The sequence below is a fragment of the Papio anubis genome, chromosome 1 (assembly GCF_008728515.1).
Source record: "Papio anubis isolate 15944 chromosome 1, Panubis1.0, whole genome shotgun sequence".
Lineage (NCBI taxonomy): Eukaryota > Metazoa > Chordata > Mammalia > Primates > Cercopithecidae > Papio > Papio anubis.
Window position 1 is genome coordinate 19703469 of NC_044976.1, and position 140191 is coordinate 19843659.

General features: G+C 53.6%; 2 protein-coding genes across 20 annotated transcripts in view; one reads left to right on the forward strand and one right to left on the reverse strand.

Moving 5' to 3' along the window:
- The first annotated feature begins 15880 nt into the window (after positions 1 to 15880).
- ALPL (alkaline phosphatase, biomineralization associated) lies at positions 15881 to 84991 on the forward strand. Of its 6 annotated transcripts, none has more exons than XM_009201218.4 (12): positions 15881 to 15966; positions 60392 to 60556; positions 66614 to 66733; positions 67093 to 67208; positions 69153 to 69327; positions 70082 to 70257; positions 74458 to 74601; positions 76613 to 76682; positions 80053 to 80187; positions 82102 to 82293; positions 82827 to 82946; positions 83972 to 84991. In XM_009201218.4, the coding sequence occupies exons 2-12, from the start codon at positions 60496 to 60498 to the stop codon at positions 84235 to 84237; spliced, it is 1575 nt and encodes a 524-aa protein (XP_009199482.1). In that variant the 5' UTR covers positions 15881 to 15966; positions 60392 to 60495; the 3' UTR covers positions 84238 to 84991. The 6 variants fall into 6 exon arrangements, with proteins under 6 accessions (XP_009199482.1, XP_031521023.1, XP_003891323.1 ...); XM_031665163.1 differs by lacking the exon at positions 15881 to 15966 and adding an exon at positions 16233 to 16387 and having other exon boundaries at positions 74458 to 74646; XM_003891274.5 differs by lacking the exon at positions 15881 to 15966 and adding an exon at positions 16233 to 16387.
- A 17509-nt stretch (positions 84992 to 102500) lies between these two features.
- The window catches only part of RAP1GAP (RAP1 GTPase activating protein), a 73272-nt gene continuing 35581 nt past the window's right edge, over positions 102501 to 140191 (reverse strand). For 4 of the 14 annotated variants that reach the window (XR_643870.2, XR_643874.4, XR_643873.4 and 1 more), the window contains 24 exons: positions 132640 to 132733; positions 126361 to 126396; positions 125389 to 125436; positions 124282 to 124320; positions 123655 to 123840; positions 120358 to 120461; positions 120007 to 120085; positions 119554 to 119607; positions 118387 to 118470; positions 118073 to 118173; positions 117810 to 117939; positions 116499 to 116654; positions 115954 to 116025; positions 115233 to 115319; positions 114606 to 114743; positions 112488 to 112619; positions 109976 to 110230; positions 109123 to 109232; positions 108002 to 108115; positions 105759 to 105882; positions 104680 to 104782; positions 104238 to 104372; positions 103973 to 104015; positions 102501 to 103550 (listed from right to left, as the gene is read on the reverse strand). Coding sequence is in view for 7 of the 14 variants with exons in the window: in XM_009201227.3 (XP_009199491.2) it covers positions 104007 to 104015; positions 104238 to 104341; positions 104680 to 104782; positions 105759 to 105882; positions 108002 to 108115; positions 109123 to 109232; positions 109976 to 110230; positions 112488 to 112619; positions 114606 to 114743; positions 115233 to 115319; positions 115954 to 116025; positions 116499 to 116654; positions 117810 to 117939; positions 118073 to 118173; positions 118387 to 118470; positions 119554 to 119607; positions 120007 to 120085; positions 120358 to 120461; positions 123655 to 123840; positions 124282 to 124320; positions 125389 to 125436; positions 126361 to 126396; positions 132640 to 132733 (2359 nt within the window). In the remaining 7 variants the exon portion in view is untranslated. Of the gene's footprint in view, positions 103551 to 103972; positions 104016 to 104237; positions 104373 to 104679; positions 104783 to 105758; positions 105883 to 108001; positions 108116 to 109122; positions 109233 to 109975; positions 110231 to 112487; positions 112620 to 114605; positions 114744 to 115232; positions 115320 to 115953; positions 116026 to 116498; positions 116655 to 117809; positions 117940 to 118072; positions 118174 to 118386; positions 118471 to 119553; positions 119608 to 120006; positions 120086 to 120357; positions 120462 to 123654; positions 123841 to 124281; positions 124321 to 125388; positions 125437 to 126360; positions 126397 to 128696; positions 128927 to 132639; positions 132734 to 140191 lie in introns of those variants that run through there. The other 10 variants (XR_643863.3, XR_004183124.1, XM_009201240.3 and 7 more) reach the window with 10 other exon arrangements.

Genomic DNA, 140191 nt, shown 5'->3' on the forward strand with positions numbered 1-140191 from the left:
GTGCCCAAGAGAGCCTGTTGGGCCCTGGGTTGCTGTGTCCCATGGCAGGCTGCTGTTGTGTGTAGGACACCCAACTGCAGGAAAGGTTTACTGGGCACTTAATATGTGAAAGACATTCTGCTATTGCTTTGCGGGGAACAGAGGTTAGATCCATCTCTCGTCCCCAGGGAGCTCACAGCCTCACAGAAGCTCTACTCCTTGCTCAGAGTAGAAAACTCTTCGGGGTGGTATTCCGATGTGGTCTTAAATAACGCCAACCACAGATTAGGAAGGTTTTCCTTTTTCAGTTTTGTTTCCATCTATCAGAGCCATTACATCTTCAACACTTCCCTACCACTGGCTAAAAGTCTGTGGCAGGCAAATGAGATTGGTTTTCCATTTATAATGGCAATTTAATTTAAAAATAAATCTATTGCAGTTAAAAAAAGAAAAGGTGACTGGATGCTGCAGCTCACTTCTGTAATCCCAGCCCTTTGGGAGGCTGAGGCAGGAGGAGTACTTGAGTCCAGGAGTTCGAGACTAGCCTGGGCAATATAGTGACACCCTGTCTCTACAAGGAAAAAAAAAAATTATCTGGATGTGGTGGTGCACGCCTATAGTCTGAGCTACTTGGGAGGCTGAGGCAGGAGATTGGCTTGAACCTGGGAGGTCAAGGCTGCAGTGAGCTGTGATTGTGCCACTGCACTCCAGCCTGGGCCACAGAACAAGACTGTCTCAAAAAGAGAAAAGAAGGGAACAGAAGGGGAAGGGAAGGGGAAGGGAAGGGGAAAGGAAGGGGAAGGGGAGAAAAGGTGCACCCAATTGAAGAAGTATATCCACTAAGTAATAGTACAAGTGGTGACCTTTGGATGTGCCAACAACTAAGAAAGATGTAAGCAGCTATCTAGAATTTGAGAGAACTCTCTAGAAGGGAAACACACTTCCCCCACCCAGCACCACCAACTCACAAGTATCCCGTGGAATCCCTGTCCCACGTATTTCCAAAATATGCTAAAGATTCGAGGACTTTTCTTTTGGCCCAGGATCAACTGGTAAAGGACCTACTTGGGATAGGAGAGCCATGAACAAGTTTGGTATTGTTTTCTGTGAGGATGCTTCCCTCCCTCCACCAACTCCACTCCCTGGGAAAAAAAAATTAACATAAACAAAAGCACTTGGACTCAATTAACACTGGGTGAGCTGAACATTGTTTCGAAACTAAAGGTTTTTTTGTTTGGTTTTGTTTTTTTGAGACAGAGTCTCACTCTGTCGTCCAGGCTGGAGTGCAATGCTTCGATCTTGACTCACTGCAACATCCAGCTCCCAGGTTCAAGTGATTCTCCTGCCTCAGCCTCTCAAATTTCTGACCTCGTGATCCACCTGCTTCGGTCTCCCAAAGTGCTGAGATTACAGGTGTGAGCCACTGCGCCCGGCCGAAACTAAAGTTTTAAGTTAATTCAAGGGGCAGTGGTAAAACAGAAAAGGTCGGGGCCGGGCGTGGTGGCTCAAGCCTGTAATCCCAGCACTTTGGGAGGCCGAAATGGGTGGATCACGAGGTCAGGAGATCAAACCTCCTGGCTAACACGTGAAACCCTCTGGCCTTTACTAAAAATACAAAAACTAGCTGGCGAGGTGGTGGTTTCTGTAGTCCCAGCTACTTGGGAGGCTGAGGGTAGTGAGAATGGCGCAGCCAGGAGGCGGAGCTTGCAGGAGCTGGAGATCCGCCACTGCACTCCAGCCTGGGCCACAGAGTGAGATTCCGTCTCAAAAGAACAAAACAAAAAAAAAAACAGAAAAGGTCTTCTACTCAGAGAGAGAGAGAAAGAGAGAGAGAGAGAGAGAGGTGAGGACTTGGGGCCACCAGTTCAACTGTTGAAGACTCAACTCCCAGCACTAAGGTCCACTTTAGACCTTAGACTCCCAGAGCATGGTGAGACCCCCTCACCCACCTCTTCTATGTAATTAGAAATGTCAATGACACTCACCCACAAACCCCTAACGTGAATGCCAACGTTGAAAGTAGTTTATACTTTGGGATTGCTAACTTGTTGAATGGACTTTTGTTCTTGGGTTTTGTATAGATTTGAGGGGGTTCTCCCAGTTTCCTAACCTCGCTTTTTATAGTAAACACTGGTTCCTAAGGGAGGATGGGGCTGTGACCTGGCTCAGCTCAGGGGCTGCCACTGTGCCCAGGCTCAGAGTGTGAACATGTCAACTGCAGGGTCACTCTGCTGTCAGTTCCCTGCTGGTCTGCTAGCCAGTCAGTCAGGAGCCTGTCCCCTCTCCTCGAAACCAGCTGGATTCCTAGGCAGGCAATAATCATCAGAGTTTTCTCCACACAAACCCCCTGCACTGGGAATACTGGGAGATCAGGAAACAGCGCCTGCCTTCACAGGTGCAGACAATGGCCCAATAATAGGGAACAAAGTAGTCTCTCATTGGCTGGGCGTGCTGGCTCACATCTGTAATCCCAGCACTTTGGGAGGCCAAGATGGATGGATCACCTGAGGTCAGGAGTTCAAGACTGGCCTGGCCAATATGGTGAAACCCTGTCTCTACTAAAAATACAAAAATTAGACAGGCATGGTGGCGCGTGCCTGTAGTCCCAGCTACTCAGGAGGCTGAGGCAGGAGAATTGCTTGAACACAGGAGGTGGAGGTTGCAGTGAGCCAAGATTGCGCCACTGCACCCAGTCTGGGCAACAGAGCAAGACTCCATCTCAAAAAAAAAAAAAAAAAAAAAGTCTCTCATCCATTGTCATGACACACAGTAGCAATGAAAGACACATTCCTAGACTGGCAGAGCAGGGCTGGGCCCCAGACCATGCCTTGTCCAACCTTGTCATTTTACAAATAAGGAAGTAAGAGTTCAGTGTTACTAGTGGCTCACGTAAAGGAGGGCCAGAGCGTGTGTGCATGTGTCATTTAATTACGGATGAAAAAACCTTCATTGAATCAGAATAGAACTGTGTTGTTTGTTTGCTGGAGGAGAGAAGAGGTTGGAACCAGGTCTAGTCAAGCTACTTAGGCATGGTGGGGAGACCGTGGGGTGGAAGGAGCTGGGGAGGGTGTACCTGTGGTGGATTCTGACCCACCTCTGTCCATGCGAATGGCTGCTTGCTCTATGAGCAGCCTCTGTATCTAAGCAAGTACAGAAGCACTAAGATTGGTACTCCTTTGGTGGAAATAGTTTGACGTGCCATAACCAGCCCAGCCCTGAGGCCTGGAGAGGGCTCCCTTCTGCCTGCCCAATTCTGGGGAATGTCCCCTTCTGCCCTTAGGGATGCGGTGCCCACACTCTGGAGCTGGTGGCCATAATGATTGTCTCTACAGACCATTTTGGGCAAGTTGCTTTCTGTCCCCTCTCTCCTGGGGGGAGCTCAGGTGATACTGGGACACAGAGAATCTTCGAGTGTGAACCATCCTTAAATGGAGATGATTCTGTACACGCTCCAGGCGCACACATGGGCACATGCCCGCCCACATGCCCACAGGGCTTGAAGCAGGAAAGGTACAGGGGCGGGTGGGTCGTGTCTTCTCTCCTTGGAGAAATAAAAAAGTTGGATGATTTGTGGCTCATTTTCGAGAGAAATAAGGAAGTGAATTTTTTGAGTAGAACTTTTTTTAGTAACACGAAACTAACATTGGGGTGGGGGAAACTGTGAGACTATGACTGGAAATTCCGGGGATCTCCATTGGCTTAGGAAAGCTCCGTTTGGTCAGGCTTCTCCCGTACTGGAAGTGGGAACTGGAAAGTCAGAGACTGAAGCTATTTGCCCGGTGTCTTGGGCTGTAGGTGTCTCTTACCTCAATCTCTGTCTCGGTAACTGTTCTCTTCTCCTCTCTCAGCTCCTCAGATTCCATCAGCTAACCTTGACCCTCAAGACCCAGGAGATGGCCAGGTGCGGTGGCTCACGCCTGTAATCCCAGCACTTTGGGAGGCCGAGGTGTGTGGATCACAAGGTCAGGAGATCAAGACCATCCTGGCTAACACGGTGAAACCCCGTCTCTACTAAAAATACAAAAATTAGCCGGGCACGGTGGCGGGCGCCTGTAGTCCCAGCTACTCAGGAGGCTGAGGCAGGAGAATGGCCTGAACCCGGGAGGCGGAACTTGCAGTGAGCTGAGATCACGCCACTGCACTCCAGCCTGGGCGACAGAGCGAGACTCTGTCTCAAAAAAAAAAAAAAAAAAAAAAGACCCAGGAGAATCTGATCTTTCATCCTTCATGGCCAATTTCCCTTCCCTGAGTTTCTTAGTTCAGATTCTGATTGTGAATCTGATTGGCTCAGCTCCTCCTTTTGAGTCAGTAGACAAGACCAGGGATTGGCTGAACCCCATCTAGTCAGCTGTGGCTAGAGGAGTGTGTGTGTGTGTGTGTGTGTGTGTGTGTGTGTGTGGTGCCCTGGGATGGCTGCTTAGTGCAACAGGTACTGTGGTAGCTTCCCCAGCATCGGGGAAGCTGCAAGCAGGCCCTCTAGGTGTGTCTTAGTTTGTTTTCTGTTGCTTAAAATAGAATACCTGAAGCTGAGTAATTTATAAGGAAAAATAATTTATACCTTACAGTTGTGGAGGCTGAGAAGTGCAAGGTCAAGGGGTTGCATCTGGTAAGGGCCTTCTTGCTGGTGGAGTCCCATGGTGAGGGGGCTGAGCACGCTAGTTCAGGTCTATCTTTCCTCTTCTTTTCTTTAAGAGATGGAGTCTTACTCTGTCACCCAAGCTGTAGTGCAGTGGTGTGATCATAGATCAGTGTAGCCTCAAACTCCTGGGCTCTAGAGATCCTTCTGCCTCAGTCTCCCAAGTAGCTGAGACTATAGGAGCTCACAACCACACCTGAATTCTTCTTCTTCTTCTTCTTATAAAGTCATCAGTCCCACTCCTATGATAACTCATTAATCCATAAATGGATTATCTATTCAGGAGAGCAGATCCCCTTATGAGCACTTCTTAGAGGATCCACCCCTCAATACTGCCACATGCAGGATTGTCAACCTTACTCTTGGAGGGGACATTCAAACCGGAGCAGTGTGTGTTCCCTTAGTTGTAGAACCAAGGAGCAAAAGTAGTTTGTGACAGAGGCAAGTAGGATAACTGAATTTCATCATCTGGGGGCGGGGATTTGAGAGTGTCTCATCCCATTCACAGGCCAGTCCCCTCTTCTTTGGGAGCTGCCATGTTGGCATGATCCTGCCCCTATCCATGGTTGATTGAACCAGGAGTGGACCCAGCTGGGCCAATCCAATTGTCTCTCCTGGGCACTGAGATTGCAATGCACTTGCTTGGGGAGTCCTGGGGAGGCAAGGTCCTGCTGCACCAACCAGGAGGAGGAGAAAATGGGTCTACAAGTAGAGAAGAACAAGGCAGGCACAGAGAGAAGAAACTCAGATACAGGAAATTGGTTGGACTGGTAACTGATCAAATCTCAGCTTCCAGTCTCTTCTGGAGTACTGACGGCCTTCCTGCCCGTGGCTGTCATGGACGAACCCCCCTTTTAATAAAGTGTTCTCTTTGGTTATGCCAGTGGAGAGGTTTTCCATTACCTGCAACTAAATTCTCATTAATCTAGATATGCAATAAAATAATGCCCGTAATAGCAGGTATATCTCTTCCAAGGGACTTACAGGTATTGTTTTATATAAACTTCTCAACAACCCTATGTGGAAGTTGTTATCATTCCCATTTCACAGATGAAGAACTGAGGCACGGAGAGGCTCACTTGCTCAAGGTCACGCAGCTAGTGGAGCCAGATTTGAGCCTAGGTAGTCTGACTTCAGAGCCTGGGCCAGAGTCCATCACTATAAACTTTTTCATTTGCAACTGCTAGGAGATGAGGGCTCAGGCCTTCTGAGCCCAACCCATCACGTGCTCACTCTAGCCCTGCGCACACACACAGAAAACTGGAGGAGTTGAAATCTGAGGAGGGACGTTTGCCCTCTGTCCCCCGCTGCCCTAACCATTCCCGCCCCCTGGAGGTAGGTGAAGAGTCCAGAGTCCCTGGGATTCCTGACACTGCACTTTGAGGTGACACACATTAAACCCACTGGTCTTCCTTACTCTGAGTGCCCAGAGACCTCTGGGACCACATAGAAGGAGGCTGGCAAGGAGATAGGACTGTCCTGGAGGTGCGCCACACAGTCACTCTCACCTTCCAGAAGGGCTTGTGGGCACACCCTCTCTCTGGCCTGACAGAAACTATGAGGCCCGGTGGTTAGGGGCCTAGGCTGGGAGCCACATGCTAGGTGCCTGATCTTGATGTAGCCTCCAAGCCTCTGTTTTCATTCTCTGTTGAATGGGGATCATCATAACCCCTACCCAGAGCAGTAAATGAGATCATGCAGCCAAAGGACTGAAAACGCTGGACAGGATTAGGAAAATGTTGGCGTATGATGGGAGAAAAGCAGGGACTCTCAATCTGTATCATCCTACGCACCTATCCTTTTAAGGTTTTTTTAAAAAGTAGATTTGGAAAGATAAAAACCAAGGTGTTAAATGGGATATCTCTGTGTGATAAGATTACCAGGTTTTTTAGTTTACTTGACTTTTTGCATTTACACTTCTAGCATGAACCTAGATGATTAATATATTTTAAAATATATTGGACTGTATACATATACAAGATTTTTATTATTATTTACCTCAAGGTGCTTTGGCAAAGTGATTGCCTAAATCCTAAAGCACTGTGTGTGGGACATTTGTGAGCTGCCCCTCCAGCACCCACTCCCCTCTTCACTTTTCAGGGCAGATTGGGTGGGTTAGACTCCACTCCATCTCCAAGGGTGGGCCTGGATTGGCTTAAATCAATCACTGTGGTGATAAGCTTAGGGAGTTCATCATGGAGGCTGGGTCCAGGAGATGCAATTCCTAGACTTGTGTTTGTTTGGGGAAATAGGTTTTCTTTCTTTCTTTTCTTCTTCTTTTTTTTTTTTTTTTTGATATATTAACAGTGACTTCCACATATCACCTGGGAACCTCTGCTTGGGTAAGAATGGGGCCAAGAGGGAGGAAGAAGAGCTGAGAATGGAAAGATAGAAAAGCAAGGTCCTGATTGTATCACTGAACCACTGGGAAGATGCTCTGGATGTAGACTTTTTTTTTTTTTTTTTTTTTGAGACAGGGTCTCACTCTGTCACCCAGGCTGGAACGCAGTGGCGTGATCACTACCCACTGCAGCCTCGACCACCCCATACCCCCTCCCCCACCAGCTCAAGCCATCCTCCCACCTCAGCCTCCAAAGTAGCTGGGACTACAGGCATATGCTGCAATGATCAACTACTTTTTGTGTTTTTTGTTGTTGTTGTTGTTGTTATTGTTATTGTTATTGCTGTTTTTGGAGAGACGGGATTTTGCCACATTGCCCAGGCTGGTCTCCAAGTCCTGGGCTCAAGCCATCCTCCTGCCTGGCCTCCCAAAGTGCTAGGATTACAGGCAGGAGCCATCGTGCCCTGCCTCTGGTTATAGACTTTTCAGTTTAGTGAGCCAATACATTCCATTATTTTCAAAACCAGTTTGAGAAGTTGGATTTTCTGTTACTTGGAACTTTCTAACTGGTGATGAAACTGGTACCAGAAGCGGGATGTTGCAAGCAACAGGCCCTGCACTGTGGGACTTGTAGAGCTGACCAGGTAGGTGCAGGAGACCTGGACCCGAGGCTCTTGGCTGGGAAGGTGGCAATTCTCAAATAGTTGGTAGTTAAAGAATTGGTTACTCCACAACCTGCTGAATCTTGGAATTTAAACCATGTGCCTACATAAGGCTACTTCTTTAGGAGACTTGTGGGAAAATTTTAGCATTTTGAAATGTTTGGCTGGCCACTTCTTGTGGTCATTAGTAAATTTCTACAAGAAAGAAACATACTTCTTTTGAAACAAGCCTGCTTGAAAGGAGAGAGGGAAGAACTATAGTTTTGCTAAGAGAGGCCCTTTGGACTTGAGTCCTGCAATCCAAGCTGATGGAGAGTCCAGGAGTCCAGCCAAAAGCTGAATTCTCTAATCCAAGCCATATTTAGTGTAAGGGGAGGCCAGGAGATAGGAGAGAGCAGGAGATAAAACTGAAGAATCTTCAGGCCCCTCCTAAACACATCCTGTTAAGTATACTTTGTTTGATAAGCAGACCCAGCTCCTCTTCTCATGTCCTTGCTGGGATGTAGACGGTAGGTAAGAGCCTAATTACCTCTCTGCTCCTATCCATGGCTTTAACCTGCCAAGATAGAGGCCATCCATTAAAACAAGGCCTGGAGGAACACATAGAGCTCAAGGTCAGTTGTCAGGAGATACATACTCCCCGGTTGTGTTCTGGACACAGAGGTGTCGAAGGTCGTTGGGTTGGGCTACTGGTCCATGCATTTCAGTGGAAGCAAATAGGCAGGACACCGAGTAAGCCTTTAAAAATGTTGCTAGTTGGCCGGGCACGGTGGCTCAAGCCTGTAATCCCAGCACTTTGGGAGGCCGAGACAGGCGGATCATGAGGTCAGGAGATTGAGACCATCCTGGCTAACACGGTGAAACCCCGTCTCTACTCAAAAATACAAAAAACTAGCCGGGCGAGGTGGCGGGTGCCTGTAGTCCCAGCTACTCGGGAGGCTGAGCCAGGAGAATGGTGTAAACCCGGGAGGCGGAAGTTGCAGTGAGCTGAGATCATGCCACTGCACTCCAGCCTGGGTGACAGAGTGAGACTCTGGCTCAAAAATAAATAAATAAATAAATAAAAATTGCTGGCTTGGGATGGTGGGTCACACCTGCAATCCCAGCACTTTGGGAGGCCGAGGCGGGCAGATCACTTGAGGTCATGAGTTTGAGACCAGCCTGGCCAACATGGTGAAACACCATTTCTACTAAAAATACAAAAAAAAAAAAAAAAGAAAACAAAAATTACCTGGACGTGTGGCATGTGCCTGTAATCCCAGTTACTTGGGAGACTGAGGCAGGAGAACTGCTTGAATGCAGAGGCAGAGGTTGCAGTGAACTGAGATCATGCCACTGCACTCCAGCCTGGGCTACAGAGCGAGACTCTGCCTCAAAAAAAAGAAAGGAGGAGAGGAGAGGAGAGGAGAGGGGAGGGAAAGAAAATTGCTAAAAGAATCCCCAACGTGGCCAATACCAGCCTGCCATCGTCCAGGTCCTAAAGCCTCCTTAGGTCCCTGAATTTGCATCTAACAGGAAGCAGGATGTTAAAGTGGTACAGCATCCCAGGGGAAGCATCTCCAAAGTTTATATCAGCTGTATCCATGAAAGACAGGGAGATGATGGCCGGGCTCAGTGGCTCATGCCTGTAATCCCAGCACTTTGGGAGGCCAACATGGGTGGATCTCCTGAAGTCAGGAGTTCAAGACCAGCCTGGTCAACATGGCGAAACCCCATCTCTACTAAAAATACCAAAATTAGCTGGGCATGGTGGTGCACACCTCTAATTCCAGCTACTCTGGAGGCTGAGGCAGGAGAATCGCCAGGAGGCAGAGGTTGCAGTGAGCTGAGATCGCACCACCGCACTCCAGCCTGGGAGACAGAGTCTTAAAAAAATAAAAATTAAAAAAGAAGAAGAAGACAGGGAAATGGACAGGCAGGCTGAAGTATAGGCAGGAAGATGGATGAATCTTAAAGAAGATTTTATCAGAGTTGATGAAAGCCCTGTGTCAGAGTGAACGAGATCTTCTCTCTGACATCCTGGGTGTAGCCAAGCTTTTGTCCTACTTCTTAGGGATGGCTTCTTCTTTTTTTTTAAAATACATTTACTTATTTATTTATTTATTTTTTGAAGCAGAGTCTGTTTGTCACCAGGCTGGAGTGCAGTGGCTGATCTCGCTCACTGCAAAGCCCTCCCCTGGGTTCATGCTATTCTGCCTCAGCTCTGGGGTAGCTGGGACTACAGGCACCCGCCACCATGCCCAGCTAATTTTTGTATTTTTTTTTTTTGAGACGGAGTCTTGCTCTGTCGCTTCAGGGCTGGAGTGCAGTGGCCGGATTTCAGCTCACTGCAGCTCTGGCCTCCCGGTTTACCATTCTCCTGCCTCAGCCTCCCGAGTAGCTGGGATTACAGGCGCTTGCCACCTCGGGCCTGGCTAATTTTTGTATTTTTAGTAGAGACAGGGTTTCACCGTGTTAGCCAGATGGTCTCTGATCTCCTGACCTCGTGATCGCCTGCCTCGGCCTCCCCAAAGTGCTGGGATTACAGGCTTGAGCCACCACCGCCCAATTTTTGTATTTTAGTAAAGACGGGTTTCACCGTTAGCCAGGATGGTCTCCCATCTCCTGACCTTGTGATCCGCCCGCCTCTCGGCCTCCAAGTGTGCTGCTGGGATTACAGGCGTGAGCCAACGCCACCGGCTTTTTTTTTTTTAAATGGGGTTCGATCTATGTTGCCCAGGCTAGTCTCAAACTCCTGGGCTCAAAAGCAACACTCTCACATCATCAGCCTCCTGAGTAGCTGGGATTACATGCACGTGTCACTGCACCTGGCAGGGATAGCTTCTTTCCTGCCTCCGTTCTGGAAAATACCACGGACTGCTAAGGCTGGGCCTGCCTGAATCTGTTTTGGCCTCTGGAATCCAGCCCCCAGCACACTCTTTGACCCTTCCTCTTGGCTTCCCGCGTTCTCCAGGGCCAAGAATAGGAAGCAACATGCTCTTTCTGAGCTTGGCACTTCTTCACAAGTCCCTTTAGAAATAAAAGACAAAATGAGGACACTGTTTGCCAGACAATGGGGTTTTCTCACAGGGCAGCCTCCACAGGCCTTTGTTAGGAGGACTTCCTTTAAGGGCAGCTGGAGCTGGAAGACAACCCGGGCCAGGGGCTGGCCAGCTCTTAGTGTACTGAACTCAGAGCTGACTGCTAGGAGGGACCTGGGGCCGGGGCATGGAGCTGTGGGTGTGAAGGGATATGGTGGATTGGAACAGGAGAGACTGACTGAGATAGAGAAGATGAGGCTGGAGCAAAGGCTGGAGTTAAGATAGGATGAGGTCAGAAGCTGGGGCAGGATTAGAGGAACAAGCCTGGGACTGGGGGAAGGCTTGAGGGTCAGTACTGGTCCTGGGAGGGCATGTCACACACTGCTGAGGAGCCCAGGCATCAGACACAGGCAGCCTGGGTTCCAACCCTCCTTCTTCCCTGGTTATCTGGGGGTCTTCATCTCAGCCCCCACTTCCCTCATCTTCACTCCCCTCACTTTCCTTCCAAATCTGCCCCACTTTGGCGCTCCTCTCCCCCTTATCTGCTCCAACTCCTTGTCCATAATCTTACGGTCTTTTTAAATTTATTTATTTATTTATTTATTTATTTATTTATTTTTGAGACAGAGTCTCACTCTGTTGCCCAGGCTGGAGTGCAGTGGCACAATCTCAGCTCACTGTAACCTCCACCTCCCAGGTTCAAGCAATTCTCATCCCTCAGCCTCCTGAGTAGCTGGGACTACAGGAGCGCGCCACCACGCCCAGCTAATTTTTGTATTTTTAGTAGAGACGGGGTTTCACCATGTTGGCCAGGATGGTCTCGATATCTTGACCTCGTGATCCGCCCACCTCGGCCTCCAAAAGTGCTGGGATTACATCGTGAGCCACCATACCTGGCCTATTTATTTATTTATTTATTTAGAGACAGAATCTCCCTCTGTTGCCCAGGCTGGAGTGTAGTGGCACAATCTCGGCTTACTGCAACCTCCGCCTCCCAGGTTCAAGTGATTCTCCTGCCTCAGCCTCCTGAGTAGCTGGGATTACAGGTGTGCACCACCAACCCCAGCTAATTTTTTTTTTTTTTTTTTTTTTAGTAGAGACGCGGTTGCTCTATGTTGGCCAGGCTGGTCTCGAACTCCTGACCTCAAGTGATCTGCCCACCTCGGCCTCCCAAAGTGCTGGGATTACAGGCGTGCACCACTGTGCCTGGCCCCCTGTTATCTTACTAACTTACTTATTAATGTTTGTTGTTTATTATCTACCTTCCCAACTAGAGTGTCAGTTCCATGAAGATAAACATTCTGTTTTGTTCACTGGTATGTCCAGTTCCTAGAAGGGTGCCTGGTGCAGAGCAGGCATCCAATAAATATTTGTTGAATGAATAAGGTTGCCAAGCCTGCCTGGGATAACAGCCTGCTCACTGGAAAGGTGACGATGACAATAGTGACGGTGCTTTGGTGTTGCAGAGAGGAGCAAGTTAAATCTCACCTATAAAGATCTTTCCATCAGGCTGCAGACACAGAGGAAGTCCCCAGCAACAGTAGCTCATATATGCCTCAGTTTCCTCATCTGTAAAGAGAGAATAACAGTCCCTACTTTTATTAGCGTTCAATTGCCCTGGCCACGGCAGCATTGTCGGTTTAATGATGCTGCTTCAACTGTCATAGTCTCTTCCACCTGATGCCTTTTGGTTCATTTTTTAACTGAGTTAAAGGTAGGGCTGGACGTGGCACTTGCAATCAAATGGCTGAACCTGTGCTCAGGCCTGGGCTTGAGATAAAAATGACCCCTCAAGTCCAAGCATCAAAACAGACCAAGGTTTCCAGGCCCCCTTGCCTTTAAATAGATTTCAGACATTCTTTTCTCCAGCCCTAGGCCACAGCTGACTCCTCACTGCCTCTCCATGAACAGACCTCAGAGTTTTGTTTTTTCTGTCTCTCTCCATTCTTTCTCCTTTATCCCTGTCCACTGAGGTCCTGGCTGCCCCCACTTCCCCACCCTACCCTATGCTCATGGGCTTCTGGCCTCATCTCTAACTTAGCTTCTAATTTTTCCTTTCTTTTTTTCTTTTTTGAGACAGAGTCTTGCTCTGTCGCCCAGGCTGGAGTGCAGTGGTGTGATCTCGGCTCACTGCAATCTCTGCCTCCAGGGTTCATGATTGTCACACCTCAGCCTCCTGAGTAGCTGGGACTACAGGTGTGCGCCACCTTGCTGGGCTAAATTTTATATTTTAAGTAGAGACGGGGTTTCACCATGTTGGGCAGGCTGGTCTTGAACTCCTTTCCTCAGGTGATCTACCTGCCTCAGCCTCCCAAAGTGGTGGGATTATAGGCATGAGCCACCATGCCCGGCCTAACTTAGCTTCTAATTCTAATGCCTGGTGAAATTCTTAAATTTTTTTTTTTTTTTCCTAAGACAAAGTCTCACTCTGTCGGCCAGGCTGGAGTGCAGTGGTGTGATCATAGCTCACTGCAGCCTCTAACACCTAGACACAAGAGACCCTCCCACCTTGGCCTCCCAAAGTGTTGGGATTACAGGCGTAAGCCACCATGCCCGGCCTGCCTAGTGAACTTGAAAGTCTAGTTTGTGGCATAGGCTAATGGCATGCACTTAACAGATACAGAATAAATGAATGAGTGGGAAAAACCCCGGACTGGGAATAGTAAACCTGGCAACTAAACCCAGTTCTGACGCTGACCTGTAAGTAACTACTGTCTCTGACCTTGGTATACCCCATTGGCAGTGGGGATCATAAACAGCCTCCCTGCCCACCTATGATACTGCTGTGAGACTCAGAACACATCATTAGCTCTTAGGCACAGGGAGCTTGGAGGTTAAATCCAATTTGCTTAGTTTTCAACAAGGAAGTGGTGCCCCAGGGACAATGGTGGAGAGAAATCGAATGTAATGAGCTATTGCCACCAGCTGAGTGGTCCTGAAATCGTGGCATCTGGGTTATACTTAGAGATTGTCCAGTTCAAAAGGCCAGAGGGAATCTGAACCTCGATGGGAAAAGTGACTTGCTCAGCTCCCCAGCAAGCCAGGGCAGAGCTGGAGGGTGAACTGGAATCTCCTGGTTCGAGGTCCAGGACTCCCTTCCTCTGTGTTGACAGAGCCAGGAGGAGGGGCACCGGGGGAGCAGGGGAGGCAAGGGCTGCTGGGTGCCCCATCTCACTTGAATTCTCCTTGAGGGACCCAGCCCAGGAGCAGAGTAAGAGGGTGTGGGGGCAGAAGGTGGCAGAGCTGGCCAAGCAGTGTAGTCCCTGTTGCTGATAACCAATCCCTGAACTCCCAAGGTGGAGGGACTTGAGGGCAAATCACAGACACAGGGGGCCTAATGCTGGCCATGTGGCTCAACCAGAAGTGCCCATCCCTCATAGCTTTGGGGAGATCAGAAGTCAGGGGTAGGGTCGGGTGTGGTGGCTCATGCCTGTAATCCCATCGCTTTGGGAGAACAAGGCAGGCGGATCGCTTGAGCCCAGGAGTTCGAGACCAGCCTAAGCAAAATAGCAAAACCCTGCTCTCTACAAAAAATACAAAAATTAGCCGAGCATGGTGGTGTACACCTGTAGTCCTGGCTGCTGGGGAGGCTGAGGTGGGAAGATCGCTTGAGCCCAGGAAGTCGAGGCTGCAGTGAGCTGACATGCCACTGCATTCTAGCCTGGGCAATAGAGTGGGACCCTGTGGAAAAAAAAAAAAAAACAGTCAGGGGTGCTGGCACCACGATAGGTGCAAGGGTTGCCTCCAATTCCCTCTGGCTCTGTTTCTCAGCCTCTGTCCAAGCAACAGGCAGATTTTCCAGGCCTGGGGACTTGTCCCTGGCTCACTAATGATTATACCATCTTAAGTCTCCTGGAATCCTTAAACCATTTTGCATTTGTAAGCAAGTATTGAGCCCCTCCCATGTTTTAGGCCCAGTGCTGGGTGCTTTCACCTGCAGTTTCTTACAGAGTACAGCATTTCCTAAACTTAATTTGCTACCTCCATGATTTTTGCCATCATCACCCAACCCATGAAATACATAAACAGTATTTACTCAGTATTTTGACTCACTTTTAAAAAAGATAAACTTATCTGAAAAGGGAAACTATGTCACTCCTGTAAATAAGCAGTATCAACCAAAAATACAAAAAGAAACAAAAACAAATACAAAGACATTCTCGGTTTCTGGCACCAGAGCCCAGTTCTGGCTCCTACTTTACTGAGAAGTCACGTGATCTCTCCGGGCCTCAGTTTTCTCCTCTGGAAAATGGAGCTGTTGGAAGTTAATGCATGCCCTGAGCCTGGCATGGAGTGGGTGGAAGAGAGGTTGCCCAACCTGGCTAAAATTGGTTCTCTGGGCACGGACACTTTCTCTCTGCTCCAGCCTCAGTTTTCTCCTTATGATCTTCAGGGCAAAGGTGGCTTCAGGAAGACTGGGACTTAGATACCGAGGAAGGCAGGGCTCCCAGGGAATCACAGTCTGTGCCTTCAAATTTCTGACTGGCACAGATTGTTCCAGACAGTCCCAAGGGCCACTGAGAAGACCCTCCTGTTAGGAGTCAGTGAGCTCTCTGTCACTGGAGGCATTCAAACAGAGCCTGCGGACTTCTCACTACGAAGCTGTCCAGAGAATTCAGTGCTCAGAGGAAAGGAGTGGTTATTCCATCAGAGGTGGAGGTAGTTCCCCAGGAGCGGGAGCAGGGCCTGTAGCACCCAGCATCTGCCCCCGGCTCCCATCTATCCGGGATTTTAGCGTTTCCTCTGTAGTTTTCAAGCACTGTCTCATATGACTCTTGCACCAGCGAGAGGCCAGGGGAGATGGTGCCTGCCTCTTAAAGAGGGGCAGGCTGGTCCACATAGGTCAGGTGACTTGACCAAGGTCACCAGAGCAGAGTTTTGAACTTGAGCTGTCTGACTCCACTGCCTGGGAAGTGCCTGTCCCTCCTCTGGCATCCGGGGAGCATGTCCTGGGGCTCTGGCTGGGACATAGCCGTATACCTGCCCGGGCCCTTTACCTCTCTACAGAGAGAAAGAGGGAAGGCCCCATGTCTAGGGGGTGGTTTCCCTCCAGATGCCACCCCTCCGAGGTCCCCTTCTGCTTCTTCTTGCGGTAGCCAGGGAGGCAGCCCACGGGCAGGGAAGCGGGGGTGGAGGTGGAGAGTCAGAGGTGCACGTGGACAGAGACAGAGAGACAGGGACACGTGGGCAGAGACGGATAAAGACAGAGACCCAGAGAAAGCCAGATATGTTGACAGACAGAGACAGATGCCAGAGAGGAAGGCAGACAAAGACAGACGGGTAGAGACAAAAACTCCCACCAAGAGACGCAGAAGAAAGATGCCGACGGTAAAGACAAAACAGGAGTCGCACGCAGGGAGCGGGTCAGGGCCCAGGCTCGCTGAGAGGAAGGGCCGCGTTGGGGCAGCCCGAAGGCAGAGAGCCCGAGAGCGCGGGGCGAGCGAGGGACGCCAGGGCCGCGCCACCCCAGCCAGTTCCTAGCTCCGCTCCCGGCAGGGGGCGCCCTGGCCTCGTGGCACGACCCGCCAGCCGGGCGCGGGGCTCGGGCCGGGGGCGGGGCCGGGCTGGGGAGGGGTTGGGGGAGGGGGCGGGCTGCCCGGGCCTCGCTCGGGCCCCGCGGCCGCCTTTATAAGGCGGCGGGGGAGGTGGCCCGGGCCGCGTTGCGCTCCCGCCACTCCGCGCTCGCGATCCCGGCTCTGCGCTTCCACGCGCTTGTGCCTGGACGGACCCTCGTCAGTGCTCTGCGCAGGTAAGGACTCGATGCTGCCCCGCGCCCCGGCTCCCCAGGGCCCCCGCGGATGTGGTGTATGCTCGGCCCCTTCTGCATCCTCAGCTGGCCCCGTGCTGAACTTTAATGGGAGGGCCGGGGTCTCCAGCGCCACGCCGCCCACAGCAGCCCATTCGGGACGCCCGGCAATTGGTCCTGCCCCTGTCCTCCCGCGCATCCCAAGCTCCCGGCGCGCGCTCTGGGCGGGACAGGAGATTGGACGTGGCGCCCGCAGAGCCGGCGAACTCAGGGGACCGCGCTCGGGACCGCCCTGCAGTCCCAGGGTCTCCTACCTCCCGAGCCGCTGTCTGGGACCCTGCCCTCTGTCTGGGCACCTGCCCTTGGTGCCCCGTGACTGAGCCCCTCCTGGTGCCTCCTTGGCTGTAGCTCTAGAGACTTGGACTGCCAACCCCCAGGCCTCGTGCCTGGCGCCCTCCCAGGCGTCCCACCTGACCCGGTGGGGTCTAAAGCAGTTTGGTTTGGGAGGAGGAGAGGGAGGGAGGCGCTTGGAACGGGGGGGCATGGGGGGAGGAGACAGGACACCATGGGGGGGAGGAGACAGAGGACACCCGCGTGGGCGTCTGAGAGTGGGCACCCACTGTGGGCACCGCAGCTGTGGGGCAAAGCTCTGGAGCCCGCGAAACTGAAGGAGCCTGCCGCCCTCTTTGGGCTGTGCGAGGTGGGCCGCCCAGGGCTGTTTCCCTGCCCAGTCTTGGTAAGAAAGGGTTAAACGCAGGTCACAGCAGAAAGGTAGGAGGCCGAGGTAAGCCTCCCCCACTCCCCATTGTGCCTTATGATTCTTTTTCGACACACAATGGGGTTGAAGGCGGGGCCTTTATAAAGGCCTCTGGGTGGAGGGTGAAAATCATTGAGATCAAAAGAGGGGGCGATTCTCAGGCCAGGAAGGGCTCTGGGCCCTGGGAACAATCAGAGACCGCTCAGGTGGGCCCAGCTGCCCAGGGAGGCAGGGGTTGGGTTCCAGTCTCAGTGTAGATAACTGCAACTATTTTTTGAAGGCCTACCGTTCGTAGAGGGACCTGCTCTGACATCTCACGTACATAATTTCATTTTACAAATGGGGAAACTGAGGCTTAGACAATTTAGGTAAGTGGTGGGACCATTGTTTGAATCCAGACTCCAAACTCTGCAACCCTAGCCTCCTACTCCCACTGTGCTGCCTAAGAGATATGGGGCTGAGCCTGGGTTTTGTCTTGGGGCTCCTCCTGGGCTTAGCCCACTCTTCTTCCACTCTCCAGTCTTTCCCTTTCCAACTCTTTAGTCCTCCCCACCTGTGGGTGTCCCCACCCTGTCCTGCCCCAGCCATCCTACTGCCTGGCCCCATGCATCTTGTTCCTCTGTCATCTTTTTCTTTCTTGAACTGAACGCCTGTGAATTCCCTCAGAAGAGGCCCCTGGACACAGCTTCTCACCATCCCAACTGGTGAAGACTAGGCTGAGTGATGATCTGGGTCTGTGTCCCTGAGCCCATTTGTAAAAAGGGGTGTGTTCCTCTCTGGGGACTATTGTGAGGAATAAAACTGAACTGAGACCAGAACAAGATGCTATCTTCATTCAGCAAATACCTAAGCATCTGCCATGTGCTAAGCTCTGTTCTAGGTGCCGGGAATGCCGCAGTAAATCAGACAAAAGCTCTCTTCTGGATTGGATGTTTGCATAACAAAATTCTTTCAGGTTTTGAAACTATCAAAATTTACGGCGTAGACTTGAAATCAAGCTATTCCCAAGGAAGGAGATTAAGATGCAATCACCTGTCATCGCCCTCATTTTAGCAAAGGCAACCTCGCTGTGGGACCTGGGTTCAGTTCTGTTCCCTCTCTGTGCCTCGGCCTCCTCCCATAAGCTGTGATCAATAATGCCTACCAGCGGTGAGGTCTAGATATGATGAATGCTTGCGAAGGGTTTAAGCTGGTACCTGTGCTTAAGAAAATCCTGGCTATCCCCAGCTCTCTTCTCAGCAGAAAATGCAATGCAGAGACCGGATGTTGGGTTATATCCCTGCCTCTGAACCTGTCACCCACTTCTGCCCAGGCTCTTCCCATCCTGTCAGGCTGCACATGTGGGATGGCATGGTGCCCTCCTTGCTCACACTCAGATGCCACCTTCTGTCACCATCCTAAACACAGCCTGGGCTGGGAGCGCAGAGCTCCATGATGAGATCAGCCCTGGAGCCATCATCTCTGCAGTGCTTCCTGCCCTCTGCCTGTTCTTGTTCCTCACGATGTCCCAGCTCAGGACCAAACTCAGCCCTGTTCTGTCCCATGACTTACATACCCAACATTCCCTGCAAGCTGGATATGATCTTGGAAAGGGGAAGTGAGTTGCCCAGAGGCACACAGATGCTACCTGGGGAGCTGGTCCTGTGTATCTAGAATTCCAAATCTAGCGATCTCCATGCTGTACCCATCTCTGGGAATGAGGCCTTTTAATCCAGGGAGTAGGATCCGGTAGCAGAGCCCGAGTTCTCACCTTGAAATCAGTGTGACTTGGCTTTTTAATACAAAACCCAGAGCTCCGAGAGAACATTGCTGGGAGAGTGAGCAAGCTGGGCTGAGAACCAGCACTCAGAAATCTCCATGTGGCCACAGGAATGCTGACTTGGCTTCCCAGCACCATGTCGTCGTCATTGGCAGGCTGGAGCTGGGCTTTGTGGTATGTTAGGTTTGTTTTTTTTTCTTCTGGAGATGTCCTCACTTTCAGAGGGCAGTTAGGGGCAGTAGACTGGAGGTTCATTCCCAGCACTGCCATGCGACCCTGGACAAGTCACCTTCTCTTTCAGAGCCTCAGTTTTCTCATCTGCAGTATGGGTTAACATTATAATATACTTTGCAGGGTCACAAGATCATAAATGGTTTTCCAACTTTGGGCTGAACCAGCATTGATGTTATTAAGACATTCATATTTCCTGTGGAGCAATTTCAAAAGCAGTTACCTTTATCCCTACCAGGTGATCCTGAGGGCCTGAGGGAAGTCCACGTTTAGGTTACAAAAGCCTACACAGCAGGGAAAACACTGGTTTGGGGGCTGGTGTCTTGGATTCCAATCGCCAGCTGTGTGACCTGAGGCAAATCACTTTACCTCTCTGAGCTCAGAGGAGGCCCCCAACATCAAGATAGGATGCTCAGTGTCTGAAGAACATAGTCTCCATATTTTTCTGCCTCCTTGTACCAGCCCCCAGTCCCCTGCCAACACTTCGTTAATTGCTCCCAGAAAAACTCTGTGCTTAAAGTTTTCCATGCTTAAATTCTCAGCCTCACTGTGGCATGAAATCAATTGTTTGCATTGAATTTGACTTCTCAAATTTAGGGGTAAAATTTGAGATGAGAGTAGGGGGTTAGGGAGGAGATGAGGACGAAGTTAAACCAGATGTGCTTTTGTTTAATTGTAGGATGGTGGTTAAGCTGCTCAAGTATTACCATGGTTCTTTCTGAATTCCAGTAACCAGGAGTCAGGTTTCACAAAAAATTGTAGTGTTCTTTCCTGGCTGGTGTGGACTCGCCCTCTCTATTATTATTATTATTACTATTTTATATTCATCCGAGGCCACAGAGTACTGGCCAGAGAAGAGACCTCATAGATGCCCAGAATTTCAGCTGGTAGGCCTTTAGAAGCTGACTGGGTCAACTGAGCTCTTTGCACACCAGGGAGACTGAGGCCCAGGGAGGAGAGGAGGCTTGCCCAGGGTCACACAGTTGCTTAGGGCAGGCAGAGTGGAGTGGGAGTTCAGTCTCCTGACTCTAAACTACATGATCTTTCCAAAGGCAACCACTTCTCCTGTATTTGGTGTGTTTCATTTCTACAGTATATTCTTAGCATAGAATGCTTTTTGAAAAACATTGTTTAAGGGAGGATGCAGATCACGTGGGTTGGTGGAAAAAGATGTTAAGCTCAGGAGAGCTGAGTTGAAGTCCTTGAACTACCTCTGTGATCTTGGGCAAGTCACTTCCCCTCCCTGAGTCTCAGATTCTTCATCTGTAAACCAAGATATCTGAGGAGTAGGAGTGAAGAGATGAGACTTCGCTAAGACTTGGAATGGGTCTAATGTGTTCAACTGGTCCCCACATATTTATAGTCTACTGTGTGCTGGGTTATGGGAGGTCCGTCACAAACTGCCTTCCCAAGGCTGCAGGGGGTGGGGGATTGTTGACTTCTGCAGTGATTAAACAACTTTAATTTAGTTGCTGGTGTTGTTAAACCAGGCAATTTCTTTTTATATAAAAATAAGGGTTTCTGGCTTCTCTTGAAAGATCAGAAGATGTGGCCATATGGGGCTTTGTCCCTGCCTGGCCACAGTGGCTGGAACTGATTAGCCAGCTGCTCCATCCACTTTACCACAGTCTCCACCATGCCCCACTGCCTCACACCAGCCCACCTGTCTCCCTGACATTACCTGCCTACCTTCTGAGCTTGTGGTTTCTGGGCTAGATGCGGTGAGGCCATGTAAGAGGGGCTCAAATTGCACTTGAATGATTGGGTGGGGCTTGGGCCAGCCCTCAGGGGGCTCAGGGTGAGACTATGGGACACGTGGACACCAGGACACCAGCCCCTCTTCCGTAGCCTGGCAACATCTACAAAACATGTCAGCTAGGTGAAGGAGCTTTCTTCCTGCTTCAGTGGTCCTCAGGAAGAGTCTGAGGGCTCTGGAGGTTTCGGAGCGATAGAGCATCTGCCTGTCAAGGCTCAGCGAGCTGAGCTCAGAGTCTAGCTGGGGACAGGCATCCCTGGGTACTTCCTTCTAAAGATTGCACAGCCCCTGCAGGGGAGAGACTCCCTTGACATCTTCCACCTTACCCCTTGCTCCCCAAGAGCCCTGTGCATTGGTGTGTCACCTCACCCTGTGCTCCCTGGTAGCCCTGTGCATCGGTGCATACCCACTTCTCAGACAGGAAACACGATCTTGCACTGTGAACCCACAGCTCTCTGTTCTACCCACTTTGCCGGGAGCCAGGGCCTGGTGATGACAGGCAGGTACCATGGTGGCTGCAGCAAGTATCTCAGAATTGCCATATCTGAACCAGAGGGTAGCACAGGAGGCTGTGAAGCCTGATGGTTACATGTGGGGGCTCTGGAGGCAGCTGCTGTATGTGAGATTCTAGGTCTCCACGAATCAGCTGCTCCAGGGGTTATGAGATGGACAAGGGAGCCTGATTGATTGTTGATTGCTGATAGTAACCTCACGTCCTCTGGTCCTTACACCTGCAGACGAGTTTAGAAACGTGCCCTGTGTGGGAAGTGGCATTTTGTGAGCACCGTTGGGTACCAGGCACTTTCACACATTACCTTTGATGCTCACCTACCCCCTACCCTCCGGCATTTTGCAGTGAAGGAGACCGAGGCTCAGAAGGCAGACATCTTAGGATTACTCCTCCCCTATGTCTCTATGCCTCTCTGCTTTGACCCAGGGAAGGGAGGAGAGGACAGGCCGGAAGGTCATTTCTGGGAATAAGGCCTTGGAGACCCTGCAGTGAGGCCCTGACCCTCCAGACTTTCTGGGCCACCCCTTCCTCCTCCGCTCCAGCTTGTTTCTTCATCCTTCCAGAGCTCAGTTTGTCATTCAGGTGCATGAACTTTACCTGGCCGGGTCTGCAAGCTGCTGGGTGGAGCTCAGCAAATATTTTATGTTCTTTAAAAAAATTTGGCCGGGCGCGGTGGCTCAAGCCTGTAATCCCAGCACTTTGGGAGGCCGAGATGGGCGGATCACGAGGTCAGGAGATCGAGACCATCCTGGCGAACACGGTGAAACCCCGTCTCTACTAAAAAATACAAAAAACTAGCCGGGCGAGGTGGCGGGCGCCTGTGGTCCCAGCTACTCGGGAGGCTGAGGCAGGAGAATGGCGTAAGCCCGGGAGGCGGAGCTTGCAGTGAGCCAAGATCGCGCCACTGCACTCCAGCCTGGGTGACAGAGCCAGACTCCGTCTCAAAAAAAAAAAAAAAAAAAAAATTTTTAGGTGGCCAAAGCAAATTGCTTTTACTGGAAAAACCAGAAGCGCAAACTTTATTTTATTTTTGCAGAGATGGGGCCCTGCTATGTTGTTCAACCTGGGTTCAAGAAGTCTACCCACCTTGCCCTCCCAAAGTGCTGAGATTATAGGCAGGAGCCATTGTGCCTGGCCCATAAGTGCACCCTTTACAAAGATCTACCAGGTGACTCTTTTTTTAGACTGAGTCTCGCTCTATTCCCCAGGCTGGAGTGTAGTGGCGCGATCTCGGCTCACTACAGCCTCTGCCTCCTGGGTTCCAGAGATTCTCCTACCTCAGCCTCCTATGTAGCTGGGATTACAGGCACATGCAACCACACCCAGCTAATTTTTGTATTTTTAGCAGAGACGTGGTTTCACCATGTTGGCCAGGCTGGTCTCGAACTCCTGACCTCAGGTGATCCACCCACTTTGGCCTCCCAAAGTGCTGGGATTACAAGCATGGGCCACCACGCCCAACCCCAGTGACCTTTTGTTGGGTCAACCTCTTGTCTTCTCTAGTGCACCTTTACTAGGTCAGTAAAGCCACAGGGTGAGAACCCACTTAGCTCTCAGGCTGAGGTTTTCAGGCCTCTTGCTGGCTGCCACTGAGTGTCTCGGGCTTGTATTTATTTATTTTATTTTGTTGTTGCTGTTGTTTGAGACAGGGTCTAGTGGCTCTGTCGTCCAGGCTGGAGTGCAGTGGCACGATCACAGATCACTTACAGTGCAGCCTTGACTACCTGGACTCAAGTGATCCTCCCACCCCAACGTCCCAAGTAGCTGGGACCACAGGCATTCGCCACCACGCCTGGCTAATTTTTTTTATTACTTGTAGAGATGAGATCTTGCAATGTTGTCCAGGCTGGTTTCGAACTCCTGGGCTCAAGTGATCCTCCTGCCTCATCCTTCCAAAGTGCTGGGATTTCAGGTGTGAGCCACTGCATCCGGCCAGCCTGGCCTTTCGGAGGATCTCTTCCCCCTCCACCTGTCTCCACCTTGACTTACCTCTCTCTCAGCATATAGGAGTTACTAACTGACCCATCTGCCACGATTCTGGTTAGAAAGTGTCTCATCTGAGGCCCATTTCCCCTCCTCCACTCCTTCTAAGCCCTTCTATAGCTGCGCTTCTTTCTCTGCCTCATTCCGCTGGTCCCTGCTATGCCATTGCTAACTAAAAGTCCATAGACTATGAGCCTGACATGTACGTACTAGGCATGGTGCTCAGTGCCTTGCCTGTAATTACTCATTTGGTCCTACAGCAGCGCTGAGTGGCAGGTGCTATTATCCCACATTACAGACGAGGAAACTGAAAGACAAACTCCCCCAGCTGGGAAGTGAGAAATAGACATGTTTGTTCCCTACCATTATCCAGCCAGCCAGCCAGGGCTGCTGCTTTCTCCACGATGTGAATGACATAAGCCATCATCCTAGAAGAGTCAGTTCTGTGTTTATCTTAAAACCATCCAATATGGAATTCATATTCTAGGTCCGTTAGCATATCAAGATATCAGAGATAAACAGGGTTCCTCTCAACAGCTTGTCCAAGCCCTCAATCACCTACGTGATTTTTCTGTGTGTGAAAATGCTGTTTTTTGTTTTTCCCCTTGACCTAATCCTTATACAGATGCTCCTTGATTTACCAAATATTTTTGTCCTGGAATTGTAAGTTGAAAAATATCGTAAGTGGAAAATGGATATAACACCTAACCTGTCAAACATGGTAGCTTAGCCTAGCTTACCCTAAATGTGCTCAGAACAGTTACGTTAGCCTGTAGTTAGGCAAATCATCTTACATGAGGCCTATTTCATAATAAAGTGTTGACTATCTCATGTCAATTTCTTGGCTATACTGTACTGAATGTGAAAAACAGAATGGCTGGCTGGGTACTCGAGGTGTGGTTTCCACTGAACACTATAGCTTTTGCATCATCGTAAAGCAAAAAAATCTCAAGTGTAAGTTGGGGACAGTCTGTAATGAACATTTAAGGGCTTACGCTGTGTCGGAAAGTGAGCTAATCACTTTGAATGACCTTATTGTATTGAGCTCGTAATTCTGCAAACAAGGAAACAGAAGCTCAGAGAAGTTGAGTAACGTTCTCAAAGTTTGGAAAGTGCAGGTGAGACTCAAATCCAGGGTTGCCCAATCAGATTGGCATCTGGATTCAAATTTGCATGTTTGGAGACAACTCTCAGGGCACCTTGTGGTACACATTTGTTTTTCAGTGAGTGTTTGCAAATGACATGGGAGTGGGAGGTCCCGGGGGAGGAGACAGAACATAGACACACGTGGTGGGGCAGCAGCGTTTGTTCTCCCAGACAGTGGATTTTAGCCTGTTCACCCCCTCATAGGAGACGACAAGCCTACAAGGAAGCATCTTGAGAAACCCAGAGGGGACTGGGTTTGAATCCCAGCCCTGCCATTTCAAACTGTGTGACCTTCGACAAGTCCCTTTCCCTCCCTTAGCTTCTGGCTACCCTGCCCACCACGCATGATTTATTTGAATGAGGCAAGGCCTTAGGATTTTCCGGTTTGTGGATGGTGAATAGCCAGCGTGTCTCCTGCCTCTCTCCTGCCCTGCACCCACATCAGACATCACTAGTCAACCACTGCTCGCTTTCCTTCCCAGGTTCCTTCTAAGTACAGTGTTCCGGGCAGCCATTAGCAACTAATATAGAGTTGGCACAAAAGATAAAAGGACATCCCAGAAACATATTATATTTGGTCATGGTGTGGGTGGGGGTAAGGAAGGGATAGGCCTAGGTGGCACCCAGTTCAATGTCATGGTGCTCCTTGGTCTTCTTTTCCTTGTCTTTGGAGGAACGAAGCTAGACTGTACCAGGGCCTGCCCCAGGTGTGGGGTAGAAACCTTTTATGAGGCACACAGCTGTGTGCATGTTCAGTCCCAAGGGATGGGCAGGTTTCTGGGCCTGATCGCTGCCTAGGCTTAAAGTAAGAGTGACAAGAAAGAGGCCGGTTTCAGATCCTCCTGGAAAGAGTTAGGCCTGCCCCCTCCACCCTTTGTAATAATATCCATAGTAGTACTATGAGTTCTTGACACTGACGGACCACTTGTTACGCACCAAGCCACTCTGCGAAATGCTTTGTTTACATTTACACATTTCATCCTTGTACCAGCCCATTTTTCAGGTGAGGAAAAGGACTCAAAGAGTAATTTGCTTGGGTTTGCCCAGCTGGTAAGTGTCGGAGCTACGATTTGAATTCACATCTGTCGAACCCTGAATAAGTAACTCTTTTTTTTTTTTTTTTTTTTTTTGAGACGGAGTCTTGCTCTATCGCCCAGGCTGGAGTGCAGTGGCCGGATCTCAGCTCACTGCAAGCTCCGCCTCCCGGGTTCACGCCATTCTCCTGCCTCAGCCTCCGGAGTAGCTGGGACTACAGGCGCCCGCCACCTCGCCCGGCTAGTTTTTTGTATTTTTTTAGTAGAGACGGGGTTTCACCATGTTAGCTAGGATGGTCTCGATCTTGTGACCTCGTGATCCGCCCATCTCGGCCTCCCAAAGTGCTGGGATTACAGGCTTGAGCCACCACGCCCGGCCCCGAATAAGTAACTCTTATCGCTACTATGGCTATTATTACAAAGATGGGGAGGGGTAAGCCTAACTCTTTCCAGGAGGACCTGAAACTGAGCTCTTTTTTTTTTTTATGGTATCCAGAACATCACTTTATAAACTGTTGTCAGATTACCATGTAAACATTAATACCCAAATACAGCATTTGGACAATTATTTTAAATTTTAACTGTACCATCCCCAAACTCAGCTATGAATTTGGTCTGGGGAGAGGGCTCCGTAATAGGCCACTGAAGTCCCCCATCCCACCCCATTATTCTCCCCCGAAAACTGCTGCCCGACTGCTCTGCCAGACTTGGGCTAGAACCTGGCTTCACTGTGGCAGTGGGAGCACCTGGGCCCTTACAGTGTGGGAAACCGACCCGCCCACAAACTCCATCCCAGGTGTTGGGATGCTAACACACTGAAGCTGAAAGACCCGGCTTGGTTTTGCCACAGATCAAGGTGCATCGGACTAGAGAGCCTGTCCTCTGCCTTATTTCCTGCACAGGTCTTTTTCTTCGTAATGCAACAAATGCTACACAGCTCAGATCCAATGGGACACGGGGAAAGGGGCTGTAGTGCAGCCCAGCCTTGCTGAGGGAGACCCCTGCCTCGCCAAAGCTCTTTGCTCACAAAGGCTGAAACTGGCCTCTCTCTTGTCACTCTTACTTTAAGCCTAGACAGTGATGAGGCCCAGAAACCCGCCTCTCCCTTGGGACTGAACATGGGCACAGCTGTGTGCCTCATAAAACGTTCCTACCCCACACCTGGGGCTGTCTAGCTTAGTTCCTCCTGCTTTCCTTCACCGCAGGCTCAGTGTGGGGCCTGCGGGCTCTGCATCGTTCTCTTGGCTTACCATGATCATTTCTCATTCATGAGTACAATACGCCTTTGCCTGTGGAAAGCGCTTTCCCATTGGCAGAGCCTTCCACGTTTACACATGGGCAGCACAGCAAAGGGCATCTCTATTTTTGCAAGATAGAAAATTGAGGCTCAGAGTCCGGGCGCAAGGGCTCACACCTGTAATTCCAGCACTTTGGGAGGCCAAGGCAGGCAGATCACTTAAGGTCAGGAGATCAAGAACAGCCTGGCCAACATGGTGAAACCCTGTCTCTACTAAGAATACAAAAACTAGCTGAGATCCCGCCACTGCACTCCAACCTGGGTGACAGAGCGAGACTGCATTTCAAGAAAACAAAAGGAAGATTGAAGCTCAGGGAGGGAGGGTGGTGGGCCCAGGATCACACAGCGAATAAATGGTAAACCCTGCACCAAGGAATTAGGTATCCCACCTGTTCCCTAGGCCTTCCTGAACAAATTGCCTAGGGAAACATGAGGTCAGTGCTGGGAACGCAGGAGTGTTGGCTCAGCAGAGGCAGGGGTTGTTCCTGTCCCCCGCATCCCACCCAGATACACCCTATCCTGTTTTAATCAGCCATTGACCTTGGACAAGTCACTTTAACACTCCCAACCTCAGTTTCCAGGCACTTACTCTATTTTTCAGGGTTTTGTTTTTTTGTTTGTTTTTTGAGACAAGGTCTTTCTCTGTCACCCAGGCTGGAGTTCAGGCACAATCACTGTTCACTGCAACCTTGACTTCCTGGGCTCAAGTGATCCCCCTGCCTCAGCCTCCCAAGTAGCTGGAACTGCAGTCTTGTGCCACTGGGCCCAGCTAATTTTTTTTATTTTTTATTTTGTGAGATGAGGTCTTGCTTACGTTGATGAGGCTGGTCTTGAACTCCTGGACTCAGGCAGTCCTCCCTCAGCTTCCCAAAACACTGGGATTAATAGGCGGTGAGCCACTGGGCCTGGCATATTTTTCAGTTTTTAAAGCCGTTTCTTTTTTTTCTTTTTTTCTTTTTTTTTTTTGAGACGGAGTCCTTGTTCTGTCTCCCAGGATGGAGTGCAGGATGGCGTGATCTTGGCTCACTGCAACCTCCACCTCCTGGGTTCTGGTGATTCTCCTGCCTCAGCCTCCGGAGTAGCTGGGACTACAGGCGTGTGCCACCATGCCCGGCTAATTTTTTGTACTTTTAGTAGACACGGGGTTTCACCATGTTAGCCAGGATGTTCTCGATCTCCTGACCTTGTGATCCGCCCACCTCGGCCTTTGAAGTACTGGGATGACAGGCCTGAGCTATGGCGCCTGGCCTAAAGCCATTTTTTTTTTTCTTTTTTTTTGAGATGGAGTCTCGCTCTGTCGCCCAGGCTGGAGTGCAGTGGCCAGATCTCAGCTCACTGCAAGCTCCACCTCCCAGGTTCACGCCATTCTCCTGCCTCAGCCTCCCGAGTAGCTGGGACTACAGGCGCCTGCCACCTCGCCCGGCTAGTTTTTTGTATTTTTTTAGTAGAGACGGGGTTTCACCGTGTTAGCCAGGATGGTCTCGATCTCCTGACCTCGTGATCCGCCCGTCTCGGCCTCCCAAAGTGCTGGGATTACAGGCTTGAGCCACTGTGCCTGGCCAAGCCATTTTTTATTAATGAACTCACCGAACCATCAAAGCAACCCAATAAAGTATTACCATCATTTTGCAAAGTGGGAGACTGAGACTCGGGGAGGCAAGCAACTTGCCTGAGGTCAAACTGATGGTAAAACCAGGCCTCAAACTCAGGTCAGGATCCCAGGCTGAAGGTCTTTCCCCAGCTGTGTCCCCAGCCTCTCTCATCTTTGCCTTTGTACCTGCCATCCCCTCCCCTGCAGCGACCTCTGCCTGCTTGTGTTGCCAGTTGGCATCACGGCTGTTTTTCTTGAGCTTGGTTGGATATCTTGAACCCTTTGTAATCTGATCATCTGCATTGCGTCTGGCTCTGAGTCTCAGTTCCTGGAGGGCAGGAGCCCCCATCTGAGTCACTCGTGAATTCCCATGCCTAATAAGATGCCTGCTTTCAGCAAGCATTTAATGACTTTTTTTTTTTTTTTAAGACGGAATTTGCTCTGTCACTCAGGCTGTAGTACAACGGTGTGATCTCGGCTTACTGCAACCTGCGCCTTCCAGGTTCAGACGATTCTCCTGCCTTGGCCTCCTGAGCAGCTGGGATTACAGGCATGCGCCACCATGCCTGTCTAATTTTTGTATTTTTAGGAGAGTCAGGGTTTCATCATGTTGGCCAGGCTGGTCTCGAACTCCTGACCTCAGGTGATCCACCCACCTTGACCTCCCAAAGTGCTGGGATTACAGGTGTGAGCCACCACGCCCGGCCCATTTAATGACTTTTGAGTTCATGAAAGGCTGCCCCACCTGGCAAGGGTTTCCACAACTGGCCTGGCTTGGTTACCATGGGGAAGCCTGGGAGGGATCCCCCACTGGGTGTGACCCCTGAGGCACTCCAGGCGAAGCCTGGCCACCCTCCCCAGACCTTCACTGGTGTCCTTCCACCGATGACTCCAGCTCATAAATGGTTAGTGATTGGCAGCAGGACAAGCCAGTGTCTCTGGGTCCAGTTTTCCTGTTGGCAGTTCAGGCCTTTAGTCATACTCAAGTAAGAGGTGCCCAGTGTCATACCTCTGGCCAACCTCTTTGTCCATTTTGTTCACAGATGTACTCCCAATCCCAAACAGCCTTAATTTCTTTAATAATAATAATAGTCATAGCTGTAAATTTTCTGAATCTGCATGTACCATGCTTACTGGTGCATGATAGGCACTTACTACATATTTGTTGAATGAATGAATACACGCAGTGAGTAACATTTTATAGGGACTAAGAGTTATATGACCTTGCGTGACCTCTGTACCTCAGTTTCCTCATGTGTTGACTCCGTGAGAGGTGCTCAGAGGAGTAACCAATACATATGTCGATATATGTTTAACTATACCATGAACCAGGCTGTATTCTAAGCGGCTCACACGTATTTATTGATTTATCCTTGCACCTGAGGCTCAGAGAGATTAAGTTCATGTCTCCTAGGTCACCTAGTTGCTGTCACATGCAAATATTTTAATATCTCCCAGGACATGTGTGTTCCAAATAACATAACATGGGAGCCACCTCCCCTACCAGCTTCCTCCCGTAACACAGACCTCACGCCCCAGATCCTAGGGTCAGAACAAACTGTAACAGTAGTAGGTGAGTCTAGCAGTCATGTTGTCCCTGACTATAAAATGCCTCATCCAGTGTCGGGCACACAGTAGGTCTTATGATCACCATCTGTGGGACAGGCACCAATCATGGTCTGTGCAGAAGCTGGCAGGAGGGAGCCCCGAGTCTGCTGGAGGAAACTGGGGGGGGGGGGGGGGGTGCCTTTAGAGAAGAAATGACAACGGTCATAAATCATTGTAACAGTAACAGCTCATATTAACTGAGTGGCAGACACTGTTCAAGCATGTCAGATGCATTAATCATTTAATCCTCATGTGAGCCCTAGGAGGTAGATACTATTGTCATTGTCCCCACTCACAGATGGGGAACCAGGCTCAGAAATAAGCTCACTTGGGCTGGGCGCAGTGGCTCTTGCCTGTAATCCCAGCACTTTGGGAAGGCCAAGGTGGGTGGATCACCTGAGGTCAGGAGTTCGAGACCGGCATGGCCAACATGATGAAACCCTGTCTTTACTAAAAATACAAAAAATTAGCCAGGTGTGGTGGCAGGGGCCTGTAATCCAAGGTACTCGGGAGGCTGAGGCAGGAGAATCGCTTGAACCCGGGAGGCGCAGATTGCAGTGAGCTGAGATCATGGCATTGCACTCCAGCCTGGGTGACGAGCAAAATTTCATCTCAAAAAAAAAAAAAAAAAAAAAAAAACAGGGAATAAGCTCATTTGTCCAGTGAATGGCTAGTAAATGATAGATCCGGGGTGTGAATGCCTGCACTTAGGTTGTGGCCTCTTGCTGTCCTGCCTCCTTCTGTAAAGACTCGTGAAGCTTCCTGCTGGGTAGTTCCTGGCCGCTGGCAGCAGGCCCATGCCACGGTGCGTGCTGGTGCTGGATGATCCGTGGGGCGGAGGGGAGTCTCCCCATCTCCTCAGAGGCCTCCCCTATGTCACACCCTGAGGCTGGGCCCAGACAGGTATTCAGGAAAGGAAACTGATCTGTTGCCTCACCCCTGCCTGGGGCAGCCCGGCATGTGTCAGCCGCCTGATCCCCAGGTACTGCCCAGGACCAGCAGCAACAGGGACGACCACCCTCCAGACCACCCTCCAATGTGGGGAGGCCTGCAACAGCTCCGGGACAGAAAGAAGCTCAGGGAGGTTAGCAAGTTACCCAGGCTCATGGAGCTGGTGGATTGTGGAGCTGGAATTTGGACCCAGGGCTTGGCTCTGGTGAGAGAGGATATGTCTGCCTTGGGGTTATCTGGTCCAGAAATCCAGGCCTGGCTCCTTATGAAACCTGAATTGGTTCACTATTAATAGCAAGAGCTGTCATTTCCTGAATCTAACCTGCCCAAAGGGTAGATACTCAAATCTCTGCTTTTTTTATTTTTTATTTATTTATTTTTTTTGAGACGAAGTCTTGCTCTGTCGCCCAGGCTAGAGTGCAGTGGCGTGATCTCAGCTTACTGCAACCTCCACCTCCTGGGTTCAAGCTATTCTCCTGCCTCAGCCTCCTGAGTAGCTGGGATTACAGGTGCGCACCACCATGCCCGGCTAATTTTTGTATTTTTAGTAGACATGGGGTTTTACCATGTTGCTCAGGCTGGTCTCGAACTCCTCGTGATCCACCTGCCTCAGCCTTCCAGAGTTCTGGGATTACAGGCGTGAGCCACTGCGCCCGGCCCAGATCTCTGGTTTTACAGGTAAAGAAGGGAAGCACAGGCTGGGAGTGGTGGTACATGCCTGTATCCTAGCTACTTGGGAGACTGAGGCAGGAGGATTGCTTGAGCCAAGGAGTTCAAAGGTGCAGTGAGATATGATTGCACCTGTGAACAGCCACCACACTCCAGCCTGGGCAACACAGCAAGATCCCATCTCTAAAAATAAAATAAGAAAAAAAATGAATCGAAGCACAAAGGAAGGGAAGGAATCACCCAAGGTCTTATAGCTCATACATGAGTTAATCCAGAATCGGAGCCTGGGCAGCCTGGCTCCAGAGTCTGGTGTCACTTAATGAGGACTAGATAATTCTCTGCACGTTAGATGGGTACACTCTTCTCGAACCTGCTGGTTCTTTTGGAACCAGATCTAGAGAGGGGGAGCAAGGCAGGAGTTGAGAAAATAGCAGGAACAGACTGCGTGACACTCACCGGGAGGCACTGAGGCTCCGGCTCCCTGAGCTTAGGAGTGTGGAGTTTATCTATCCCCTGTGCGATTCCTGGGGGAAGGGAAGGACAGGCGAAGGGGCACGGCAGGGCAGTCCTGGTGTCTCCAGGACCAGGGTCAGGGGGAGGCCAGAGCAATTAGCCTGGTTGAGGCCTCTACTAACTCAGAAACCTCAGTGGGGGATTGGCCCAGGGCTCTGGCCTCGAGCCTGACCCTCCTGAGTTTCTATCTGAGGCTTCCAGAGTCTTCCTGGGGCAGTGAATCTCAGAGTGCTGGTTTGTGTGAGAACTTTGTTCTGAAATTTCCTCCTTCAACACCCAAATCCCTGGGCTGGCCTGCCTGCCCCACTTCCCCCTCTTAGAGGAAACGGACGCTTTCCTCTTGGGTAGCCACATGATTTGAATAATCAAGTGTTCCCCAGCTGGCCTCTGGCCGAGCGCAGCTGAGCTGGGCAAGGCCCCCAGTTGGGGCACTGAGGCAAGCCTGCCAACCTCCTCATCCCGCCACACACTCCAGCCACCCAGGGTAAAATACAGGAAAAACGCATGGCCCGTAGACTTGGCTGGGCCAGGCCCCAGACTCTTCCTGTGACGGAGGCAGCGCTTGTCTTGGGCTTTGTCCCGTCTACCTGGAGAAAGCTGAGGAGGGGAAGAAAAAGCTGCCCCTGCTCAGGAAATTCCTGATGGAGTGGCCTCTCTTGTCGGCTCACCTGGGTGCTGCTTTCTTGGCACCTGTCAGGGTGGAGAGAGGAGGAAGCCAGTCAGGAAGGGGAAAGATGGGTGCAGGAGGCTGAGGCAGGAGAATAGCTTGAACCCAGGAGGTGGAGGTTGCAGTGAGCTGTGATGGCGCCATTGCACTCCAGCCTGGGCAACAAGAGCAAAACTCCGTCTCAAACAAACAAACAAACAAACAAAAAGAATGTGTGCAGAAATGGTCTTGTAAGCAGACCCCCACAGAGCCCCACGTAGTAGATAGAGATTGAGGGAAAGCATCAGCGGCCAACTAGCTAAGTCTTGGGCAGAACGGCCACAAAGGATTTCTGGAGACAGCGGGATTCATTTATTTATTTTTTTGAGATGAAGTCTCTGTCTCCTAGGCTGGAGTGCCAGAGCTCCATTTGGCTCACTGCAACCTCCGCCTCCTGGATTCAAGCTATTCTCCTGCCTCAGCCTCCCCAGTAGCTGGGATTACAAGCGTGCGCCACCACACCTGGCGACTTTTTGTATTTTTAGTAGAGATGGGGTTTCGCCATGTTGGCCATGCTGGTCTCGAGCTCCTGACCTCAGGTGATCCGCCTGCCTCAGCCTCCCAAAGTGCTGGGATTACAGGTGTGAGCTACCGCACCTAGCCTAGTTTATTAATTTTTAACCTTTTTTGCTGCATTATGTGATTTTTGATATGTGGTGTTTTTAATCATTCAGTTCTAAGTAATTTTAAATTTCGACTATGACTTTTCTTTGATCCTTGAAATTTTTAGGATTTTTTTTCATTTCTAAGTGTATGGGTAATGATTTATACTTTGAAACACTTAGCTTCTCACTGAATTGATGGTCACAGGATGTGGTCTATGTGAAAACTTACTATTTGAACTGTGAGACTTACTTTTTGGCCTGGTAGGTGATAAATTTTTTAAATGTTTGCATGTTCCTGAAAAGAAAGTGTGTTTATGTATTTCGTTTCTACCATCCTACATTTTTATTTCAATTTGTTCTGCTTTTTCTGTTTTATCACTTTAAAAAATTATCTGTGGGTTTTCCCTACAAAGACAAGATTAGCATTTTCTTACGTGCCTTGCTCCCCTGCCTCTCTTAAGTTTCCATACCCTTCACTGACACGCTGCCCTCAGCCCCCATGATGTCATATGAAAATTGTCTGGATTTTAAAAAAATTGTCTAATTCTGAGTTATAGATCTATGTTCTTCTTGTTCTTTGCCCTTCCCTCCCCTCCCCTCCCCTCCCTTCCCCTCCCCTCCCCTCTCCTCCCCTCTCCTTCCCTCTCCTTTTTTGAGATGGAGTTTCACTCTTTTTGCCCAGGCTGTAGTGCAATGGTGCGATCTCAGCTCACCACAACTTCCGCCTCCTGGGTTCAAGCGATTCTCCTGCCTCAGCCTCCCGAGTAGCTGGGACTACAGGTGTGCGCCACCATGCCCAGCAAATTTTGTATTTTTGGTAGAGATGAGGTTTCTCCGTGTGGGTCAGGCTGGTCTTGAACTCCCGACCTCAGGTGATCTGCCCTCCTCAGCCACCCAAAGTGCTGGGATTACAGGTGTGAACCACCGCACCCAGCCCTTCTTGTTCTTTTCTTTGAACTTGAATTTGTTTTGAAAAACTAAACTTTACTAAATTATTTGCTGAGTCTTCAGATATCTTGAATACAATCTGTGGAATTTGTTTATACTAATTAAATCATCCCTTTAAAATTATTGAATTCTTTTTTTGGAAGGGGCGAGGGGTGATTCTCCTGCCTCAGCTTCCTCAATAGCTGGGATTACAGGCGCCCGCCACCGCACCTGGCTAATTTTTGTATTTTTAGTAGGGACAAGGTTTTACCTTGTTGACTAGGCTGGTCTCAAACTCCTGACCTGAAGTGATCTGCCTACCTCGGCCTCCCAAAGTGCTAGGATTATAGGCATGAGCCACCACGCCCGGCCAGCCTTTAACATTTGAATGGGCTGTTTAGCTGGATAGAAAATTCCCAGCTCAATCTTTTTTTCCTTCTGTACTTTGGTCAATTCGACATTTATTCCATTTGTAAGTGTTCTGTTTTTCTGCAAACCTTTAGGATGTTTTCATTGTCTTTTTTTTTTTTCTGAGACAGTCTCACTGTGTCGCCCAGGCTGGAGTGCAGTGGCGGGATCACTGCTCAATGCAACCTCAACCTCCCCAAATAAAGTGATCCTCCCGCCTCAGCCCCCTAAGTAGCTGGGACTGCGGATGCACGCCACCACATCCAAGTAATTTTTGTATTTTTTGTGGAGACGGGGTTTCCTTATGTTGCCCAGGCTGGTCTTGCACTCCTAGGCTTAAGCGATCCTCCTGCCATGGCCTCCCAAGGTGCTGAGATTACAGGAATGACCTATTCGGGCATGAGATTACATGCCTGACCTATGCAGTTTCTTTTTTTTTTTTTTTTTTTGTTTTGAGACGGAGTCTCGCTCTGTTGCCCAGGCTGGAGTACAGTGTCACGATCTCGGCTCACCGCAAGCTCTACCTCCCGGGTTCATGCCATTCTCCTGCCTCGGCCTCCCGAGTAGCTGGGACTACAGGCGCCTGCCACAACACCCAGCTAGTTTTTTGTATTTTTAGTAGAGACGGGTTTTCACCATGTTAGCCAGGATGGTCTCGATCTCCTGACCTCGTGATCCAACTGCCTCGGCCTCCCAAAGTGCTGGGATTACAGGCGTGAGCCACTGTGCCCAGCCTATTCAGTTTCTTAATAGTATCTTTTGATAACAAGAGGTTTTCAATTTTGATGAAGTCCAATTTACCTTTTTTTCTTTAATGGAGTTAGTATTCTTTGCCTACCCCAAAGTCATGAAAATATTATGGGGTCAGGGCCGGGCGCAGTGGCTCATGCCTGTGATCCCAGCACTTTGGGAGGCCGAGGCGGGCGGATTACCTGAGGTCAGGAGTTTGAGACTAACCTGGCCAACATGGCGAAACCCCGTCTATACCTAAAAGTACAAAAATTAGCTGAGTGTGGTGGCGGGCACCTGTAATCCCAGCTACTCGGGAGGCTGAGGCAGAGAATTGCTTGAACCCAGGAGGTGGAGGTTTCGGTGAGCTGAGATCACACCACTGCACTCCAGCCTAGGTGACAAGAGTGAGACTCTATCGTAAAAAAATATATATATAATGGAGTCAGTATTCTTTGCCTACCCCAAAGTCATGAAGATATCCTTTTATATTTTCTTCTAGAAGCTTTGTGATTCTGACTTACAATTCAGTTTATGGTTAATCTCAAATTAATGCAGTAAGATTGAGGTTAATGTTCTTTTAACTTTTCTTTCAATGTTCTGTTTCTTTTCTTTTTTTTCGGAGACAGGGTCTTACTTTGTCACCCAGGCTGGAGTGCAGTGGCACGAAAATGGTTCACTTCAGTCTCAAACCCCTGGCCTTAAGCAATCCTCCCACCGCAGCCTCCCAAATAGCAGGGATCACAGGTGCACACCACACTTGGCTAATTAAAAAAGAATTTTTTTTTTGTAGAGATGAGGTCTTGCCATGTTGGCTGGGTCTTCCAAAGTGTTGGAATTCCAGGCATGAGTCACCAAGCCTGGCCAATTTTCTGTTTCTTAATCCTTCCCTGCTTCCTCCTGGAAGCGTCCTCAAACTAATAACTTAGCTCTCTCCTCCATTGTTCGGCAGCTAGATCTACTTTGTAATTTATTCCACTTATGTGTTTGTTATTTCAACTGTTTTTTCACATAGAGTGTTTCCTCTGGGATCTTTAAACAGTTCCTCTTTCTGTTTTGCTAACATCTTTGCTCATTTCTTTCGCATGTTTCTCACAGTTTATGGAGATTTTTTGTTTTGTTTTGTTTCTTTTTTTTGAGACAGGGTCTCCTCTCTTGCCCGGGCTGGAGTGCAGTGGCGTGATCTCTGTTCACTGCAGCCTTGACCTCCCGAGCTCAAGTGGTCCTCCCACTTCAGCCTCCTGAGTAGGTGGGACGATAGGTGTGCACCACCATGGCCAGCTATTTTTTTTTTTTGTATTTTTTGTAAGGAGTTTCATTGTATTGCCCAGGCTGGTCTGAAACTCTTGAGCTCAAGTAATTCACCCACCTTGGCCTCCCAGAGTGCTGGGATTACAGGTGTGAGCCACCGCACCTGGTCCTATTAGTGGTTTTTCTTTAGAATTCATTGTGCTGTGGCTGGTGGTGGGTTGGGGTGGGATTCGGTGGGCATGCACTTCTTGCCCTTAAAACTAGCAGTGAGGGAAGATGTATGGCTCCTGAATCCTTCCTCTCAAATCAGTCCCAAATACTGAAAAGCAAAACATCACTAAACCTAGGCAATTACCATTTTTGCTTATTGTAAAGTCTCAGTCAATCTTATCTAATATGACTGGTTCCAGCGGTATCTCTAAGCAGTTTGGGTTTCTTTTGAAGTCATTGTGCTCTTTGCCAGGGCGGGAACCCCTGGACATCAGAACCACTTGGTTTCTTACTAGGTTTGACATCACCATTCTCCCTCCCCAGTGACTCACTCCACAGGATTGGGCCTCTCTTTCAGACCCCAGGGAGAAACAGTGAGGGGAAGGGGCTGCATGCCTAGGTCAGAATTCTTCAGACTCAGAGTCTGGAAAGGAAGGGGTGGTGGAGTGACTGTAGAGTCCCCCAGTAGTGACTGTCGGTCCCCTCCCAATTCCTGCAGTTCCACATTGTTTGCTGGCATGCTTTGAATTTTTTTTTTTTTTTTTTTTTTTTGAGACACCGTTTCACTCTGTCACTCAGGCTGGAGAGCAGTGGCACGAACATGACTCGCTGGAGCCTCGACATCCTGGGTTCAAGCAATCCTCCCGCCTCAGTCTCCTAAGTAGCTGGGACCACAGGCCTGCACCACCACATCCAGATTATTTATTTATTTATTTATTTATTTATTTATTTATTTATTTTTGGAGACAGAGTCTTGCTCTGTCACCTAGGCTGGAGTGCAGTGGTGCAATCTTGGCTCACTGCAACCTCTGTCTCTCAGGTTCAAGCGATTCTCGTGCCTCAGCCTCCCGAGTAGCTGGGATTACAGACACCCACCACCACGCCGAGCTAATTTTTGTATTTTTAGTAGAGATGGGGTTTTACCACGTTGGCCAGGCTGGTCTCGAATTCCTGGCCTTAAGTGATCCACCTGCCTTGGTCTCCCAAAGTGCTGGGATTACAGGTGTGAGCCACGGCACCCGGCCAATGTTTTGATTTTTTTGTGAGAGACTGGGTCACGCTTTGTTGCCCAGGCTATCTCAAGGTCCTGGGCTCAAGCGATTCTCCTGCCTTGGGCTCCCAAAGTGCTGGGATTATGGCCCAGCCCATGCTTTGACTTTATCTCAGCAGACACTTGTGCCATCCGCCTGGGCTGCTTTATGCAAGATACTTTTTGCGGGTTTCATGCAAATGTGGGCTTAGTGATAAGCCAGAAGTTAATTGAGGAGGCAGAACAAAGGTGGGTTGGACAATCTGGGGCTCATATGACCTGGGATAGAGAGCCAAAGGGGCTCTGGGAAAGGGAGGAGGATTCTGGGAGCACACGGAGTCAGCAGAGAGGAGGACTGAGTTTCAACAAGCCCGGAGCTGAAGCTGGAGACTGAAGCCGGAGACTGAAGCCGAGGGTAGCAGATGTGGGCTTTGCCAAGAGGCGGGTCCAGAGGGTGGCTGCGGGGCTGAACTCCAACCCCGCACCCAGCTCTGACCTTAGTTGTTCCAGGACAGTGGGTGTGTGTATGGGGGCCTGGGCTTGGAACAAAGAGGCAGGAGGAGAACTCAAACCCTGTTTTCTTTTCTGTTTTATTCTCTCCACCCTAAAGACCATGCCCTGCCTTTTCTCCTGGCTGCAGCAACCCCTCCCCACCACCCTACACATGCCAGGTTAAACTCTCTTCCATCTCCCCAGGAGACCTTTTCCCTGTTGTTGCCTAGGTTTAGTGGTGTTTTGCTCTGTCGTTACTTGGGATTGATGTTGAGAAGGAGGATCCAGGAGCCGTATGTCTTCTCTCTCTGTTGGGGCAAGGAGCATGTGGATTCCCTGATCCCCTGCCCCACCACCAGCCAGAGCACAATGAGTTCAAAAGTAAAACCATAAACTGATTAGAGACACCCTGGAGTCAGTGGTATTAGAATAAAAAGACCAAGATTTTTTTTAAAATTTTTTATTTTTTGAAATGGAGTCTTGCTTTGTCACCCCCCTGTTGTTGCCTAGGTTTGGTCGCGTCTTGCTGCAACCTCCGCCTCCCAGGTTCAAGTGATTCTCCCACCTGAGCCTCCCGAGTAGCTGGGATTACAGGCACCTGCTATCATGCCCGGCTAATTTTTGTATTTTTGTACAGATGAGGTTTCACCATGTTGGCCAGACTGATCTCAAACTCCTGACCTCATGTGATCCGCCCGCCTCAGCCTCCTAAAGTGCTGGGATTACAGGCGTGAGCCACTGCGCCCAGCCCAAGACCAAGATTTTTTTTTTTTTTTTTTTGAGACGGAGTCTTTGCTCTGTCGCCCGGGCTGGAGTGCAGTGGCGCAGATCTCGGCTCACTACAAGCTCCGCCTCCTGGGTTCACGCCATTCTCCTGCCTCAGCCTCCCGAGTAGCTGGGACTACAGGTGCCCGCCACCACGCCCGGCTAATTTTTTTGTATTTTTAGTAGAGACGGGGTTTCACCATGTTAGCCAGGATGGTCTTGATCTCCTGACCTTGTGATCCACCCATCTCGGCCTCCCAAAGTGCTGGAGGATTACAGGCCTGAGCCACTGCGCCCGGCCAAGACCAAGATTTTTAAATAAACATTAGAAACATACAAGAGAAATAAGGGAAAACATTAGCAACATAAAGTAGAGTGAGAGAGTATTAAAAATAAAAGAACTGAAAGCAAATATTCAATATGAGAAACCAGCCTCATTCTCAGCCCCAAACCTCTGCATGCACCTTACAGCTCATTGTTCTCCAGGAAAGACGTTCACAGCCTCTGGACCTCAGCATGGGCTGTTCCAGCAGCTTAGACTTCCTTCCCTCCACTTCTCCCGAAACACTTACAGCATGTCCTCAAGACTCCTTCCCTGACCATGTCTCATCATCAAGTGACACTCAGTGATAGCATGGGGTTCTGGACTCAGGACACCAGGGTGCCTGCCCTGATTCTTCAACTAATTGGCTGTGTGACTTTGGGCAGGTCACGCTACCTCTATGGACCTCAGGCTTCTCTTGGGGAAAAAGATGAAGGTGTTGGGTTAGAGTATTCCTAGAGTCCCTTTCAGCTATGTTGGGATACCGTGGTGGGGAGCACAGGCTTTGGTGTGAGGCTGCCCACCAGCCCCTCCTGGGTCAGCACTTAATGCTGTGTGTTACGGAGCAGTTCTTTCAACACGGAAAGCCGTTTACTTACCCTTACATAAGGGTTAAGAGCTTGTAGTTTGGAGTTGGATAATTTGGGCTCAGAGTCCCAGCTTTGCTGCTGGTCTGCTGTGTGACCTCAGGCAAGTTACTTAACCTCTCTGTGCCTTTTCTCTCTTCATAAAATGTAAATGATACTAAGAGTACCTACCTCAGAGTATAGGAGCACAGTGAATGCAGCTGTCATTCTGCTGGTGACAGTTGTTTCACCACTATACAGACATCTCCTTTCAATTTGGTAGATTCTTGATGATTATCTGCCGGGCTTTGCTTTCCAAATACACTCTGTTGAATTTTAACTTTTAACAGATGCTCTCCACTGCATTTCATCTGTAAAACAACCCTGCAAGGTGAGGATGACTAACCCTTGTTTTATGGACAAGGAACCTGAAGCTCCTCCCACAAGACTAAGGTCTTTCCACCTTGCCACACTATTCAGAAGATTAGACTGAGGCTGGGCGCGGTGGCTCACGCCTGTAATCCCAGCACTTTGGGAGGCTGAGGTGGGTGGATCACCTGAGGTCAGGAGTTTGAGATCAGCCTGGCCAACATGGTGAAACCCCCATCTCTACTAATAATAAAAAATTAGCCAGGCATGGTGGTGGGCACCTGTAATCCCAGCTACTCGGGAGGCTGAGGCAGGAGAATCGCTTGAACCTTAGAGGCGGAGTTTGCAGTAAGCCAAGATTGTTCCATTTCACTCCAGCCTGGGTGACAAGAGCGAAACTCCTAAAAAAAAAAAAAAAAAAAAAAAAAAGAAGATTAGACTGGGACTTGGGAGATTACCAAATGCAGGCAGATGGGAAAGCACAGTGAGAAGTCTCCCAGGCTGGAGTGCAGTGGTGCAATCTCGGATTACTGCAGCCTAGACCTCCTGGGCTCAAGCAATCCTCCAGTCTCAGCCTCCTGAGTGGCTGGGCCTACAGGTGCGTGCCACCATGCCTGGCTAATTTTTGTAGAGACAGGATTTCGCCATGTTTCCCAGACTGGTATTGAAATCCTGGACTGAAGCAGTCCTCCTGCCTTGGCCTCCCAAAGTGCTGGGATTACGCGTGTCAGCCACCACACCTGGACCTTACATGTATATTCTGACTCTCCACCTTTGGCCATTTGTAGTGTCATGCAAATGTGGGTTTAGTGATAAGCCAGAAGTTAATTGAGGAGGCAGAACAAAGGTGGGTTGGACAATCTGGGGCTCTTATGACCTGGGATAGAGAGCCAAAGGGGCTCTGGGAAAGGGAGGAGGATTCTGGGAGCGCACAGAGTCAGCAGAGAGGAGGACTGAGTTTCAACAAGCCCGGAGCTGAAGCTGGAGACTGAAGCTGAGGGTAGCAGATGTGGGCTTTGCCAAGAGGCAGGTCCAGAGGGCAGCTCTGTGGCTGAACTCCAGCCCCCCACCGCTGCCCCTCACCCTGGTGTACTCTTGAGGGTCTGGGTTTGTGGTTTCAGTTTCTTCATCTGCAAAAGGGCTGCTAGTACCACTTAGTAGAGTTAGGGGAGAGGGCACGAGGGAGACAGGAGGCCCTGGGCACGAATCCAGTTGCGCTGGTTGTATTGACATGCATGGACTCGAGAGTTAATCCTGAAACCCTATCCTTCCTTATCTGTGATTTCAGAATCACGTTCTGGCCTGTGTGGGATCATTGCAAGGCCACAGTGAGATAATTTCTTGGTGAGACCTTCTCTGACCTCTTTATTTAAAACTGCAAACCTCCTTGTCCTCCTCCCTGCCTTCTTTTTCCCCACTGCACTTACCGCCACCTGACGTTCTATTGCTTTTACTTACTTACTTGTTGTCTGCCTGCCACACTGACAGGGATTTGGGCTGTTATGTTCAGCACCTAGAACAGCCCCTGGCTTATAGTGGCTGCTCAGTAAACAGTGGTCCAGCAAATATTGGTTGAATGACATATAGGGAAAGCCCGAGGGCATAGAGGGTGTTTAGTCAAAGTCAGCTGGATCTTAGAGACATAGGGCAGAGACCTGAGAGAGTCTGGGACAGCTCACTTGGGGTGATGAGGTCTCCCATGAAAGCATTTGGGGTCTGGATTTCAGGGTGGTGCTGGTTTCCTCTCTGGCTACAACCTGCAAGCAGCGAGCCCTATAGGAGAGGAAAGTTTGGCTGGGTGTGGGGCCTCACCCCAGGAGTCCCAGCACTTTGGGAGGCTGAGGCAGGAGGATTGCTGGAGCTTAGGAGTTTGAGACAATCTGGGCAACATAGTGAGACCTTGCCTCTACTAAAAATAAAATAACCAGCCAAACGTGATGCTGCGCACCTGTAGTCCCAGCTACTCGGTCTCTTGCTGAGGCAAGAGGATCATTTGAGCTCAGGAGGTTGAGGCTGCAGTGAGCTATGATCGTGTCACTGCACTTCAGCCTGAGTGACAGAGCAAGACCCTGTCTCAAAAAAAGTGAAACTGGATGGGTCAAATACTGGGGCTTCTGAAGAAGTCAAGACCTTCAGGCAGACAGGAAGCTCATGACACTTAGCTTTCGTTTTCTTTAGCTTTTGAAATCACTCTGACTGCTCCTGAGTGGAACAAACTGTCTCAAAGAAATGATAGGCCCAGTCCACTCCACTCCAATGACTAGGAGAAAAAGCAGTAGCTTTGGGCCCAGGCAGATCTGGGGACATGGCCTGGCCCTGCCCCTGTTTAGCAGAGGGACCCAGGGCAAGTTACTTCACCTTGCTGAGTCTCTGCTTTCTCCTCTGAAATGGGTGTAGTGGTATTCCCCCTCCGGGGCCTTTTGTGTAAAACCTACTAGAAAGGTGAATTATAACCGGTCATTACCAGACTGAAGGGCATGGAAGGCAGAGCTTGTACCTGCAGGTCCTGTCACAGGGCTGGCACACAATAGACACATGGAACCTGGTGGTCAAAGGGTTGTTAAACTCAATGGACAACAACCTGTTGTTGAGGATCCGAGTCCTGCAGGGCTGTTAGGCAAGTCCAGCCCCAAAGCTTTCTATAATTCTACAAGTTTATAGATTCCAAGTAGAAAGTGACTTGTAGGAAGTTGGACTCTTACATTACCACATGCTTGAAACTTGTCAGCTTTAGCTTGTTTGCAAGATTTTTCCTCTGGCAGAAACAGTTGGCAGAATATGAATGACCTGATTTGGTTGCTCACAATCTAAGGGGCTGAGAAAAACTGGCTGAGCTGCAGTTCTGAGGTCAGACTCTGTGTTCCAAGTAACAGAAAAGCCAAGACACACAATGGGGAAATTAATTGGCTCATGGAGCCAGGATGTTCAGAGGAAGGCTTCAGGCATGGCTGCATCTAGGAGCACAAGTGATGCTATCAAAGACTCAAGGTCTCTACCTTTCTCTAGTCCATCTCTGAGAGGTTGCTTCCTCCTCAGGCTACACAAAGTGCCCCTCCCCACCACTTCACACCCTCATTACCCAGTAGTCAGACAGCGTCTTCCAGCTGGAGCCAGTCAGGGTCCACCTGGGGCTGGAGGTGGGACCAGTCCCACCCAAACCAGGCTGAAAGGGGGAGGGTCACTTCCCAAGGAAACTTGGTGGTATTGTTAGGAAGGGGAAACAGACTCTGGGTGGCCAAAAATGCCAGTAGGTGTCCCCTCCACTCACCAGAGGGAGCGCAGTGGAGAGCTGTAGAAACTTCTGCATTGTACCTTTTGATTTGCAAGGTTCCTTCCCTTCTAAGACGCCGATACGGGAGCCAGAATGGAGTTTATTATCCCTGCTCTACAGCCAAGGAAACAGCCCTTGAATATTCAGCGAGGACTCTGACTTGTAACCCTGGACTGCCCCCACTGATCTCAGCCTCTCTGTGCAGAATTATAAACCCAGAGGAGCTGACCTGGGAGCCAAAGGCCAATGTGACTGAAGCCCTTCCGTTTGTGGAGCGGGCACTCTGTCTAGATATAAGAGGCCCCCAGGAAGCTGCGATCACGGGAAAGTCCACGGGGAGCTGAGACAGGAGCGTGACATGAGGACCAGTAACAGGGCAGCAGCCAGGCATGGCTTCCTGCAGCTCTCATTGCCAGGACCTCCCCGCTTCCTCCCCCTATACCCCAGCAGAGTGAGCTCATGCAGCCCCACTGAGGCGGGCTCCCTGTGCCTGGGATGGCTGAGGCACGAGCTCTGCCATTGGTGACCGAGGTTGTCCTGGCATGTGACTGAGATGGGAGTGGCACGTACACTGGACGTGGAGCTGGACAGGCCTGGCCTGAATCCCAGCCCTCCCACGCGGTTGCTTTGTGACCCTGAACCTCCCTCCTTTTTCTGAGCCTTGGTTTTTCCTCCTGAGCCGGAGCTGATCATTTGCACTTCACTGGAATTGGAAGACTGGGTGAAAAGCCCCTAGTGTGTAGTAGGTGCTGCATAGAGTTTCTCCCTCTTCCTCTTTGGGTCCTGTTGGTAGCTATGTGACCTTGGCCAAATTCCTTGACTTTTCTGTACACTGGGAGCAATGAGGGTGTTGGTGTGAGGACCAGATGGATTTTCGTGTAAAGTGCTTAGAGCAATGCCCAGCACACTCGTGATCACTGTTACTTCTGGCTAACTAACACCTATTGTTTAATGCGTACCAGGCCCCAGGGTCTTGCCCTCCTTGTTTATTGTCTCACTGAATTCTTGTTCCTCCAATGACGTAGGCTCTCACCAGGATGGTCCCCATTTGATGGGTGAGGTGATGTGCCCAAGGTCAACAGGGGCCTGCTGAGCTACGTGCCCTTGGGTGGGACCTCACCTCCATAGGCCCCAGTTTCCTGTCTGGGGCTCTCGGCGTCAGCCCTGCCCTGCTATGTCCCAAGGTCGCCACGGAGATCAAATGCAAAAGCCACCGGGAGCCTTCTGCCGCCGGCTGGAGCGTCCTCTGGGAATGTGAGGAACGCTGTTATCTGGAGCCCAGCTGCCCTGAGCACTGTCTCTGGGAACACCCGTGTCCTTCCTCTTCTGACCTGAGCCCTCTGTGCCCGCCACCCAGGGATTTGGCTTGTGCTGGCTGCTGCCCAGCAAGCTACAAGTTCATTGTCCCTTTTCCCACAGCCCAGCGCCTCCTCAGCCTCCTCTTACAGGGCCTGTGCAGGGCCATCCGCACAATGGACACATCCTCTGTTAGCGGGAGGGGAGTGGGAAGAGCTGGGATTGGCCTGTCTTGAGAATGAGCTGAAGGAGTGGATTATGGGCGGGGGTGTCCAAGGGGTGCTCACCTGGCCAGGGGCAGAGCCAGGTCTTGAATCTGGGATCCTCCCCTCCCTGCCACTGCAAGCCCTAAGTGATTTCCACTGCAGGGCTGGCTACAAGGTACTGTGCAAAGATCAGAAGAGACTTGGACCCTAGATGTGACTCTGTCTTGCTGTGTGACCTCCAGCAAGTCACCTCACCTCTCCTGTAAAGTTAGGATTGTAGGAAGCCCACCTACTGGGAACCCTGGTGCAGATACAATGAAATAACATTTGGGAACAGAGTGTAGTGAGTATGAATCAAATAGCAGCTGCATGCAATCCCTTCATCTGCAAAAGTATAATGTGTACGTGTAGTGTACATATTGCAGAGAGGGCAAATGCTGGTTTGTTTCCAGTCTTGCCTCCTGTTTCAGGAGTTTATGCTTAGTCCTGGGAGATAGAAACATCCCCAAGTAAGGTTGAATTCTGGCTCGCTCACTTATTGGCTGTGTGACCTTGGGCATGCTCCTTAACCTCTCTGTGCTTCTGTTTTGTCATCTGTAAAATGGTGATAATAATAGTGCTTACCTTGAAGGTCGTTGTGAGTTAATATAGGTTCTAAACAATGCCTGGCACATAGTAAGGTCTATGAAAAGTTTTGTTATTATTACTCTTATGAATACAATGACAAAATATGTAAAATAGGATTTTTCTAAAATAGTCTCAGTTTGAAATATTTTCATCAGTGGCCGCAAATCACCATGTATGGAAGTCCAAGACATTGGCATCCACGCTGCGCCTTGAACACTGCCTTGCCTTTCTAGTAATTGGCCCCCAAAATCCTCAGCTAGTAAATGAGGAGACTTATCCCTGCCCTTGATGTGCTGTGTGATACTGGGGAGGTTGTGTACCCTCTCTGTGCCTTCCTTTTCTTTTCTTTGAGATGGAGTCTCGCTCTGTCGCCCAGGCTGGAGCGCAGTGGCCGGATGTCAACTCACTGCAAGCTCCGCCTCCTGGGTTCACGCCATTCTCCTGCCTCAGCCTCCCAAGTAGCTGGGACTACAGGTGCCCGCCACCACACCTGGCTGATTTTTTTGTATATTTTTAGTAGAGACGGGGTTTCACCGTGTTAGGTAGGATGGTCTCAATCTCCTGACCTTGTGATCCGCCTTCCAAAGTGCTGGGATTACAGGAGTGAGCCACCGCGCCTGGCCTGTGCCTTCCTTTTCTTGTTTGTGAGAGCAAGGATGGGACGGCCATATCTCCTAGTACCAGGGAGGCTCCCCCTGCAGAGTGCTGAGGGAAGTGCTGGAGGAGGTGGTTGGCGAACACCTCAGATGCACAGAGCATGCGCCACCCTCCCCCACCGCTTTCTGTACTTGGCATCTAGGCTTGGCGCAGAGCGAGGTGGCCTGGGGCAGAACATGTCCTTTTCGTAGCATGGCGGAAGGCTGTGTACCTGCAAAGCAGCCATGCCCCACCCCCCACCCCTGCCTGGGCACTGCAGGCCCCAGGCATGGTGTCTGTGGGCCCCGCTATCCCCTCCTCTGTGATCTCCCTCGCGTGCCTGCCTGCTGCTGTCTCTCCTGCCACCAGTCCTCTGGCTTCAGTCCTTTGCCCTCAGAGTTGGTTTGGGGCATCATGACTGTCCTGGAGCCTCAGGGACCCCCCGGGAAGCTTTGGCTCCAGAACCCAGACCCTCGGGGTTTCTGATTCCAGCTCTGCTCTGTGGCCTTGAGTAAGTGACAGAAGGTCAGCGCCTCACCCTCCTCGCCTGTAAAATGGGGCTGGCGATGGGGCACGTAGTGAGATGAAGCAGGCAGAGGGCCTGCTCTCGACCAGGCCGTGCTTGGAGAGCAGAGCCCTTTGTGGTGGCAGCCATCCAGGAGAACAGGTCTCTGGGAAATCCCAGAGCACATGGCGGCTTGACTGAGTGGGCAGGGAAGGGTCCATCCGTTCGCAGTTCCAGCCCCTCATCTGCCCCACTTGCCTATCTCTGCCCCGCAGTCCATCCACCCCATTTGCTCCCCCTCCCCATAACCATAGCTCTTGACTGACATTCACTCAGCACCTACCACATCCCAGCCTCCGTTTTACACCCTTGTGTGTATGAAGGCATCCTTACAACAATGCAGTGGCTTCTATTAGATGTGGAGGGGTGAGGTCACCTGCCCTGAGCTGCCCAGCTGGTGAGGGGCAGAGGCAGGATCGGAACCCAGGCAGCCTGGCTCCAGCATCCATCTTCACTGTTGCTGAGCTGTCTCTTCAGCCACCCACCCTCTGACCCCGTCATCCTTCCACCTAGTGACGTTCCCTGGCCACCCGTGCTGGCCTCTGCCAGCCACGGGGCTGCTGCCATCAGCAGAGCAGGATTCCAGCTCCCTAGGAGCTCATCATGGCAAGGGGGTGACAACCCACGATTCTCTAAGGCTCTGATCAATGCCACCAAGGGCTTCACGGCACTGGGCTCTGGGAGCTTGGGGAGGAGCCGAAACTGCTCTCTGGGCTGGAGTGGGGTAGGGAGAGGGCAGGGGGAGGGATTCATTGGTTGGACAGCATGGAACATTCTAGGCTGAGAAGCACGGTGTGCAGAGGTACGGAGGCTGGGAGCGCTCAGCGGACAGCTGGCTTCTCATCAGAGCCGTAAAGATACAGTGGCTTGGCATCAGGCCTCTGGGGCGCTTCTGCATCTGTTTCCTGCCAGGATGGGGTGCTGTCAGCAGCTAGAAGTCTGAGCCTTGCTATATCCCCAGCACTGGCCCACTGCCCTCTAGGGAAGTCCTTCCTTGGATCTGACCTGCAGCCCACTCTGAAACCACCACACATTCCTGCCCAAGCACTTCATCCAGCTCTTCATGACAGCCATAAATAACTTCCTCCAGTAATGAATACAGTCCTAGCCAGCAAGGCTTGCCAGAGATGCTGGGCTTGGTGGAGAGAGGAATTCCATGTCCCGTCCCTATGACTCTGCAGCTGAAATGTTACTGGGTTGGTCTTCAGCAGGGCTCCCTCCCTAGGCAGCTATGCAGGTGCCCCCCAGCCCCTGCCTCATTCCCCATGCCCACCAGGGACACAAGGGCGACTCAGCACTCCTTTCTAGCCACAGCTCCTTGGAAGAGCCCAGAAGGCCCAGCTGACAGGCTAGGGGATGCTGGCTCCAGGCTGACTCAGTTCCCTGTGAGTGTCTGGTGGGGAGCAGCTGGGAGATGCAGGGTCTGCTTGTAGTGGTTCCTCTCACCGGGCAAGGCTTTCCTCCTCTTTGGGCCTCAGTCTTCCCATTTGGACAATGGGATGATCTCTAAGACAAAGTTTCCCAAATGAATCTGCTCAGAAAATGACTTGTTAAAAATATAGCTTCCAGCCAGGCACAGTGGCTCACGCCTGTAATCCCAACACTTTGGGAGGCCGAGGTGGGCAGATCACGTGAGGCCAGGAGTTCAAGATCAGCCTGGTCAACATGGTGAAACCCTGTCTCTACTAAAAACAAAAATTAGCCAGGGATGGTGGTGGGCGCCTGCAATCCCAGCTACTAGGGAGGCTAAGGCATGAGAATCGCTTGAACTTGGGAGGCGGAGGTTGCAGTGAGCTGAGATCGCGCCACTGCACTCCAGCTTGGGCGACAGAGCAAGATTCCATCCTCCCCACCTCCCCACCCCAAAAAAAAATACAGCTTCCAGCTGGGCACAGTGGCTTATGCCTGTAATCCAAGCATTTTGGGAGGCTGAGGCAGGAAGATCACTTGAACCCAGGAGTTCAAGACTAGCCTGGGCAACATAGTGAGACCCCACCTCTATTTTAAAAATGTAGGTATTAACCAAATGTGGTAATGTATGCCTGTAGTTCCAGCTACTTGGGAGGCCGAGGCGGGAGGATTGCTTGAGGCTGTAGTGAACTGTGATCGTGCTACTGCACTCCAACCTGGGCAACAGGGTAAGACCCTGTCTCAAAACAAAAAATAAAAAATAGCTTCCCAGGCCCTGACTGGGGAGATTCTGACTTAGTAGGTCTGGGGTAGGAGAAGTAGGAATTTATTTAGGGGGTTGTTGTCTCTCTAATCTCTCTTTTTAAACTTGAATATAGTCACATCCCTCCACTAAGCCCTTTTTTCCCCAACACTCCCTTTATTGAAATCTCATCAGCTCCTCCCCAGAAACCTCGCGATATAGACAGAGTAGGGACAATTAGCCCCTCGATAACTTTTCACAAAAGTACAGATGTTTAACTACCTCTCTGGTCATGATAAAAAGCATTTCTGGCTGGGCAGAAATACTGTAGTCCCAGCTACTCGGGAGCCTGAGGCATGAGAAGCGCTGGAACCTGGGAGGTGGAGGTTGTGGTGAGCCGAGATCGCGCCATTGCACTGCAGCCTTGGCGACGAGTGAAACTCCATCTGAAAAAAAAAAAAAAAGAACATTTCCATTGACCCAGGAAGTTCCTTCATGCACTGCCTAGTCAATCCTCCTCCCAAGATAACCACTTGGGAATAAGGCTTTTTCCATAAGCACCTCAAGTGATTTTTGTAGTCCGGGGCATTTGGGAAATCACAAAAGACCTTCCCAGCCCAGACAGTCTGGGACAGTCTGGGGCTGCGTGCTCTAGACCGGGGGCTCCCTAAGGGCAAATACTTGACCCTGTGAGTCCTGCCAGGTACAAGCTGGGGCATAGCAGGTGATGCTCCCTGGGGGCACATCAGTTTATTAGGCTGCATGGTAGAGCCTTGGAGGGTGTCCTTGGAGCAGGCCTGGGGGCTGGATGGGGAAGGCCCCCGGCTGAGCTGATGTGGAGAGAGCTTGGCACAGGGATGTCCCTGGGTGGGTCCCATATGGAGGCCTGTGTAGGGCCTGGCCCAGTGCGTGCCATCGATGTGACCCTGGGCCATCTTCACCACGGTCAACTGGTCCTCCATTTTCTTACCTGTAGAGGGGGACAGCTCTGTCTCACTCTCAGGGTTGTTAATGAGGACACAGCAGGTCAGGTGTGCCACAGTCAGCACCTGGTGCACCGTAGCTCTTGAATGGGAAACCAACGTTAGACGCCGAAGGAAACAGCTTTGGAGGCGCAGGGACTGACCCGGCCTCACACACCTGGGAAGGGTGGAGCCTGGGCTTGGATCAGATTTGCTGACTGTGTGAAGGTTGACCCAGTGACTTCACTGCTAGGCCTTGGTTTCAAAATGTGGTGACTGAGAGTGGTGCTAAGGCCCTAAGTTTGGGTCACACTCTCACCGAAGTGAGAACCTGACCAAAAAGGGGGAATTTTAAAACAAAATTATGAGCTGGCTGTGGTGGCTCACACCTGTAATCCTAGCACTTTGGGAGGCCGAGGCAGGTGGATTGCCTGAGCTCAGGAGTTCAAGAACAGCCTGGGCAACATGGTGAAACCCCACCTCTACTAAAAAATACAGAAAATCAGCTGGGCATGATGGCATGCGCCTATGGTCCCAGCTACTCAGGAGGCTGAGGCACAAGAATTGCTTGAACCTGGAAGGCGGAGGTTGCAGTGAGCCAAGATCATGCCACTGCATGCCAGCCCGAGCAACAAAGCGAAACTGTCTCAAAACAAAAGCAAAATTATGAGAGGCTATTGTTTGGACTAAACGCATACTCTAGGCCCCAACAGACCAGACGAAACCTAAATAGAGTCACTTGTGCTAAATGTGATATCATCAAACTAAAACTTTAAAAAGAACACATAAATGCTAAAACCAGGTTTGGTTTTGTTTTGTCTTCTTGTAAACAGGACATTCCAACATTAAAAAAAAATACCTTCTAACCCTTAAAAAAAAAACCTAAAGTCTTTATTCCCACCTTACAGAACCCACTGTCCTGCTGTTTCCCAGTGGGTTTCAAGACCAAATTAGTACATTTACAATGGTGATAGTGACATCAGTGACTCAAGTTTTGGTCAATATCTCAAAAATTTTTTTTTTTTTTTTTTTTCCTTTGAGACAGAGTCTCACTCTGTCGCCCAGGCTGGAGTGCAGTGGCCAGATCTCGGCTCACTGCAAGCTCCGCCTCCCGGGTTTACGCCATTCTCCTGCCTCAGCCTCCCGAGTAGCTGGGACTACAGGCACCCGCCACCACGCCCAGCTAGTTTTTTGTATTTTTTAGTAGAGACGGGGTTTCACTGTGTTAGCCAGGATGGTCTCTATCTCCTGACTTCGTGATCCACCCGTCTCGGCCTCCCAAAGTGCTGGGATTACAGGCTTGAGCCACCGCGCCCGGTCTACACAATTTTAAAAATAACTAAAAGAAGGGAATTGTTAAATCAAGTCTAGCCTAATGCTGCTTTCTTACATATTTTAAGTTCAGCCTAACGGTTTCTCTGTACATTGTAAACTGTAAGTAATAGAGGTGTAAACAGACCATAGCTTACACTTGTGCCAATCACCAAATTTTTTTTTTTTTGGACAGAGTCTCACTCTGTCACCTAGGCTGGAGTGCAGTGTTGTAATCTCAGCTCACTGCAACCTCCACCACCTGGGTTCAAGCGATTCTCCTGCCTCTGCCACCCAGGTAGCTAGGATTACAGGTGCCTGCCACCACGCCCTGCTAATTTTTGTATTTTTAGTAGAGACAGAGTTTCACTATGTTGGCCAGGCTGGTCTCGAACTCCTGACCTCAGGTGATCCACCCTCCTCAGCCTCCCAAAGTGCTGGGATTACAGGAGTGAGCCACCGTGCCCAGCCACCAATTACCAAGTTTTAATCAATCAAATGTAGCCATCTGTTCAAACTGTGTTCAGATGAGACAAGTGCTAAGCTGTAACCAATCTGACTGTACCTCACTTCTGTCTTCTGTACCTCACTTTACTTTTCTGTCCATAAATCTTCTACCAAGTGGCTGCGCTGGTTCCTGCTCTGGCTCAGGAGGCTGCCTAATTTGCAGATTGTTCATTGCTCAATTAAACTCTTCTTTTTTTTTTGAGACGGAGTCTCGCTCTGTCGCCCAGGCTGGAGTGCAGTGGCCAGATCTCAGCTCACTGCAAGCTCCGCCTTCCGGGTTTACGCCATTCTCCTGCCTCAGCCTCCCGAGTAGCCGGGACTACAGGCGCCCGCCACTACGCCCGGCTAGCTTTCTTGTATTTTTTAGTAGAGACCAGGTTTCACCAGGTTAGCCAGAATGGTCTCAATCTCCTGACTTCGTGATCCGCCCGTCTCAGCCTCCCAAAGTGCTGGGATTACAGCTTGAGCCACCGTGCCCGGCCAACTCTTTTTTTTTTAAATTTAATTTAATTTAATTTTATTTTATTTTTTATTTTTTTATTTTTATTTTTTTTTAAATTTGATTGAGACAGAGTCTCGTTCTGTTGCCAGACTGGAGTGCGGTGGCACGATCTCAGCTCACTGCAACCTCCGACTCTCTAGTTCAAGCGATTCTCCTGCCTCAGCCTCCTGAGTAGCTGGGATTATAGGCACACATCACCATGCCCAGCTAATTTTTGTATTTTCAGTAGACACGGGGTTTCACCATGTTGGCCAGGATGGTCTCAATCTCCTGACTTCGTGATCCACACACCTCAGCCTCCCAAAGTGCTGGGATTGCAGGCAACTCTGTTAAATTTAAATCAGCTGAAGTTTTTCTTTTATCAATAGGGCTAATAATCCCCACCCTGCCAGTATCACTAGGATGTTGTGAGGATCTGATGCAATTTGAGTTACGGGAATGTTGAGAAAGAAAAGGGCATAATGGAGTAACAAGATTCGTTTTCCTGTTACGGTGAGGTCAGTGGCCTTTCTGGGGTCAAGAAGAGGGGACTTTCCTTGGCACCAAGAGGGTAAAAGTGTCTCCCCCTGACCTTGGGTATTTTGTGCCATGGGACCTGAGGTGTACCAGGAGGCAGGAAGCATGATTGGAAAAGGCCTGGTCTAACGGTGCACAGCGGTGCCTGTGTCACGTGGCTTGACCTCTCTGGGCCGTTTCTGACTCTGTGAGATGGGAATCGTAACCACTCCCTGACTTCATGGGATGTTTTGGGAGAGACTGGATCTGGGTTGGGGGAACAATTTTGGAAGCAGAAAAGACCCCTCCGTGCTGGCAACAGCTCGTCCACCTCCGGCCTGTGTGTGCTGCCTCCTGGGTGACCGCTGGCTTTAGGCCAGCGCCTGGCAGGGCTTGACTAAAGCCTCCCTAGGCTGCTGCTATCTCAATTCTGAGCTACAGGCCGTGGAGACCAGCAGATTTGGGCTTAAATCCCGGCTCCACCATTGCACCTCTGAGCCTCTGTTTCTCTGCAAATGGGGATACTAGTCTCTAGCCCAGATGGGGCCTGGTACACAGTAGGTGCTCAATAAGAGCAGTTTGTCTTCTTCTGAACATGGGTGCATCCCTCTGGCTGGGGTAAGCACCAACTCAGATTTCTGGGTTCATAGATGGGCTGGAGCAGCTGCTACTGTTAAGGGAAAACCTCTGCTACTAGCCAAGGGGTTCCCTTCCTTCTGTGTTTTTACCCCACAGGGCACCTGGCACAATGTCTAGCACATAGTAGGTGCTTTGTCTACACTGGCTGGTCAGTTACCTCCAAGCTGGTCAGAAACTATGTCTGTCCTGTTCCCGACTGTTTCCCTAGAACCTAGCACAGAGATACCCAGCAGGAGCTCCGTAGGTATTTGCGAGTGAGGAATGAATGAACAAAGTTGAATGAACAAGCATCGGGTCCTCCCCTGGGGCTCAAATGGGAGAGGGGAGCTTCGTAGCCTGCTCCCCCTCCCACCCCAGCACCCCATTTCATCCCGCCTGACTAATCCACAAAGATTAACTTAGGGATAAAGCAGGTCACAGCCACTGACCCAGGGCTTTGGAGCTAGTGTGACCGACTGTGCGCGGGGCGTAGTGGCCGCTCCCAGGGGCCCTCTTCGCCTCAAGATGGCCCTCCTGTCCCCCATCCTGGATGTGGTCCTCATGGTGGCCCTCAGCCTCCTCCTTCTGGGGCTGGCCCTGGGCCTCCTTTGTTTCTTCACTTGCCGCCTGGCCAGGCCACTCAGGTAGGGGAACTCACCTGGCCTGACTCCCCACCGCTGCCAAATACCCCGCCCTAAGCTCGTTTGGCTTCCCTTATTCTTGTGGGATGGAGCCAGCGGGGCACTCGTCTCTCTTACTCTTCATGATGGGGAAACTGAGGCCTGAAGAGGTTGAGCCCTGGAGTCAGCCTGGGCTTGAATGGAGTGTGGTCAAAGACTAGCCAGACCCTCTGCTCGGTTTCCTAAACTACAAAACAGGGGCTGTTCATCCTTATTGTGAGATCAGGGATGTAAACAGCATGGGGCTGAGTGTGACATGAGGGCCGAAGAAATGGTAGTGACACGTTTGTCCCGTTCTTCTATCATTTGCCCCAGATCTTCTGAGATGCAGCCCAGGGCTGGCTTTTTGCCCCGCTCCAGGATGCTCCCGGGCCCTCTGCCCAGATTGCTGAATCAGTCCTCAGAGCCAAGGCCGGCCTGGCCCCTCAGCCCCCTCCACTGCACTGCCAAGTAGCTGCTCTTCTGGAGCCACAGCCTAGCCGGGGCTTCTATAATCAGGCTACAGAGGAGCCAGGAGCCTGGCAGAGAAGGGAGGGAGGGGGTGGCGATGGGGCTGACACACACCCGGAGGCCTCATTTTAAGCTGGCAGGACATTGGCGGAGGGTGGTGGGCGGCCGGGGCCCCCGCAGCCCCAAACTGGGCCCCTCCACTTCCAGGGCTGCCAGAGAGCAGCCAGGAGCCTCTGCGAGGGGGAGGGGTCTGAGGGGTGGGGCCAGCAGGGAGGCTCTGGGTTCTGAAGGCTTTCCCAGGTCCCCACCCCCTCCTTGTCCTGAGCAGAGGCTATGGGAGAAGGCACCTGCCTCCAGGCCAAGCCTATCTCAATGTGTATCCCTGGGGCCAAAATTCAGAGCATCCCAGCCTGAACTGGTGGCACTTACGAAACTGCTGCCATGTGCAAGCACTCGGGATGCAGAGATGGCTAAGATGATGGTCTTTACGCTCATGCAGTTTCAGGCTAGCAGGGAGGAGAGACAAACCAATAACCGAAAGAATAATCATGTGGGGCTGGATGAGCCTTTTGGAGTTCCCGGGTCACTCTACACTTTTCTTTTTCTGTATTCACTCACCTGTTTTGGACCCTAGGTGCAGACAGAGTGGGATGCATTATCTCTCTTAGCATATGACATACCCAAATGAGCTCTCAGTTCTTGTTTCATTTATTCATTTTTTCCTTTGTCCCCGCTCCCTGCCTCCCCACTGCCATTCCCACAGCTCCCCGAAGTCCCTATGCTAATGTACGTAATATGGCCTTGGATTTGTAAGTGTCCTTGTGTGTTACACAGTGTTCTGTCCGTGGGAGTGGTTTGTACTTACGTATACTGCGTTTGATTCTTTACATTCATCACTTGGTCCTCTGCCTTTAGACTCCACCATGCTGCTGTTTTGACGTCTAGTTTTAATACCACTGCCACACAGACATGGCCTCCACCACTCCTTACTAATTTATTTCGCTAGTTGTGTACAATGAGGCTGCCCCAGCTCCTCACCATCATAAGCCAGCATTAAAAGAAGTTTGCCAAAGCTTTCTCCAGTGAGTATGATGGTTTCTGCAGGTTTTTGGCATAAAGCCTTTATCAGATTAAAGAAATTCTTTTCAATACCCCTCTCCCTTGATGAGCGCGTCAAATTTCATCAGGGTGTTAACCGCCACCTCTGTGCCTGTGATTCCCAAATTTTTACCTCTAACCCAGACTTCTTTCTCAAATGCCAGACTCAAATATTCAGCTGCCTCTTTAGTGTCTCCACTTCTAAAAGACATCTCCAACTCAACATGTCCAAAAACAAGTTCCTGATTGTTGCCACAAAATCTACTCCACCTCACGCCTCAGAAGACCACCCCAAATGCTGAAAGGCTGAATGCTTTTTTCTTTTTCTTTTTCTCTTTTTTTTGAGATGGAGTCTTGCTCTGTCGCCCAGGCTGGATTGCAGTAGTGCAATCTCGATCTCAGCTCACTGCAAACTCCACCTCCCGGGTTCAAGCGATTCTCCTGCTTCAGCCTCTCAAGTAACTGGGATAACAGGTGCACACCACCATGCCCGGCTAATTTTTGTATTTTTAGTACAAAGAGTTTCACCATGTTGGCCGGACTGGTCTCAAATGCCTGACCTTAAGTGATCCACCCGCCTCAGCCTCTCAAAGTGCTGGGAGTACAGGTGTGAGCCGTCGCGCTTGACTCAGTAGTATTTTTATGTACTAGTAATGAACAATTTCAGAAACATTGCCATTTACAATAGTTCCCCAAAAAGCGAAATTCATAGGTATAAATCTGGATTCAGAGTCCAGAGTACTAACCATTACACGATGGAACCTATAGGTATAAACCTAACAAAACATATCCAAGATCTACAGGCGGAAGACTACAGAGTGCTGATAGAACTGAAGAACTCTGACTGAATGAGTGGGCGACTCCACGTGCTAGAGACGTAAACCCTCCCACATTGGTCTGTGGATTTAATACCATACCTATCAAAAACACAGTGGTGGAGGACAGATCAGGGATCGCCAGGTTTAGGGATGGGCGGATTGTGTAACTATAAAGAACGCAAGGGAGATTTTTGGGGTGGCAGAGCTGTTCTGGGTCCTGATGGTGATGGTGGTGGTTACATGAATCTATCCATGTGTCAAACATCAGAACCCTCATTTTACACTTGGGAGCAACAGCAGTCCCTCCCTCTGGAGGAGGTGACTGATGGTAACCTGATTGCTCATTCCAGAATCAGGAACCCTGTGGTCAGGTTTCTGCTCTGCAACTTCCTGTCGGTAACCTTGGGCAAGTCACTTGTCCTTCCAGAGCCTTGGTTTTCTCATCTGTAAAAGGAAATGATAGGTCCTTTTCTGTCCACTGCATAGTTTATTAGTGAAACATCATGGTGACATTCTTTATAAACTATGGAGTGCAGTACATAGGCTTGCTTTCATTTTGTCGGTGTCCTTTATAGATTGTTCATATAAGCTCCCAAAGAGTAGTATTTGTTTTATTGAAATAAAACACACGTAGAGAAAAATGTGTGCATTATACATTGACAGCTGAACCCACTGTGTAACCAGCACCCACCCACCCAGATCAATCATAAACAGAACCGCACCAGCACCCCAGCAGCCCCTTCCCATTTCCATACCCTCCACGTGGAGCCTCCATTCCGTTTCCCAACACCCTGGGTTAGTTTTTATACTTTCTATCATCGGAATCACACTGTAAGTGCTCTTGGTTTTAGCTTCCTTTGCTCAAACTTAACTTGTGGGATTCATTCATGTTGTGAGGAGCTGGGGGTCATCCATTCTCCTTGCTGTCTGTGGTGATTTCTGTGTTGTGAACACACACAATGTATCATCCAGCCTGCCGTAGATGGAGGCCGTTTTGAAGCCATTATGAACAGGGCTGATGTGCACATTCTGCTGGAGAGAAACGGGTCCCAGGGCGCAGGTCGGATGATCAGCTTTGGTAGTCCGGCCGGTTTTCCCATGCGCTGTGCCGGTCTACACTCCAACGGCGGGCGGACCTTCCGCTAGTTACGGACCTCCACGAACTCTTGGACTTTCCTGCACACACAGAGGAGAGAATTTTGGATGGCTCTTCCCTTCCCCCCACCTCCTTCCTTAGGGCATTGACGTTCAACTGATGTAAATATTTACTGTGCCAGGCACTAGGAGTGCAGAGACAAACAAGACAAAGTCCTCACTCTTAGAAGCTCCCGGTGAGGCGGCTGAGATGGCCCAGGAAAGAATTATATTACCGTCGAAAAGGGAGGTATTACCTTCAAAACGTGATGTTTGGGGGTGGCAGAGGCTGGGTGTGGATGGTGGGACGGAAGGACGGCCTCGAGCAGTTGGTCAGCGGTGGGAACCGCTGGACCGGACATGCCGGGACGGGACTGCCAGGGCAAAACTCGCTTGAGATAATGGGAATTACAGGTGCCGCTTCCGCCGGTTAAAGAGACGCTGAGCAGGAACAGACGTTTTCGCGCCTTTGAAGCTTCTTGGGCCACTTCACCAACTGGGCGCAACTCCACATGTTTAAAGGCTGAATCAAGATTCCTTCTTCTGGTGGTAGTGGTTTCTTTTTCGCTCTTTCTCTCTTTCTCTCTCCTCCTCTCCTTCCTTCCTTCCTTCCTTCCTTCCTTCCTTCCTTCCTTCCTTCCTTCCTTCCTTCCTTTTCTCTCTCTCTCTTTTCTTTTACTGTATTTTTAAATTAAAAAGAAAACCTTGATCGGGCATGGCATCTCACGCCTGTAATCCCAGCACTTTGGGAGGCTGAGGCAGGCAGATCACCTGTGAGGTTGGGGGTTGGTCCAGCCCTGACCAACATGGAGAAAACCCCATCTCTACTAAAAATACAAAATTGGCCAGGCATGGTGGCGCAAGCCTGTAGTCCCAGCTACTCGGGAGGCTGAGGCAGGAGAATTGCTTGGCCCGAGGATGGAGATTCATGATGAGCGAGGTTGATGCTGTTGCACTCCAGCCTGGAGCGAGAAACAAAAGAACAAAGGCTCCAGATCTCAAAAACAAAAGAAAAAAGAAAAATCTTTCCTTTGAATAGACTTCACAAAAGGAAGAATTTTTAAAAAGAAAATCTATAAAAATTAAAATACAAAAATTTTTCTTAGACACAGGGTCTCGCCGTGTTGCTCAGGCTGGTCTCCAACTCCTGGCCTCAAGCGAACTTCCTCCAACCTCACCTTCCCAAGTAGCTGGGATTACAGGCATGTACCACCATGCCTGGCTTTTTTTCTTTAAACAACTTTTTAAAAATGTTTTATTTTGTTTTTACTTAACATATAATTGTACTAGAGTAGTGTCTTATCTGTCAGAACACTTTTCTAATGGTAGAGTGTGTGTTACTGCCGTTTCCCACAACAAATGGTGTCATATCTTGGTCTTGGTTGAAGCAATAACATTTCTCAGTGAAACTCTTGCCATTTAAAATTCTTCGTCTTGTAACTCATGCGCAACAGGGTTAGTACATTTCTCAGCTGCCAGTGAGGTTGTTCGTTGTGATTTAACAGGATGACCACAGTGTAAAAACATTCTTATGCCATTAATACACGCTTGTTTTAGGCTACTTGGAAAATTCAAAAACCTAAAAAAAAGAGGAAATAATCATTTATAGTCCTACCACCCAGAGAAAACCACAGTTAATGTTTTGGTGTATTTCCTTCCAGTTTTTTATTTTCCACCTAAACTCTTCAATTACAATCCAACTTTTTTTAAAAAAAAAAACCATGTTTTAAAAAAAGTATAAAGATAATACTGTATCTCAGCACAAAAGAAAATTTTGGAAATGCAGAAAAGACAATGGAAAAGAAAAATCAGTTGTCTGTGATGTCACCACCCAGAAATAGCCACGCTTCCAGCCAGTCTTTTCACATATGTGACTCCTACCGTTTTTATATCTCTTACCATAAACGACAAGCTCTAGAAGAGAATGTAGCAAATGCAGGGGTCCTGAAAGAAGGGGTGCACACTTTGTTTTGTCCCTGATGTTCCTGGGGCACAGGTAATTAAAAGGCTGAAGACCGAGTGCTCTAGAACAGGGCTTCTCAAGGTGTGGTCCGCAAAGCAGCAGCCTCTCCTGGGAGCTTATTGGAAATACAATCGGAGCCTCGCGGGTGGGCCGGGAATCTGTTGTAACAAGCCTTTGGGGGAATTCAGATGCTTGCTCTCTTTACAGTTTGAGAAACACTGCACCAGAAGACTGGACTCTAGGAGGTTGGGGGCTTCAGATGAATTGAAAGTGGAAATTCATTTAGGAAATGGGACGGAACCGCTTTGCAGCATGGAACTCGTTGATACCGACACAACTGTTTGCGTGGTTCAGCTTCCTGAGACAGGGACCACCTGGGTTTGGCATCCCAATGTCTAGCCCCATGCCTGGTCTGTAATAGGTGCTCACCGAATACTTGATGAATGAATCAAGGAATGACTAAGTGAGTGAAAAAGGGATTTCTAGAGCCGTGCCCCACATGCCTCTTTTTCTCTTTTTTAAATTTCTAGGATTGGAACATCAGTTAACATCTGACCACTGCCAGCCCACCCCCTCCCACCCGCGTCGATCGCATCTCTGGGCTCCAGGGATAAAGCAGGTCTTGGAGTACACCATGATTTCACCATTCTTAGTACTGGCCATTGGCACCTGCCTTACCAACTCCTTAGTGCCAGGTATGCTTGGGGACACAGGTGGAGGGATGGGGTAGGGTGAGGGCAGTGTCTATGTTCAAGGTCCCAGAACCATGCAAAGTATTTAAGAGCTGAAAACAGTGTTCAGAGCAGGAAACCTCAACCCTGCTACTTGCATGTGTTAATCGGATAGGTCACTCTTTTCCTATATATATATATTTTATTCTTTCTTTCCTTCTTACCCTTCCTTCCTTCCTCCCTCCCTCTCTCCCTCCCTCCCTCTCTTTCTCTCTCTTGCATCCCTGTGAAGAGACCACCAAACAGGCTTTGTGTGAGCAACAAGGCTGTTTATTTCACCTGGGTGCAGGCAGGCTGAGTCCGAAAAGAGAGTCAGCGAAGGAAGATAGGGGTGGGGCCGTTTTATAGAATTTGGGTAGGTAAAGGAAAATTACAGTCATGGGGGTTGTTCTCTGGCGGGCAAGAGTGGGGGGTCACAGGGTGCTCAGTGGGGGAGCTTTTTGAGCCAGGATGAGCCAGGAGAAGGAATTTCACAAGGTAATGTCATCAGTTAAGGCGAGGACCCGCCATTTTCACTTCTTTTGTGGTGGAATGTCATCAGTTAAGGCAGGAACAGGCCATTTAAATTTCACTTCTTTTGTGATTCTTCAGTTACTTCAGGCCATCTGGATGTATACGTGCAGGTCACAGGGGATATGATGGCTTAGCTGGGGCTCAGAGGCCTGATGCTTTCTTTTTGCGACAGAGACAGAGTCTCACACTCTGTCACCCAGGACGGAGTGCAGTGACGTGATCTCAGCTCACTGCAGCCTTCGCCCCCCAGGTTCAAGTGATCCTCCTGCCTCAGCCTCCCGAGTAGCTGGGATTACAGACGTGCACCACAACACCTGGATAATTTTTGTATTTTTATTAGAGATGGGGTTTCATCATGTTGGCCAGGCTGATCTCGAACTCCTGACCTCAAGTGATCTGCCCGCCTTGGCCTCCCAAAGTGCTGGGATTACAGACGTGAGCCACTGTGCCCAGCCTTTTCCCTTTTATATTATACTATTCTTTGATTGGGGTTTCTGTTCTTTCTTTTATCTTTGATCATTTGAAATATAATGAATCCTATGGACTCTTCCGAGTCTTGGTCCGCTGTGTCTCCTGTCGGTTTTGTCTGCTCATTCTCCCTCATGGGATCGCACATTTTCTTGTCATTTGTAGTTCTCACTAGTGAACTCATCTTCAACAGGAGTTTTTTGTTTTTCTGTTGGAGACTCACGCGGAAGTGTTTCCACAGCGTGGCATGGTGTTTTCAGGACATGAGGGGTTCAACTAATTCTAGGCCAGTTTTTATGTTAATTTCTTGGTTTGCAATTCTTACACTATAAATTCAGATCCCCACTTAGACCTGGCTCAGATTTGGACTTGAATTCACATTTCTTACGAATGACTGTCTTTCTCTGTCCCTTCCATAGCTCCAAGGCAAAATGTGTACCTTTAAACGGCTTCGGCAGGCCTGGTGTGGTGGCTCACGCCTGTAATCCCGGGACTTTGGGAGGCTGAGGTGGGAGGATCGCTTGAGTCCGGGAGTTTGAGGACAGCCTGGGCAACATAGTGAGACCTCCATCTCTAAAAACAAACAAACAAACAGCCGGGCACAGTGCTGCATGCTTATAGTCCTAGCTACTTGGGAGGCTGAGGTGGGAGGATCACTTGAGCCCAGGATTTCAAGATTACGGTGAGCTATAATCAAATTACTCCAGCCTGGGTGACAGAGTGAGACTCTGTCTCTTAAAAAGAAACCAGCTTCTGGCTGGGCATGGTGGCTCACGCCTGTAATCCCAGCACTTTGGGAGGCTGAGGTAGGTGGATCACTTGAAGTCAGGAGTTTGAGACCAGCCTATCCAACATGGCAAAACCCCATCTCTACTAAAAATACAAAAATTAGCCGGGTGTAGTGGCACACTCCTGTAATCCCAGCTGCTTGGGAGGCTGAGGCAGGAGAATCACTTGAACCCAGGAGGCAGAGGTTGCAGTGAGCCGAGATTGCACCACTGCACTTCAGCCTGGGCAACAGAGCAAGACTCCGTGTCAAAAAAGAAAAGAAACCAGCTTCAACCTGAATCTGTACCTGGCCTGCTGTCCCAGGCGTTCCTCTCAGTATCAGCTCCTGTGGGCCCCTCTGGTTTTAGATTCCTTCATCAGTGCTGCCTCCTGAGGATTTTCCTTTCCCCTTTTCTTCCTTTTTCAAGCTATGTGCTATTTTTTTCCCCAGCATTTCTGTATCTGGAGCTGCAGGAGAGCCTTCCTCGGCTCAGTCCATTATGTGGCTAGAAGTCCCCACTTGCCTTCCCTGCACCCCAGTGTTTCCATCTCTCCAGTGGGGATAAGAGTTCCTCCCGCTTAGTGCCATCACAGGAATCACATGGGATAGTCACAGTGTCTGGCAAGGAGTGGATGCTCAGTGAGTGTTGGTCTCTTCTCTTAGGACGGCTATATTTCAGCAGATGAGGAGATGGGGTGCAATGGGGCACCGAGCCTGAGCCGATGGGCTCTCAGGCCATTGCCTCTGAGACCCCGTGATGCCAGCTGCATCCCTGGGGGACCAAGGTCACTCTGGCACGGAGTCCCTGCCTTCTCAGCACTTACAGCCCACCTGGGTGAAAGATGAACTAATGGATGAAAAGGGAAAAGGTGAAAAAGTGACAACATGAAAACTCTTCACGGCTGGGTGCGGTGGCTCACGCCTGTAATCCCAGCACTTTGGGAGGCCAAGGTGGGCGGATCACGAGGTCAGGAGATCGAGACCATCCTGGCTAACACTGTGAAACCCTGTCTCTATTAAAAAAAAAATACAAAAAATTAGCGGGGCATGGTGGCGGGTGCCTATAGTCCCAGCTACTTGGGAGGCTGAGGCAGGAGAATGGTGTGAACCCGGGAGGCAGAGCTTGCAGTGAGCCGAGATTACGCCACTGCACTCCAGCCTGGGCGACAGAGCGAGACTCTATCTCAAAAAAAAAAAAAAAAGAAAGAAAAATCTTTAAACGTTCAGCAATTCAACTTTTTGTATCTGCTGTCGCCAGGCTGGAATGCAATGGCACAATCATGGCTTACTATAGCCTCAAACTCCTGGCCTCAAGCAATCCTCCCACCATGGCCTCCAAAAGTGCTGGGATTACAGGCATGAGCCACTACTCCAGCCTTCTTTATTTTCTTCAGTTAGGTATAACTTACAGAAAAAGGCACTGATCTTAAATACATAGCATGAAAAATTTCTGACATATATTTATACCTGTGTCACCACCACGCAGATCAAGACAGAACATTTCTGGTCATGGGGCATCTGTGGGCTTCCCTGTGCCAACCCCCTCCCAAAGCCAGAGGAGATGCCCAGGCTTACACTGGTCACCAGAGACTCACTTTGCCCGTTTTGAGCTTCATAGAAATGGAATCATACAGTATGTACCGATCAGTGCCCTTTCCCCGGCATTCTATCATGAGCATTTGCGCATATCATTTAGTAGTCTCCAGAAACAATGGCCTCTTGGAATCCAGTTGTCCAGAGCCATCGTTGCTTAAACCAGACTCCAAACCCTTCTCAGGGATAGGCCCTGGGTGGCTCTGGTGAAAAAGACAAGGACTCTGCCCTCATGGGACTCCAATCTAGAGAGAACAAGCCCTCGACCGAGCAGGGGACCTGGTGGCAGAGCCTGGGCTGAACATGAGCAACAGGTGTGGGGCAGGCTGATGTCAGCCCGGCCCCGGGACTCCAAGCTGTTAAGGCAGGGACAGGTTGTCGGCGGTCAGGGTGGGTGGAAGGTCTTCACCACCCAGTGGCAGCCAACTGGCCAAAGAGGCTCTATGACCAACAGCACCGTGGGGTGTTTTGAGGAAGGCAGGAGGGAGGTTGGAACCATCCTGGGCCTGGGGGACCTCCGAGCAAAGCCCTTGGCCCCAGCCTTGCCCAGACTTTATCTCATGTCATCCTAGAACTACTCGTGGATAGCTACGGGTCTCCCATTTCCTGGGGCGGAAACTCTTGTCCAAAGGCACCCTGTCGGGCAGAAGGGCCAAGGTGCTCCCGATTCCCAGTGGGGACTGCTTGGGGATGTCTGAAATTGATGCCCTCAGCAGACACTTCCAGAAGAGAGAGGGTGGACCTGGGGCTGTCAGGGTGAAGGCAGTGGGCTGAGGGATTGGAGTGGTGGCGACGTAAGGGGAGGCCTCTTGGGGAGGGGTGTTGGGGTGTGCTTGGATCCAAGGCTAGAGGTGCATTGCAGCATCGTGCCCGCTTCTCGCCTGTGCTGTCATAGGCTGGGGCAGAGCCACGGCAACGCGTGAGTTTCCAGTTCTCCCACTGGGGCCCTGATCTCAGGCTCTCCATTTCCTAATGTGGAGGAGACACTGGTGCCCACCCACCAAGGCAGTTGGGAGGAATAAGAGAAGCCGTGTTGGGGGCCCCTGGCATCTCGCCCAGAGCCGGTGCGTGTGTGAGGAAGGAGGGCTGTTCTTCACCCACCCCACCCCAAGAGCCAGGCACATGTCGGAGCTGGGCCAAAAGATGAGAATTGTGTCCCCAGCCCACAGACATGCTACATGGCCTTGGACAAGACCCTCCCACTCCTCCTGATCTCGCTTCCCATTCTGTGCAGTGGGAGGCCTCAAAAGAGGAAGCCGCTAGGGAGCCTCCTCTCTAGGCTTCCGACCAGATCTGATAGGGCCCCGGGACAGAGAGGGGCCCCGCAGACTCTGGGAGGGACTCTAGCTCTCATAGCCAGGATCCTGGTCCAGCCCTGGAGATGGGATAATGGGGGTAGGAGGCAATTTTTGAGCCTCTCCTATGGGTCAGGTGTGTCACTTGCCTTATTCAGCCCAGTCCTTAGAGTGACCCTGAGGGGATGGTGCCAGCAATGTCATTTGACAGGGGAAGAGACTGAGGCTCAGGGAGGTGACATAGCTAGTACTTGGAGCAACTGGGGTTTTTTTTGTTTGTTTTTGAGACAGAGTCTCTCTCTCTTGCCCAGGCTGGAGTGCAGTGGCGTGATCTCGGCTCACTGCAACCTCCGCCTCCCGGGTTCAAGCAATTCTCCTGCCTCAGCCTCCTGAGTAGCTGGGACTACAGGTGCACACCGCCACATCTGGCTAATTTTTCGTATTTCGGTAGAGATGGGGTTTCACCATGTTGCCCAAGCTGGTCTTGAACTCCTGAGCTCAGGCGATCCGCCTGCCTTGGCCTTCCAAAGTGCTAGGATTACAGGCGTGAGTCACCACGCCCGGCAGCTGGGGTTTTAGTTGAGGTCTGTCTGGCACTAAAGCTGTGGATTTGTTGCTGGACACACACACGTGAGAAAGAGGGAGAGAGAAAGAAGTGTTCTTAGTTCTCATTTTATCTCAAAACCATAAAGCCCCATCCAGAAGTCATTATCAGCCAAGAGGGATGGAGGCGGGTGATGAGAGATGCAGAATGTCATCCTTGATAACTAATCTAGAACTAACAAGAGTGAGACCACCTGGCTCCTTTGAATTTGACACATTAAGCAAAAGGCAAGCTTCGCTTTCCAGCACTGCTATTAACTCTGCCACCAAGTCAGGTTCCTGCTGAGCCTACTTTAATGAATAAGCTAAGCAGAGTTTATAATTGATGGCTGGCTACATCAGGGGACCCCTGCTGCTGGAAGGAGTTTATTGAATAGGTTAAACATTACTCTCTTAATTGTGCTAGCACAATTCATTTGCTGCCTTAGCAGCTCATCTCCCTACTGGGTAGAAGGAATGAGCATGGGCTTTGGAGCCAAGCCCAGCCCTGCCAGTGTCTGTCTGTGCTGCGTGGCCTTGGGCAAGTCGCTCGTTGTCTCTGAGCCTTGGTTTCTTCATTCTGAGATGTGAGCGGAAGACCCCAGGGTCCACGGGCTTTTCTGGAGGATCTGGATGGCACATATTTATAAACCACAGGTGTGTTGTCTGGGGGCACAACTATTGCACCCTCCTCCAAGTTCAGGCATTCCAGCCTGAGCAATCAGAAGTGGGGGGATCTGTATGTCTGGAGATGGGAGGCTGTCCTCACCCTGCCAAGTAACTGTGTCTCTCTCTGTTTAGAGAAAGAGAAAGACCCCAAGTACTGGCGAGACCAAGCGCAAGAGACACTGAAATATGCCCTGGAGCTTCAGAAGCTCAACACCAACGTGGCTAAGAATGTCATCATGTTCCTGGGAGATGGTGAGGCCCGGGGGCCTGTGGGGGCAGGGGGTGGGGAGACAGGACACCTAGCTAGGAGCCCAGGGAGCCAGGCTGAGTTGAAGGGGGCTGCGTTGAAGGGGCTAGGGGCTCGGGAGGAAGGGTGTTTAAAAGGATGAGGGGCCAGGCTGTGGATTCAAGAGGCCTGCTCTGCCAGCTAGCCCCCTGAGGATCTGGGAGGTAAGGGAGAGAGGGGCTACTCCCTGACATTTACAGAGCCATGCCCGGTGCCAACTGCCCGAGCCTGCCTTGGTACCAAACTAGAGAACTTCTGGGTACCCAAGTAGGCTGATTGGAGAGGCAGGAGCACGAGAGACTGAGGCCCCCACTCCCCACCGCAGGGATGGGCGTCTCCACAGTGACGGCCACCCGCATCCTCAAGGGTCAGCTCCACCACAACCCTGGGGAGGAGACCAGGCTGGAGATGGACAAGTTCCCCTTCGTGGCCCTCTCCAAGGTGAGCCCCATCCCCAAGCCCAGTTCAGGTCTGTATAACCAGCATCCCCAAGCCCAGGTCCGGTCTGTATAACCAGTATCCAGGTCGAGCATCCCAACATGACAGCAGCCAGAGGTCCCCTGACCCCCCTCCATGCCCAAGCTCACTCCCCACCTGCAGCAGCCACCCTCCTGACTTCTGACACCATAGCATCACTGTGCCTGCGTGTGTGTGTGTGTGTGTGTGTGTGTTTAGAGAGAGGGTCTTGCTCTGTTGCCCGGGCTGCAGTGCAGTGGTGCAGTCATAGTTCACTGCAGTCTTCAACTCCTGGGCTCCAGCCATCCTCCCACGTCAGCCTCCTGAGTAGCTGGGACTACAGGTGTGCACCACCACATCTGGATAATGTTTTAATTTTTTTGTAGAGATGGGGATCTCTAATTCTTGGGCTCAAGCGATCCTCCAGCCTTGGCCTCCCAGTCTTGGGATTATAGGCGTGAGCCACCATACCTGGCCTGTATATGCTTTTTACTTTTTTTTTTTTTTTTTTTTTGAGACAGTCTTACTCTGTCTTCCAGGCTGGAGTACAGTAGCATGACCTCAGCTCACTGCAACCTCCGCCTCCTGAGTTCAAGTGATTCTTCTGCCTCAGCCTCCCGAGTAGCTGGGATTACAGGCACGCACCACCATGCCCAGCTGATTTTTGTATTTTTAGTCGAGACGGGGTTTCAACCTGTTGGCAAGGCTGGTCTCGAACTCCTGACCCCAGGTGATCCGCCCACGTGGGCCTCCCAAAGTGCTAGGATTACAGGCATGAGCCACCGTGCCTGGCCTGTATACGCTTTTGCATGAAGTTCTAGGTCATTCATTCTTTTCTGAGGTGGTTCGTGAAGTTAATTAAGCTATAGGCATACCTCAGCTACACTTTGGGTTTGGTTCCAGACCACTGTAATAAAGCAAATATTGTAATGAAGCAAGTCACACATTTTCTGGTTTCCCAGTGCATATAAAAGTTATGTTTGCACCCTACAGTAGTCTTTTAAGTGTAGGACAGCATTATGTCTAAAAAAACATATATACCTTAATTTAAAAATATGCTATTGCTAAAAAACACTAATGAAGTGAGCCATGTTGTTGGAAAAAATAATGTTGATGGACTTGCTTGACACGGGGTTGCCACAGATCTTCAATTTGTAGCAAACACAGTGTCTGTGGAGTACACTAAAATGAGGTATGCCTGTACTGACCTAGGTTGTTCAAGGCAGTGTGCACTGCCGGGTAGCTATTGTTATTGGTGGTGGTGATAGTGGCATTATGTAATAACCTCCACACCCTGGGTCAGGCCCCAGGCTCACTTCTGGGGGAGTAGTGGGGACTGTGGTGCCTTCTGTGCCTTCAAGGCGCTCTCAGGCTGGTGGGGAAGGGAGACAGGCAAATAGTTTCGGGGTCTCTGCTAAACATCTGGATGTAGGGCAACCCTGTGAGGGTGGCCATAGGGCAGGTGGCAGAGAAATCAGAGCTGGTCTTGGCCCCACCTTTCCCTTCCCCAGTCCCCCTCCCCTCACTTTCACTATCCTATCCCTAGGACCCCCACTCCTTCAAGAAGGCCCCTCCCTCTCCCTTCTCCAGGACTCCCCTGCTCCCCAACCCCTCACTGGCTCCTGCAGCCCCAGGCCCAGAGAGAGGCCACTGCTGACCCCACCTGAGCCCCACTCCTCTGCCGGACACTTCTCCGTACTTTGGAGAGCTGGGGTCCCGCCCCAGTGCTGCCAGGGTGCAGGGAATGACGGCAGGAAGCAGGCAGATAGGTAGTCCTGTGGCTCTTGGGGGCTTCAGTGGGCCTGATCAAGGCTATGGGGTCCTCTCTGGTTCTTCACGCCCCAGTCCCCATGGTGTGAGTGGAGGCGGGGTGGGTGGCTGTAGGGGCGAAGTCCTGGCCATCTCCTGACCCTCCTCTCCCACCTGCAGACGTACAACACCAATGCCCAGGTCCCTGACAGCGCCGGCACCGCCACCGCCTACCTGTGTGGGGTGAAGGCCAACGAGGGCACCGTGGGGGTGAGCGCAGCCACCGAGCGTTCCCGGTGCAACACCACCCAGGGGAACGAGGTCACCTCCATCCTGCGCTGGGCCAAGGACGCTGGTGAGTGCAGGGAGCAGCGGGGAGCAGGGTGAGCTTCATGGCCTGTCCGGGCCTCAGTCTTTCCGACTCTGTCACGGGAAGGGGCTAGAGAAGGCTTCTCTGCGGGGCTCCCAGCTATGATGTCTGGGAGTCTGTAATATCCATGGGGTTCCTTCCATGACAGGGGAGGCTGGGGGTTCAGGCTTCACTCAGTGCTGGGTTCTCCTCCCAGTTCATTTCCCTGAGTTGATTCTTCATTTGACTATAAAACGGGTGGGAACATAAAACCCTCGTAGGTTTGGTGTGAGGAGGGAGAGGTCAGCCCAGGGCTAGCCTGTGGGGTGCAGTCCACAGCCACACCCCTTCCCTCCTCAGAATTGGGAGGCCCAGCCCGTGCCCCCAGGAGCTTTAGTCAGGGGCCAAGGCCAAAACACAGGTGACAAGGCCAACACGCAGGTGACAGAGCCACAGTCCACTTGAGATCCCTCAGGGGTCCTGTGGGCGCCTTGATGAAGGGGAGGACTCCAGCCCGGGTGCTCACATCTCAAGGGCCTTCGGGATGAGGGGAGAGGGTCCCAGAGGCAGTGTTCCAGCTGCTCAGCTACTTAGCAGCCACTGCCAGACACCTACTGCTGTGGGTGGGGAGACTGAGACCAGGCAATCCTCCGAACTGAAGGGGGGCCTGTCTTTAGCGGGGAGGGGGAGGGGGAGGGAGGAGGCAGCTGGGACACCCTGATCTGTGGATAAAGCCGAACCTGCCCCTCCTGCACCCCAGGGAAATCTGTGGGCATTGTAACCACCACGAGAGTGAACCATGCCACCCCCAGCGCCGCCTATGCCCACTCAGCTGACCGGGACTGGTACTCGGACAACGAGATGCCTCCTGAGGCCTTGAGCCAGGGCTGCAAGGACATCGCCTACCAGCTCGTGCATAACATCAGGGACATTGACGTGAGTGCTCGGGGGCAGCCGGGCAAGGACGGGGGCAAGGCGGGGCCTCTGGTGGGCAGGAGGCCTCAGGCCCAGGCTGGCCCGGAGAAAGCAGCCTGGCCTGGCTCCCCACACACCTGGGAGGCTCCCAGCCCATTAGGGGATTTGCGGTTGGGCAGGCAGGCACTGTGGGATTTCTCTGCGGTGGGGCTGCGGGGTGAACCCTCATGTGACCGCCACCACACCCCAAGAACCAGGCACCCAGGGATGATTCCATAAATTGGAACCTGGTGCTGTGCCCACCTCTGGCCCCCACTACACAGGGAGGTGGTGGTGGCCAAGTGGCGTCTGCCTGCCCTGCACATTCACATGGGCACAGATGGGCACATTTCTGTACACTCAACCACCAGCATGCCCAGCAAAGAGCTGGTGTGTACAGTGGTTGGTTAGTGCCAGCTCTCTTGTTTAAAATTCGAGTTCCAGACCTCGCCCTGCGTTTTGCTAGCTGTGTGACCTTGGGTCAGTTACTTAACCTCTCTGAGGCTTCCCTTTCACAACTCCTTTGTGAACTGTGCCTGCCTCATAAGCTTATGCCAAGAACTGATTAAGGTAATCCCTGTGGAGCTCAGCACAAGACCTGAGGCCTAGCGAGTGCCCAGAAGGTGGTGGCACTTATGCAGGAGCCACACGGCCTTGCCCTGAAACACACTTCAACAAACTGAGCTGACTCATGAGGCAGAAGTCATCCATGTGACGCTTGCTCTCTGTTCTTTTCTTTTTTTTTTTGAGACAGTCTCCCTCTGTCACCCAGGCTGGAGTGCAGTGGCACGATCTCGGCTCACTGCAAGCTCCGCCTCCCGGGTTCACGCCATTCTCCTGCCTCAGCCTCTTGAGTAGCTGGGACTACAGGCACGCACCACCACGCCCGGCTAATTTTTTGTATTTTCAGTAGAGATGGGGTTTCACCGTGTTAGGTAGGATGGTGTCGATCTCTTGACCTTGTGATCCGCCCACCTCGGCCTCCCGAAGTGCTGGGATTACAGGCGTGAGCCACCGCGCCCGGCCTACTCTCTGTTCTTAAGTGAGAACGCCCGGCTCGTTCCTTTTCAGGCTTTTATTGCCTACTGTGGGGGACTGCTGAGGCAATCTGGGGACTTCTGCCCCTTGAGCCTGGAATGAGGATTCGGTGAGGGGCAGAGAAAGCCCCCCCACCCAGCTATGCCTCACCTCTTTCTCTCCACCACCAGACAAACTCACCTGCCTTCAGCCCTCCATACACTGCCCCCACAAATTTCTGGGGGCCACTTGGCCCCTCTACAGTAGAGACCCATGTCTGCCCTTTTCCCAGCATGGTGGATGAAGTACCCCCTTTCAGGACACACAGTGCTGTTGGCCCCTTTCAGTGAGCAGACATCTGAGGCCAAGCCACTCATCCTGGCTTGCCTTCACCCGACACATGGCCTGGGGTGAGTCCCTTCCCCTCCCTGTGCCTCGGTTTCCCCACCTGTGCAGCAGGAACAGAGAGCCACACTTGCCTGCTCCCAGGGCCGTGGGAGGCCGTGATGAGGTCATGGATGTGAGAACATTTGTTATACAGGCACAGGGTATAATTACATGGGGACTGCTCCTCAGAGGGGTTTGTCAGGGACAGCCTGAGCAGGGGACAGGAACTTGAAGGAAATTGGAGGGGAGGGAAGATGTTTCGGGTGAGGGGGTAGGAGATGAGGAGGGGGGTCACAGGGGCCACGTCAGGGGGCACAAGCCAGGGAGTGAATGAGGAGGGAGGACCTGTGTGAGGACCCCTTTCTTTCCTCCTCTTCCTTTCTCTCCCAGCCCCACCTGCGTCTCCATCACCAACACCCCCCCAAAAGCCTCCCAGTCCCCAGACTGTACATGAAACAAAAATCCTGGTGTCCACCCTGAAAATAAATACTGTTGCTTAAAAAGAAAGAAAGAAAGAAAGAAAGACACAAACCCAAACCCCAAAGCCAAACAGCAAGTCTGTTATTTGGAAGTTTAATGAGCCCGTGTGAAGTCGCTGCCGGGCTGGAAACGATGAGGCTCCCTGCAGGAAGATTGGGGGCTTCGTTTCCACTCTGAAGATGCCAAGAGGTCAGGTTCTGTGGCAACAGTTGGGGGGGTGGGGCAAGGGACCCGTGACCTGGGGTCCCCTTCTCCTTCCCCTCCCAGCCCGCCCTGCTCCCTGAGCTCCTGGCTACAGCGGAGAGCAAGGACTCTGCCTCTCTGAACCACCTGTCTCCCCACTGGCAGTAGAAATGCCTTCCAGTGGCAGCCACCCACTGGGTGCTGGGGACTTCCCCGGGTGACTGCCTTTCCTCCTATGATGGTTCTGTGGATAGATGTTAGTTGTATTTTATTTATCATTATTTTTCTTTTGAGATGGAGTCTCACTCTGTTTCTAAGTCTGGAGTACAGTGGTGCGATCTTGGCTCACTGCAACCTCCACCTGCCGGGTTCAAGCAATTCTCCTGCCTCAGCCTCCTGAGTAGTTGGGATTATAGGTGCACATCACCACGCCTGGCCAGTTTTTTTTTTTGTATTTTTAGTAGAGACGGGATTTCGCCATGTTGACCAGGCTGGTCTCAAACTCTGGACCTCAGGTGATCCACCCGTTTTGGCCTGCCAAAGTGCTGGGATTACAGGCGTGAGCCATCGCGCCCGGCCTATTTTATTTTATTTTTGAGACAGGGTCTCGCTCTGTTGCCCAGACTGGAGTGCAGTGGCGTGATCGCGGCTCACTTCAGTCTCAGCCTTCTGGGCTCAAGTGCTCCTCCTGGCTCAGTCCCTTGAATAGCTGGGATCACCAGTCTGTACCACCATGCCCGGCTAATTTTTGAAACAAATTTTATTTGTATAGACAGGGTCTTGCCATGTTGTCCAGACTGGTCTCAAACTCCTGCTTTCAAGTGATCCTCCTGCCTCAGCCTCCCAAAGTGCTGAGATTACAGGCATGAGCCACCACGCCCAGCCAGTCGCATTTTATGGATAGGAAAACTAGGCTCAGAGAGTTTAGGTGGCAGGCCCTTGATTAGTAGGTGATAGAGTCAGGGTTCAAACCTAAATCTGACTTCAAAGCTCATGGCCATGACCATGGCCTGGATCCAGGCTGGTCCTGGGGCACCTTTCCCACCTCCCCTGCCATTCTGTACTCCTGGCCCTCTATGCATTCTGCAAAACCTAGGTTCTAAGGTGGGAGACAGAGTGGAGGATAGAGCAGGGGACCTATGAGGTGCAGGCCTGGAATGGTGGATCTGGGCCCAGTGTCAGCCAGGCTCTGCACTCCCAAGGTGTCAGCCAGGGGCAGTGGCCCGGGCTGGCGCCCGCGGTGACAAGAGAACACTAGTGTGGTGGTCACCGCAGGCGGCTGCTGTTATGCTCTTGGCCCTATTTTAAAAATAGTCAGGACTTCAAACATGGACTCCCAAGGAAAACAAACAGTCCCGCGTTCGTCTGCCCGCACACACCAGCCGGTGGGTAAAATTAGCCTGGTGGTGACTACACAGCCATGAGGCCCGGCCCCGCTGTTTGCCCAGGCTGCGGTGGGCTGGCTCCCAGCTGTGGGCTGCCCCAAAGACCTCCCTGGCTGGAGCCTCTCCCTGCACGCATTCAGCCTCTCACCGTGGGAGAGGAGGCTCCGGGAGTCCCTGCCCTCTGCTACATGAATACAGCAGGGCCCTAGTGCCATAGCTGGAAAAGCCCTGGGTTTGAATCCTGAATCTGCCACTTCCTGGCTGTGTGGCCTTCAGGGGAAAAAACCCATTTCTGTGCCCATTTTTTTAGTTGGAAAACAGGTGACCAGGGTTTGTTGCAGCCTCGGTATGAAGTTGAGTCAGAATGTATCTTAAGTGTTTAGTGCCTGACACACATTTAAGATACATTCTGACTCAACTTCACACCAAATCTGATGGTCTGATTCTTATTCAAGTGGGAGTTATGTGGATTGCAGGAAGCCAAGTAAGGTAAGTTATCAGCTCCTCCAATATCCCTAGAAGCGCCAAACCACAGTCCCGAGAGACTCATGGTTTCATCTCCCCACAGTGGACAAGTAAGGCCCAGAGAGGACTGAGGCCTGGCTCACCAGGCTGGGAAAGTGTCCACACTGTCCCCAGGGACTCCAGGAGTCCAGGTTCCAAGCCGAGGTCACTGGGGCTTCTGGGCATCTTGGAACCCTGCAGAAGTGATGGCTCCTGTCTCTTTTAGGTGATCATGGGGGGTGGCCGGAAATACATGTACCCCAAGAATAAAACTGATGTGGAGTATGAGATTGACGAGAAAGCCAGGGGCACGAGGCTGGACGGCCTGGACCTCGTTAACATCTGGAAGAGCTTCAAACCGAGACACAAGGTAGCCTGTGTTGGGGCCATGTGGCTGCCGAGGTGGCCTTTGATGGTGAGAGGCTGTGTGACCCCCACTCTGAAGCTCTGTTGTCCTCTATAGAAAGGGCATCAGAATTCTTCCCTCCAGGGGCTCAAATGGACTAAGAGATATACAAGCGGTAGATAGTCGGTGACTGATCATTTCCTTCCCTTGGAGGGGACACGAGAGAGAGGTGGACGGTGAGGAGGAGGCTGGGCCAGGGAATAACCTGCGTCGACATTCAGTCACCCTGAGCACCTGTTGTATGTAGGCCCCTGGTGGGGCATGCGTGAGACAGAGGCTGAGCCAGATGGCCAAGGAAACGTGGAACGCTGTGTGCCTGCATGGGGGATGCCTGGCTCTGTAGGCACCCTGGGGGGACAGACCACAAGGAGGGGCCAAGAAGCCCTGGGCAAGTAGGAGGGCGCAGGGAAGAGGCAGCACTGTATGGATCAGGGGAGGACATGGTTGGCCCCAGTGTGCAAGCCACAGAGGGAGCAGGGAAGCCCTCCACAGTGAGTCCCCCTTGGCTGGGGGACGGAATGGATCGGGGAAGGGAGGCTGGAGGCACCTCCAGAAGGACCCCAAGCGCCGGCTCCTTGGAGCGGCCTCTGGCCCTTTAAATCTGAGCTGCTGGCCTGCGGGCCTGGGGCAGCTGGGGTCTGGAAATGACTGTGGTCAGGGCTGAAGACAGTGGGGAGTAGCCTGGCAGCCACTTTGATGTCACTCTGGGGTTGGGTTTCTGCGAGTTCCAGGACTGGCCCCTGGGGAGGCTTCGTGGAATGAGGCTGAGCCAAGAACAAGGTGGGGGTAGGGACTAGGGAAGGGCCCTGTGGGGTCAATGGGGGTGTGGGACGGAGTGACTTTGAACCTTTTCCATCCCTTCTGAGTCAGCTCAGGCTGGGCCAGAGCCCCCTCCCAGCTCAAGCCAGAGAGACACCAGCCTCAGTTTCTCTACGTGGCACATGGGGCCAGAGTTTCAACCTCCTTGCCCAGCTTACCCTGGAGCTCGGTCTAAGCCTCTAAGATGGGGAGAGAGCGTCTACACCATGGCCCCAAGCCTGGCCACATTGGGTATCAGTCAGGTCCCATGTAGGCCCCACATCCCTAGAAAATCATGCCTTAAGAGTGGGTCTCAGAGTCAGTTTCACCTTTACCATTCGGTGGCTACATGGTCTGTGCGCCTCACTGCCCTTATCTGTAAAGAGGGAGTAACGGGAACAACCTTGGAGACAGCACAGGAGAGTCACCTCCAGGAAGCAGGGGCCGGGGGCGGCAAAGCCCCACTTTCTGAGCCTCTCCGCCCTGCTCCCCACAACAGCCCCTGAGGCTTGAAAAGCCACCGATCCCATGGTCATTGCCAAGAGAAGGCAGGGGGTCTCCTAAGGGCACACAGCAGATCCTTGGCAGTGCTGGGACCCTTGGTCCAGGCCAACATGGTGCCCTCTCCAGGCCTGGCCTGGCTGGCTTCTTTCCATGGACTTTATTCCTGGGGAAACAGCCCCACCTTTATCTCCCGTCCTAGATGGGGCCCCCAAAGCAGAACTAGGGCTTTGCTTCCTCCCTGGCACTCCACAGCCTCCGGAAAACACAGCCCAGGCCTGTCAGCCCTCGAGGCCTCTGGAGACCTGTGCCTGGCTCTTCTTTGCCCCGTGATCCCTCCCTCCTGGGATAGCCTTCCTGACCCCAGGCTGTTAAATTCCCACTTGTCCTCCAGGGCCCCATTAGAACATCACCTCCACCAGGAAGCCCTCCCTGGTCCTGTGTCTGGGCTCACGGCCTCCCTGGGCTCTATCAGAATTCTCATCCCCTTGCATTATACATTATAATGTGCTATTGATTCATCATTTCTTGAGGTCAGGGATGGTGGGTCCTCAGGGAGGGATTTTTAAGTGAAGGAAGGAAATAAGTAAAGGCCTCAGACTCCGGTAGCTGCTGGGGTCAGTCCTTCCGACTCTCCCTAGCTCCCGGCATGTGCTGACACAGCCCTTCCTCCTAGCACTCCCACTTCATCTGGAACCGCACGGAACTCCTGACCCTTGACCCCCACAATGTGGACTACCTATTGGGTAAGTGGAGGGAGTGGAGTGGAGGATGCATGGCTTGGAGCCTGGTGGCCAAGGCTGTGTGTGGCCAGCACCTGGGGACAAGGCCCCAGCCTGACACTCACTTAGGGGCCTCTACCCTTGGGCTCCAGGACCTGGGAGAAGCAAGGAAGGAGGTTCTGATTCCTGGAATTAGGCCTGAAATCTGCTGGCTGTGCAGGGGGATTAGCCCCACTGCGCACAAGAAGAAACTGAAGCTCAAAGAGGGGAGTGGCACACGGCATGTGGCACAGCCGACAGGGGTACGGCCCAGGCAAGTTGGATCCCTGGCTGGGAACTGGGACTTAACGGCTCCTGGGCTATGGAGCCTGGGACCTGGAGTCAGCTCTACTGTGTGCATGGACAGGGCAGAAGCCAGCCAAGTTATCTCTGCCCATCCTGATGATTGCCCTCCTCCCCAGGCAGTGGGGAGCAGGTGGTGAGGGCACAGGGGCAGCTTCAGGTCTGGTGGGATGAGGCCCTGAGCACCACCACGCAGCTATCTGGGTCTTCTTTTCCAGCTGCCTGTAGTGCCAAGCAAGTGGTTGCAAAATCTCCTGCAGACATTTCCCAAGGAACACAGCTCCACGTCCTGGGTGTCATTAGAGGTTATGGGCTCAGAGCTGTGCACCTGGTGGGTCCTCCAGACACATACACACAGCCTCTTGCTTGCCTGGCTCACACGGCACATACCCAGTACCACACGGGCTGTGCATGCACCCGTGCATCATGCTGGTTTTGCTCATGGATCTTAGAGCCAGAGTGCCGGGTTCAAATCCAGCTCTACCACCTCTAAGCTGTGTGACCTTGGGCAAGTGATTTCTCCTCTCTCTGCCTCAGTTTCCTCTTCTATAAAGTAGGGATAGTGACTCTCCCATAAAATGGAGATAGTGATGGGGCTGGAGACAGCCCCTGGGTTGTCATGAGCATGACATGAACTTGTGTTGTATAAGTTATCTGTTGCTGTGTAACAAACTATCTCAAAACTTAGGCCAGGTGCAGGCCGGGCACGGTGGCTCACGCCTGTAATCCCAGCACTTTGGGAGGCCGAGGTGGACAGATCACGAGGTCAGGAGATCGAGACCATCCTAGCTAACACAGTGAAACCCCGTCTCTCCTAAAATTACAAAAAATTAGCCTGGCGTGGTGGCAGGTGCCTGTAGTCCCAGCTACTCAGGAGGCTGAGGCAAGAGAATGGTGTCAACCTGGGACGCGGAGCTTGCAGTGAGCCGAGATCGCACCACTGTGCTCCAGCCTGGGCGACAGAGCGAGACTCCGTCTCAAAACAAAAAACAAACAAAAACTTAGGCCAGGTACAATGGCTCACACCTGTAATCCTAGCACTTTGGGAGGCCAAGGCAGGTTGATCACTTGAGCCCAGGAGTTTGAGACCAGCCTGGGCAACATAGCGAGACCTCAACTCTACAAAATTTTTTTTTAAAACTGGCCAGGTGTGGTGGTGCACACCTTTAGTCCCAGCTACTCAGGAGGCTGAGGAAGGAGGATCCACCTGAGCCCAGGAGGTTGAGACTGCAGTGAGTTGTGATTATGCCACTGCACTACTGCACCCCAGCTGGGGTGACAGAGCAAGACCCTATCTAAAAGAAAGAAAGAAAGAGAGAGAGAGAGAGAAAGAGGAAAGAAAGAGGAAGGAAGGAAGGAAAAAGAAAAAGAGAGAAAGAAAGGAAAGAAAGAGAGAAGGAAAGAGAGAGAGAAGGAAAGAGAGAGAAAGAGAGAAAAGAAGAAACCAGGTGTGGTGGTTCAGGAGGCTGAGGTGGGAGGCTTGCTTGAGCCCAAGAGTTCGAGCCTGCAGTGAGCTATGATCATGCTACTGCACTCCAGTTTGGGCAACAGAGTGAGATCCTGTCACAAAACAAAACTTAACAGTTTAAAACAAGAGTAGACATTTATTGCCTCACTCAATTTCTTTGGGTCAGGAATCTGGGGACAGCTTAGCTGGGTCTCCCATGAGGTTGTAGTCATCTGAAGGCTTGACTGGGGCTGGCCCTTCCTGGACGGTTCACTCCCATGGCTGGCGAGTTGGTCTTGGCTGTTAGCAGGAGGCCTCAGTTCCTTGGCACATTGCTCTCTGTAGAGCAGCTTGAGTGTCCTCGTCACGTGGTGGCTGGCTTCCCACAGAGATCCAAGAGTATATACACAGAAGCTACAGCATTTTATGCCCCAACCTTGGAGATCACACAAATGTCATTTCATTTCACTGAAATGTCGTTTCAGTTACATACAAAGGCTAGTGTGGGAGGAGACCACACAAGCGCGTGAATTCCAGGGGGCAGGGGTTATTGGGCACCATCTTGGAGGCTAGCTTTTGCCTGCTCCAAAGCGCTCACAGCATGTGGCACAAAGTAAACGCTGTATGCACTGGAGCTATTGTTTGGCTGTGTACCCGTTCACAGAGGACAGGATGTTCTGGAAGGACACCAGAATCAGAAGCACCAGCATAGGACACATGGAATTTTGTGCCATGGGCAAGAAACGGATCATTCTCCTTATGTCACAAGTGAGAAAACGGAGCCCAGTGAGCAGGGGGGGACAATGATTCCAAACCTTCTGCTGTTTTGCTGCACAGGCCACCATGCCCTTCAAACCCAACATGTAAATGCACACACACCCTAGCAGCCCCATCGAGTCCAGGCTGTGGCCCACTGCCTTGGGGCCACAGTCCTGTGTGCTGAGCCCTACAGGCTGGAGGCAGACTGACTGATGGATTTGAACCCCAGATCTGCCCCTTTGCAGCTGACAATAGCAAGTTATGGAACACCTCTGGGCCTTAGTGCTCCTCCTCTGTAAAAGCGCATGGCGATCCCGCCCCGCCATAGTGGTGGGAGTGAAGATGAAAGGAATTGGGGCTGGGCACGGAGGCTCACTCCTGTAATCCCAACACTTTGGGAGGCCGAGGAGGGTGGATGACCTGAGGTCAGGCTTGAGACCAGCCTGGCCAACATGGTAAAACCCTGTCTCTACTTAAAATACAAAAAAAAATTAGCCGGTGTGGTGATGCATGTCTGTAATCCCAGCTACTCGGGAGGCTGAGGCAGGGGAATCACTGGAACCCAGGAGGCAGAGGTTGCAGTGAGCCTGAGCCGAGATCGCACCACTGCACTCCAGCCTGGACAACAGAGTGAGACTCTGTCTCCAAAAAAAAAAAGAAAAAGAATTGGGGGCCCAATTCTGGGCCCACAAAAATCACCCAGATAAGGATCCTCCCAGCCACCATACTCTACCCCCAAGTTGGCTGTGGGGAGCTTGCGTCCCCTGAGACACCCCAAGTTCCTTGGGGTCCTCCTAGCAGGGTCACAGCCTCTCAGCATCCGCATCCTCCTGGTGTCCTCCTCAGGTCTCTTTGAGCCGGGGGACATGGAGTACGAGCTGAACAGGAACAACGTGACGGACCCATCACTCTCCGAGATGGTGGTGGTGGCCATCCAGATCCTGCGGAAGAACCCCAAAGGCTTCTTCTTGCTGGTGGAAGGTAGGAGCCCAGGGTCTGCTGAGAGGGGGCTGCTGGAAACACGGCCCTGGTGTCAGGGGATGGAGAAGTCCAGCTCTTAAAGGGAACTGACTGGGTTTGGGGGTGAAGGGAGAGGTCCCTTTAGGAAAATGGGTTGCGGAAGGAGACAGGTGGCTCGCTGCTCTCCTTTGGGCATAGAGATGCAAGTCAGGTTCACCAGTCCAGGAAGGCTTCCTGGGAGAGGAGGCAGATTTCTCCCCTTTGGTAGTCTTTCTTGGAGACCTGGCCCTGGAGGGGCAAGCAGCCCCTCAACCTCACTGCCCGGAAAGGCAAATCCGCAGGCTCCGGCTTTCCCACGCTGTGCGCCGACATTCCCAGGCTCCTCGAGCGCCGTCCAGGGGCCTTACGGACAGACCTGAATTCTTGGCCTGGCGCTGCCATCTGCTGGCGGTGTGACCTCTACCTGTGCGCTTCTGTTAAGTGAAGCCAAAAATAGCATCTGTCTCCTGGAGAGTGATTCACCTCCACTGTGTTCAGAGACATAAAGTACTTGGAACGGGACCCAGTAAAGAATAAACCCTGTGTTTCTATTATTAGTCTTATGGCTACACAATAGTTAAGGCGGGAACAATAGGAAGTGTGAGGAAGTGATAAAGATTCCAGAAACCTTCCAGTGCTAACAGCCCTTGCCCACCGCGGTTCCTCATGTTGCCCTGCTGACATCGGTATGTATACACACACGCACATGCACACACGAGTATGTTTGCACATATGCTCCCCACGCATACACACACGCTCAGCCCCTCCGCCTTCCAGAGGCGAGTGTCTGCCAGCCCAGCTTGGCTGCTTTCTTGCCAAACCCCGGGGTTCCCACTCAAGCACAGCGGTCTCGGCCTGGCCCCAAACAGGCCTCTGACGCCGAGGAGCCAGCCAGAAACCAGCGGTGGCGAGCACGGGCTCCCCCGGGAGCAGTTCCCTTTGTGAGCAAGGCCAGAATGGGCCGGCCAGGCCAGCTGCTCCTAGAGCCACAACAAAGGGAGGACCCGCCCTGCCAGCCGGCCACCCCACCATGAGGCTCAGGCTGGTGGGAACAGAGGGCTGCCTGGCGCCCAGGACCCTCCAAGCTGGGAGCGTCCACCAGGCAGCGCCCTCCTGTTAGAGAGGGAGGTGTTCCTTTAAGGTCACAGAGCCCTCGGCTGCTGGGCCAAGCCTCCAGCCAGGCCCCTGCACTCACCCGGGGGTGGGAGGTGGGGGCGGAGGCAGCGGGGGTTCAGGTTTCGGCAGGGCTTTGTGGAACCTGCCACAGGCACTGCCCAGGCACTGGGGACTTTCGCCACCTCTGGGAGCTCCATGCTTTCTTTTTAGAGGGGATGATTTGAGGTAGAGATGAAAAACGGGGTTAGGACGAGTCACACCTGAATTCACATCCCGGCAAATCCCACCGTGGGCCTCCCCACGCTAGGCCTCAGTTGCTCCATCTGTAAATAGGACTGATCATATTCCTCTCTCCCAGCACTGCTGTTCAGGGGAAAAGAAACATGGGTGTGTCATGCCTGGCTTGTTGTAGGGATTCCAGCATGCCCCCTTCACTACCTCCCAAAGGCTTCAGTGCCTCCTTCAAGCAGCTAGAGACAGTGCTGGGAGGGGCGGTGGGAGGAGCATAGCTTTCCGGCCTGGTGGATCTGATTACACATCTGGGCTTTGCAGCCCCCATGCGTGTGCCTTTGGCCCCAGGGCTGTCCCTCTCTGGGCTCCATCAGGTTGAATGACTGCGTGAAATGCCTAGGCAGTGGTGCTAGCACAGAGTGGTGTCCAGTGAAGGTTCCTGTCCTTCCCTAGCTAACAAAGGTTAATCCAGCAGCAGTGTCGTGGGGCCGGGGAGCAGATCTTCCTCCCCTCCTCTCTTACCCGAGGCCTTTGCCTTGGTGTCCCAAGGAGGCAGGATCGACCACGGGCACCATGAAGGCAAAGCCAAGCAGGCCCTGCACGAGGCGGTAGAGATGGACCGGGCCATCGGGCAGGCAGGCAGCATGACCTCCTTGGAAGACACTCTGACCGTGGTCACCGCGGACCATTCCCATGTCTTCACCTTTGGTGGATACACCCCCCGTGGCAACTCTATCTTTGGTAGGCGGGCCTTCTTTGGGGTGGACACTCCTGGGGTCTTCTGTCTACCCACTTGGGAGCAGGAGTGGGTGGGAGAGCCAGCAAGCCCAGAGCATGGTAGGGACTCGATGACAACTGGGTGGGGAGGGAGAGTGACTGGGATGGTGAGAAAATACAGGGTGAGGCGGGGGAGTGAGTTGAGTGGTGGTCGGGTGGACAGGCAGGTGGGTGGATGGATGGCCACATTGAACATGGCTGGGCGAGAACGCGGATAGATGAATGGGGGAGAGGATGGCTGGCTGGCTGGAGGATGGATGGATGGATGGATGGATGATGGATGGATGATGGATGGACAGATGAATGGGAGGGACATGAGTACAATGGGAACTGGGGAATGGTTAGTTGGAAGTAATAAGGTAGCTTCATGGAGGCATTGTGGGGCCCTTCAGAGAAGATCCCAGGGGTTACCAAGCCACCAAGAAGCCCAATCTGGGGGCTGGGGACTGTACTCCTGGTACGCCAACATGACCCCTGAACACCCCCTCCCTGTGCAGGTCTGGCCCCCATGCTGAGTGACACAGACAAGAAGCCCTTCACTGCCATCCTGTATGGCAATGGGCCCGGCTACAAGGTGGTGGGCGGTGAACGAGAGAATGTCTCCATGGTGGACTATGGTGAGACCCTCCAGGACCCAGGGCTGGGAGGGGACAGGGCACACCTCGGGGAGGGGCTTGGGAATAGGGTGTCAGCTTGTGGTCAAGATCAGGGGTCTCAGAATGACTGGGACTTGAGTGAGAACAACCTCAGTTTGAATTGCCTTCTACAGTCTAGCAGCTCTGAGACTTTGGGCATGTGACTTCACCTTTCTCTGCTGCCGTTTCCTTTCTAAAAGGGTTCTTCTACCTTCGAAGGTTGTCTGAAGGACCAAATGGGTCTGATGAGCTTAGCATAGTGCCTGGCAGAAGTAGGTGCTCAATATTTTATACTCATTTTTCTTGGCTCTTTAATATTCCAGTATACAAGACTTTGCAGTTAGTTCATCCCATCCCATATCCTTCATTTGTTCTTTTTTTTTTTTTTTTTTTTGAGACGGAGTCTCGCTCTGTCTCCCAGGCTGGAGTGCAGTGGCCGGATCTCAGCTCACTGCAAGCTCCGCCTCCCGGGTTCACGCCATTCTCCTGCCTCAGCCTCCCGAGTAGCTGGGACTACAGGCGCCCGCACCTCGCCCGGCTAGTTTTTTGTATTTTTTAGTAGAGACGGGGTTTCACCGTGTTAGCCAGGATGGTCTTGATCTTGTGACCTCGTGATCCGCCCGTCTCGGCCTCCCAAAGTGCTGGGATTACAGGCTTGAGCCACCGCGCCCGGCCCCTTCATTTGTTCTTGATACTCCCAGTGGTTCCAGGGGGTCTAAAGATGCAGCAGTGGTAAGAGTCTCCCTCGCAACTCTCCCTGCTGATCCAAGCAGCCCCAATGAGGTTAACTTTCTCTGTTGGGGGTTGAGGATGCAGACTCCTGTGTCAGAACAGGCTCAGATTCAAATCCTGTGGCCTTAGGCAAAATGACTTTCCCACATTGAGCCTCCTTTTCCTCTTCTATGAAATGGGAGCATTCAAGCCAGCCTGGAAGGGGGATGGAAAAGCTGCGTGCGCAGCGCCAGGCCCCTGGCAGGCTCTCAGCAGGCGTTTCTCCTGGCCCACAGCTCACAACAACTACCAGGCGCAGTCTGCTGTGCCCCTGCGCCACGAGACCCACGGCGGGGAGGATGTGGCCGTCTTCTCCAAGGGCCCCATGGCACACCTGCTGCACGGCGTCCATGAGCAGAACTACATCCCCCACGTGATGGCGTATGCAGCCTGCATCGGGGCCAACCTCGACCACTGTGCCCCTGCCAGCTCGGCAGGCAGCCTTGCTGCAGGCCCCCTGCTGCTCCCCCTGGCCCTCTTCCCCCTGAGCATCCTGTTCTGAGGGCCCAGGGCCCGGGCACCCACGAGCCCGTGACACGCCAACTTCCCACTCCCCAGGGCTGCCCACCGCCCGGCAGCCCACCCCGCAAGGGGCAGGGAGGTGGGGGCCTCCTCAGCCTCTGCAACTGCGAGAAAGGGGACCCAGGAAACCAAAGTCTGCCGCCCACCTCGCTCCCCTCTGGAATCTTCCCCGAGGGCCAAACCCACTTCTGGCCTCCAGCCTTTGCTCCCTCCCCGCTGCCCTTTGGCCAACAGGGTAGATTTCTCTTGGGCAAGCAGAGAGCACAGACTGCAGAAATTCTCAAAGCCTCTTATTTTTCTAGCAAACATATTTCTCCAGACCCAGAGGCCCTGAAGCCTCCATGGAACATTCCGGATCTGACCCTTCCACTCTCATCTCCTTCCCTCTAGAACCCCCCAGGCCCTACCATGCTCATGTCCCTGTCCTCAGGCCCAGCCCTTCTTCAGGGGAGATGAGGTCTTTCTCCTCAGGACAAGGCCTCGCTCGCTCACTCCAAGGCCACTGGGGTCCCAGGAAGCTGGTGCCTGGGGGGCCATCCTACCCGACGTGGCCCAGGCCAGGAAGAGCCACCTGGCAGGGCTCACACTCCTGGGCTCTGAACACGCATGCCAGCTCCTCTCTGAAGCGATTCTCCCGTTTGGAACGGCAAAAAAAAAATTTTTTCTCTTTTTGGTGGTGGTTAAAAGGGAACACAAAACATTTAAATAAAACTTTCCAAACATTTCTGAGGACAGAGCTGAGTCTTTGTGGTCGGTGAGAAAAAGACTGAAAGAAGCTTATTTCTCTGGGAAGAAATGGCCTCAGGGCCCAGGGTACAGGTGGGTTGGACAGGGTGGAAAGGCCTTCTGCTGTCCTGGGGGTTTCACACTCCCTACCTATGCCACTTTGGACACATTGCTTTGTGTCTCAGTTTTCTTGTCTGTGAAATGGGAGACAACCCACTTCTGGGTTGCTGTGAGGATTAAAGAGGAGGCTGGCCGGGTGCAGTGGCTCACACCTGTAATTCCAGCACTTTGGGAGGTGGAGGCAGGCGGAACATTTGAGGTCAGCAGTTCAAGACCATCCTGGCCAACGTGGTGAAACCCTGTCTCTACAAAAAAATACAGAAATTAGCTGGGCATGGTGGCATGCGCGCCTGTAGTCCCAGCTACTCCAGAGGCTGAGGCAGGAGAATCGCTTGAACCCGAGAGGCAGAGGTTGTAGTGAGCCGAGACAGCGCCACTGCACTCGAGCCTGGGTGATGGAGTCTCAAAAAAAAAAAGAGTCTCAAAAAAAAAAAGAGTCTCAAAAAAAAAAAGATTAAAGAGGAGTGTCTGGGCCGGGCGCGGTGGCTCAAACCTGTAATCCCAGCACTTTGGGAGGCCGAGACGGGCGGATCACGAGGTCAGGAGATCGAGACCATCCCAACATGGGCTAACATGGTGAAACCCCGTCTCCACTAAAAAATACAAAAAACTAGCCGGGCGAGGTGGCGGGCGCCCGTAGTCCCAGCTACTCGGGAGGCTGAGGCAGGAGAATGGCATAAACCCGGGAGGCAGAGCTTGCAGTGAGCTGAGATCCGGCCACTGCACTCCAGCCTGGGCGACAGAGCGAGACTCCGTCTCAAAAAAAAAAAGAGGAGTGTCTGTGTGCCCAGAAACCCACAGCAAGGAGGACTTCAGGGGCCCAGTGGCAGCCCGGCTGCATGACACCCACAAACAGCACTACATACCTTGGCCCATTTCATTCATTCAACGATACTGACTACGTGCTACGCATGGTATTAGGTCTTAAGAATTGTTGGTCGGGCGCTGTGGCTCACACCTGTAATCCCAGCACTTTGGGAGGCTGAGGCAGGGGGATCATCTGAGGTCGGGAGTTCAAGACCAGACTGGGCAACATGGAGAAACCCCATCTCTACTAAAAATACAAAATTAGGAGGGCGTGGTGGCACACGCCTGCAATCCCAGCTACTTGGGAGGCTGAGGTGGGAGAATCGCTTGAACCCAGGAGGCGGAGGTTGTGTGAGCCAAGATCGCGCCATTGTACTCCAGCCTGGGCAACAAGAGTGAAACTCGGTCTCAGAAAAAAAAAAAAAAAAGAATTTAGTGGTGAACATGACAGACAGAAGGCTGAACAGACAGAGAGGGCTCCTTGCCCTCACAGAGCGTCAGCCTAGCTTAGCAACTGTGATCTTTCCATTTCTGATATTCATACCTCGGTACTAGACTCAGGACTGCAGCTGACCTTGTGGGGATACAGACTTGTCCAAGTTTGCTCCTCTTCCTTCATTGAAATGAAAATTCCTTTAATAAGGATGACAATCATGACTATTAACACTGATCATTTACAACATGCCGGGTCTGTGCTTGACGCTCTATGTGGATTCATTGCATTTAATCCTCATTAGGAAATAGGCCCCCATCATCCACATGTATAGGTGAGGACCCTGAGGGTTCGAGAAGTGAGGTGATTGCCCATACCCCAGTTAAATATAAACTCATGACATACACCAGTTAAATATAAACTCACGAAGATGAGAAAGCGTATGTCAGAAGTGGACTTCTTCAGGATTGAAAATGCAAACTAAGCAGATTTGTCTCTGAGCTTCCTAGCAGTCCTGACAAAAAAGGGAAGCACAGCCAAGCTGATGCTGGGATAAAAGATGAAACTATAGGCCAGGCACAATGGTGCATACCTGTAATCCCAGCACTTCAAAAGGCTGAGGTGGGAGGATTGCTTGAGGGCAGGAGTTCAAGACCAACTTGAGCAACATCGCAAGACCCTGTCTCTACAAAAAAATTTAAAAATTAGCCAGGTGACACATGCCTGTAGTCTATGGGGGGCTGAGGCGGGAGGATCACTAGAGCCCAGGAGTTAGAGGTTGCAGTGAGCTATGATCATGCCACTGCACTGCAGGCTGGGTGAAGGAGCAAGACCTTATCTCTAGTTAAAAAGAAAATAGGCAAGGCCCGGTGGCTCAAGCCTGTAATCCCAGCACTGTGGAAGGCCAAGGCGGGCGGATCACGAGGTCAAAAGATTGAGACCATCCTGGCTAACACGGTGAAACCCCGTCTCTACTAAAAATACAAAAACTAGCCGGGCGAGGTGGCGGGCGCCTGTAGTCCCAGCTACTCGGGAGGCTGAGGCAGGAGAATGTTGTAAACCCGGGAGGCGGAGCTTGCAGTGAGCTGAGATCCAGCCACCATACGGCACAGCGAGACTCCGTCTCAAAAAAAAAAAAAAAAAAAAAGAAAATAAACTGCCAGGAGTGGTGGCTCACACCTGTAATCAAAATACTTTGGGAGGCTGAGGCCAGAGGATCCCTTGAGCCCAAGAGTTTGAGACCAGTCTGAGCAACAAGGCAAAACCCATCTTCATAAAAAATGCAATAATTATGGGGGCATGGTGGCAGTCACCTGTATTCCCAGCTACTTAGGGGCTGAGGGGGAGGATCACTTGGGCCTGGGAGGCAGGGGTCGCAATGAGTCGAGATCGTGCCACTGCACTCCAGCCTGGGCAACAGAGTGAGACCCTGTCTCAAAAAATAATACATAGAAAAAGAAAATAAACTATATGCATACGTTCTGGCCAGGACCAAGGGGAGACGCCTCATCTGGAATTGTACGATGCAGCATTTTCCAGGTGTTATTTTCACACCACCTTCACAATTGTTGCCATGTCCATACTATTATTTCCCAAAGACTCCTTTGAATTCACATTTAAGCAGTCAATTTTTAAGTGTTCCCAGTACCACCTTAAGTCAATTTACATGTCTCGGGGGTGTGCAAACCATACTTTGTTTTGTTTTGTTTTGTTTTTATTTCCATAGGTTTTTGGGGAACAGGTGGTGTTTGGTTACATTAGTAAGTTCTTTAGTGGTGAGTTTGTGAGATTTTGGTGTATCCATCACCTGAGCAGTATACACTGAATCCAATTTGTAACCTTTTATCCCTCACCCCCTTCCCACCCTTTCCCCCAGAGTCCCCAAAGTCCATCCTATCATTCCTATGCCTTTGCATCCTCACAGCTTAGCTCCCACTTATGAGTGAGAATGTATGACGTTTGGTTTTCCATTCCTGAGTTACTTCACTCACAAGAGTAGTCTCCAATCCCATTGCTGCAAATGTTATTAATTCATTCCTTCTGAATGAGTAGTATTCCATCATATTCATATATATATATACACATACACATACACATATACATATACATATATACACATATACACATACACCACAGTTTCTTTATCCACTTGTTGATTGATGGAGATTTGGACTGGTTCCATATTTTTGTAATTGCGAATTGTGCCGCCATAAACATGCATGTGCAAGAATCTTTTCTGTTGAAGGACTTCTTTTCCTCTGGGTAGATACCCAGTAGCAGGATTGCTGGATCAAATGGTAGTTCTACTTTTAGTTCTTTAAGGACTCTCCACACTGTTTTCCATAGTGGTTGTACTAGTTTACATTCCCAACAGCAGTGTAGAAGTGTTCCCTTTTCACTGCATCCATGACAACATCTATTATTTTTTGATTTTTTGATTATGACCATTCTTGCAGGAGTAAGGTGGTATTGCATTGTGATACCACCTTAATTTGCATTTTCCTGATCATTAGTGATGTTGAGCATTTTTTCATATGTCTGTTAGCCATTTGTATATCTTCTTTTAAGAATTGTCTATTCATGTTCTTAGCCCACTTTTTGACAGGAATTTTTTTTTTTTTTTGAGACGGAGTCTTGCTCCGTCACCCAGGCTGGAGTGCAGTGACACGATCTCGGCTCACTGCAAGCTCTGCCTCCCAGGTTCACGCCATTCTCCTGCCTCAGCCTCCTGAGTAGCTGAGACTATAGGCGCCTGCCACCACGCCCAGCTAAGTTTTTGTATTTTTAGTAGAAATGGGATTTCACCGTATTAGCCAGGATGATCTTGATCTCCTGACCTGATCTGCCCACCGGCCTCCCAAAGTGCTGGGTTTACAGGCGTGAGCCACCACGCCTGGCCTTCTTGTTGTTGTTGTTTCTAATTTGTTTGAGTTCCTTGTAGATTCTGTATATTTGTCCTTTATTGGATGTATAGGTTGTGAAGATTTTCTCCCTGTGGGTTGTCTGACAAACCATACTTTATTATCTTGCGTTGGGTTTCCACGGAGACAGAACCTGCGACAGGAATCAGCACAAGTAGTTTGTTTATAAGAAGAACCCAGAAAGCAGCACCAGTCGGGGAATGAGGAAGCAAGACAGGAAAGGGAAGGATGTTGAGAAAGGTGTGTTTTTAAACAGGTTGCCACTGAGGCTGGCCAGGTCTCAATCCCACGAAGGACCTCTGGGAGACAGTGTAGGAGCGACACTTCAGAGATATCTCACCCAAGGGGCGAGGGAGCAGGGGTATTTATTCTCCAACTCTCACCTCTCATTGGCCGAGGGCTGCTCCTGAGGAAATTAACACTGGCACTTCTGACCTTCCCCATGAAGGGCTGACAGAAAGCCCCCAGGCCTGGTGCTGGAACATCAACTGCTCAAAGGACACAAACCAACAGCTTCTGTTGAACTTTGGGATACACTGCTGGGGTAGAAAGCACAGACTGTGAGTCAGAGAGATGGGGGTCCACATCTCTGCTCCATCACTTTCTCAGTTCTACGAACTTGGGCAAGGGATTCAGCTTCTCTGACGCCCTGTGTCTAGTGATGCCTAGCACGTAGTGAGGACTTAGGACCCCATTAGGAGCCAGGAGCTCTTCCTGCCCACACTCCCGGCTGTGGGATGATGTGTCCTTCAAGAAGCAGTCACTGAGGTGCTCAGGCACCCATGGCTTCAGCGTCTCCCCACACTCAGGCTGGTCCCTGGGTCACTCATCACCTTATATTTTAACTATTATGGGCCCTGAGTCCTAATTGGAGCCGAGGTTCAGGCATAGGTCCCAGCTCCATTCACTAGGGCCTGTGGCCATGGACCTAGACCCTAAGGCCCACAGCACGGGGGTTTCTGCTGCCCTCAGATGCCTTCTCCCAGGGGAAGAACAAAGATGAGTCGACACGCCCTCTTGTATTCACTGAGATAACCCTGCCTTCTGTTAAAGGTAAATTCAGAAAACTCAGTTACTTGACACCTGAAGATGTATTCTTACCTCCAATATCAGCGCCCCTGCTCAGGTGGCTGGGACGCAGGATCTTTCCAGGGGTGGCTCTGCCACCCCCTGTAAGTTCTGGATATCCTTCCTATCTGGCCAGCACCTTGATGGTGGGAACCACACCTGCTTTTTAACCACTTCATCCTGGAAGTGACACACATCACTTCCACCCTTAGTGCATTGGCAAGAACCGGTCCTGTGATCCTTCCCAGATGCGAGGAGGGCTAGGAAATGCCGACTTCACTTGGGCAACCGCTGCCACCAACACCAACACAGCAGGTTCTCATCCTGGGGGCAGAATCACCCCCACATCAGTTGAAAACCTCTGCTCTGTAGGAAGGAAGAGGCGTGGGAGGCTGGGATGGTCAACTTGGCTCAGGCTGGAGACATCCTCCGACTCACACACTCCCCAGCCATTGCTGAGCACGGGTGCCATGTTTTAAAACATTAGGGGCCAGGCACGGTGGCTCACACCTGTAATCCCAGCACTTTAGGAGGCCCAGGCAGGTGGATTGCTTGAGCCTAGGAGTTGGAGACCAGCCTGGTAACATAGTGAGACCCTGTCTCTACCCAAAAATAAACAATGAGCTGGGCATGGTGGCGCAAGCCTGTAGTTCCCGTACTCAGGAGACTGAGGTGGGAGGAAAGCTTGAGGCCAGGAGGAGAAGGTTGCAGTGAGCCAAGATCACGCCACTGTACTCCCGGCTGGGTGACAGAGTGTAACCCTGTCTCAAAAAAATAAAATAAAATAAAACTGGGAAATTCTCTATAAGATCTGGGATTCTGGCTTTAAAAAAAGGGTGATCCAGCTAGCAGCGGACCCCACATTTCTGCAGGGCAACCGTCAGTTGGAGCTGAGCGACAAGCCTGTCAGGGGACTGTGCTCTTCTGGATGCCACAGCCCCCAGTGTGTCCTGTATTCTGACACTGGGCCTTCAGATGTAAGTCACCTGTCTGGTCATGGTAGAGACCAGGCTGTGGCCCCTGCCTTATTGAATACCACACCCTGTGCCGCAGTCTTGCCCAGGGAATAAACAGTGGACAAGTCTAAGGCTGTCCTTAAGTTCATATCTCATGACAGAGACTTACGGAGACCACCCCAGTGTGTGGCGAAGCCAGGAGCTGTGGGGACAGGAAGGGAACATGGTGGGGGCAGGTGCACAGGGCACAGAGGGCAGTGAGTAAGCTGAGGCTTAACAAAGGGAGGAGGACCCAGGGAGTGAGGATACTGAGGGTAATTCAGAGGGAAATGCTGTGGGGAAAGGTGGGCAGAAGGGCCTCAAATGCCATTTGGAGAAGCTGGGGTTGACCGTGAAGACCCTGGGGAGGCATGGAAGGCTCTGGAGCTAGGGAGTCAGCATTGTTTTTGAAAGATCAGGCCGGGCGCGGTGGCTCAAGCCTGTAATCCCAGCACTTTGGGAGGCCAAGACGGGCGGATCACGAGGTCAGGAGATCGAGACCATCCTGGCTGACACGGTGAAACCCCGTCTCTACTAAAAAAATACAAAAAAAAATTAGCCGGGCGTGGTGGCGGGCGCCTGTAGTCCCAGCTACTCGGGAGGCTGAGGCAGGAGAATGGCGGGAACCCGGGAGGCGGAGCTTGCAGTGAGCCGAGATCCGGCCACTGCACTCCAGCCTGGGCGGCAGAGCGATACTCCGTCTCAAAAAAAAAAAAAAGAAAGATCATCCTGGTTGGGCTCATGCCTGTAATTCCAGCACTTTGGGAGGCTGAGGTGGGTGGATCACCTGAGGTCAGGAGTTCAAGACCAGCCTGGCCACCATGGTGAAACACCGTCTCTATTAAAAATACAAAAATTAGCCAGGTATGGGAGGCTGAGGCAGGAGAATTGCTTGAATCTGGGAGGCGGAGCTAGCAGTGAGCCAAGATCATGCCACTGCACTCCAGCCTGGGTGACAGAGAGAGAGAGACTCTGCCTCAAATAAATAAATATCATCCTGGCCATCAGTTTCAAGGGTGCGTCAAGCAGAGAAACTGGAGGCCAGGAGACCCACCCAGAGACTGCTATAATAGACCAGGCAGCAGAAACTGGAGCTGTGGAAATGGAGAGGGGAGGGACAAGCCCCAAATTTGGCCCTGTGAATCTCAGCTCCTGTTTATCAAGAAGGAAGCCAGCCCAGCAGGTGAATAGAAGGATTATGAGCAAATCAAACGCTCTGGGATGGAGAGCAGGAGGCAGTAAGGTGCCTACTGTGTGCCACATACCCTACTGAGTGCTGAGACCTGGCAGTGAAGTTGTCGCCTTGGGGTTACATGTTCTACATCTGCCCATCCTCTGAAGTGGGCACCCTCCATTTCACAGATGGGAAAATCGAGGTTCGGCAGGATATAAGTGACCTGCTCCTGGGCCCGTGGCTTGTAGGTGACAGCTGCAAGTTGAACCCAGGACTCCTTGGCTCCCAGCCCGTGTTCTTCTCCTTGTCTCTGGGGCTCTAATCTCTCCAAGGAAAACAACCCCAGCCCCACGAGCCACAGAACTGTGGGCTCCCTGGGCCCCCCAGAAGCCCAGAAGCGACCACGGGGGGTGATGAGACAGCAGCGTTTGTAATTAACCCTGTGGCTGAACCGAAGACCTCCCACCAGGATCCAGCCAGAGCCCATCTCGGGGGAAGGCGGGTGGGGATTAAGTTCTCAGAGGAGGATTTGGGCTCCCGAGTGCCTGTGTGGCTTCCTCTGAGCCTTGCGGGGACTCTGCCTTGATCACAGCGCCAGGCCCTTTTCTGGCTTCTCAGCAGTCTGTGAACCTTGAGATGGGGCGGGCACACGTGGCGTCCCCAGCCAAGCAGGGGACGGGCCGGACCCGGTCCTCCAGTGTCACCTCTCCCTCCTGCCGCTGGAACCGAGGCTTAGAATCACTGAGGCGGTGGGAACAAAGCCGCGGGCACAAGAGTGGACATTTCTACGGTGTTCCCTGCTGCCCAGGCGCTGTTCTTATGTTCTTCACAGTACACATTAGCTCATCTTCCCCGCAACCACCCCTGGAGGGCAGGGACTATGATTACCCCCATTTTACAGATGAAGAAACAGAAGCAGAAATGATTAAACTTATCGGAAGTCACAGCACTAACAAGGGCCGGAGGCAGGACTCTAGCCACGCAATGCGGCTCCAGAGTACAGGATTTTAATCACCCCGTTGCATCCCCTGGCGTCAGGCAGGGCTGTACTTCAGGACGGGTTTTCCCCATTCCCAGTTGCGCCCACGTCACGTCTCCTCCCGGAGTCTCAGTTTCCTGTGCTGTGACTGCAGGCGGAGAGGAGGCCCAGCGTCTAGGGGTGAGTCACCACGTGCCCATTCTCTGCTCCTAGGGTCGGGGCCTGGCTAGTCACTGCCACCCGCTGGCTGGAGTCCAGTGCCCTCATCTGTGGAATCCTTGATCTTGAAGCCGCAGCCTCCCATGTGCTGTGGTATGGGCAGGCAGGGTGCGGGGAAGGCTCGGAGGCCATGGGTGGGGAGTAATGAGGACTCAGGAATCTCACTGCAAGGTTTCAGGTGGTGGGGGTGGCGGTGGAGGTGGGGGTTCAGTGGCTGGGAATCCTGTCCTCCTGGCCTGTAAACAGGGCACCTATGGCTGTGCCCTTGACCTGTGGGGAGTGCCCAGCAGCCTCCACCCACCCATGCTAGGGCAGCTCCAGGGTTTCCAGATCCCCAAGTCAGCCCGGGCTTGACCACGCTGCCTGCAGGACTGTCATCGGCCTCCAGCCCACTCAGGTCACCTGGTTGGGGAAAAATGGCAGTGAAGGGGCAGAGTGCTGGGTCAGGGTGAGAGGAGGGGCCTGGGGCAGGGTCTAGAGGCTTTGAGATGTGATCATTGCCCCTCTTTGCCTCCCAGTGTCCTGGGCCAAGGCCTGGGTAGCTGCTGCCTCCTCTCAGGTTGTGACAGGTGCCAGATGGGCCCTTTGTGCTCTGAGCCCTCCACTGTCGAAGAGTCTCCTGGGGCAAAGGCCTCTTTCCACAGGTTCCTAGACAAAACTCAGCCTGGAATGGGCTTCTACGGTCCAGGGAGGAAGGCCGCCCAGGAAGGGTCAGACAGCAAGTTGCAGCCGCACAGCAAAATGGGCAAAGGAGCCCAGCTTCCATCTCCAGCAAGGCGTTCTCACGGCCTTCTGACCCTGGGTCTGGCCAGTGAGAAGGAGGGACTCGCAGGTACCCAGCGCCTGTCTGATTCTGGCACTTCAGCCCCCAATCCCAACAGTCTCTTCCCACCCTCTTAACAACACCGGTGCCGGCCCCATTTTACAGATAGGAAAACCAAGAGCCAGAGAGTGACTGGGGCACTGCTCTAGCTGGTGGTGAGGGAAGGCCTGTCTGAGGGAGTGACATTTGCACGGACAATGCCTTGCAAAGACCTGGAGGAACAACTGCTCCAGGCAGGCAACAGATGAAGTGCAAACAACAGGGGTGGAAATAAGGAACAGAAACAAGGTGATGTGGCTGGAACCCAGAGAAACGGGGATCCATGAGTGGGACAGAGGCTGCATGAAGGGGTATGGCAAGAAAGGAGCTGGCATTTTCTTCTGGTCGCAGCGGGGAAGTCACTGCAGGGTTAGAAGCAGGGGAAACAAGTGACCGGCTTGTGCTTTGATCACTTGAGTGGCTGCGGAGCAGAGGAGGCCAGGGAGCTCCGGGAGCTGAGGCCAGAGCACAGTCTGGAGCTTTCTCTGTCTGGGTTGGAGGTGGTGGTGGCTTGGACCAGGCTAAGTGTGGTGGTGGCGGGAAGGAGCTGGTTCCAGACAAGCTGGGAGGGAGGGCCAGCAGAGCTCCCTGGTGGACTGCACGTTGGGAGGGGAGGGAACAGGGGAATCGGGGCTGGGCACCTGGGTTGATGGAGGTGCTGTTTACGGATATGGGGAACCAGGTGTGGGGAGAAAACAGACAGTTGGGTTTGGATCACATTGGGCTGGAGGTGCCCATTGGACCTTGGAGTGGAGACGCTGGGTAGGTAGGAGGAAAAGAGTATGGAGTTCGAGGGAGGAAATAGAAAGATGAGGGTCAGGATGGTATTTATAGTTATGGGCTGGAGAGAGCAAGTGACTTGCCCAAGGTCACAGAAAGCCAGTGGTCAGGATTTGAACTGGGGTCTGCTAGGCTCTGAAACCCACAGGGGCTCTTTCCACTGCAGGAGGCGTTCACTCCAGACAGCTGGGAACAGAGAGGGCTTTGTCCAAGGTACAGGGGGTGCTGCAGGACCCAGGGATGGGGCAAGGAGAAGCCCCTCAGGAAAACACAAATAAAGAAAACACAAATAAAACCAAAATAAAGAAATAAAGTGAATGTAATCCTAATCAAAATCCTGTTGGTCAGGCCAGATGCGGTGGTTCATGCCTGTAATCCCAGCACCTTGGGAGGCTGAAGCAGGAGGATCACTTGAGCCCAGGAGTTCGAGACCAGCCTCAGCAACAAAATGAGGCCCCATTTCTACAAGAAGTTACAAATGAAAAATGAGCTGGGCGTGGTGTTGCGTGCCTGCAGTCCCGGGTGTCGACATGAGATGGGAAGAGCGTGCCCAGGAGTTGAAAGCTGCAGTGGGCTATGATCACACCACTGTGCACCGGTCTTGGTGACAGAGCGGGACACTGTCTCAAAAACAAATAATAAATAAAAAGACAAGTCCCTGAGAATGAATTTGGGAATGACTGAGATCCTTCCAGCCTGGGCTGCCCACCTCCCATCCACAGCCTGGTCAGCTGGAAGAGCCCATGTCAAGCATGAGGTCCTGTCCCCTGCCCATTGTACAGATGGGGAAACTGAGGTCTGAAGGAAGGCAGGGCTGGGGTCTAGGTCTTCTGTCTGCCAACCCTGACTCTTCTGCCAGCCCCTAAGCTGGACTCCTGTCTGAGCCAACTCAATGGCTGGGTTGAAACCTTCCAACTGGGGCATTCCTGAAGGGGGTGAGTGTCTCTCTTGAGGTCCTCCCGTAGATGGAACTGGGGCCTGCAGTCTTCCCCTCCTGGGTCTCCCCCAAGGCAGTGTTTGCCCATGCCAGCCTCTGCCCCTGGTCCGGCCCCGCCCTGGCCTTCAAGACCCCTCTAGGTCCCTGGCAGGGCAACCCCATGCCTGGCTCTGGTCATGGTTCCTGCCCTGTGGCCAGGACCAAGGCCCCCCCTGGCCCCTGCCCAGACCACCCAGCGCCAAGGCCTGGCGGAGCCCGGGTGGCTGGCGGGCAGTACTCCCAGGCTGGCCAGCCGTGGTCTGGCCCCGCCTGAGGGGCTGTGGCCTGGGAACCGCCAGCTGTCTCCTTGGGGAAGCGGCTGGGATCTCCAGAACAAACAGGGAAACCGCAGGCTCCCCCACCACGCCCCCAAGGAGGGGCACTGCCTCTGGCCTTGCCCGCCAACACCCCACTCTCCAGGCCTGGCTCCCCACTTCTGGGTGACTAGAATGGAGGCCTGGCGGTGAGCAGGTCCCAGAGTGCCTGATCCCCAGGAGGTGAAATGACACGGAGTTCCCTGGACGGAAGCGAAGCGCGCAGCACAGGGACTGCACGTGGGAGGCTCCTGAGAAACAGCAGCCCTGGACTCATCCACCGCTGGCTCAGTGGGAGCCACAGCAATCCTGGGGGATTCCTGGACCTGGCAGGGCAGGCTGGGACAGCCGCCCTAATTCAGACCGGCTGGGGGATGGGGTGCATGTGACTCCACTAAAAGCCGCAATTAGAGCCCAATTGAAAGAAACGCTGTGTTAGTTCCTCCCCGGGTAGATGTGATTACAGGCTCGAAGCTAAACCGTTTCTAACAGGATGACACATGGAGAGGCCCCTTCTGGGGTCTGGCAGGATGCCCAGCCCAGCCCCCGGCTGCGTGACTGGGGAAATCAAGGCCCGGAATTCGCACAGCAGGTGAAGAGGGGGCGAGGCTTGAGGCTCCATCCCCACCTCTCACTTTTCTCTAAAGGATTTCGTGCCGCATCCAGAAGCCAAGACGTTGACACCCCTTGAAAAGGAGGGCTGGGGACTGAGATGATTGACTCCCCAGGAGGAAGGAAGCAGGCGCTTCCCAGAAAGACCTCAGCGTGACCTGGTCATGGAGCCAGGCGGCTGCTCCCTGCCCAACCCATGGGGGCCTTGAAATGATTAATAATAATAAAGATAACAGTGCCAGCAGCAGCCGTGGCTCCCTTTGGAAGTGCTCCCCGGGGGCAGGCATCATCTCGCGCATTCTCGCAATCCTGCCAGGGAGCTGCTAGTGTAGCCACATGGCAGGGCTTGGGAAACCAAGGCTCCGAAGGGTCAATGACTTGCCCAGCGTCACGCCAGGAGCCAGTGGTGTGTTCCTGCTGGAATTGGACAAGCTGCTGAGATCCTGAGCAGGGGGCGCAGTTTGGGGGGCGGTTAGGGGGTCATCTCAGTGAATGGCAACGAGTGAGTAAGCGAGCCTGTTAGCAAGTGAATGAATGAATGAACGAATAAAAAGGCTGTTTAAGTAATTCTGCCCCTGGGGAGGCACGAAAGGGCCACAGATCTCTCCCTAGTTGCCCCCCGCCTTCCGGGAGACCCCTGAGATTAATGGGCCACAGATAAAGGCCCAAGTCTCGCCTGCCCAGAAACAAGGACCCCTCACTTCCCGGGTTCCAGGGAACCCCTGGCTCGTCCAACGCCCTGCTAGGGCACAGGGCACTGCACACGGGAGACCCCTGAGAAACAGCAGTGCCACTGAGCAGTGCCTCTCTGGCCTGTCACCTGCCACCTTCGTCCCAGCCATCCCCCAAATGCCACAAGGGTAGATCACCTGTCCTAGTCCCCACCGCCACCTGCACCCTTGCCCAGGGCAGAATTCCCACATAGAACTGGGGTCTGGGGAGGGACCAAAATAGAGGAAAAGCTGACCTCCTCTCTTCACCCACTCTGCCCCTTCCTGTCCCCTTTGCAGCTCATACTAGGGAGTCCCCAGGTTGGGGGTGGCGCACACTTGGTTCCTAAGAGCTTGGGCAGTAGGGTGCTAGAGCCCCCTGCTGGCCACACATCCCCCTCCATTCCCCAGATTCTTCATTCAGCAAATATTTATGGAGCCCCTACTGTGTGCAAGGTGCTGGGCTCAGCCATTAGTGCACACACAGACGCTTCCTTCTGATGTCTCTGGTTCCACTAAGAAGACTTTGTGTGTCATGTGCCTCCCCACCACGTTCCTGAGGACTGTCCCCACGCCAACTCCTTGTGGTCTGAAGCTGTGCCTCGCTCATCAGACTGGGATTTCTCCAGAGCATGGCTGACACTGCCGTAAGACTGGCCTATGCAACCTGCCTTTCCTGAGAAACCTCCCTGGAGAGGGCTGCCAGATAAAATACAGGACGCTCAGTTAAATTTGAATCTCAGACAAACAAATAATAATTTTTCAGTATAAGTATGTCCCAAATATCGCACAAGGTATACTTAAACTAAAAATTCTTCCTTGTTTATCTGAAATTCAAATTTAACTGGGCACCGTGGGTTTCTATTTGCTAAATCTGGCAACCCTAGACCTGGAGCTCTTTCCTCCTGCTGGAAGTGGGCCTGGCCAGATGGCCCAGGTCGTGTCTGGACTTGGCTCCTGCCTGCCCAGTTATAGCTCCTGTTGGTCCCCTGGACTGGTTCCCTCCCTCGCTGGGCCGCACCTGAAACCCCAGCTCCTAGGTGGACACAGCTGCCCACCACCCGGTGCACAGAGCCCAGCGCATGGACCCTTAGGAGCACTGCGTCCCACCTCCCGCGTGATGGGTCCAGGGAGAGAGGGGGAGAGAGCCACAGCTGCAGAGAGAGACCACGAGTGTCAGAGACAGACAGAGGCAGAGACACAGAGATGAAGGGACACAGAGACTGAGCACTGGAGACAGAGGGGGAGACAGCCCAGAGGGAGACAGACAGAGAGCTTCGGGGCCCCTGCCCAGAGCTGCTTTGGGAGACCAGTGAAGGGGGTGGAGGGTCCTGAAAGCCCACTGGGATTTGCCTGAGTGGACTGGGCAGGAGGAGACGTGGGGCCCCTGAGCTCCAACATTGGGCCCCAGACTGGCCGGCCCTGGGAGGCAGGGGTGGGAGTCCATTCAGAGGCCGGCCTCAGCCCTGGGGCTCTCCCCTTGCCCTGCCTCCCAGGGGCAAACACAGGGACATTCATGGCTTCCCAGAAGGGCCTATGGGGCAGCCAGAGTGGCTTTTAAAATTAGCCTCGCTAACCAGATCTGGTTATTTCAGGAGGCTCCATCCCTTTGGCAGGGCGGGAGCAGGGAAGAAGGGAGGAACCTCCACATTCCAGGGTCCCTGGCTGAGTACCCCCTGTGGCCTGGGCAGCAGAGAACGTCCAGCTCCCAGTCCCCTGGCGTGGCCAGCCCGGGTCTGTGGTCATCTCCTTGGCAGAGTTGCCCCAGGGTTGGCCATGGATGTCCAGGGACACCCCAGCTGGGGGTGGGCAGGGGAGGACCCCCTTGTACTGGGCATGGGTTCTGTGCCAGCAGCCATCCCGGTACCTTAGAGGCCAAGACAGCCTCTTCAGAGCAATAGGTAGGGGCCTTGTCCTCATTCTCCAAGTAAGGAAACAGACTCCGAGAGAGAGGAGGCCGCTGGTGTGAGGCAGGGGAGATGGGGGAGGTCAAGTCTTCCAGACACCCAAGTCCGTCCATGGGAGGCCTCTTCCCTCCTGCGTCTGGAGGAACCCCCCGGCTGCTGTTTCCACTACGAGAGTAATTTCTAAGCAGAGTCCAGAGCTTCCCGGAGCCTGGTACCCCCCGCCCAAGTCCTAATTCCAGCCTCCAGTCACAGTGTCCCGGCTCGCCCTCCCACCTCAGAGCCCAGGGCGAGCACAGAGCTGGCGCAGGCACAAGAGAAACAGCACTGGACACTTTGATCCCAGAGGCCTGCTCCGTCGCCAGCCTCCCCTGACCCCACCTCAGAGCTTGGAGGGGTGCGGTGGGGTGAAACTCAGCCCAGAGGCCTTCCTTCCCGCGACGGCCTGGCACCAGCTGGACAAGGACGGGGCAAAGGCAGGTTCTGCCCACCAAGCTGCCCATCTGCTCTGCCACGGCAGCCCCTGCTGCTCCATCTCAGCTGCAGGATAGAGTGGAGTGGGGGTGCATTGCTAAGTACAGGGAGACAAGCCGGACACCTCCCCTGCCAGCTCTGTTATGGGAGCATCATGACCCCAGGCAAACCCGGCAAGCTGAGGCCCAGGGAAGCACCTGACACCTTCCATTCCCAAAGCCTCACATCCAGGCACCTGTGCTGGGCCCAGCAGGTGGGCGTCCTCCACGCACCGAGCGGACCCCACGTGTTCTGAATTACGGACGTCATTGATCCCCTCCCCCGGTACACACACTCTCTTCTTTGAGCCCACCATGTGCTGGGGCTGCACCGAGAATGTTATGAGATATCACTTCATTTAATCCTCATGCCAGGGTGCCAGCGAGGGCAGGGCTGTCAGCACCCCCACTGCAGAGATGAGGAAACTGAGGCCCAGGGAGCCAAAATCATGTCTCCGTGGTCATAGAGTGAGGAGGCGAAGCAGCTCAGAGCTGACGCTGAAGAAGCTCTTAACCGTGGTGCTGAACTGTGGCGGCCGGCCCTGCAGAGGTGAGGCGGGAGGAGAGAGGGCAGAGGACTGCCACAGAGGGGGAACTGAGGGATAAGGAGCAGGGGTGAGGCTGGTGGGTGGGCGATTCACAGGGGACTCACTGGGTCCAGAGCAGCCTAGAGCCAAACCCAGTTGGGTGGGGCTGGGGTTTGGGTGTGAGTCACCACCCATGGGTGGCCTGAGGCATCAGAGGGTCACAGAAGGGCCCTGTCAGGAACAGTGTGGCACTCCCTGAACAACCCCCTGGGGTGCCTGGGAAGGGGGCAGGGCCAGCAGGGGCTGGGGGGCACTGCCAAGCTGTCAGGGAGGCCAAGGCACAGCTGATCCCTTCGGAGCCCAATTTGGTGCCTGCTCCCAAATGTCCCCAAACCCACCCAGCAGACCTGCTCTCCTCTGTGGTCCTGCCCCAGAGGGAGGAGTCCTCTCATTCACCCAAGTCCCAGTCTGTACCCCCAGGAGTACAGGGGAGATGGGGGAGGTCAAGTCTTCCAGACACCCAAGTCCGATTTTCCCCTTAGCCCCACAGCCCATCAGGTGCTTGGTCCCCCTGCTCAGGCCTGCCTGGTGTCCTTCTCAGCGTCCTCCTGGCTTCCCTCTTACCCCATCAACAGCCTCGTCGGTCCCCTCCTGCCTCCGCTGGTGCAGCCTCCACCAGCAACTACCGCTGCTGCCCGGGGCTCCCCCTACCCCTTGTCACAGAGCCCTGGCCCCTCCGTCTGGAGTTCAAGGCCACATTGCCTCTGGCCTCATCCCTGCCCATCTCCCTGTCCCCTCCATTGTCACTTTCCCACCATTTGGAGCTGGTTGCCACCTTCCCGGTTCCAGGGGTGCTCTGCCTCCCCGCCTTTTACTCGAGGCCCCCTCCTGCAGGGTCCCTCCTCCCTAGGCCTTCTCAGGAACGGGGAGCAACTCCAGGGACTTTCCCTGATGCCTCTTCCCCCAGGCCCTGCTGGTACACACCTCTCCTGTCCCCAGCTGCCCCTCATCACCCATCATCCTACTGTCCCAGCTGTGAGTTCCTGGTAGAGGGATCTTGGACTCATCCCCATCTCCTGGGCCCCCATCGGGTCCCGTAAGTGATCCCTTGGCGCCCCCTTGTGGCCATATAAGGGGATTCACTGAATATGAGAACAGGAGCAGGAAGTAATTAATTGAGCACCTAATGTGTGCCAGACACTGTGTGCTGTATGTTTGATACCCACCAGCTCATTGAATCCTCACAACAAACCCTTGGGAGAAACACTACCACTCCTGTTTTACAAAAGGAAACACTGAGGCTCACAGAAGCTAGTAAGTTTTTCAATGCCACCCACCCAGATGGTGCCAGGACTCAAACCTAGGTCTGCCTGACAGCACAGCCATGTTCTTCCTGCAGTGGGGAAGGGGCCCAGGGTGCAGGGAAGCACAGTACCCCGGGGAGGAAACCACGGGCCGTGCTCACAGAGCTGGTGGCTTGGCTTTGGAGGTGTCCCCAGGCCCAGCAACTCTGATGGGGATAGGCTTGCTCCTTGCCACCTTGGCATCCCTGGACGTCTGTCTGGGGTCAATCTGGCCATGGTTCACACAAAGCCAGGCCCAACTCTGGGTACAATAGCGATAAATAGAATTTATTTTATACAACTGTTACCGACATCCACACGGCCACAGGGGCTTCCAAAATGGGTGTTGGGGTTGGGAGGCTGGCCTTTGGCTTGGCGCCTAAAAAGTGTGACCAGACACACAAGGGCTCCCAGCAACTGTGCCTGGCTGCCCCCTCCATGGCGGTCGGGGGAGGCAAGGCCTGGACTCTCGGCCAGCTGAGACTCTTGGCCTGGAGGGCCCAGCATGGGATGGCAGGGGTTAAGCTGGGTGCTGGCTGAGGAGTCAGGTAGGTCCCCATCCCCCATGAGGGGGTCACTTGTCTGTCACATGTAGGCAGTGGACAGGGCATTGGCAGACCTGTGGCAGAACTGGAGGGTCCAGGAGGCACACTGGGCACAGCCAGCTCCCTGCCCCTCAGCCCACCTGGGGTTCCAGGGACCTCAAGAAGCAGGGTAGGGTGACAGGAGGTCCCTGGGAAGAAAATCCCACCTTCTAGGGCAGGTGCATATAATCACAGTCTTCAGTGACCTCTGAAATAATCTTGTCCATTTGTAGCAGAAGCGCCCAGAGAGGGAGAGTGACTTGCCCAGAGTCACAGAGCAGAACCCAAATCGGAAACCAGGATCCAGCTCCCATCCCAGTGTTCACTCCCCGACACATCACATCCACCTCGTGCTGCCTCCAGGGGGTAAGCTCTCCACACGGAACTGTCTCAACCCCTCTCTCCCGCCTTGTTCCCTCTGAGTCCAGAGGGATGCTCAGGGGTGATGGAGGCCCTGGGTGGGCCCAAGCCAGGCCCCCAGTCCTGCTTCCACTGAGCAATCCCCGCCCCAGCCCGGACCCCCAGGCTGGGGGTGGGGACGATGCCAGCAGCTTCCCCGATCCCAGGTCTGGACGGCTCTGCCCTGCAGAGATAGCCCAGATGGGTGGACCACAGGGAGGGTGGGGAGGCAGGGGGCAGCCCACAGGCTGGTGTTGGTCTTCAGGGCAGAGGTCCCGTCTGCCTGGGCTTGACATGGCACCTTCCCCTTGTGCTTCTGTGGCCTCATCTGCAGGGCAATGGAGGATGGAGACACCATGAAACATGGCATGGTGGGTGGCTGGCACCAGTGTGCCCCAACTCTGCCAAGTCCCTGCCTCAGGGAACCCCACCCTGGGAGAGGGGCCCACCCTTGGAATTCCAGGCTCTGGGTCTTTCTATCCCATTGGGAACCCCTGAAACTTCCTGCCACCCGGCAACTGCCAAGTCCCTTTCACACTCCCATCAAATCCTCCAACAATGCAAGGGCAGAGGTCGCAGGGAGGGGCCGTGGCCTGCCCAAGTCACCCAGCAACTGAGTGCCAGGGGCTCAAACCCAGACACATAGCTCCCATCCCAGAGAGGTGACAGAGCAACAGGGAGGAATCACCTCAGCCCCCCACACACCCCCACCCTCTCCCACCAAACACAAGCTGAAGGGCTGGGTCTAACCTGCTCAGCTTCACCTTCAGAGGGGGTGGCCCGGCTAACAGCCCTGCAGACAGACAGTGGTGGTGAGGCAGGCGGCAAGACGGGAGAGGCAACGGGGCGGGAGGCACAGGTGTGCAAAGTCACTGGCTGTGTCCAGGCCGGGCGAGCCCCACCCCTCCTGGCCTGGGGGGACCTCTTGGTCCAGCCTCAGCTCCCAGCCTCCCCGCCAGCTCATCCCCTCCCGGGTACGGCTCCCTCAGCACCAGCCCCAGGAGGCTGCACGTACCAGCTGGGGCATGTGCTGCTCAGATGCTTCCAGCTGGATCTTGATCTCGGGACATGCAGGGTCCCCCAACTTGCTGGCGTCTGGGTGGGGTGATCGAGAGGGGCCTGGGGAGGGGGGCAGGAGGGAGCCACCTCACTGGCCGCGGGGAGGCACCAGGGAGACGGGGGCACAGGTGGGCGGTCGGCACCAGTGCGCTCCAACCCCACCCTTAACTTTCTTCCTTGCCATCCCCCATCATCCTCCGAGACCCTTCCGGAAGAAACCAGCCCTCCAATCCGCCCAGCCACCCCAAGCTGGACAATGACCTGCCCACTGTCCTCCAAGGCAGGGGCAGTCACATCACACACCGACTGTGTGGGGCATGGGACCTGGTGCCCAGCCCTGTCCCCCTCCTACCCCAAGGGTAGCCCTGCTTCGTGGGGAAGCTGCCCTGTCCTGGTACCTGGGGAGCTGCCCCCACTAGTGGTGCTGACACTGTCCTCCAGCCACGTGCTATAGATGAAGGAGTCCCGCTTGTGAGGTGTTCCTGAGGACGACACGCTCTCCTGGGGAGGGGGTGGAGAGAGGGAGGGAGGTTAGCCCATGCCCTTGGCACTGGCTAGGGCTCCCTCCCAGCCCCTCTCCCTCTCTGCACTCTACAATCCCCCACCCGTACCCCCTGCAAAGAGGACAGGCCTAGCCATGTCTGCCCCAGGGAGATCACAGGAGGGCAGAGTCAGGGCAGGCAAAGACCCGGGCACACACCACCCACTGCCACTCATTCATTCAACCAACATTCACTGATGTTCTCCAGGGCTTGCCACTGACATAAATCAGGCATGGGCCCTGCCCTCAGGAGCCTGGTATCTGGAGGCAAGGCAGGCTGTGAAGAGACCATTGTAATTCTAGACTCTGTGCCGCAGCGGGCAGGGCCTGGGTCGGCACTGTTTCCAGCTGCACCTGTTGTATCTGGGGCAGTGCCTGGCAAGGAACAGGGTTTGCAGCATGAAGAATGACAAAGGGTGTTCCGGGCAAAGCCCAGGGACTGTGAGAACGCAAAGGGGGTTCCTAACCTACCCTGAGACTAGGAAATCAGGGAAGGCTTTCAAAAGGAGGTGTGTGAGACTCAGTCAAGAAGGATGAGTCAGAGCCAGCCTCGAAAAGAAAGGAGGAGGCGGCAGAAGAGTGTTCCAGACAGAAGAGATGGCACACGTGCAAAGGGCCAGGGGTGCAGTGAGCCTGGGAGGCTTGGGGGGCCACAAGGGAGTCCAGAATGTCTGAAGTGGTGAGAGAGGAGACTAGAGAAGAAGGGAGTGACCAGATCTCCAAGAGCTCCAGAAACTGAGCTTCCTGTGGACAGTGCTGGGGAGCCGTGGAAGGCTTCTGAGCAGCGGAGGGTTCGTCTGCACTGCTCCTTTGGGCCGGGTCCCCTGATCACATCTCAGCCACGCCCAGGCTCGTGGTTCTACTCAGGGCATCTCCAGGCAGCAAAGAGCCCCCTTCCAAGCTCCTGTGGAGCCCCCGACCCCCTGAGCCTCTCACCAGGCCTGTGTCTTCTCCGTCCACACCCTCCGTCTCCTCCACCACGCTGGCGAAGCTGCTGGCACTGGATGAGGAGCGGGAGAAGTCCTTGAGCGCCTCTGCTCTCTGCGCGGCGGTCTCCGCTCTGCCACAGACAGCGCCCCATTAGCCGGTGTCCACCCCGAGCCCCTCCTGGGCCAGGCCCTCACTCCCTTGCCCTCCCCAACCCGGAAGGCCCAGCCTGTAGCAGCCAAGCACCTTTGGGGACCCCTTACAGATCCTTGGGCCTCTGAGCCCCCCAGACTCCCCCTGCAGCCTCCCCCTACCCCCGCTGTCCTTCCTAATCCATAAATCTGACCATGTCCCTCCCCCGCTCAAAACCCTCTCCTGGTTCCCCATTTCCCCAGGTAAAGCACAATGTCCTTGGCCTGATGTTCAAAAACAGCAGCGATTAGTGACACTAACGTCATCGGCTGCACGTCCACTCTGCGCTGGGCACTGCTCTACATGCCTTTACCCGAATTATCTTATCACTATGATTATTATACCCATCTTCCAGATGAGGAGACGCCAGGCATAGAGGGGGCAGGCACACAGCCCAGGGTCACTCAGCACAGGTGGGAGGGCAGTGGATGAGGTCCAGGCAACTCCACAGTCTAGTCTCTTAACCCCACAAGGTTTTCATGCTCAGGGCCTCCGCGCCTCCTGCCTGGAGTCTCAGTCCTCTCAAATCCCGAAAAGCAAATGTGCTTTTCAAAAATCAGCCTAGGGCTCCCGCTCCAGGAGTCCTTCTCCGATTCCTCCTCCCAAGGTGAGAATGACCCTCCCCACGCTGGCTCCTGCATACCGCGTCTCCCCTGTCCCTGCCATCCTTTCCTGCCTCTCTGTTTGCCTACTCGGCTCTTTAGCCTGGGCTGAGTCCTCTCGATCCCCACAGAACCCAACACAGAGGCAACTCAGCCAACGGACACCAAATGCAGGGACAGCTTCCTCACTGGCCTCTCTGCTTCCATCCCACCCCACTCCAGCCTCTTCTCCAGAGAGCAACCGCAGTCAGCTTCTTGAAGCATCACCCTCATGATTAAAATCCTCCCAAGGCTTCCTGTCACACTTAGGATAAAAGTCAAAGCTCTTAGGCCAGGCGCGGTGGCTCATGCCTGTAATCCCAGCACTTTGGGAGGCCAAGGCAGGCGGATCACAAGGTCAGGAGATCGAGACCATCCTGGCTAACACGGTGAAACCCTGTCTCTACTAAAAATACAAAAATTAGCTGGGCATGGTGGTGGGTGCCCGTAGTCCCAGCTACTCGGGAGGCTGAGGCAGGAGAATGGCAAGAACCCGTGAGCGGAGCTGCAGTGAGCCGGTGCCACTGCCAGCCTGGCGACAGAGTGAGACTCTTGTCTCAAAAAAAAAAAAAAAAGAAAGAAAAGGAAAAAAAAAGGACAAAGCTCTTTTACAGCCTGCTAAGCTATAAGCCAGTGTCTGCCCCCCTCTCCAGCCTCCTTCCTGCCCCCATCCAGCACAGTGTCACAATGTCTGTCTGGGCCCAGCCCCTCAGGTACTCTTTTTTTTTTTTTTTTTTCTTTTTTTAAAGTGATAGAGTCTTGCTATGATGTCCAGGCTGGAATGCAGTTGCAGTAGTTATTCACAAGCATGATCATAGCTCACTGCCGCCTCAAACTCCTGGGCTAAAACCATCCTCCTGCTTCAGCCTCCCAGGTAGGTGGACTCCAGGCATATGTCACCACTCCCGGCCACCCTTCTTTCTGTCCCTGGAGTGTGCCCCAGGCCTCTGCACTGGCCGAGCTCCTCACCTGAATGCTCTTCTCTCTGCCATGCCAGTCCTAGCAGGGCTGGCTCAATTCCCAATTCAAATGTCACCCCATGGAGGTGTCTCCCCTGAGGACCCATCTAAAGCACCCCTGCCCCCAGTCCTTCTTCATCGCCCCCAACCCTGCTTCGGGTTCCTCCTATCACCATGATCTGGAAACAGCTTATGAGGCCATGTTTTGGTGGACCTGCGGCCGTGAGGCGGGGACCTATGTGCAGGGCACCTCTGTGCCCCAGAGCCGGGCGCGGGGCTGGGCGTACACAAAGCGTTCGGTGGGTATATGTCAAAGGAGGGCCCCAGAGAATGCCCAGGACCCCTGACACCCTGCTGTGGCAGAGTCAAGGCTCCTGGGCTGTCCCGGGCCCAGGCAGGGGAGGGGAAGGACGGTTCACCACTCCCAAGCCCCCAAGCCCCACGTGCCCTGAGCCCCAACCTGTTCTTGGTCGTGGGCATCTCTGGGGAGCTCTGAGTGGATGAGTTCTCCGACTTGGGCTCCTGTGAGACGTGCCCGCTGTCTGGGGTCTTCTGACCAGCCGGAGGGCTCTCCCTGCGGGGCACACGGGGGCAGCAGGGGGATTTAGCTCCAGGCCCGGCATCAGGGGTAGCATGAGGCCCAGGCGGTGAGGGGGGTCACGGTGCCTCCTGCCTCATACCCACACCCCTATCCTCAGGGCCAGCCCTGGAGCAGTCTTGTGGGCTCCCTGGCGAGCCTGGCCAGTGATGGGGTTGGCACTGACGGGGCTGTATGGGACAGGGATGGGACTCCTCCCAGGTCCTCTCCACAGGAGCAGGTACAGCTGTCCCATTATGGATAAGGAACCTGCCCAGGGACGCACAGCTAGGACGTGGCAGTGCCAAGACCTGAACCCAGGACTCGCAGCACGTGGAGCTCTGGCAGCAGCAAGGACAATGCCCGCTCCCCTCCTGGAGCCCTCTCAGGGGGCCTGGCCCCGGCCTCACATGCAGCGCCCCAGGTCCCCACAGCAGCCCCATGCCATGGGTTATGTTCTTGTCCCTTTTCCAGGTTGGGACAGTAAGGCTCAGAGGAGCTCAGTGACTCACCCAAGGTCACACGTGGTTAGTACCACGGAGGCAGTACTCACACCCAGGAGCTAGCCTCAGAATTCCGGGGGCAGCCCTGCTGCTGGTCTGGGCTCACTGCCCTCATGCTGCCCACACTCGCACAACCCCAGGCCCATCTGTGGCCACCCCAAACATCAGCACTAGGCCTTCCCACATGTGCTGGGGCCGTGGGAAGTGCTGGCCCTAGACAGATCAGGGCTCAGATCCCAGCTCTGCCCATCACTGGCTTTGTGACCTGGGCAAGCCCCTTGACCCCTCTGACCTACGGCTTCTTGATCTGCACGTGGCACGTTAGGTGACGTGCTGGCCCTGGTGCCCGACACACAGCAGAGACTTGACCACACAGCTGTCACTAGTGGGGACAGAGAGGCAGAGGGGCGGGCACTCCCTTCTGCCTGCTCTGCTTTGCCACCGAATGGGGATCAGGGATGGGGGTGCAGGGGAACGGGGCACTGTCCCCCCCTCACCCACCTCTTCTCCTGCACCTCCTGTATGTTCTCGATGCCAATGGCGCTGCTGCGGCGGGAGCCGAACGGGCCCGACTTCTTCCTCGTGGGGCTCTTCCCAGGGACAATCAGTGACTGTGGGGAGAGGCCCCAATTCAGTGCCACCTTCCCTGGGAGCCCCAGTGCCCCCCAACATCCCCTCTGGGGACCTTGCTGCCCCAGGCCCTGAAGCAGAGTTGGTGAGCAAGAAAGAACGAGAGACGATATCCATCCCCAGATAGGCCTCCCAGTTCACAGAAAGGGAAACAGTCCCCAGGAGGGCAAGGGGCTCTCCCAAGCTCACACAGCAGGACCGCCAATACAGGCCCAGGATTAGGGCAGGGTCCTGAGGGGGCTGGGGTGGGAGGAGACCGAGTCCTCAGAATGGCTACGGCTCCCCGCCCCGCAGGGCTCTGTGGGATCTGCAGCCTAAGGGCGGTGGTCAGAGCGTGGTGTAGCAACCCAAGCCCCACCCTGTGCCAGCTGGGGCCCCTTCCTGGAACCTCCAAATTGGGTGGGGGAGGTTCTGGCCCAGTAGTTGGAAGACCGCCCCCCCCAGCTTCCCACACACTGTGCTGGGATGCCCCAGGCCCCAGAAGCCTGCCCCCAGCTTCTCTGGAGGCAGGAAGGGGTAGGACCCCAGGCCAGTTCGTGGCAGGGAGGAGGAGTCAGGGCAGAGGAGAGGGATGGCGCTCCATGCAGACCGGCGATATTGGGGGACGTGCGGCTGGGTGTAGGGCCTTTGGGTACCGGATCCTGGCAGGGACTGGGCCAGGGTCCCAGGGGCCAAGGCAGGGCCAGAAGCCCCTGGTGAGGGGCACTGGCTCTGGCACAGGTACCAGGCCCCAAAGCAGGTGCTGAGTGCCATCGGAGCTGCCGCCACTCCATCCCGCACGCCCTGGGGCCTGTCCCGGGGGCAGAGGGGCAACGTCCCCAATATGGCCTCCGTCCTGAGAGCGAGCAGAGAACAGCGCGTGCAGGCAGCCTCCAGAGCCGGCGGCCCCGCGGACGACAACCTCTTCCACGGTTCCTATGCCTATGGCACTGCCCCGGCGTCCGAATCTACTCGCACTTTTCCCAGGAATAAGCAATGACTGGCAAGCAGCAGAAGGCGAGGGCAGAGAGAGAGAGACAGAGAAAGAGTCAGAGAGCGAAAGAGATGGTGGGAGGGAGACAAAGAGAGGAGGAGAGGCAGGGAAAGGAGGAAGACAGACAGAAAAAGGACGAGAATGGCGCAGGAGGCAACGGGAGAGATAGGGAGGCAATGGGAGAGATAGGGCCAGGGGAAGGGAAGGCGAGAAGCATAAGGAGAGATAGAGGACAGGTGAGACAGGGAGAGAGATGGACAGATAGACAGTTACCCGGAGACAGGGACACGTGTGAGCCAGCGAGGGCACACCAGACAGGCACAGAAGGAAATCCAGAGAGACAGGGACGCAAGGACACAAAGACAGGCCCAGGGAGGGTCAGAGATGGAGAAGGAAGACAGGGGAAGGCCGAAAGGAAAAGGCGAGGGTGAGAAGAGCAGAAAAGGGAAGGAGGAGAGGGAGCAAAAAAGACAGGTGCAAGAAGGAAGGAGAAACAGAGAGCCAAAGGGCAGAGAGGCCACAGGAGGGGGAGAGGGAAGGGAGGAGGGAACAAAAAAACAAGGAGAGAGAGAGGAATGAAAGGAGGAAACACAGAGAGAGGGAGAATTGTGCAAAAACAAAATAGAAATGGGTCCAATTACTGCCATGGTGGGTGCTGCTGGCCTGGTCCTGTCCCTGGGGCCCCTCTCGGCCACCCATAGGAGGCTGGGTCACTCTGGTGGAGAGGAAGGGAGGGGTTGATAAAACTGGGTTGGGGGGAGGTTGGGCCTGCTTCTCACATGACAGTGTGCTTGGTGACTGCTGGACAGCAGAGGTTGGGAGAATTCCCTCCTGCCACGTGACATAGCCTCACAGCACTGAGCGCAGGGCTTGGCATGCAGTAGACAGTCAATAAAGGATGGATGGATGGATGGATGGATGGATAGATGGATGGGTGAATGAATGGGGTGGGTGGATGGATGGATGGATGGATGGATGGATGGATGGATGGAGATGGATGGATGGATGGGTGGATGGATGGGTGGATGGGTGAGTGGATGGGTGAATGGATGGATGGATGGATGGATGGATGGATGGATGGATGGAGATGGAAGGATGGATGGGTGGATGGGTGAGTGGATGGATGAATGGATGGATGGATGGATGAATGGATGGATGGATGGGGTGGATGGATGGATGGATGGATGGATTGATGGATGGATGGATGGAGATGGATGGATGGATGGGTGAGGAGCACAGCAGTGGGTGCAGTGTCCTGGGGTGGCCACTAGGCAGTGGACAGCAGTGAGGCCCACAGCCATAGGCCATATTAATCCATGTGCCCAGCACTCCCGAGTGTGAGCAGCAGAATCCCAGAACCTGGACAACGGTCAGTGATCACACAGGAGGTGCTCCCTCTGGAGATGCTCACACAGAAGCCAGATTCCTGACACACAATAGGCAGCCACACCACAGAGGCCCTGGCTGCTGCGGACACACAGTAGGAGGTGCTCACAGAAAAAGTACCCACACAACAGCTCACTTCCTGACACACAGTAGGTGTTCACTGACATCTAGGGCTTAGCACACACGATGTGCTCATACAGCAGTCCATTTTCTGACACAGAGTAGGTTCTCACACAGCAGCCCAGGGCTGTGCACACAGTAGGCACTCACAGAGTCGATGCCCACATAGCAGCCCAGGACCTGACACACAGTGGGTGCTCACAGAGTCGATGCCCACACAGCAGCCCAGGACCTGACACACAGTGGGTGCTCACAGGTACTCAGGGCCGGGCCCACAGTAGATGCTCACAGAGTGCACGTTCACACAGCAGCCCAGGGCCTGACACACAGTGGGTGCCCACAGCCTGACACACAGTAGGTGCCCACAGAAACCCAAGGCTTGACAGTAGGTGCCCACATAGCAGCCCAGTCCCCAGCAAACAGATAGTAGATACTCAATAAGGAATGAGACACAGAGGCTGCCCCAGGGCTGACCTGCGGAAAGTCACACCTCAATGTATGAGGGGCCAGGAGGAGGGGAGGGCCAAGGAGCTTGGGAAGGGGCCGCAGGCTGCAAGCTGTCAGCACCGCAGTGTCCTGGCCTGGGCACTTCACCCCCCTCCCAAGGAAAGCAGTGGCTAGACCAAATCCAGAGCCTAGGATGGGCACGTGGGCAGCAGGGCAACAGAGAGAGGGGGGCCAGGCCTCAGAAGGCAGAGGAGAGCTGAGGGCCCCCCTCAGGGAGGGACAGGGGCCTGGGCACGGGGAGGGCACTCACTATTCCAGCTGCCTTGGCCAGGTCGGGGTTGTTGGGCGCGAAGCTCCCGCTGTGGCTGGTGGACACAGTGTTGGGCTTCTTGTTGCTCAGCCCCATGGCATCCATGGACTGGCTGCGGCTCCGGATGACCCTCTGTGAAGCGGGTGGCGGTGGAGGAGGCACAGGATTCCTAAGGGCCGTCCCCTTGGGGAAACCCAGGAGCCCAGGCATCTGGTCCCTCCCCGGCAATGCCACTCTGGGTGAGCCCTGGAAAACCCTTCCCCTGGGCACGTGGACAGCAGGGCAACAGAGGGAGGTGGGGCCAGGCCTCAACTTCCCTGTGCATCACACGAGAAGCAGGTACATATGGGGCCTGCCTAAGGGTAGCTCAGGTCTTGGCTCTGCTACCAACTTGCCAGGTGGCCTGGGGGACACGACTTCACTTCTCTCAGTCTCTGGGACACACAGGCTGCTCTGTGCTGAGTGTCCTCATGTGGCTGCGTAAGGACTGCAGAAGATACTGAGTGCACAGAGAGCCCTCTTGACACCCGAGTTTCATTCCTGTTGAGGCCTCTTAGAGCTCTCCTGTCTTCTTTCTTTTCTTCCCTCACACCCTCCTTCCCTGTTTTTTTCAGACCAATCTATACCAAATGTTTGCTGTGGGACCAGTGCTTTACAATCACTCTGTCACTGGATCCCCCTGCAAGAAGGGGACTAGCAATCATGCCCATGTCACACATGATGGAACTGAGGCAGGGGCGAGCCCAGCATGCCAGGACCCATGACCTCAACTGTGGACTCTGCTGCTTCTGAGAAATTATTTGACCTAATCTAGGTCCACCGTCCAGCACCTACCAGATGTGGGACCATCGGAGCCCTCCTCAAAGGAGACACCCCAGGTCCATATTGACCCCATCTGTCCTGTCTCCAGTCTCCAAGCCTCTTTCTCAAAGATGATCTATTCCCCTCAGTTCCTGGGCAGGCCTGGGCAGCTGGACTAATTCCCTTATTCCAACCCATATCTCCAGCTGTGTGACCTGCCCTGGGTTGAGGGTGAGGTGTGACCAGCTGGCCAGGCACCTGGAAGATGGGCAGGTGGGTGGAGACGGTGGCAAAAAGGCTACCATCTGGGGCCCTGTAGCCTGGGTGAGTCCAGACCCTGTCCAGGAACTACTCCACTCCCCACACTTCTCATTTCAGACAATAATTGCTGAGGCAGACAGGTAAGGTTTTGCATTTTGCTTTTAAACTTATATTGTACTAACCTAACTCTTTTAAAGATAACAATAACTGTATGAGGTAAGTTGCCATTACCCTACTCAACAGATAAAGAAACTGATGCTCACGGAATGCTCAAGCTGGTAAGTAGCAGAGCTGAGATTTGAAGTGTCCCTGCTCTTAAAGTAAGCTAAACCAGGGACAGGCAGGGTGGGTCACACAGGCCAGGTCCCTCTCCAATGATCATGGTTCACACACCCCTTCTGAGAACTCTATTTCTTTCTCTCAGTCAAGACAGAGCCTCTTCCTCTCTTCTCTGCCTGCTGACCTGGCAGCCTTTGTATCAGCAGCCCTTGCTGTCTCCCAGAATCCTCCAACCTTCAGCAGAATTCCCAGGTGAATTCTCCACCTAGGCCCCACCTCCAACAGTTACTCCTCCTCAAGCCAGGGCCCCACCTTACACGCTGCTCCCCCAAACTCTACTCAAGGCAGACTATGTCCACAAGTGTAAGCCCATTGTAAAGCTCAAATCCACCTCGAGCCCGGCCCTCCTCCCAGACTAGGGCTTCCTCTAGCCACACCCTCAAGCCATGTCCATTAGCCCTGGCCCCTGACTCCACCCCCAGCCACGTCCCCTCCCAGACTCTACACCCATGCGAGCAGCCTCTAGCCATACCTCCACACCATGTCAATGAGCCCCAGTCCGGGACTTCGCTCTAGCAACACCCCCTCTCAAATACCACCTCCAATGCCAACCGCCTCTAGCCACCCCCACCCCGGTCCGGGACTCCACCCCCTAAGCCACGCCCCTTCTGCCAGACTCCACCCCCATGCCGTGTCCATCAGTCTATCAGCCTCAGCCTGGGACTCCGCCCTAGCCGCATCCCTGCTCCCCGGCCAGTTAGACCTGGGGCCCTTCACCTTGAAAGACTCAAAGAAGCCGCCGCCCCCACTGCCATTCTCCATCTTGTCCTCGTCGCCGCCCAAGCCCATCATGGACTGGCTGTGGATGTGCAGTTCCTCATAGAGTGTCTCCAGGAGGGCGGCGCGCGTCCGCTCCTGTGGGCCAGGCCCGGGCCGTCAGGAAGGACCCCAGGGATCAGCCCTTCGGCCCACAGTTCAAATCCCAGCCACCGTTCTGAGGCACGGGACGCCTTCTCTGAATGAGTGGGGAGTGCGGAGGGCCCCTGCACCGCCTTCCCCCAGGCCACTCCACAGCTCAAGCAGCCCCCAGGGACCCTCATATGAAGGGCCCCTCATAGCCTCTTCAAGGTCTGGCTTCATGTCCCCACCCGCCAGGTTCGCCCCCTACCCAGACCCAAGGTGTCCCCCATCAGCCTGCCCGCATCCCAGCATCTCCTGGGCACTCCTCACTATCCCTCCGGCTTCCTCTCCCCAACCTCCTACTCATCCATCAATCCATCCAGCCCCAGGTGTCCCCGCTAAGGCCAGGGTCTGAACATGGCTTTTCCCTTCCCAGGGACAGGACTGAAGTTCTAGGTTGGAAGGTGAGAAGAGGGTGACCCAGCTCTTACAGCCCATCCTCACCTCCAGTTTGGCAAACTTCTCTGCCTTGTAGCAGGCATATTCAGCATTGATCAGCTTTGTCAGCAAAAATTCCTGGAACTCAGGCCCCTGGAAACCCCCAGTGTGGAGGAGATGAGAAATGGAGGTTCAGATGAACACATAAACAAGAGTCTGAACCCCAATGAGGCAGAGGCTGCAGCTCCTGAACCATGCTCTGCTGGGGCCTGGGGTCACCCTCTTCACTCCCAAAAGGGCATCTCCCTGGGTTCAGCTCCCCAGGTACCTTCAAGGGGCCCCAGTGCCCTTCATGGCTGCCCATGCCCTCAGGAGAGCAAACCCCACAGATGTTAGGGTCTGAGTTGGGGTCTCGACCTACTGCTTCAGTCTAGGGTAGCTGAGCTGTGTACAGAGCTGAAGCCCAAGCTTGAAGTGTGCCCCTCCCCAAACATTTTAGAAGAAAGAAGAGATTGGAACTGTCAGAAAGAGAACAGAAATGAGGAAAGGCCAGTCTACTACATGGAAAGTATAAAACAATTGTGTAGTTTATTCTGTGACCTTGTGAAAAAAAAAAAAAGTGTTTTCAAGATGAACAGAAAAGCCAGTCCCCAGTTGCAGTTAGGGGAGCCCAGCTGCCCTGGCACACAATGCAGCTTTGGGACCTCATAAGGCAGAATGTATGTGCACCCCCCAGGCCCCCACCCATTTTGTCCTGCTTTGCCCATGACTAGGCGCTGCCCCTCACCTTTCTGAACACGGCGGGGTCCGGGAGGGGGGGTCCGAAGAAGGGCACATCATCTCTTGCAGTGACAGAGACCTGGAAGGGAGGGCAGCTGTCCGTTCCTGTGGAGTCTGGGGTCTGCTCTGCCCCAGCCTAGCCAGAAACCTCTACTTTGCCTCCCTCGCCTGCCCCTTGGTCGGGGAGGCTCAGTGATTGTGGGCTGGATGAATCTTTCCTCCAGGGATTTCTGCCCTCTATCTTTTGCCCTGAATTTTAGTGGTGGAGAGGGGTGAGGGCTACAGGAATCATCAGGATGGTGAAGGCAGAGGAGGCTATGGGAGGTGGAGGACAGTGATACCAGGCCAGGAGGCAGAGGAGGGAAACTGTCCTCTCTGAGAGGGTGAACTTTGGGGAAGACAGAGGGCATGGTGTGAACAGGGCACCACTGAAGCCTTCCATGGTCCCCCGTTACAGCTGGAAAAGGTGAGGCTCAGAGAGGCATCCCAGGGAGGGCAGAGCTGCAGCCAGGGTCCTTGCTGACGCCCCTGGGAGGCTCCAAGAGCACCCACCTTGTAGAGGGGGCCATCAGGGCCCCCGCCCTCAGCCTGCACCACTACGTAGGCATGCAGGAAGTTGGATGCGATCATGTCGGGCACAAAAGGAGTGTTCTCATCCTGGAAGACCACAGCCACGATGTCGTTCCCGATGTGCCGCTTCCGCTGCAACTGAGCACAAGGCCACAGGCCTTCATGGTCTGGCCACAAGGGGCCCACTGGGGAGAGGGGTGCCCGCAGAGGTTTAGGAGGGTTTGGGGTAGTCAGAGGGCACATCTAAGGATTTGCTTTCCCCAAAATGATGTAGCAAAATAAACTTGTCTTAAAACGATTTTAGTTGAAAAATGGCCTGTTTGGAACAACGTACACTCTTCAGGTGACGAGGGTACACTAATGTCCCAGACCTCACCACTATTCAATTCATCCATGCAATCAAAACCCACTTGTGCCTGGACATCTATTGAAATTACAAGAACAATTCCTGTAGGTTTTTTGGAGTGCTGTGACAGACGATGAAACCAAGGCTGAGGGCAGTGACTTGGAAGGTGCTATAATGAGCTATAATGAGCTTGGGGACTCGAGCCCAGGTCTCTCGGTCCCTAGACCCTACCTCTCAGCCCTTCTCCTATATCAATGCCCCAAACATGGCCCCCGATTGAATAAACAAGTTCTACTTGGTATACATTCATGTTGCTAAAATGAACACAGACCCTCAGGAAAAGAAAGTTAAAAGACACTAAAACATTTCCCTTTTATTCCCTTGGGCTGGGGACCTGATTGGGAAGGCAGATAGCCCTGTAGGAGGCTCAGGACAAGGGGACACACTTCTGAGTTCAGTTCCTGGAACATGCTTTGCATGTCCTCGAGTCCAGGCCTTTGCAGAAGCCGTTCTCGCCACCTGGAACATTTCCCTGCCTTCTCCCAGCTCCTTCACAGGCTAAAAGTCACTTCCTCTTGAAAGCTCCCACCTCTGCCAAGACTACACGTCCCCACATGACCCCATGATGCTCTCCACTCCCCATAAAGCACCAGCTCAGATCTGCTAAACTCTTGCAACGTACTATGAACTGTTCTAGTTCCTCTATGCACTCACGCATTTATGCTCACCTAGGAGGTGGGTGCCATTCTGACTGTAGAAACCAAGGCTTTCCCAGCATTGAAGCAGCCTGTCTCCCCTGACCCAATGAGAGCCCACAAGTGGGGGCGCTGATCATTTCCATCTCTGTCCCAGGGCCTGCGCTGAGCCTGGCGTGATGGAAGCTGAACGGACAGGTGGCGGGGGAGGACAGGTGGAAGATGGGAGGCAGGTGGGGGTGCCCAGGCTACCTGCTGGGCGTCCCCTTCTGTGTAGGGCAGCTTGGTGGACACGTGAAACATGATCTCCTTGTTGCGGAAGTTGCAGTACACAGATTCGGTCCCCGTCTGCCCGTGGGTCACGTCCAGGCCTCCTCGGAACCTGCCCCCGGGTCCCCCAGGCCATGGCTCAGTCTCCAGCCCCGGCCAGGCCTCCACGGGGCCAGGACAGGGGCTCCCTCCCTGCCCAGGAGCACAGTCAGATTATACTCTGCTCAGCCCACCCTAATACTCACCCCTTAAAGTCCTGCAGTTTGACCTTCTGGCCAAGAAACTCAAGGAACTCCACGAAGGCGGGACTTTCCTCGTTGGTGCTGAAGAGTTCTTCCTCGGAGGTCTGGGAATGAGGGGCCGAGGTCATTGAGCTGGAGTTCCTGAGAAGCCCCTGCCCTCTGTCCCTACTAGGACCCAGAGAGGGCTGGAGGGAGGACCTCTGGCAGCCTCCTGGGCTCCCGAGTCCCTTGGCCGCTGTGCTGCCCTGGAAAAGGTGTCAGGCTCCAGATACGGGGCCGGGTGGGGAGGGGCAGCAGGGAGGAGGAGGTGAGCACACCTGCCCGAGCTTCTGATAAATGACGCCAAACTTGAAGTTATTGCTGATGACATGCTCGTCAAAGGTGACAATGAGCCGGGAAGCCTGCAGGAGAGGACGCCGGGTGAAGAGGCTGCATGTGCAAGCTGCTATTCGACGTGCTCTTCCCCTGTGCCAAGCACTGAGCCAGGCGCTCTACACGCATCACGTCATGTAATTCTCAGAACAAGCCTGGGAGGGAGACAGTCCAGCTGTCCCCTCTGAATCTCAGGTTCAGAGACCTTAAGTGACTCACCTAGGGTCAATGGCTTGCAAGCACGTACAGGCTTGGGATTTGACCCCAGGTCTGTTGGATCCCAAAGCTTAGGCTCATCACTCCTGAATTTGCCGTGAGTCCCAGTCCTGCCATGCCAAGCCCGCCCCTACTCCAGTCTAACTCCCAACTCACTCCTTGGCTTCTCTGTAAACCCACATCATTCTTCCAGAACAGGCCACGTCTCACCAATCTGCTGTGGGCATTGAGCAAGTTCTCCTCCTCACCTTAGGCCTCAGTTTCCTCTCCCATAAGCAGGAGGTGGGCCCTGATTTCTGAAGCCGCTTCAGGATACCTGTCCTGGACCACACCACCTCTAGAGACCTCACACTGCTCCAGAATTCAGTCAGGGACACAAGGGTTTACCTGTCTGTCCTCTTCCAGGAGGTGCCCCTGGCTCGTCCAAGGCAGAAGCCCCTGCCCCTATCCCCACACTGTCACAGTGCCTACAGCCCAGCTCCCAGCACCCGGGCAGGAAGTGCCGGGGCTATTCTTTCTCTACAGGTCTCCTCTGGGACAAAAAGGCAGGGCCAGTAGAAAAGACACCCATTCCAGGGGAGGACTGCGGCACAGATTGCTCTCAGGAGGGTCTCCGAACATCACAGAGGTTCCAGATGTTAGCGAGGCCAGCCTCGAAGGCAGACAAACCTAGGCTTAAATGCAGGCCCTCCTTATCTGCTGTGCACCCTGGGGTAAGGCACAGGCCCTTTCGGTGGCTCCTCTTCTGCAAATTGTGGACTTCACAGGGTTATTGTGAGGATTAAATGAGAGAACCTGGGGAAAGTACCTGGCACACAGAAGGTGCTTAATAAATGCTCAGTCTTCCAGTTACTCTCCCACCCTCCTCAGTGAGCTGTGCCCAGATCCAGTCATACCTTGGGGTAGAGCACAGGATAGAACCGATCCACGTTGACGTCTTCACACACCAGCTGCAGGAGGAGATAAGGGAAGGGCATGAGGCATGGGGCCAGGGAGGAGAGGACGGGGCTGCCTGGGCCTCCCTGGTCAAGGTTTGGGGAGGAGCCATGCTGGGAATGGCCAGAGCTAAAGCAGGACTCGGGGTTCACTGTTGCTTAGGGAACGGAGGTCCCCTGAGATCTGAGGGTGCTATAGAGAAAACCAAAAGCACACAGGCAGGGGACGGGAGCCCGGGAGAACACATGGCAGCCCAAGACACGGTGGGAACACGTGAGAGACGGCCTCAGGATAGGGCAGCAGCCCAGGGCAAGGGCCTATGGCTGAAGGGGGCACACCGAGGCAGAGCTGAAGCCCCACAGGTGCCCATCTGCGAGGCCAACCAGGGAAGCTCAGGGGAGCGGAGGCCTCACCTTTGCCATCTGGACGACATTAGGGAACTCGGTGAGGCAGGAGATGGGGATGACATCATGGTATGTCCGGCACTTGGTCCTGGGAAGAGAAAGTCACATGGTGAAGGCCTGGGAAAGGAAAACGGGAACCCCACCCCCTACAAAGTAAGGCCAGAAGGGGGTGGACCACAGCGAGGACCAGAGGTGATGATGGGTATCAGGCTGACTCGGGTACTAACTTGCTGTGCAATCTCAGGCAAATCCCTGCCCCTCTCTGGGCCTTGATGAAGAGAGTGGGTCAAATGAGATGGGCTCTGAGATTCTAAGGCCTCAGCCCTTCCTGCCATCTCGGGACTCCTCCACCACCCTCACCTGAGCAGCAGCCGCAGGTGCTCTTGGTCCCCGATGACATCGTACTTGAGTGAGAAGACAAGGTGGCCGAGGGCAGTGTCCAGTGAGTAGTAATTGAAATGCTCCTGCAGTGGGAGGTGGGGTCCAGGGGAGTGGGTGAGGCTGAGCACGGGGCTTCCTGAAACCAGGCCAGAAAGCCAACCCACTCCCAGATGGGGGGCGGGGGGTCCTTCGCCCATAGCAGGTGTTACAGCTGATAGCAGATCCCACGTCAGACAGACCGGCACTCAAAGCCCCCCTCTGCCACTGACCAGCTGGGCAGCCTGAGGAGGTCACTTGGCCTCTCTGTGCCTTGCTTTCCTAGTCTGCCAAATAGGAGGGAGCCCTGTACTTTGGTGGCGGCCAGGACTGAAAGGGACGAAGTGCCTGGCTCAGTTCAGTGAGGGTGGGTAGTAACACCGGATCTCTGGGTGCTCATCGAGTCGGGCCCATATTCGGACCTCCATGCCTGTCTTCAGCCTTGGCCCTTTTCAGGGCTGGGCACCCAGCAGGTGTTCAATGAGCAAAAGTTGATTGCCCAACCTGTGACTCTGTGGCCCCTGAAGCCAGGGCCCGTGAGAAACAGGAAGCGAAACATCTCACAACACACAGGGCGGCTGGCCAGGCAGGTTTCCGCCCTCCTGTCTCACCTGGAGGAGAGGGCGCAGGGTTGGGAAGACACCCGAGGAGTATCAGGGGTGGCTGCTGCAGGGATGGCACCCCTAGAGAGGAGCCCAGGACTGGCACCTCCAGGTGGGGAAGTCTCAAAGCCGAGGGCTGGAAGTTCAGGGAGACATCACCCAGCCTGGCCCCGGGCTCCCCCTGCCAATCCCAGCCCCAGCCCTAGCCCAAACTCTGGGAGTAGAGCTGGCTGCCTGGCCACACCCGCCCCAGGAATCATCCTAGAAGTAAATCCTGTTCAAACATGAACACCTGTGCTCAGAGGCCAGGAGCAGACAGAGGCAGGGGCCAGCGGACGTGCCCCATGAATCCGTAGCTCAGGGGCATTCTCAATGGACCCGGGGAAGAGTCCCCCAGCCTTGCCTGGGCACAAAGTGGCAGAAACCCCCAAATGCTTGACACCGTCCAGCAGAGAGGGAGTGGCAGGCACTTGATAAGGAGGCACTCAGCAGGGAAGTCCAGGGAGCAGGGAGTTTCCCTGGACACCCCCAAGCCCAGAGGAGCCCCCGGGACACAGAGGGAGAGCGGGCTCAGGGTTCCAGAAAGTCAACGCCCAAAGTCATCATAACCTCCACCATCTGCCAGGATAGGGTCCAGTGTCTGAGCACCTGGCTGCTTCCCCCGTTACCCCACCTAGAGTCAGAAAGGGGCCCTGCCGTTCTGCCAGCCCTGGGGCTTCTCCCCTCAGTACTGCTAATCTGATCCTGGACATGAGACCTCTTCTTTTTTTTTTGAGATAAGAGTTTTGCTCTGTCGCCCAGGCTGGAGTGCAGTGGCACCATCTCAGCTCACTGCAATCTCCACCTCCTGGGTTCAAGCGATCCTCCTGCCTCAGCCTCCTGAGTAACTGGGATTACAGGTGCCCAGCAACATACCTGGCTAATTTTTGTATTTTTAGTAGAGATGGGGTTTTGCCATGTTGCCCAGGCTGGTCTTGAACTCCTGACCTCAATTGATCTGCCTGCCTCGGCCTCCCAAAGTGCTGTGATTACAGGTATAAGCCACGGCGCCCAGCCACCTCTTCTGACCCTCCAACCTGCACTTCTTCAGATCCTACTGCACTCAAGGTCCACTACCTTCATCTGTTCCTACCTTCATCTGTCACTTGTCACTCTTTCAACAAACTTTTCTGAGTGCCAACCATGTGTCTGGCACACACAGTATCCCCAGATCCTACCACCTGCCAGACCCAGCTGGGAACCTCTGGACAGCAGATGCCTAGGATGCAGGTCTCTCTCCACCTCTAGAGCTCAGCTGGGAAGTGGAATTCCATGCTGGGTTCTGGGTTTGTTCCCAGGCAAAGGCTCCTGAACCTGGCTTGCTGGTTTAGTCTCAGTCACGATGGATCCTCCCCTAACTCCACTGGTTAGCACCAGTGTCTCCCAGAGTCAGGCCAATGCCCAGGCCCAGACTGAGGTCACACAGCTTCCCAACCCCCAAGTAGTCACCCCCTCTTCCCAACACACACACACACACACACACAATGGCTAGGAGCATGATCTCTCCCGTGCATCTTAATGGAAGGTCAGCCAAAGCTGGTTCAATTCCCAGGCTTAGTCATTGTGTGACCTTGACGAAATCATTTACCTATCTGAGCTTCGGTTTCCTCTTCTGCAAAAACAGAATAATCCTGATATCACCAAGTAATTATGAAGACGTGACAACAGCTAACATTAACTGAGTATTTACCATGTGCCAGGCATGGTTCTAGAAGCTTTGCCTGTACTTTTATTATCCCCATTTTCACAGATGAGGAAAGTTAAATAGCTTACCCAAGGTCACACTATCAGTTAATGGAAGAGCCAAGATTCCCACACATGCCATGAGGCTCCAGAGTCCACGACACACTTCCCCATTTTGGCTCTATGCTGACAAAGAGACAGCACCCGGCCTGCAACCTGACACACATGTTCCTGGCACGGGACCTCCCCTCGGCTCCCTCAATACTCTGACAAGTGGTTGCTGGACAGGGTCCCTGCTCTGTGCTGGTGGCAGGGCAGGGGCTGCATCAGTCCATGACGTTACTGCTCCCCTAACTCCAAGTTGCCCGAAGGGAGGGGCTGGGTCTGTTGTGTTGGCTGCTGTATACCTGGTGCCTAGAACAGGGCCAGGCACATGGCCTGTCCTCATTATTTGCCACCCCTGACTGAGCACTTACTCTGTCCCAGACGCCACTGTAAAGACCTGACAGGTAACAGCTCACTGAAGCCTCACAGCAGCCTCATGAGGTGGGTATCATCACCACCAACCACCATTTTCACAGATTAGGAGATGAGGCACAGAGAAGTTAAGCGATTTGCCCGATGTCCTGTGTAGTGGCTGGCGGAGCCAGGATTCAAGCCCTGGCAGAGTCTCTGCCGTGAACCACTACGCCATAATGCTGCCTTTGCAATCAATGTTTGTTGAATGAACAAGAGATTCCACCATGCGAGTTCCCTGGGGACTGGGAGTGTGTATGGTGGGAGCATGTTTACTCAGGGCTCTAGGACTGTCACCCAGCCCTGGCCCATGGGTTCTGCTCCCTCCCAGGCCTAGCCTCGAGTGGGGCTGAACCGTGACCCACCCCAGCCAGCCCCGCTACACCAGCCGGCCACCCACCTTGCCGAGAAAGTGCTTCCGGTAGATGCGGGCCGTGGGGTTGCACTCGAGCTTCACCTTGGTCGTGGGCGACTGCAGCGGCTCTGTCTCGGGGATGCTGGTGATTTCGTGGTTGGTGCCCTCAATCCAGTAGCCCCCAAACTGGGGCAGCAGGATGAGGGGGAAGGGTCCTTCTCGCCCCAAGACCTGAGGAGGGACTCAGCTGAGAGCCACCCCACACTGTACCCCACTGGGGACCCCAGGACACCCTCCCAACTTAGACCTGGAGCCACTTCTGTCATGGCTAAGGGATATGAGGGGACAGGCCAGAGGCTGTGTGGGCCCCAGGGTTCTGCTCTAGCCCTTTCCCTCAGCCAGACCCAGACAGTGCCGAGACCCAAGTCTCCAAGAGGGGGTGTGGGGGCAGATAGAGCTGGAGCATGACCTTGGCCCAGGAAGCTGGAACATTTGGCTCAGAAGGCCTAAGGTTTCAAATGGGCTCTGAGGTCTTGGGCCTGGAAATTAAGTCTCCAGCCTGCAGCAAGGCCCGCGGGCCAGGCTCCTAAGGAGGAGGACCTGTTTCCAGAAGCCCTGTGTAAGTGCCTCCTGGGCTTGGGTAAGGGTGGACACGGGGGTCTAGCCGAGTACCTCGTGCACGCTCGGGTAGGGAATGTAGTCCTCCTCTGTCTGCAAAACACAAACAGGGCAAGGGTCTCTCCATCTTTCCGTCCTCCAGGCCCCCCAGCGCTCGCCTCTGCTTGGCCAGCCTCAGGGCTCAGAGTGTGGATGGGGCCCTGGCCTCATCGCCTCTTACAGATGGGCACGGGCTGAGGCAGGCTTAGCGTGCTGAGTGCTGGCATCTTCTGGGGTTCTCTTTGCCTGGGGAAAGGAGGGCTCACTGCCTCTCCATAAGAAACCGCTGGACTGCCTGGTGGGCTCGTTAACATGGGTTGCTGCACCCCACCCTAGAGCTTTGGATGCAGCGGTCTGGGCGGGGTTGAGAATGCACATTTCTTACAGGCTCCCAGGTGGCACTGACTGCTGGTGTGAGGACCTCTGCCCTGAAGACAACATCAGGCTTACTGCCCATGCACCCTCCTCTAACCCTCACCCTGCAGCCCTAGGCCCACTCTACCAGGCCTGGTCTTCTAGGGTCTCTGGGGTCCCAAGTCACCAAGAACCATATGCTAAGAAAAGTGGGTCAAAACTAAGAGCCTCCCCCCTCATCTCCCTGGGTGCCCCGCCTCCGGTCAGTCTCCTCACCAGTGGCTGGGGGGCACCCAGGCCTGCCTCCCTATCACTCCCTCCCCATCCAGACAGCAGCTTCATGGAGCAGGAGCTCATAAGTCTCCTAGGGCCTGGGTTGGAGTCTTCCTGCAACTGCTGGTCATCACTGGTTTCAGGGAAAACATTTGGCAGCAGCTGTCTTTGAGAGATGAGGGCTTTGAGAGATGAGAGTTTGGGGCGGGGACGCCTGGAGAAGCAGGGGGAGTCTGCAGCGGTGAAGAAGACAGAGAGGAGGAGCTAGAAGAGAGGCCCCAGCCCTCTAGCAAGAGAGGGGTTCTCCTCATCACAGAACTCCTAGAGGGCAGGGGCTGGGTCTACCCCGCTCGCGGCTGTGGCCCCCGCACCTGGCACACTGTAAGACTACTTCCTGAAAGGGGATGGATTTCCTGCTTGATGGGCAGTGGTGGCAGCACTTCCCAGATCCCCTCCACCCCCTAGAGAGGGAGGCAGACTGCCAGGCCCACCTACTTTGAGGGGCGGCGGGAAGGAGCAGCGTTGTTCATCCATCCTGCTTCCCTGGAAGAGAAGGCAGCACTGTTACACTCTCCCAGGCCCGCCGCCAGGCGCTGCCTCCCCTCCCCAGGGCGTGCAAGGGGAAAGCCCTAGGAGGTGGGCCACGAAGATTGGGGTACTCCCAGGGCAGGGTGCTAGCTGGCTGGGGGCCCTGGGCCTCTCTGAAGGGCTGGCTGTCCTGGTAGTGACTGGGGCTGGAAGCTGGCAGCCTCAGGGAGGGCTGCGGACTCTGCGGGAATGCACGTGCCGCTGGGGTGGGGGCAGGGGAGGTGCACACGCCACTGTGTGAGCTGGGGGGGGGCTGTTATCTACACAGATATGTGTTGAGGGAGAGAGGGGGAGGGAGAGGCAGAGATGAGACAGAAAGACAGAGAACTAGGAGGCATTGGAGAGAGAGAGACAGAAAGAGAAACAGGAGGCATCGAAGTTGAGAGAGTATTCAAGGCACTCCCACCCCAGCACCCCCTGCCCACCTCCCAGTGCATACCTATGTGAAAAGCAGACGAGGCTGGGGGGTGGAGGGTGTAAGGGTAATACCTCCCACTCCTGCAGCACAGTCTCTGGCTGACAGGCCCCCAGCGTCTGTCCCCTCCTCCAGCTCCATTCCACCTGGGCCCCCCACCGCAAAGCCTGTGGTGTCTCTCACTGGGTGAGGGGCAGTGTGTGTCTGTGGGGTGGGTTGATGATCTGACCCCAGCCCCGTTGCAGTTCCACACAGGGATGGGAGCTGGGAGCCTAGATGGAGAGGGTTGGGCATCCTCTACCCTGACCTTCAGACAGAGGATCCTGGATAATCAGTAGCCACCATCTTCTACTGGCGTGGCCTGTCCTCAGAGAGGTGAAGGGCTGGAGATGCAGCAAGGGCCCCCCAGCCCCAGCCCAGCCAGCTCTGTGGCTCCCTAGAACAGGCCACAGAGCCATCCTCACCTGCATCTTTTCAATCATCTCAAATAGATCTGTGTTCTGCAACAGAGATAGAGGAGAGCGAGGTCAGCTGATCCTGCCAAGCCTCAGAGGAGCCTCCACCTGCCCCGGCCCTCCGGGTCCCACCAGCTCTGATCAGTGATCGAGGCACCTGTCTGAGCAGCAAGTGGGAGTGGCGGGAGCACTGTGGGAGGGGGCTCTGTGTGGGAGACCCGCGTAGTCTGGTCAACTGCCAAGTGAGGTGAGCCCAGAGCCCAGGGCCCAGGGCCAGGGCCACCCACCCACTCAGTCCTGCTCCCTGACAGGCTGCTACCCTTGGGGAGGGACAGGTAGCCCCAAGTCCCGGCCGCAGAGACGAGCCCATCCTGGATCCCCAGGAGGGGTCTGTGCTTCTCCCCACCTCTCCCGGAAGGGGGCAAGGCTCAGTCAACCAGGCCACAGCCCACTGCTCAGACAGCCCACCCCTCTCCAAGTAGAGTGAGCTGGGGGCGCTTCAGAGGAGAGGACACTGGGATGTCCACCGGCCCAGCACCTGTGCATGAACCAGCTGAACCCTCGCATGCTCGAGCTAGCCTCTCCGGAGGTGAGCCAGGGCACACGCAGAGTTAATCCGGTGTCTGCCAGCTGCGCTTGGCAGCCCTGGCCTCTCCAGCGCCAACTCCGTGAGCCTTCCTGGAAGGCGGCATCCATGCCGGCTGGCCCGGCTCAGGGCTGGGCCTGGGAAGCCCCCAGAGTCTCCAGGATGGTGACCCTCCCCCTGCCCCTCCAAGGCTCAGCTCAGGCGGCTCCTGTTGACACATGTGCTACGGAGTTGTACACCAGGAAGCACGCACACTCTCTCTCTCTCTCTCCCCCCATCTCTCTCCCTCCCCTCCTGCTCACACACACAGAAGCCTGCACAGCAATATTTAAAGTCCCACTGCACCCTATACATGTTTCATGTACCAAGAAAACAACACACACAAACACATACGATGGGGACTGTGCACAGTGATTCTTAGAGCTATATACTAACACACAAATATACACGTTGGCGTTCTGAGTTACACAGGAGCACATCCATTCACACACACGCAGGTCCAAGTACCAGGAGAGATACACACACAAATGCAAACCCACACCTACGCGGGTCTGCACACCAGTAACTGCACACAAAGCTACAGTAACACCACAAACCACTCTCATGTGTGAGAACAAGAGGCATGACAACACACAGCCACAGAGGCAGGCGGGTGTGTCCAGGCTGACCCAGACGCAGCCCCACTCACAGCTACAAGCCCTGCCTGCCTCGGCAGGGTCACATAACAACAGTGAATGAGACTCAAAAGGTATCCAGCAACTGCTGGGGTAGATAATCCCCAAGGATGAGGGACACGGTCTGAACCTGACACAGCCCTCACCTGCACACACACACAGAGCCCTGGGAAAGGTCACAAGATACAAGCCCGTGTAAATCTGCACGCCGTGAGGCCTGCCCATAGAGGCAAGACCCACCTTGTAAAACCCACCACAGAGGTCCATGGGACACCCTGACCCATGGTCCCCTATGGTCACACCCAACACCTCTGCATTTGAAAGCGACAATTCCGCAGGCAGTTACAGCAGAAACCACAGACACACACCTGAAGTCCAGGCAGACAAACATGCCCGTCAACACAACACACTGTATGACAGCAACTTTGGCTTCTGTGACCAGGTCAGCCACACAATCTCAGCTGGGCATGGCTCCAAAGAGTCACAGTAATGATAGGTGCATTAATGTCCCCCATTAAGACACCCCACTCAGGGTGACCAAACGTAGCCAGGAACACTCTAATAAGCTTTGTTGCACTGGGAATCAGTCACATAAACACTGACACATGGTCCTGTCACCCAGAGTGTACACACAGCAACAAGCAACACCCACAGCTACAGCCTCACAGGGAGCAGCAGACGCCCTGACACATGCGAGGGCTCTGAGAGATGGGTCCCAGATGGGGGGTGCCCTACATGCCAGCACCACCACAAAGTGGCCCTGGAGCATTCGGAGCCCCCCAAACGGGGCAGGGGCAGGGTAAAGTGGTCCCGACGGTAGCACGCGCCCACACATGTCCTGCGGCTGCAGCCCAGAGCTACAGTGCCACTCAGGAGGCCACTGCAAGAGCCCCAGGGTCCGGGACCCCAGGGTAGGGGTGTGCCCCGTGGCCGTTGTCAGCCCAGAAGCTCACACACCCACCATGATGGAGCCTTGCGCGCCCGCCCTGGCTGGGGCAGAGCCGGCCCGGCTCCTCAGCAGTTGGGGTGACCCAGCCCCGGGGTCCCTCCGCCACGCCGCCCCGCCGCCCCGCCCGGGTCCTCACCTGCCAGCCGGCCCCCGCGGGCAGCGAGCCCCTCCGCGGACGGCCGGGGGGCGCAGGGGGCCGCGGCTGTGCCATCCTGAGCCCGGCCCGGCCCAGCCCCCGCCCAGGCAGCACTTCAGCTGGCCCGGCCGGCTCCCGGCCCGCGCGCGCCCGGGTCCGTGCCCCACAGCGCCGAACTCCGCGCTCCCGGCTCCCGGCGGCAGCGCTGCCTGCGATGGGCTAGCCCCGCGGACGGGCCTGGAGGGGGCGGGGCGCCAGGTACGGGCGGCGCGGGGCGGGGCGGGGGCGCTGACGCCACGCCCCCCGGGGGCGGCCCGGCCCGCGGCCCCGGGACGCTGCGCCTGCGCGCTCCAGTCGGAGCGCTAGATGCTTTGGGTGCCTCGGACTCCCCGCCGGGGGCCGCCCGCTCGGCTCTCCCCAGCGCGCCCCCACCTCACCTTCTCCATCTTCCCAGGCTCTGGATACCCCGCCTGAGGGCATCAAGGACGGGGTTGGGTTACCTTGCAGACAGAGGGCTTTTCCTGAGCACCTACTTAATGCTGGGTCCTTCGCATGTGTCGTAATCTCGTCACAGCCCAATGTCATCTCCATTATACAGATGAGAAACCGGTTGCAAGAGGTGAAACAGTTTGCCCGAGACCACACAGTCAGGAAGAAGTCAAAGTGGCATCCAGATAAAGACCCGGTGCTACTCTTTGGGATCTCTCCCTTTTCCTCCTCCTCTCCTCCACCCTGCTTCCCATGCCTGACAGTGGCTGGCCTGCCCCGTCCCTTCCCCCGCCCTAGCTGCTCCAGATCCTGGGGTAGATGGCCAAAGCACCTAGGGAGGGGCTGCCAGGCCCGTGGTATGGAGGAAAGGGCCCAGATAGATTTTGGGACATGTGGATACTAGCTACAACTTGCTGAGTGGCCTTGAGTGAGTCCCTGCCTCCTCTCTGGACCTCAGTTTCCCCATCTGTAAAATATAAGGCCTCTGTAGGCCCTTCCAGCTGACTCTGCACTGTGTCCCTGGCCTGGTATAGCCGTACAGCAGGGACAGGGACAGGGCCTTGCTTCTGCTTCCTCCAGACAGATGTTGGGAACACAGCAAAGGCTTCCTGAACTGTGGCCAAGGAGACACAGCTGCTTTGGATGTTGCGGAGGCAGGGCTGCCCACCAGCTCAGAGCCATACCTCTGTTCAGCTTCCTGAAAGAGCTGCCAGCAGCTGCCCACCACCCTCCAGCCCCAGAGCCAAGGGCTCCTGGAAGGAAAGCACTGTGCCCTCCCTTTCCCCCTAGCCCTGGCCTTGAATCAGGCTTGGGCCTGGAGAGCCAGCAGGAACTCTAGAGATGTGTGTTCCAGATACGGTGTAGCTTTGGTTTTAATAATTAACAACAGCAAATATTGATTTATGCAGCCACTTCCAGGCCTGAACACTTCCGGGCACCCATTGAAATCCAGCCAGAGAAACATCCATTCCCACACTGCCCCCGGGGGAGGCGAGACCGGCTCCCAGCACCAGAGATGGCTGTGTGCCAGGTGGTGTGGAAGGTGTGTGCACATATGCGTGCAGCCATGTGTGCGTGCATGTGAGACTCCACAACCGGATGTGGCTGTATATATGTCGGCATACTGTCTTTCTGTGTGTGTATGGGAATGCCTGGGTATGGGAATTTGTGTTTGGACATGTGTGTCTCATGCATGTATACATGTGCAAGTCTCTGAATATATTTACAGACCCCTGGCTGTGGCTGTGTGTTTTGTGTCTGTAACTATGTCCCCGTATGTAGGTGTGGGTAGGCTGTGTACGTATGTGTGTGCAGGTTTCTGAATCCCCGGGTGGAGAAACCCCTGTAGCGGGGAGGGAAGGAGGGTCCTGGGTAGCTCGATGCCTGTACAAATGTGGGGCCTGAAGGGAGGAGAATGTCCCTTCCGGGTGCCCTGTCCAGCCCTGGGAATGTAATGATGCTGATAAGAGCTCAACTTCCTAATTTCTACTTTCCAAAGTACTTTCACCCAATTGCAAGCTGGCAAGGTGGGTAGAGAAGAAACTGTCACCTGTTTTACAGTGGAGGAAACTGAGGCCCAGAGAGGGGCAGAGATTTGCCCACTGGCAGAGGAAGGCCACCTACCCTTCAGACAGATGCCATCAATGTTATGAATGTGCACAGAGCTAGGGGCATCGGGCGGGGGAGGATGGAGAAGATGTCACAGGCCTGGCTTCCCTCAGCCCAGCATCGGCTTGCTGGAGACCCCAGATGAATCATTCAGTCTCTCTAGCCCCTAGCTTCCTCTCCTGTCAAAGGAGGATGATCCACAGACTCTTGATTCTGAGGTGGGGGTGGGCTGTCGGGAAGGGGAGGTTCGGAGCCCACTCTCTGAGCTGTGTTGGCACAAACGGAGGCTTCTAGCCAGACTGGGTGGAAGCCAGGAAGCCTGAGGACAGGCAGCTTTTCAATAATCTGAGAAGGCCAACCCCAGGCTGTCTAGCAGGCAGGGCCCACGGCGATGGCCTGCGCTCTCTCTCGTCTCCTGATGGGAAGACTGAGGCCCAGGGAGGGGAAGCTGTGGCCCAAGGGCACACAGCCGTTGGTGAGAACCCAGGGCTCCTCCTGAGATACTCAGGGGGAGAGGGACTGGGAGCTTCATTCATGAACCCAGCTGTCAAGTGAGGGCTGCCATTGAGCCTCTCCCTTCCTGCCAAGCCCCGGATCCACATGCCCCAGTCTTGGGCTGTTGCCCAGACAGAGAAAACAGGAGTCGGTCTCAGGAACCTCCTTCTGCTGCTCCCAGCAGCCCTACGTGGGACCCCCATGGAGGTGGTGGTCCCACACATGGACACCATTCCTTGGCCATCTGCCCTCCCAGCCTAGGCAAGGTGCCTGGCCTTTATTCCAGGCCAGAGCTCTCGGAGAGGAGCCTGGTGGATCTTGCCTCTGCTATTTTCTGGCTGTGTGACCTTGGGAAGACCACTTTACTTCTCTGAGCTCCTGCATCCTCAACTAGAGAATGCCTACTACCCAAGGTTTACTAAAAGGACCAGGTGGCATGAAGTCTGTGGATGTGCTTTAGAAACTGCAAAAAGTACTGCAAAAGTGAGAACTTATCACCCCTGCATCAGAGAGGCCCTAACACCAGGCCCTCTGGTGAGACAGCTTGCATCCGGTCGTGGCCCCACCACATCCAACCTGAGTTGGGCAAGTGACTGAACCTCTCTGAGCCTCAATTTTCTCATCTGCAAAATGGGACTGATTATAGTAGCTATCACATAATTCAAGGATGAGATGAAATACTGCAAATAAAGCATTAAGTACTCATTTGGCACACAGTAAGTCTCAATAAATATTAGCGGTTATTTCTGCTATTTGATGTTCTGCATACGTTGTTCAGTTATCTGTTGCTTTACTGGACTGTGGCTCCTTGAGAGCAGGATCTGTATCAGATTGGTTTCTGGTCCCTTGGCACCCAGCACATGGCTTGGCATGAAGCAGGCACTGGTCAAACATTTGATTTTAATGATAATGATAGGGGCTCGTTGACAGGGCTCTCACTCTGTGTCGGATGCTGTGCCCGGGCCGCCCTGTCTGTACCTTGCAGTAATCTTCACAATGACCCTGTGAAGTGGGTCCTCTCATTGCGCCTAGTTTACAGATGAGGAGACTGATGGTGACGTTGATTGTAGAGATGATGAAGATAGCTGGGGGGCTGGTTTATTCCCAGCTGTTTTGCTTAGATTTGCCCTAAGCCCTTCCCCACAACAGTCTACAGACCCAGGTTCAACCTTTGCGACTGCACCAGGCTCACCCAGGGCTCAGGAGTGGCAACCCCTTAGGAGCTAAACCCCATCAGCATCTGCCCATTTTACCTTTGCCCAAAAGTCATTCGTGGGCCTTTCCCAGCCCTGGGCATGTGTCGGAGGTAGGGGGCAGACCAGGGGCTGTAGGTATGGAGGGGGACACTTACCTTAGGGTAGAGTGAAGGAGTATAGGAGGGAACTAAGTTCACTCGTGACAGGTCTAGTGCCTGAGGGAAGCGCTGGTTCTGCCCATCACTCCTCCTGGAAGAGAAAGAGTCTGAGGTCAGGGAGAGCCCCAAGCCAGGAAATTTGGGAACTCTGGAAGAGTCACTCTCAGAGCTGGGGGATGTGAGGGGGTTAGATTTCATGGAAGAGAGGGTCATGGGTTCCCCAAAAGGAGGGAGGGGAGGGGCTTCGTGAGCAGGGCTGCCACACAGGCTCTCCTTCCCTGGATATCAAGAGACGTGGACAGGGTCTCTCCCCAAGCTCTCCATTAGGCCTCCAGCCAAGCAGTGACCTACTCTGAAGATGAGTAGACTGAGGCAGGTGTACTGAGGGTTGCTGTGGAGGGTGAGCTTTCTGGACTAAGCAGGGTGCTCCCGCCTCTACAATGGACTCCTCCCTGAGCCTCTGGGAGTAGCCGCCTTGGCACTGAGAGGCTACCGGGGCTACCACTATTATGAATGACAGTGACCATAACTGACACTCATTGGGCCTACTATATGCCAGGCCCTGTGCCGAGCCCTCGTTCCAGGCCTGAGGGCATGGCCTCCTCATCACACTGGTATTCTCACTTTACGGACAGGACCCAGCTGTGCACAGAGGTCACATGGCTGGCCGGCAGCAAAGCTAGCATCTGCGTGAGACCTGCCTGACTCGAAGCCCGGACTCTCTGCCCACACCACACCCTTCCCTGAGGAAAGAAAGCAGGTCTGGTGAGGGTGAAGTCAGCTCCTGTCACCCTAAAAAGCCTGCTGAGGCCACCTCTGGGGCAGGGAGAGGATATGCCCAGTGGTTCCTGGGATCCAGGGGACCTGGGGCTGGGCAAGCAGGCCTGGCTTGTGCTGCTGCCTCGGGCCACCCTGACGTGGCTGCACCTCCGCTCAGGTCCCATCAAGAGAGGCTGGTCCCTCAAGGGTGACTCAGATGATCGCTGGTGGCCTACAGCAGGCTTGAGTCAGGCAGAGCTAGGCTGCCACACCCCAAGAGGGGAAGGACCCGAAAAAGTCTGGCCCAGGAAGAAGACCGAGAAAGCTCTGAGCCTCCCTTCTTCTTCTTTTTTTTTGTGACGGAGTTTTGCTCTTATTCCCCAGGCTGGTGTGCAAATGGCTTGATCTCAGCTCACCACAATGTCCGCCTCCTGAGTTCGTGCGATTCTCCTGCCTCAGCCTCCTGAGTAGCTGGGATTACAGGCATGCACCACCATGCCCGGCTAATTTTGTATTTTTAGTAGAGACGGGGTTTCTCCATGTTGGTCAGGCTGGTCTTGAACTCCCGACCTCAGGTGATCCGCCCGCCTCAGCCTCCCAAAGTGTTGAGATTACAGGCGTGAGCCACTGTGCCCGGTCTGAGACTCCCTTCTAATTCCACTCAGCCCAGCTACTCCAGCAGGAGAAATGGTCCAGAGGAACCATCCACAGCCCCACTTATGCACTAGAGGCCTCTCCACCTCCCAGGAGTGATGGCATCTTACAAGAGGGGTCTGCACTGGCCAGTGCTTGACCCAAAAGGAAAGATATGGTGGCAGTGGCATTTCAAGCCTGTGGCATCAGTGTAGGGGAGAAAGTCTCAGGCACTGACTGGCTAGGTGAGCTTGAGTTAGTGACACAGCCTCTCTCAGCCTCAGTTTCCAAAAACATTCATTGCAGAGCCTGGGCAGCTCATGAGAATTCACTCAATAATACTTTCACATCATTTGTTCATGGTAAACTCTGCCCAAGTTTCACTGTTTGTTGAATGACTGGAATGAACGAATGAAGGTTGGGGGGGTCACTGAAGGATTGTGAGCAAAGGAATGTCCCTATGCGCAGGTTCCTGCATATTGCAGGGTACACTGACATAGGGAGAGTCTGGAGTGGGAGGGTGGGGACTAAAGAGAGGTCCATAGAAATGGTTACAGGCGGGCCGGGTGTGATGGCTCACGCCTGTAATCCCAAAACTTTGGGAGGCCAAGGCAGGCGGATCACCTGAGGTCAGGAGTTCGAGACCAGCCTGGCCAACCATGGCCAGTATGGTGAAACCCCATCTCTACTGAAAAAAAAAAAATATATAGGCCGGGTGTGGTGGCTCACGCCTGTAATCCCAGCACTTTGGGAGGCCGATATGGGCAGATCATGAGGTCGAGAGATCGAGACCATCCTGGCCAACATGGTGAAACCCCGTCTCTACTAAAAATACAAAAATTAGCTGGGTGTGATGGCGTGCACCTGTAGTCCCAGCTACTTGGGACGCTGAGGCAGGAGAATCTCTTGAACCCGGGAGGTGGAGGTTGCAGTGAGCCAAGATTGCGCCATTGCACTCCAGCCTGGCGACAGAGTGAGACTCCATCTCAAAAAAAAAAAAAAAAAATACAAAAATTAGCTGGGTGCAGTGGTGGGCACGTATAACCCTAGCTACTTGGGAGGCTAAAGCAGAATTGCTTGAACCCAGGAGGCAGAGGTTGCAGTGAGCTGAGATCACACCACTGCACTCCAGCCTGGACTCCAGAGGGAGGCTCCACCTCAGGAAAAAAAAAAATGGAAGGAAGAAAGGAAGGGAGGGAGGGTGGGTTCAAGGCAATTCCACTAAGGCTCCCATGGGGTCTCTTTGGTGAAACCTACTATGTGACTGGGACTGGGTCAAGCATCCTCTCCCCCAACTACTGTGCTAGAAGGTGGGTATTATTTCTCTCCATTTTCACAGATAGAGAAGCTGAAGCTCAGAGAGGCAAAGCCACTTCCTCTAGCGAATGGGGGATGCAGCTGGAATTGAAAGTACATGCCCTTGAGGAACTAGGGATCCTGCAGTGGGTTGGAGGGCAGAGGCTGCCTGGGGGTCAGGAAGTCCTGGGGTAGAAGCAGGTAAAGCTGGCTGCCCCTGCTACTGCTGGAGTGCTGGGTGTGGCTGTGGCTGCCCAGTGGTGGCTGTTGCTTGTGATCAGGCTAGTCCCGGTGCCCTTCTGTCTTCCCCTAGGCTCATATGATAGCCATGCAGTAGTCCCTGACAAACCCCCTTCCAGAACCCTCTCTGCCTCAGTCTCCCCATGTGGAGGTGTCCATTTCACTCAGGATTGCTCATGTGGGTGCAGAACCAGAGTGGCCTCTGAAGGCCAGGGTGCTCTGGCTTCCACCTGGGACCCCATCCCAGGGCCCTTGGCTCTCCAGTTCCTGGTTGGCCAGAGTCCTGCTCCCCGAAGGCAACTCCACCTAAAAAGCCACTGCTGAGGTTGTAAGGGGCAGGGGAAGGGAGGGGCTCCAGGATGGGGACAGAAAAGGAAACTGGAGGCTCTGGGCACTGCCTATCCATCCATCCCCAGACCTGAAGGGGTAGAAGAGGGACAGGAATGACAAAGCCACGACCTACCGGGCATCTTGCATAATCTAATTTAATCCTCATAGCTCCCCAATGAGGCAGATGTTCAGAAACTGCCTGCTCTCCACACGAGGCTCAGAAAGGTGCATTAACTTGCCCAAGGTCACACAGGCAATGAGGCAGGGCAGGCATTTGGACACAGGTTTGTTGACTTCAGAGCCCAAGATCTGAACTTTATAACATGTATGGCCAATCCTGTGGACCTCCCCACAGAGCCTTACAACTTCCAGCTCAGGAACTCGACCCAGCACCTCAAGTCAAGTTGGAAAGGTAATAGTAACAACAGCAATGGCAGACACAGCTGATACAGAGCTTACTATGTGCGGGCTCTGCTCTACTTTATTGTATTAACTCATTTAATTTGCATTTTTCAAAGGAGGGAACTAAGACACAGAGAGGTTAAGTAACTTGTCCAAGGTCACACACAGTAAATGAAGGTCTGAAGATTTGACCTCCCCCAACATCTGGTTGTGGTACCCTTAACACTACACTATACTGACACTTAGTAAATAGCAGTTGCTCAATAAATACTTTTTTCTTTTTCTTTTTTTTTTTTTCTGAGACAGGGTCTTGCTGTTGCTGCCCAGGCTGGTGTGCAGTGGCATGATCAAAGCTCACTGCAGCCTTAAATTCCTAGGCTCAAGCCATCCTCCTTCCTCAGCCTCCTAAGTTGCGGGGACTACAGGTACCACCATGCCCAGCTAATTTTAGTAGAGATGAGGTCTCCCTGTGTTACCCAGGCTGGTCTGGAACTCCTGGGCTCAAGCGATCCTCCCACCTCAGCCTCCCAAAGTGCTGCAATCGCAGGCATGAGCCACTGCGACTGGCCTTTTGTTGTTGTTAAGAAATGAGGTCTTGCTCTGTCACCCAAGCTGGAGTATAGTGGCATAATCATGGCTCACTGCAGCCTTGAACTGCTGGGCTCAAGTGATCCTTCCCCCTCAGCCTCCTAGTAGCTGGGACTACAGGTCTGTGCTCGGCTAATTAAAATTTTTTTTTTTTTGAGACGGGTGTCTTGCTGTGTTGCCCAGGCTGGTCTGGAACTCCTGGTCTCAAGTGATCCTCCCACCTTGGCCTCCCAAAACACTAGGATTACAGGAGTAAGCCACTGTACCTGGCCCCAGTAAATACTTTTGAAGCAATGAATGAAAGCCTCTCCTCTCCTCACCAGCCCTCTGCCCTTCTCTGCTTCACATCCTTTCCCGCTCAGCCTTCCTCGCCAGCTTGCCCGTCTCTGCCCCACCTTTCCCAGCACCCCTCCAATCCCCTTCTTCCTCTGGCCTCGGCAGACCACCCACAATGTGGTCATTTCCTCCCACTTCATGAATCCGAACCTCTCTGTCCCTCCCCTTCTCTCTCCTATCCCACCCTGGTCTCTTCCTAGTCTTCTCCATTCAGTTCACATCATGGAGGTCCCCCTGGTCTCTATCCCTTCCCTATGTCTCCAAAAACCTCCCTGGCCTGGCTCAGCTTAAAATGCTTTGCATTCCTCCTGGGCGGCAACAGCTGGGAGGAGCCCAGAGCATGCCGGGACATGGGGAGCTCTCCCCTCTCCTCCTTCCCCCTGCCATGACCGTGGTCACATCTGCGCAGCACCCTGGAGCTTACACTGGCATTGTTTCGTTCGAGCGCCACAGCAACTTATTAAAAATCCAGATGAGGCCGTGCACAGTGGCTCACACCTGTAATCCCAGCATTTTGGGAGGATGAGGCGGGTGGATCACCTGAGGTCAGGAGGTCGAGACCAGCCTGGCCTACATGGTGAAACCCCGTCTCTACTGAAAATACATAAATTAGCTGAGAATAGTGCCACATGCCTGTAATCCTAGCTACTTGGGAGGCTGAGGCAGGAGAATCGCTTGAACCCACGAGGCGGAAGTTGCAGTGAGCCGAGATCGTGCCACTGCACTCCAGCCTGGGCAACAAGAGCAAAACTCTGTCTCAAAAAAAAAAAAAAAAAAAAAATCCAGATGAGATATAAACCTTTTTTCCAGATGAGAAAACTGAGGCTCAGAGAGGTTCAGTGACAAGCCCCAGGTTGCATACTAGGAAAGGGCAGGGGAGGTGTGACTCCAGTCCAGTGTCCCTTCCGCAGCGTGCATCCCACTGCCCTCAGCCCAGGCCCTCAGTCCCGTCACCTGGCCTCCTGCCCCAGTGACCTCCCATCACGGCCCTGGCTCCTCCTGCCACTGCCAAGCGCCTTCCCTAGGCCCAGCTCCAGCTCTGCCCCTGTCTGGCCTGGACACCTGCCCGCTGCTTCCTCTGACATATGAAATGGGAGCAGCCAGAGAGCAGGTGACTCGCCCAAGGTCACATGGAAAGCTGGAGCCAACCTGGAGTCTGGGCCAGGCACATTCCGGGGTCACCTTCAGCCCCTGTGTCTGTGTGGTGGCTATCTCTCCCTTTCGGGGAGAACACGTACCTTTTCCAGGGAAAGGGTGAGGCAGGGGTGTGGGGGAAGGGCCCAGCTCCTGAGTGGGATGGGCCGGGCCGGAAGCCGCTGCTGACAGCTCCCGGGTTTCTTGGCAACTGTCACTGCACCTCCTCCCCCTCCCTTATCTCTGCATCGAGGTAACAATAATAATCGCACCATCGTGAGTGCAGCTCTTTGTACTTTTCAAAAGCCTTCTTTATCTGCTCACTCCTGGGACTCTCACCGGAACTGGAGTGGAGATAAGGCAGTCACTAGGATCCCCAATTCCCAGAAGGGCAAACTGAGGCTTAGAGAGGTGAAAACATGACCTCAAAGTCAGCCAGTAAGGCCTTGGGCAGCAGATCAGGGATAAGATCACAGGCCTTCCACCAGTCCAGGGCGGGCAGATCTCAAGGGAGTTCCACACTGCAAAACAGCAGGGTCAGCCCAGGCTCCGTGGTTCATGCCTGCAATCCCAGCACTTTGGTAGGCTGAGGTAGGCCATCTTTACAAACAAATTAAAAAACCAGCCCCCTGCAGTGGCTCACACCTGTAGTCCCAGGCACTCAGGAGGCTGAGGTGGGAGGATCACTTGAGCCAGAAGTTCCAGGCTACAGTGAGCCATGATGGTGCCACTGCATTCCAGCCCAGGTGACAGAGCAAGACCCTGTCTCTACAATGGAAACAAACCAACAAAACATCACGGTCAGACCCAGAAATGGTGGGGAAGAGGGGAATACCAAGCACGGGCGGCCAGACGCCTCTCTGGGGTGCTTCTCACATGTTAACCAGCTGGAGGGGTGGTGACAGGCTCCTTTTTCTCTCATCTGCAAAATGAGAGATAATGTACGCCCTTCATAGAGCTGCTGTAAAGTGCTTGTAACTATTATTACTGGCCACTCTTCCGGAGAGCCCAACCCTTTCAGGGCACCAGAAGTGTGGTGGGGCTGTCCTGGGTGGTGGGCTTGGCCCTTTGGCCCTTTGATCCCCCAGAGATAGCTGCCCTGGATGGTGGTCTCCCAGTGGGTGCAGCCCCTGCTGACTCCCTCCAGCCTCAACCTCATACCTGCCCTTTCCTGTCCTGCCCCAGCCGCCTGTCCTGGCTCTGTCCTACCCTCCCCAGGCTGCAGGCAGCTCTCCTAACCAGCCACACCGTTCACAGGCACTCCCCTCTGCTGGTGGTGCCTTCTCCTGCTTTTCTGCCTAGTGAACCATTGATGCTCTGAAATTCAACTTAACCAGGTGAAACTCTGGTGGCCAGGGCAGGTGGAACAGGACGATCAAGGCAAGAAGGCTAGGACTGGGAGCAGGGGAATGGGGATCTGGACAGGCGACAGTGCCTGGAGCAAGAGCAGGAGAAGCCCACCCTGAGGACAGCCACCCACTGCATGCAGGCTGGGAGACCGGACATGGAAAGAGGGGGTGGTCTGGGAGGGCGGGGGAGGGGTTCAGGGAGCCAATGAACACAGGGCAGAGAAGAATTCGGTGGGGGGCAGCAGCCTGGAACAGGGGCCTGAGGGGTTCCGGCCAGTCCAGCACTGGTCATCAGAAGTCAGGAGGGGGAGGCCTGGGTCCAGTTCCCTGGGGTCTTCCTGGTTTCTAGATCAACCTGGTTCTACCAAGTTCTACCACCCAGGTAGGGTGGAGGATGAGGACAAAGGCACAGACCTCCCAGTGAGAAGGGGGCTGTGGAGGGCAACTCTGAGAGAGGCTCCTCTGGATGGGGGTTGGGGAGC

Excerpts from the sequence above, each read along its gene's own strand:
- ALPL (XM_031665158.1), top strand. The coding sequence starts at position 63,100 with ATGCCAGCTGCATCCCTGGGGGACCAAGGTCACTCTGGCACGGAGTCC. Across the intron at positions 76,683-80,052 it reads CAATGTGGACTACCTATTGG|GTCTCTTTGAGCCGGGGGAC; the intron begins GTAAGTGGAGGG and ends TGTCCTCCTCAG. Across the intron at positions 82,947-83,971 it reads TGTCTCCATGGTGGACTATG|CTCACAACAACTACCAGGCG; the intron begins GTGAGACCCTCC and ends CCTGGCCCACAG.